Raw genomic sequence first — 144,179 nt, 5'->3', positions numbered from 1 at the left:
TTCTGGTAATTTTAAAAACAGAGTGACTAAAGATGAAAAAAAAATCTGAATTTTATTGGAATTTGGAAATATTTCTTTAGATTTACATGATTTAAACACCAATTAGAGTGGTCACTCAGTGAGAGAGCTAGGAAAAAGCAAGCTGGAATCAACAGGGCATAAGAAACATAAAGTAGGAGTTTCCATGAAACCATCATCTTTCTCTAGCATAGTTTAGGAGCAGCACCTGAGTACCCTGGGATCTCTAAAGGAAAGATCAAGTCAAGGAGAACAAAGATTTGTGAGCCGTTAAATCCAGGGAAAAGACAGAAAGCTTAAAGCCAAAGTGCTTGGAATAAACCCATAATTACTCTCAACAAATGATATCAGTTTCCAAGGTATGATGATGATGAGCTGTTGGCTACTCCCTAATTTATCATCATATTCAAACTGTCTCTAGGAGCAGGTCTCAAATATGATATATTCTATACAAAATGGAAGGCTGTGAAAGTGCTTCATGTACAATCTAGTAAAGTGAATGCATTCAAAAAATGAAGGAGTGAGAAGTTTATAAATAGCATAAAATGAATATTCAGCGCCTTTAAATACAGCAGTCTCCCTGCTGAAACAGCTCCCATTTAGTGTTCCACTTGGCAAGCAAGGTGTTAAACTTCCTCATTTGCTGTTTATTTTTATTTGAGTTTATTAGTTTCCCTCAATCTAGAATTCAAGTAAAGCAGCCTGGAACATAAATAAATAAATAAAGGTTTGCTCTGTATGTATAGCAACAAAACCATGACAAAGAGATTGATGTCTCTATTAAAGAAATAAGCGAGGGAAATCATATCTTAGTTTTGCTAAGGCTGTTCTTGCTGTTTTCCTTCTAAATATTTCATGGTACAATTTAAGGTTTGAAGCAAAAAAGAAAACAACAAAAAGAAAAAAACAAAACAAAACAACAACAACAAACAAAACAACAACAGCAACAAATTCCCAGCCCCTTCATCTGGCAGTGGAGATTTAAAGCCACAAGCAGCCAAATAATCATTTAGCTATGAACATCATAAAGAAAACAGTAAAGTATTCTTGTCAACACCTGGACTCCCAACAGACTATAGCCTCAGTGATCAGTTTCAATTTCCTGACAGACTCTTTGAGGCACTGCAGAGGATAAAAGAGGCTTGTGGGATTTGTTTGGTTTTGGGTGGTTGGATTTTTTTTCTAGTAAAGAAGACCAGTAAGACATGCTCCTACATTGGCAGTCACACAGACAGCTGCAACATCTCTCATAATGAACAAATGGGAAGAGTCAGTATATATGCGTGTGTGTATATACATATATATACACACATATATACATATGCATACATACTTGTTAATTAACTACTGATAGATACCTAAGTGGAGCAGTTTAGATGGTTGCTTACAGATAGCCCTTGTCAGTGCTCTACTTCACTTTTGCAGCAGCCACTCAGATGAAATCATTGAGACTGGCATTCACTTGCAGAAACATGGAAGAAATGTCTACAGTGAAAACCATTTAACATTTGCCTTTTGCCACTTCAACTCCTCTAATGCAATGGACTTTAACAGATTCTGAATCTGAAATTAGTTTGTCAAATGCATCTGAAAAGAAGGAAAGAAAAAAAAAATTAAAAAAGAAAGGAGATCTTGCAAGTGAGCAGAGCTTCAGTACACTCTGACTAGACTACATAGCTGAGCCCACAAAGATTGGTTACATTCATATATAGTCGTAATGCTATTTTGAACTGATTCATGAGTTAGACCCCAATGCTAATAAAGACAGACATAGAAGGCAAATGTTCAAACATATTTCTTGCTCTGTTATGCCCCTATCAGTCCAGCAACAAGGGATTATAGGGCATCGAACTGGTTGTTCTATATCCATAGAAAGCATACAGAGGTCATGTATGTTCATACAAGTGTCTGAAGCATTTTCTTTTGCCCATGAGTCAACATGGTTTAGCAATAAAAGCCAGATTTCTACTCCAAGCTCAAGGACTCCAATAAAAATTACTTGCAGAAATGGTAAGACTTTATGGCTCAGGAATACTCATTCCAAACCAAATTTGATACAACATGGAATGGACTTATTTTTCTTTTGGGATATTCCCATGAATATTTATTCTGTTTGGGAAAAAATCAAAACAGTAAAACACAAAGGTCAGGGCACCAGATGAGCATTTTGGAGACCTGTGTCTATTTCTACAGGTGGATTGGCATCTGTAGAAAGTCCATTTTATTTTATTTTTTCTAATCCCTCTTCTAACATCTACCCATCTTGTCCTTTTTTTTCTGCAGACTTCCAAAAGATGTGTTTTGCTCTATAATCACCCTTCATGTTGTTTTATTTACTAATATATAAATATGTTTTGAAGTACTGACAAATAATATCAATGGAAGCAAGCAAACAAACAAACATACAAGGAAACAAGAAAACACCTCCACCATTCTTCCCCACCCCCAAAAAAATGCTTAATAAAAGGTGAATGGCTGAATGACATAAATGTGAAGTTTACATACATCACACAAAACCAGAAGTTTAGGACAAACAAACTTTGCAAGCTTGAACCAGTAAAGGATGACTGTCATCTATATTAGTCATCAGAAGAAAAGGCTAACCTCTAAAACGGTCTTCCAGGAAAAGTATCCAAGAGAATTTTCTCAGAGAGCAAAGCCAGGTTCCAGGTTCTTAATAAGACGTAGCCAAAGGCTGTGATTTTTAGAAGCAAATTGAACTGTGAATCTGCAGTAAACTGGAATCATCTGTGAACCATTTTATTATCAAAGGCAAATGTGGTTAAACAAATATTGCAATTGTCATGTCCCAAGAGACTTTTTCCTTGTTTTCATAAACACAAATATCTAAAGATTGATGCTGTGTGGTAAATGCTCATATGGTCAAACCATTTGTGTTTTCCACATGCAGGTAGTACAAAAGGTCTCCAACAGATGTTCTCAATCTCTACTACTATTGCAATGATTCTAAAAGCACATACAATCATGAAATAAATGCTGGAATTAAATGATTGTTCTTCACTGACAAGAACAGAATTTTCAACTTAATTAAACCTTGTTTTTTACTCCCCCCCTTTTTTTTTTTATTTTCACAGAGAGGTTTTATGGAAGATCAAACTCATGTGTAAGCTAAACTCCAGTACGTCTTCAATGTGTATTTTATTTAGAAATAAGGAATTGTAAGGATTTCTGGTGAGAAAATTGTCTAGATTGTGAAACACTGAAGAGCATTTTTATAAGAAAATACAACCAAAAAAAAAAAAAAAAGGCAAGTAACCAACCAAACCTAAACCCCACAAAACCAAACCAACCAACCAAAAAACCAACAATAACAACAAACAAACATGTTTCTCTCTGCCTTGGATTATAATACTATCTGAGAATACACTGGAAAATTGATACCTCAGCTCTTTTCTTCATTACTATCATACCCATCAAGGCTAAGAAATTATTTTACTATGCAAATATTAATGCCTTATGAAAGTAGTATTAGGTCAACAGAGGATTAAATGAAGTTGATGAATGCCAACAAAACTTAGAAGTAGTACAGGCAGTGGAAATGGTATAGCCATTTTCTTAATTAAATTTAAATTCTACATCTTAATTGTTCTGATGGTCATCAAAATCCACTTCTGTGCAGTGGATTTGGAATGTTTTAGATGGGAATCACTTCTTAATGCCTAAGATTACATCACAATCATAAGCATCTTAATTTAGGAATAGTTCCTCCTATCTCTGCATAAAAGCCTGTTTGTCTACTTTACCATATTTCTCATTTTATGATATAAATTATAATCATGAAGCTTAGTATTAATAAACTACTTGACAGTGTCTGAAATAAATCAGTGGATAAATGGACCTGAAACCTTAAATAACTTGCCAAAACTTTAGTCAAAGCGTATAGCTCGAAGGTAGGGGACATGGAAACAGCAGTGGATTGCAGAACTTGGTGTCACTTTCTGGTTGCAACAGGCCAGGGAAAGACTAAAGAGTTTACTGCTATGACATTTCATCTGTATGCCCTGGAAAGAAAATATAGGGGCATAATCCAGAGCTAGAAGAAAATTGGCAAAAGACAGGTGACCCATGTCTCAGCAGACATGCAGAGATAAAACGCACCCATGAGGAACAGCCTGTAGTCAAGCGGAAGATCAGCTCTGTTTGGCAACCTCCTTTTTGGTGCTTGCAGAATAGCCATTAAAATGAAAGAGGATTACAAAATCAACTCATAAAAACAAAATTGTGTCAGCATTTTGTAGACATAATGAAACTGGAAGTAAACAAAGGGAAAAGGACTAATCTTGGACCTGCAACAGTTGTTATTGTGTCTACTCATCAACTTTCTAACTTTGAAATTAACAGAAAGAGACTAGGCCCATTACTCTGACAGATTCGTCTGCATCAGATGTGTCTTTGAGCATCTGTAAACTCAACCATTCTATCAGGTCCTAGTGTTCTCATTTGCAAAGATAATAAAATTCTCTACAATACCAATGAGAAAAGGCAAATTGCTCGAAAGAACAAGTCAGAGTGTAAGCCCCTAAATTAGGTGCTTCAGTACATTGTTTCTGATACCATCCCTACTTAATTTTAATTTGAAGACTTTATTATTATTATCCGAAATATTCAGGTAAACATGCATATGTGAGGAATCATGGGATCTCACCACTGAGTAATGCTGTGTCCTCCAAGATTGTCACAGCAAAAGCGAAAGTGAACACAGTACCTCTGTGCCCTTGTCTGCCAAAATATATATTTCTTCTTTCCTCCAGAAACTCCCAACATCAAGGACAGAACAAAAACTGAGGAATTAATCCTTCTTCTACCTTAGGATGCATGTGACTCCTTAAAGAGGGAACACAAGGATCTTAAGGCATTCTCCTTCTAACAGATCTCAGCTATTTTTCTTGCTTTGGCAGCAGCTGAAGACAGCTTGCTTGGACAGCGCGGTGAAAGATGAGTCAGACCTTTCTATGCATCAAGAAGTTTCCTCATGCCTAATATTTCTGAAAACTGAATGATGCAGATAGTGTATACTTTGTACTGGTGGAGTTACCATATTGTGATACAAAATTATGTAAATAGATTCTTAACAAATTACTTCTACCAAAGTCAAATGTGGATGGGGTTGCTGTCAGCAATGTATCTGCAATGTCAGAGCTTCCTGGGTCTGCAACATTAAGCCTGAATGCAGACTTCATCACTAGTGCAGCAATACCTTGAACCAGAAATGCCTGACTCCGTATTGATTGCAATGTGTAAGACAATAAGGGACTTTTCTTAGACAGCGTCTGATAATAAATAAAGTAGGCTCTTAATTAAGACATTTATAAAAAATAAATAATTAAATTTACAACATTATTTATACTTTAAAGTGCAAATTCATGTAAAACTTATATATAGTATGTTTGCTGTCTGCCTGATATTTATTCAAAACTGCAGCTGGGAATGCTGGGAATGCTGTCTCTAAACACCAAAGACAAGTGCAGAACACTGGAGATGGAGAACAATTGGCATTGTTCAAGGTAACAAGGGAGAGCTTTCACCCAAAACGTTCTACGTATCCCACAGATGCTGGTGAAGCTCCTAGTGCTGGTAGTGATAAATGATGTACAAAATGACTGAACACTGAGACACAGGCACACATACAAAAGGCAATCTAAGAGGAATTCCTTGGTAGCAAGAGATGACAGGAGGTATGTAATTTATTTTTCCTTTTACGCATCTGTCTTCCTACTCTCTAAACTTTGGTACTTGTTTTTCACTCTCTCAGAGTGCTCTGTTTCAAGACACATTCTTGAATACAACAGAAACAAAACCCTTATTTAGTCATGTCTATAGGTGTTATATAGGTACAGATGCTGATCAGCAACATGTAAAGGTGCTTTTGTAAAAGTGTCCTGCACTTCTGAGAAAACAGTGTTCACATTCAAAAGGTAGACTTTATAATCAGAAGGGATCTGTGGTTCACTGTGCCTTATTGTTGCTCCATCACAATAGCTAGCATGTTTTCAGTTTCCTTTCACTTTATCTGTTTATGTATTTTCCTCAGTTTCAAATTGTCTGAGCCCCTCCAAAAGGCTGTGTGGGTTTTGCAAACTAACTTGTCTCATATACTAAACCGTGCAAAGAACATTTGCAACTAATTGAAAGTACACATACACTTCACAGATGAATGCTTGTCATTATCTTTCAATTATGAATCTTGTCTGCCCCTATTCTTCATTACCTGGCTTTGAAACCTCTCTCAAATCCTGGCTGAGAAGCTCAGTTTCTTGAATTTTGGCTCTGGATTATGTCAGGTCTTGTTTATGGGGACAAATAAATATTATAGTCTACACTGACCTTGATAAGGCAAATATTTAGATGGAATAGGCATAATTCTCTCTGAAGCACTGGAGTGTGAAAGTTGGAATCAAAGAGTTTGCAACGTCATGCAGCGTGCTCTGATCTATCCCTCCAAATAGAAGCATTTGAAAAGGAAATCATAGACATTTATCAACCAAAAAGTAATATGTGACCGTGGTTTTACATATATGCTGAGTGTTATGTGACTCACTGATGTTTACATTATTTACCAGAAGTCTTTATGATTTCAAATGTATTTTTCCAACCTGAGTGATTCCATGATACTGATTTTATAATCCAGATTAATAACCAAAAGTAGTTACAGGGGAGTCCAGACATAAATAATTATTAAAGCTGTTGAAAATCCAGCTAGGTTTTCCTGTGAATAGACAAACTCTAACTGATTTGTTCCTTCTGTGTTTAAGGTTTTGAAAACATTACTACTACTTTTAAAAACTTAATAAAAAAACTTAATAAAAAAAAAAAAATACTGGATTTTGGTGTATATGTATGAGCCATATCCCATTATGTGATACAAATAGCCTTGAGTTTTTGTGATTATTTCTGTGAATACTAGTGGCCAGGAAGTTATCCATGGGGCAGCAATGTGCCTTGTAGCCAAGAAGGCCAGAGGTATGCTGGGGTGCATCAAGAAAAGTGTGTCCAGCAGGTCTAAGGAGGTTCTCCTGCCCCTCTACACTGCAGGTGAGACCACACCTGCAGTACTGTGTCAAGTTTTGAGCTCCCCAATTCAAGACAGAATGGAATCTGCTGGAGAAAATCCAACAAGGAGCTACAAGAATTATGAAGGAACTTGAACATCTCTCCTATGAAGAAAGACTGAGAGACCTAAGGATATTTAGTTGAGAGAAAAGAAGGTTGAGAGGGGATCTTATTAATGTTTATAAATATCTGATGGGTGGGTGTCAAGAGGATGGTGACAGGCTCTTTTCAGTGGCACCTGATAATAGGACAAGAAATAATGGATATACATGGACTTCCACCTCAACATGAGGAGAAACTTCATCACAGTGAGGGAGATGGAGCACTGGAACAGGTTGCCCAGAGAGGTTCTGGAGTCTCCTTCTCTGAAGACTTTCAAAGCCAACCTGGACATATTTCTATGTTGCCTTTCCTAGGTGATCCTGCTTTTGCAGGGGGATTGGATTCGATGAGCTCTGGAGATCCCTTCCAACCCCTAACATTCTCTGATTCTATGATACTATACTGATGTTAATTCAGAGTTTGCTTGACTTAGGCCTTTTCTAAAGGTAGAAAAAGAAGTAAAGCAAACAGAGCAAAAATGATCAGCACTCAAATAAGCAGAAGAGAAATATTTGTTTCATTGCATATTCTGACACAAATTTTGAATAAAGGCATAGTTTATTATATAAATCAAACTAAAATAACTGTTCTGTGGGTTTAGTTTAATGTAATTTTACTTATTTCCTATTCATTCTTTTCTTACAATAAAAAATCCTGTCATGCCAGCATGCAAGCTGAGCATGGATGTGCATACCTATGTTGTGTAAAGGAAAGAAACAAAAGTTTCCGCTGTCAATATTCCTAAGTTTCTCATAGCATAATTACAGTTACATTAAAAAGGGAGATTTTGTTTACTAAGTTTGCTTTGACATTTTAGTTCAGTTATTGCCATGGCACAAGACAAGTTGATTAAGTCATTTGCATCATCTGAATGGAATTCTGAGTAATGTCATCATTCAATGGGTCATTGAGAACAGAAAAGTAATTGTATCCATCAAATCAGTCTTTATAATCAAGTAAATAATACTTGGAAGGTATTATTAGTCTGTGCAGATAAAAAGTTTGATATTCAGATAATGATTAGGGACTTTATATTTGAAATAATTGTAAAAAAATAAAAAGAAAACATAAAGGAGGATGAAAAAGCACCTCTCAAAGTGAATCCATATTTACAGCCAAACTTATTCATATCTGACGGATTTAAGATCTTAAATAGTCTGTGATGCAGCTGATACAAGAACTACTTTCAGTGATAATTTAATTTCATTTGTAGGCATTAGTTTAATCCAATGGAGGCAGTGCACTGGGTTCCTTGGCCATATGTTTGAAAGTGAAAAAATAAAAACAAAAATCCAACAGCACAAATAGAAAACTCACAATGCAAACTGAAATCTCAAGCTCCCCAGGCCTCACAGATTTTATGAAAACTCTGTACAGTTTTCTCCTTATTGAATCAGATTCCTTTCATAACTCTTACAGCTATGAAAATTCCACCTACTAAATATCTCAGCAAGTCAATAGCATACCTCAGAGATGTTGACTGTTTTTTCTACAGTGGATTATATATTTTTTGATGTGGAAATTTTGAAAACATCCATATTTCTAGAGGAACTCACTATCCAAACTTGTATAGAAATATTTAGCTTCACCTGCCTGAAGCACTTGACATTCAATCAGCCCCAGATGGCCCAAGTCAGTCCAATCTTTCATTTAAAATGTTCATCCAGCACTGGAGGTGTGTTGAATCTGTTGCGTATTAAGTTAGCCTTTGTCAGCAGAACATTGAAAGGATTTAAAGGTGTGTTAACAAATTACCTTCATTCAGAACACCAACTTGACCTGAATCTCCTGAGTTATAAAATTCAACATGATCCAAAAAAAAAAAAAAAAAAAAAAAAAAAAAAAAACCAAAAAAAACAGAGTGACAGCCTGGGTTAGACTCTTTTGGAATTGTAATATTCTCACTTTCAGCACAATTGGCAAGAGTCATAAGAAACCGGGAAATGTCTTTTATTGAATAGAATATGTAGTAATCCTGTATTTAACCTCTATACTATAAAGAATATATATATTTATGTATCTCTGTATATTTTGCACTAGGCCAGTGGCAAAGAAGAGAGGGAGTTCAATCCTGCAAGGTACTGAGTGCTCTGGCTGTGATCCAGCAAGGCACTCAACTATGAGTTTGAATTAAGTACATGGATCACACCACTAACTTCAATAGGATTAAAGACAAACTAACCTTAAATGCTTTGCTGGATCACTGCCACAGTGCTCAGCACTGGCTGAATGCAAATACAATCTGAGAGGAGCATTTTCCTCCCTGTGGTTCCAGACAGAGCTCACAAAATACAAAGTTCCTTTCAGAAAAGAGAGTTCACGTGATAGACAGATTGAATAGGTTCAGAAAGGTGGGATGAATTAAAGTCTTGGGATTCTTGTGTTCAGACAAACAAACAAAGAAACAGATAATGCTCTTTGACTTTCCCAGGTTCATTCATATATTCCTTTAACATAATGACTGAGTCTGGACAGGAATATAGATAAAGCAGAAGAAATCAAGTGAAAGAGTAGAGACACAGTAAACAATGCTCCCTATTATCCTTTGCCAAATTCCTGTCTTGATTTTAGCTGTGGCCTCTGTTACTTCTGCAATTGAAAAGAACAAGAAGTCTCTAAGTTTAAGAGAGTATGAATACCCTCACAGAATACACACCAGTTGAAATTAGACAATACAATTTATACAGTTAGACATAAGTGACATTCTTATGTGCCTTCTGCTGCTCCAGCTGAAACCAACAGTTAAGTGAATTTAGGAAAAATAGACTTTTTTTTTTTTTTAAAATAATGCTTTTCAACATTCTATATTAAAAATACTAACTTTATAATTTCTACATTTATAATTTATAACTTATAACTTTATAACTTTATAATTTCTACACTTCCATCTTTTGCCTATTCTTGATGGACAGTAAGAAAGGTTTTGCATCTGTTAAGTATTTTAGGCCATGTTGACAATTAGGAAGAAGTTCTTCACCATGAGAGTGGTGAGGCACTGGATCAGGTTGCCCAGGGAGGTGGTAGAAGCCCCATCCCTGGATATTTTTAAGGCCAAGCTGCCTGGGGCTCTGAGCAACCTGATTTAGTGTGAGGTGTCCCAGCCCATGGCAGAGGGGCTGGAACTGGATGATCTTTGAGATCCCTTCCAGTCCTGACAGTTCTATGACGCTATGAATTCATTGGGCAAGCCTGCAAGCTTGTGTTCAAACATTAGTTGTCACAACTACACGTAGATGATGAACATGGGCTGTGCAACATCACTTTACCAGAGCGATGGCATGACTTGAATAAACATGTAATAGTTGCTGCATACTGGATACCTTGACTGCCAACATTAAAACCAAGCCACATTAAGCTTCCTGTAAAAAGACAAAGAGAAAATGTCCCTTAAAATAGCATCCAAAAACCTAGGACTGGCTTAGCAAGCTTGGCCACGTGTGGCTTCCTCGAAGGCTGGAGTCTTTTTTAAAAATAATACGCAACACACACAATAGGGCTCCATATTTCAAGGGAAATAATTAAAGACTGCATTGCAGTTTCTAGCTAACAGCTCTCATTGAAGCAATGGGCAGCTCTGGCAAAAGTCTGCCACAGTGCACCCTGCAGTACGATCAAATCAAACTGATAAAGAATTCTATCAGAGGTTAGCGAACATGAGACACCTTTGAAATACAAAGTGCCCAAGCAGCTCAGCATGTACACTCTTTTTTTTTTTTTTTTTCTTTCCTCCCCCCCCAGGTTTATCTTATTCCCACAATTCAACTATTCATCTTTTCATCACATCCATCAATCTTTTCCTTGTTGAGAAACAATTGTATCCTAGGAATCTCTTGAACTCATTTATACTCTTCTCTTTATTCTCATTTCCTTGAACCTTGTTCTATGGCTTTATTATCTTCTATATGAGACATGCTCCGATTTTCTATTTACTTCCAGATCTTTAATGCTATAAAATGTTCTTCAGATTTGAAATCTGTCACCGACATGTATCAGTTCCTTTCATAAACTGGAAAGCTCAGTTCTGATTCACCTCTTGAAATCTGAAGAAGGTTCTGCAGTCATAAGGGTACATTTTCTTTGTTTAGCAAATATTCATAATGATATTTTAAAACAGGATATGTTTTCTCAGCTATATTCCCATAGATCTACCTTTCTAACTGCAGTTAGAAAGGGGCAGTTGAAAGCATAAACAGTGAAATTCCTGATATCCACTTGTTATTATACATAGATATTTTTCCTTCAACTTCTGAATCAAATGGAAATGAAGCTACTACTTGTATGTAATACAGGAACTCATTACCTAGTCTTTTGAAAAGCATTTGCAGAATACATTGTGTTCTAGATACACTAGCAATTCTTAAAAATACCTTAACTTGGTTTGACTGAAAATTCCACTTGGATGCAATACGTGGGAAGATTTTAATCTGTAGTTCATTGATCCCTGCCTAAATCAGATAAAGAGATACCTACACTTTTCAAAGTCCAGTATCTCTTCCACAGGACATGTGAAATGACTGCAGTGATTGTGACAGCCCATTTTCTGGGAGGCAAGCTGCCATCAGGAAATCCATCATCAGCATTGTTTGGGAAATTCATCAAAAAGGCTAACAGCTAAATGCATTTGGAAAGATAATTTTCTTCTGTGGTTAGACTTAAATCTAGATTAAGGTAGTTCTCTACTGATTTTTGACTATTGCAATGTCCTGCTGAGGCCTACAGCACCTGGAACAGCTTAGGGTGATCTCTAGGTCAGTCCTTCATCTAAGCTCCTACTTTATTTTCATAGTGATAGTAACTAAAGTTTTCTACACTTAAGAGAACTCCTTTGTGAAGTCACTGCACAGACTGTTTACAATAGCAGCACACACAAAGTGAGCTCTTGATTTTGAACCCAGAACATCTCATTGTCCAGCTAGCTCTGAAAGTGCTTGGTAGCTCTATGAGAAGTCTTTAGATATGAATAAGTTAAGATCAAAATGAAAGTTAAAGCCTGAGTTTACACTTCATTTGAAAAACAAGCACTCTGATAATTTTTCCATTTATCTTTTGGAGTCACAAGGGAAATTAAAAAAACAAATCTCACACAAAGAAGGTAAGCACATCCAGGCATCAAAAAAAAAGTAGAGTTCTTCTATTTGTGTATGAAAATGCCACAGGCTTCTATCTGTGTTACTGGGTTAGGAATCCCTTTCTGCTGTGTTGTTCCTCTAGCCCCTGTATCACAACTGGAAACAGAGTTCTGAAGAAATCAAGCAAATGCCATTCATTTTGGAAAGCATTGGAAATATTTATCTTTAAGCTCTGTTGTTTATAATTAGTGACTAACCAAGCACAGTTGAAACTTTCTGATAAGTAGGTAGACAAGTGTTTTAAAAATTGGGAAATGGGAGTTTACAAAGTAAAAAAGATGAACTACTTGTGTGGTGACTTAACAAAAATTATCTTGTGTTAAAAACTGAGAGAAAATACAGTCATTACATATTACTTAAAAATAAAAAAAAAATATAATCCCTTCTCTGAATGCAGGTCAATAAGACAACAGATACAACTTAACTACTCTCTGTTATTATAAGTGATTGAGATATCTACCTCTTCCTCCTCCCCTAATTTTCACTCTCTCTTTCCTCTCCGAATCCTTTCCCACTTCATATCTGCTCTTGTCTCAGTGTAGGTGTCCCACTTCTCTTACGTCAGCTCCTATTTGTCTACTCTTGAAAGCAAATGAACATCAGAATCTGTGAAAGCAGGAAGCTGTAAACCCATTCAACTTGCTGTAAGAACACAAAATTGCTTACTTCTGTGTATATATATACACATAATTTTTGTTTGAATCTTTGTGGTTTTTTTTTTCTTTGTTTTCAGCCAGATTTCATTTATTGAATTGATCTACGGCACAACACTTGAGGTGGCTCAAAGTTGGGAAGGGTAATACAGGAAGAAAGGTAGAAGCAACAGAGATTGAGGAGTAAGATAGGAGTAAGATATTCCTATCTCCCTTTTGAAGGCAGCAAGTTGTTAAGTCCTCTCACTTGCTTGTATAACTGTGTCACTAGGATGTGATAGTCTGAAAAGGGCAACAGAGAAATTTTGATGACACACAGACCTAACTAAAGGTCTGTCTTTATACATCTACCTTAAGTGCCTGAAAATGGAGCTTTGCCTCTAAATATGTTGACAGATTTCTCAGAGCATGATACGACACACAGCAAAGAAGCTAAGAGCCTGACAACTTCTAAATCAGATGTCCAAAGTGAAATGGGGTTAAGACATGAATATTCATTTGAGCATAACCCTGAGGGCCTGGGGCAGAAAGAGGGATCTTGAAGATTTTCACAGGGCCTGTGTTTTGTAGTTGATGAAGAAGCTGAAGGGATTATTTTTGACCTTGCAGAAAAGACAGCTACAGAGGTAGGAGTCTCTTACAGAGAATATCATGCCAGTAACCAATATACTTTTGCTTAGAGATGTACTCTTTTGCTGCAAACAAAATCTGATGCAGTTGGCTGGCTTTCTATACTCCACGATAGTACAAGGTTTTAATGAGATTTTGCTGACACACAACTGTAATAATGTAATACAAATAAGTCCTGTACTGAAAATTAGGGTCAACTTAAACTAGGACACTTTCTTGTATTATTATCTACCCTCTTGCAATGGAATAAAACACTATTCACTTTTCTAAAGGCTTATTTGCATCAAGAAACCAAGTTCAATATGCTGCCTATGTTGATACATAGATTTTTTTTTTCTGATAGTTTGAAATGAATTCTTAATCACTCACTTTATATGGACTTGTTTTCCTCCTTGGTACGTATATCACAATGCTCTAAACTACAATGAACATTGTTTCTTGCCATATGTCTTTACAGTTTTTTGGTTGGTTGGTTGGTTTTGGTTTGTTTGGTTGGGTTTTTTTGTTTGCTTGCTTTGTTGGCTGGGTTGTGGGGTTTTTTTGTTTGTTGGTTGTTGTTTCACATAATCTCCCCACATTTCATTAACAGGCACAAGGGCTAAGACCTTTTTCTTCTCCGCTTTAGTTGCAAAGTTCCTCAAAAACACCAAAAGAGGTTTTCTCCGTTGCCTTCAAGTTTTTTGGTGCATTTGCTGGATAGAGATATTTGAGTTGCCTTTCAGCGAGGTCCTTTGAATTTTGCTTCATGCACAATTGAATTTTCTTAGAGGTTTTGCACTGTGCACAAAGCGTCGCAGCACAGGGTTTACACACATACCCCCTCCTTACACTTGCTGTTTACTGCTCAGTGACAATGCTGTTTACTGCTCAGTGACAATGCCATCATAAATGTTGCATCATGCAATTTTATCTACAGAGACAAGTCATTCTCATATATATTTTGATGCTTCATAATCTGAGGGTACAATTGCATCTTGCTCCTATTTGGAAATAGACTGGCATTCAGACTACCTCTTAGGAAGTAAATAGCTGTATTTCTTTGTAAGTAAAAGCTCAGATATTTATGGCTTGAGGGTACATGGTAGTTGATCTCTAGCTTGATCTAAAGCCTAGTGAATCAATGAAAAGACTTCCACTGCAGCAACTAGCCTTGTATCAGGTCCCATGTGCTGTATCTGTCTTCCACTAATGACAGATGCCTTGTCCTGTAATTCTCAGCAAAGGAAAGAGCATTTTACTTACAGCTGATATAGGATGCATCTCTGTTAATTCAACGCTAAAAAGTAGCACTTCAGTACAAGGTGTAAATTCATTTATAAAAGCAACAGCAAAATTACAGACCTTTACAATTAATTTATCACTGTTTGTAATTTCTAGCCCATGTCAAAAGACATAGCAATAAATATTTAGCAAAAGAAAGGAAATTTCCATTTAGAGCATTTTAATAAATGTTTAAAAGAAAATCAGCATAGATCACTTGGCTCTGGCTAACATTTTTTTTTTTTTATCTTGCATCTGTCTTTCTTTGATGGATGTTGTTCATGCTCTTTAGTTTACAGTAACAAGCAGGGTTTTAATTTTTCTATCTTCCTTCTCTCCAGTGCCAGGCTATGATGGATGATGTGACAAAAAGATTCATCAGTAAATTCTAAATCCCAAATACAAAATAAATTAGTGGTATAAAAAAAGCGTATTTGCATTCTCCTTTGACAGCACTGCAAATGCATCTACTGTCCTCGCCTTTTTCCCTTTTACTTGTTTCATCTTGATAATAATGGTAACTAAATATAAGGATATCTTGCAGTTTTTAAAACGCACAAGTGTACTGTATTGATCTAATATACTTTGAGTCCTCATTTAACTGCCCGTTTTGGATATTGTATTGAAACAGCACCAGCTGAATAATAGGCAACAAGCTCGGAATCACAATTTGGATTTCAAACCAGCTATGTTTCATGTTCTAAACAGAATTTCCAAACCACCATGATACCAATTTGCCAAATACTAACCATGTGTAAAGTATGAATCATGAATATCCAGTCATCTTTCTTTGACTCTTCTGAAGGGCAGCATTCACCTTAGTAATTAGTTTCCTCAAGTTTAGGGATGCCTGGGTTATTGACAGGTCTGATGTAATTAAATGATTGTTTGGAATACTTCTGGGGTCCTGTATTCTTCATGTAGAGAAAAACCAGGCTTCCCTTATTGTTAAAATGAACAGCAAAAGCAGTGACAGAAGAGCTGAGTACAATTTTTGATCCATTTAAAAGGCATTTCCTCTTGCATAAAATTCCTAATTCAGAAGGGAATTTCTTCATTAATTGCTCTTGCATGAGACTTCTATTAGACACAAATACACACACACAAAGAAGGAAGAAATAACTGTTCAGGACCTTAAAAGTTGATACTTATTGAAGCCAGGCCAGAGTAAAATAAATTTATGCAACTAAAAAAAGTAGCTAAAAATCAATAGTGAGAAGAAAACTGGATGAATTTAAAATGTTTCTTACATATAATACCATATTTTCTGTAATGATATCTTGGCATTGAAGTTATTCACTCTTGCTGAAAAGCTACTTTGAGGTCAATCTCAGTAGTGGCTTACATTGTTACCAAACAAAAGCTTATTTTTATGATGTGGAGGGCATCTTCTGCAGTCCCTTTTACAACTCTCTTCAAAAGTAAGGCTGACCAGGTTAAAAAAGAGATAATAAGGCATCCTTACTCTGTAATCAATATCCAGCTACCCAGATTAAAGTTTTTTGTCACTTAATCTAACCTTTGGAATTGTAAAAGTGACAGATTTTGTCCCATAAGTTTTTATCTCAGGGCTTTACATCGTTACTTACTATTGTGGTACCTGAGTACATATAAATCTGGTGGAGTTTTAACATTTCTTTTAGAGAGGTTCTTACTCTTTTTTAAAAGACTTGCAGAGGCTGAGTTCAAAAGCACACTGATTATAAGATTTCGGTGTTTAATTCTTGTCAATGTGGGAAAAAAAAAAAAAGAAGATTGTTTTCTAGCATAAAGTTTCCCCTTCTAGAGACTGGATTTTGTAATAAGCAGGAAAATATTGAGACTTCCTTAAACAAAACAAATCTAGCTGCATAATTTTCATTTGAATGGCCAGGAATCAGATGTGTCACAAGGGCATATTTTGAAACATCAAATTTTGTGCAACTGAAACATCTAAGAGGATGAAGCACCCAGGGAACAAAATTTCAGCTCGCTGTTCCAGTCCCCCAGCAAACCAAACCAATATGCCAACACAGTTTATGAGATCAAACACAGGCTCTGAAGTTCCATTCCTTTTCTTTTTACCTGTTGTACAGTTGAATATTTCAGCAAATGTGGAAGCTCCTGCTGGCAAAGTGAAGTTGAAACAAATCTTTCTTGGGCCAGGAACAAAGAGATCATCATGCCTGTGTTCTCATCAGGCAATGGCAATGCCTTTGGGAGTCAGTATACTCTCAAAGGAATTATTACAATATCTGTCTCAGCAGGAATATAACTTTTGTGGGGCTAGAAATTGAGCAGTGAAAATATGTAAGACAAAGAATGGCAAAACCCACATTACTGGGGAACAAAAAGACAAAATGGGTAAAATCTACAAACACACAGAGGAAGCTTTGCAGAAGAAAGGAAAATGATTGATTTAATGCATTTGGGAAATTATGCTCTTGAGGTAGAGAGGAGGTAGAATTGGCTTAATTATAGGACCAGGCATGAAAAGAGAAAGGATAGAAGTGCAGAAGATATTTGATTTTGCACAACTCTTGAAATACAGAGGATACATAAGAGTATGCTCCCAGAACTATCCCAGAACACTTCAGAGCCATGAGACCACTAATGCAGGGAAGGATGTTTTGTTGTTTATTGGTTTTGTCTGACACTTCTCACGTAGTCAGTTGTGTAGCCCAACTGCAATTTGCTTTCAGGTATGAGCAAAGTGCCCATACGTGTAACGCTTGTACTTCTCACAAGTTCTTCAAATCATTAAAAGTAAAGCTAGAATGATTTCATCTTCAGCCAGGGCTGTTGGAGATGCCTGGGGAATGCAAACTCTATTGCCAAGACCTGGACGCTGTGGTGCCAAAGGATTATCAGAGTTGCTGGAGTCAGTTCATATCTTAAGTGCCTCAGGCAGGGACAGGGAATATCCCTATACAGCACCAGAAAACTTGTGGCTTATGGGATTCAAAGTCTATAAAACCTTTCACAGCATTCTTGCAGTATTCCAGCAAGGGTCCTCAATTACATCTATGACATATTTTGTTTTCCTTACTCTGTCAAGTTAATATTGTCTACAGCTGAGAATTTAGTCTAGTTAAAAAAAAACAAACACACAAACAAAAAAAAAGAACAAAAAATCAAAAACCTTCAAACAAAATGCATTCAGATAGACTTTATCTTCTGTTTCCAAATATAATTGCATCATACACATTCTTTACTTTTCCACCATATGTATCATATGGGTGCAAAAAGGAACATCAATGTGTCTCTCTCCTTTTTCACTTTCCTTGGAATCTTATCTTTTTCCTTCCAGGATACATCAAAAGAGTAATTCTGCAACTTTAAGAAGTGTTTCTCAGGCCATAAAACAAATTAACACAGTGGGTTTTTTTGCCTTCCACTCTATATGCTCATCACTGAAACCTCCTGATAGCTTTCAATATGAATGAGGAAACTGGGACATCATATCTGAAAACACAGTTAGATGTTCCAGTTTCAGTGGAAAATAACCATCATTTCAAGTCATACTTGAAAAGAAAAACACAATCTTTTTACTTTTTTTTTCCTTCCCCACCAGAGTAATTCCAAAGGCTTAGCATGAGCTGTTGCTATAAATAACAGCAGTTACTGGAAATACTATGGAGCATATTACAAATGTGTTTGAATTTGAATTACTGTAGCAGTGTTGTATAAAAGGCAATATGAATATGCAAAACCTATGTGGGATGATTGAAACCAGAGGAAAACCTGTGGGATGCAAAATAAGTTAAACTCACCAGCTCCCTCATTCATAAAACCATAGAATTGTCAGGGTTGGAACAGACCTCAAGAGTCATCTAGTATCAACCCCCCTGCCATGGTCAGGGACACCTCACACTAGATCAGGTTGCTCAGAGCCACATCCAGCCTGGCCTTAAAAACTTCCAGGGATGAGGCTTCTACCAGCTCTCTGGGCAACCTGTTTCAGTGTTATTCAATTCTGCCCCCTGAAGTTATGATCTTGCCATTGAGGTGCTACTAAAGAAATATTAGAATTTAAGAGGAGACAAAAGGGAGCAACACGGTAAAAGGAAAAGCTACATATAAAAGAAAAGTTAATGTGAGTTGCAAATTTCATGTTTCCATTCTATAACTGAGAGGTGAGTAAAAAGTGAAGACAAAGTATACAAAAGTCTCCAACTAAGCCTTATAGGTTACTCCTAAATATCTAGGGAAATAAAAGATAACCCACTTATTAAGACTAATATCAAAGATACCCACTTATTAAAACTAATATATAATCTGTGCTAGGAATACATCTAAGATATCTAGTCACGGTTTCAGCTTTTCTTTGTCACCCATCCAGGTAGGAAACAATTTATCCATCACACATTGGGACACGGTTCTTTGCTAACTGTTCTTTGATTTTATAGTCTTAGCCAGAGAAATTGCTTTAGGAAGGAAATAATATCTATGAAATATTATCATTATAAAAAATATACCTTTATCTGCTAAAACCACAACTGTTTGAGGAGGCTGGAGCTGTCCCTTAAAGAAGAAGCTGTCATATTTCAGGATTTTCCAGGGCCATTGAAAAAGGCAGATTTAAAGCTAAAATAAAACTGTCCAAAGCAAGCAAAAAAAGCTCCAACTACACACACACACAAGGTAAAATCTTTATTAGATTCTCCTTCTTTCTGGTATCCAAAAAAGTTTGCATTGTCCTTTTTTCAAGCAATTGAAATTTTCCCTTTAGCATTAGCTGTGTAAAACATACATTGTGTAATATTTCATGAAAGGTTTCCTTTAGAGTCATGACTAGGTGGCACACAAAATAATCAGTTTCTGTCAGATATCATATTTTAATACCAAGTGCATCAATTCTGGCCTACTGCTTTAACAGCTGGGGATCTCACTATTCATACTACTTTTTGGAGTGACCCAAATAAAGCTAATTCAACCACACCACACTACAGCATTCACATACATGCGTTGTCAGGTGAGAACTGAAGTTTTAAGAGGGTTCTTTATGGTACCCAACACTTTCACTACATTAACCTGAAATCCTAAGGCTAAACCTTATTTATAAGCAGTATGCCCTTGAACACAGACATCTTTTATTTTATTTTATTTTCATTTTGAAGAAGCTACCATGTGTTTTTTTTTCTATTCGTCAAATGCGTGGTATGTTGATTATGTCAAGTCACAGGATTCCAGCTTTTCCTGGTGAGTTTTTAACTAAATCTTTAAAGACTCTGGAAATCAATTAGTTGCAGGCAAGGGAGAACTTCAGATAAATTGTGAATCTAGTCAAGATGGTTCATAGAATAGGTGTCAGTGAAGGGCACAAGGGGGAAAGGACAGAGTGGAACAGAGAGCTCGTGTGAATGACTTCAAGCCTCTGGGTGAGCTCAGGGCAGACCCTGTGCCTATGAAATCATTCTCTATTTTTGCCCTGTACAAAATGTTTGGCTGCAAGCCCACAGCAAAAGTAGGCTGGTTTTGTGCCAGGCTTCTCTTACGAGGACAGTGCATGACTTCTACTCTTGCATCGACAGAACAAAGAATAACAGAATTTCTTTTCCTTGTCTGTGAAAGACAGCTTAATAATCACTATTGTAATTTTTCTAAAACTAATTCATAGCAGACTATTTGTGTCCTGAGGGTTAGAGGAGAATTATTGCTACCCTTGAAAAGATGACCTGCCCCTGTACATCTGAGCTGAGATTTTCTGCCTTTGGCTTTCTTTAAGTCCTTACTTTTACCTGTAGACAATCCTGGCTATCCACCCTGTTGAATAAGAAAAATGTTTCTGGTTGTGAAGGCACATAGCTTTAGGTTTCTCAGAGAAAACAAAAACACTCTGAAAATATTGGGGCGGGGGGGAGGGAGAAAAAACAAAGGAAAACCTTTTAGAAATTTAGTATAAAATAATGAGAGTAATTATATTCCTGTAAACATTTTACGATCCTGTGCCTCAGTAAAATGTGCAGTTCAGTGTTCTAGTGAGAATGAGTAAGAGAATAACATAAGAGTTAATCTGAAATAATTTCATTCTAATAAATTAAGTGTGTTTCTTCCAATCCCTACATTTGAGCATTACCACCTGAGTGTCATACAACTGTTGAATTCTATTTCTGCTTTACTGCTCATAATAACTACTCAGGTCAGTAATCTTAGTGTTGGATATTGATGGATAGGCCATTTTATTTTACATCCAGGTTACAGTTTCTTTGCACTGTCTTCAGAACCAAAAGTACAAGGCTATAAAAATGGAGAGCAGAAAGTACTTTTCACAGGTCATTTGATTCAACTTTGGAGACAAGTGCGTTGTGATATTGATCATGTCAGGGGCTCTTCCTCTGCTCTAACCAGACCTGTTTAACATTAGTTACAGAGCATTTAAGAGGCATCTGTTTAAAAGGGAATAGCTGGGAGGAATGCTAGATGAAAGAATTTAATAAAGTGCTATCTTGCTTGATACGCATTTTGAACAGTAAAATGTGTTATCAACCTTGAGCATGATTCACATCCTGTCAGTGTGTTCAAGAAGTGGTAGGTTTGTTTGCAACAAAAGTAAAATGAATGTCATTTTGAATGCAAAACAAATACACAAAGCAAGTATCCTAACACATCGTTTCTCCAAGGAAGCTGTCACTGTCAAAAGTCATGAAATGATTTATTGTAAAAGAGACCCTAGATAGTATTGCTTTTCACCTCAGGGCTCACTGACATTAATTATTCACAAGAATCTGTAGATTCCAATGAAACAATAAAGATGAAGAATATTGATTTTGAAATAAATATTTCCATTAAGTAAGTGCCTCTAGGTAAAAATATGTTGTGTGAAATGCAACTCTCTTAAAGCACTATACATGTTCATATATACACTGACACTGATCCTAGACTGAGGTTGCGTGAGTACTTCCAAAGAGGTAAGATGTATGTTAACAATCTTCTGCTTTCTTCGCTTGCTTTGGGGAAAGTTTGAGTAGCACAGTCAGTAAGTAAGGTAGCACCACAAAGGAAGGAGGAGAAGAAGCTGCAGCAGCATTGTATGATTGTTCCTGACTTCAAGTGCCAGGAGCAGTCATGCAGGGTGATGGTACCAAGCTAAGTGTGAGGTAGACATGCCTGAGGGACAAGATGCCACCCAAAGGGACCTGGGAAGGCTTGAGAGTGGACCCACATGAACAGGTTGCCCAGGGAAGTTGCGGGTGTTCCCTCCCTGGAGGTATTCTAAGCCAGGCTGGATGAGGCCTTAAGCAACCTGGGCTAGTGGAGAGTGTCCCTGCCCATGGCAGGGGGGTTGAAATTACATGATCTTTAAGGTCCCTTCCAACCCAAACCATTCTATGAATCTATGAATCTATAAATGAATACAACATGTCCACTATGTTAAGATATTTTTCCTTAGACTGATCTGACCATTAGGGAATATAGCATTTTAGATATCTGAAATTAAAACTGTTGGTTATTACAAACAAATTATGGTATGGCATTTATTAAGTAAAATGTAAATTCCTTAACTTAGTTTTACCCAGCTGAAGTCAGACTGCCCTTTCGAAATCCATGCATCTGTCAGTGCTGGCCAGCTCCTGCATATACAATATTCATAAGTGGTTTATCAAACTAATCACACATACTGGTAGGGGTCAAATGCAGTCATATAATGGCTTGTGAATAACTCTTGGTATTGTGAACCTTTACATTGGGTGAATGGATAAACAGATCATATTGGGATAAATTCAGTCTTATTTTCTGTCTTTGCAAGTGTATGCTCAACCTGACCTGTTCTATCAAGTAAATAGTAGATTACACTTAATAAGAGGAGTCTTTGTTTATCTTTGAAGAGAAAAAAATAGTGATGCAATTTCTGTCAGCTAGATTTCACATATCACATCTGGCTGTTATAAGGATTAGCACCTCAAATAGTGATATAAAGTGAGTGGGCTTATAATAAAATCCCAGGAGAAGAAACTTGCATTTATCTTTCTAGAGATTGTGCCCAGCTCAAAACAAATCCAAAACAAACAAACAAACCAACAAAAACCAATCAACCAACCAAAAACCCCTACAAACAGACAAACCAAACCAAACCAACTAACAAACTAAAACAGGGGGAAAAAATAGCTACAATGATACAACTTTCAGGTTATAGAAGTAATAATCTCTCCATAATGAAGTTTTCACAGAATCACAGAATGTTAGGGGTTGAAAAAGGCCTCTGAAGATCACTGAGTGCAACCTCCCCTGCCAAAGCTATGGCAGGCCACACAGGAAACCATCCAGGCAGGTTTTGAAAATCTCCAGAGAAGACTTCATCTTAAAAGGCGTGTTTGAGGTCTTCTGAAGAACCATTAACAACAGATTACTTATTTTTTCTTTCCTAATAATCTGAATAATAAGGAAAAAATTAGCAGTCTCCCAACAGCGTTTATGAATGCTGTTGGTCTGTGTGATGATGGATGTCCTTCAGTATCAAGGGCTGTGTCAAGAAAACATCATCATGTCTGCTTGCAAATGATGTAATGAGAAAACACTGGCAGATAAGTGCTAATGCACAGCAGGGTGAAGACTTTGCAGCATTCCCCTATGAACTAAGACACTAACACATGCTATTTTCATGAGATCACAGTTCTGGAAAATTGAAAATTGCAACCCTAGGATATAAAAAGAAGGAAAAAAATCAAATAAATAATTTTTTAGAAGTTGCTACTGTTGGTAGAGTTATTTATTGGTTAGTTATTCCACAATTAATGTATTAGCTGTACAGCATCACTGGAATGCGGCTTTTAGGCCCTTCAATCTGAGTCTAGACAGTGCAGTTCTTCCATATCAAAGCGTGAACAAATGGCTTATCTTTGTTTAAGGGCTCCTGTGGTATTCTTAAAGATCTATTTTCAAGAGCTTGGCTTTTTATATTGTAAATGTGTTCAGGAGCCCTCTGTAATTGTAGCCAGTCAACCAACCTACAGTTTGAGAGAAAGAGTGTTCTGCTCTAGTGAGGCCTCACTGGAATATTGTGTCCAGTTTTGGACAGGCCAGTTCAAGGGGGACAGAGATCTACTTGAGATGGCTACAAGGATGATTAAGGGACTGGAGCACCTGGGCCTGTTTAGTCTGGAGAAGAGAATACTGGGAGGGGATTTAATAAATGTCTATAAATATCTGAGGGCTGGGTTTCAGGAAGGAAGGAAGGGAGAGCCTCTGCTCTCTTGCACCCTGTGATAGGACAAGGGGCAATGGATGTAAACTACAGCACAGGAAGCTCCACCTCAACATGAAGAAGAACTTCTTTACTGTAAGGATCACAGAGCACTGGAACAGGCTCCCCAGAAAGGTTGTGGAGTCTCCTTCTCTGAAGAATTTCCAGACCCATCTGGATGAGTTCCTGTGTGACCTGCACTAAATTATATGGTCTTGCTCTGGCACAGGGGTTGGACTCGATGATCTTTGGAGGTCCCTTCCAACCCCTAACATCCTGTGATCCTGTGAGTGCCATGTATTTGAAGTCCATGTAGCTCAACACTACAAGAGAAAGACATCATCTGTTGGCGATCAACCCAACAGCAAAGTGTGAGACGTGTCAGAGTAGGCTCTGAGGCTGAAATTGACATTTTTTTTTTGGCTGAATTTTTTTCTTACACTGCCTTAATAGAAGGTAGCACAATGCCTGTGATATTCAGAAGATAATATTTCCTATTAACGGAGCAGGGACCTTGGTATTGCACATACAATTCTGCTCAACCACATCAGGACTAATTTTTCTACTTGAATGAAAGATCATAGCACAGCATATTTTGTAAAGAAAGCTCACACAATCACAACGAAGACGGAATTCTTACAGTGGAAAGAGTTTAACAATAAAAGCTGTAAAAGTCCCCAGAAAGTGAGACTCAGTCCAATTTGACACAATAAATTGTTTTACTGTTGAACAGAGTCCCACTAACAAGTATAGATTACATGTGTAAGACTCATTTTTGCCTGCAGCTAATGTACCTAGAAGATGTATTAACTCTGCAGCTCTCCCGTTTGCAGGCAGTAGAAAAAATTTGGCTCTCTTTAAGTATAGGAGGAAGCGGTGAAAAATGTGAACACTAAGGCCTAAAAATGGGCAAATATTCAAAAATGCTTAATATCAGTAGCTGGCTTAATGTTCCAAATAGTCTGAGGAGACTACACCCTTATTTAGAAGTAAAATATGCATTATTATTTACTGGAATACAGACTAAAAGGTGATTGCATTAGCCGCAGATATTAAAATGTCAGACAGGGGAAGGGGAGGCGTGCTCTGTATTCTGCAGCATGCCTCCTTGGAACTGCTAGTGCTTCATGCTGTAACAGGCTGAAAACGAAGTGCAAACTCATCAGTGTAATTATTTCTTCTCTTCTTTCTTTTTTCTTTTTCTTTTTTTTTTTTTTTGTGAAGTCTGTGCTGAAGGAGTAACATCTTTAACTTAATCACTGATTGCGTTTGTTGCCATATGAATCTGTAAAACAAGTGGAGCAAATCTATTGCTACGCTGAGGCGTCAGGAGCCCCAGTTCCCGTGCTCAGATTTGTAGCTGTGCTGTATGAAGAAACAGAAAACCCTCTTTCCCTTGCTGGTGGTTTGAATTGCTCTAATTTGTTCTGGTAATGGTGCCAGATGTCACAGTATAAAAGGAAGCTCGACCTGGCAAAAAAGATTGCCATTCTGACCTTCTATTGAATTCTAGAGCTCTTGCCCTTTTTTGTCTTCTGAACAAACCCAGTACTCACAAATATGCTGAACGGAGTGGAAAAAGCAGCTTGACTCTTGTGAAAGAAGTTACAAGCAGAGCTGAGATGGCCGCTTGCCACTTTCGCTGTCAGGGTGACATCTGCCACAGTTTGCTGAGCTGCTTTTTGAGGAGGTGAGGGCATGAACCTTCACCCCAGCAGGGCTGTTCCTCTCCCCCTGTTCTTTCACCTTTGTGCTATTTCTCTATTGTTTTCCAGCAAATTTTTAATTTTCCTTGTGTCTTTGGAGTCTACCCTTTAGGATAGTTGAAAGTTATATCTCATGAGGCTTTTACTTCTACAGCAAGATCCTGACACTATTTCTTTTCTTATATGTAGTGAGCATTTAGTTTATTATATTTACCACTCGCTTTGTCTTCATGAAATGGCTTTACATCTGTACAGAAGCCCAGCAGAGTAAATCAAAGTGAATGCAAACAGATGCCTGCTTGCATTGATAACAGTGCACTTTCATGATAAAGGCTCTCAACTTCCACATGATTCATGTGCCTTAGCTTTTAAACCATTTTTTTTTTTTGTTCCCTGATCTTTGCCATGCTCAAGATAATCTGTGTAACATTCTGCTCTCCAGTTTGCAGGAAGAAGTAGCGAAGCATGGCAGTATTGATTTTGGATGCAAATAGATGTGCATATGTGTATGTACACGGATGAGTATTTGTGTGTGTGTCTATACATTGCCAAGGTCTTGGAAGTTATTCCCATAACTCTTATTTATATTAACCTAAACATGGCTTTGTCACAAAACTGAATACAGAGCAGAACATAGTCGTGGCTCTCACATGCAAAGAGTCATTAAAAGGACAATTAGAGGAAATATTCAAAGCCTTGGTGAGGCTCTAAGTACCCTTGGCAACCCAGCAAGAGCAGAGATTTTGATCTGTCATCCTAACTGGATCAGATGCACTATTCAGCATCCTTCAGGGCAGAGACATGCTGCTTGGAAGAGGACATAATCTCCCAGCGCTACATAAGGCTGCATGTATCCAGCGAGCGCAGAAAAAAACCCAAGGAATAACCAGTAAAGAGAAGAGCAAGTGACAGAGATATGATATGCAAATCACCCATAAGAATATTTTAGAACCCGCCTATATCCCTTGCTCAGGCTAATTCATATTTGCTCCATTAGAGAAACCTAGCAATCAAGTACAGTGATTTATGATTATATTCAGCAAGCAGAATTACTTGGGATAGGTACTTTGTTCAAGAAAAGAAGTTTTTGTTATGCTGAAATAAAATATTCCCCTTGTGTATCATGTTCAAGAAGTGAAAATATGGACATTAGAAACTAAAGTTCAAGCAGGATGAAAATACAAAAGGATTTAAGAATCTTAACATTAGAATTGGACATTAAAATACGGCTTAACAGTGACTGTTGAATTCTTCTGATCTATCCCATGAGATATGAGCAAGACATAGGAGGTAAAAATTCTCTGCTATAGAAGAAATTTAGAGTTTATTTTATACCTTTATATCTATTTTTTACCTTTAAATATAGCTTTATATATCTATATCTATTTTAATATCTTCAATGTCTTTATAAATAATCTTTTTATCATATTTTAACATCACTGTACACTTTATTAAGCCATATAATTCCTTTTGGAGTTTCTTTCATTTCACATAGAATCAGCAATTAAGTACTCAAAGTTTGAGTTGTTCTTGGGTTGCTGTTCTTGTATTAAAATGAAATGCAGATAAAAATTATGTCAGTTATGATGTTTCTAGTTTGGCTCAAAACCACAACTGACAGATTAGACAGTGAAGAAACCTGGGACAAATCTAGTCATTCACTCATCTGCTTGACAATACTAGAGTTATAAAGAAGAAAAAGAAAATAATAACCAAAGTCAACAGGAACTCAGAATAAAATAGTTTGACTATTTGCTTTTGTATCTGATATATCTTTAGTCAGTTAGCAAGGCGAGTTTCCTCTTCTTTACAGAGTATTGCTGTGCATTGCTAAGGTACGTCTTTGTTTGACTTCTGTGTTAGAGACATATAAGAGATTAATTCAGTTATTCTTTCATCAGATTCATTCTTATTTTTGTAATTCAGAAAGCTTGCCTGTTTATAAATGTGAAATATAGTTTATGGTGTGAGAGCAAAGCTCCATTAAGTTGCATATAAACACACATTAAAAAACAAAATAAAAAAAATAATGAAAGGAAACACAGCAAATATGACATTTCCTGGGCCAGTGGTCCTTCTCCAAGGATACATGCTGTCTGGAGATTTCTATCCAACTGTCTTCCTTTTTTCTCCCCTTCATTTTCTTCTATTCATCATCAGTCCACTTTTTGCTTTTGTTCTTCACAGCAACAGCTGACACCCACCAGCAACAGCAAGTTGAGGTCACTAAGGCAAGTGCTTGTGTCCTGCAAGAATTGATATTGATCTGGGAGCATGCCACACATATGACAGAGCAAGGTCACTTGACTTCTTTCCTCCATTTTTCATTTCTACACAAGTAGTTACCACTTCAAGGTTCTTCCTCCTAGCCTGTCATGTTGTTTCCTATTATACTACCACATGAAAAATACAGAGTACCCCAACCTTCATGAGATATTATCTGCCAAGTATTGCTCTGCTAAGTGTTCAGAAACACACTTTCCACTCCATACCACTGAGATACACTATTAAGAAAAAGAAAAAAGAAAAAAAAAAAAAAAGAAGAAGAAAAATATTTTATCTGGTAAGAAGTGCTACTGTCGACCAAAAACCAAACCAAACCAAACCAAACAACTACAACTCCCAAACCCACCCCCCTAACCCAACAAACAAAAACCCCCACAAAAATGCAAAGAACGAAAGATGCCATCTCATTAGGAATAACCTATTAAATCTTAATGAGAATATGTGGTTGAGGAGTCATATATCTCAGGGATGACATAAATAATAATCCAATGTGAAGTAAAAAAATCACTCAAATACCCATGATAGTAACTTTTGTTGATGTAAAGCACTTTAGGATATTCCATAAGTGTCACCAGGCTATTTATCTTCAAGCAAGAAAAAACATCTGGGAGTTGGGCAAGATCTTTTGTTTAAAATAGATAAACTTGCACACTGAAAACAAGATTCATGCTCTGGCATCATCCTCCACTCTCAAATATTTAATTAAATGCATTTATTTATGTGAATTTGTTAAATAAACATCCTGACAATCTTTTGCTTGATTGACTTGACTTAGTTATTTAATTCTGCTTTAAGAGTGAATGGCAACATTTATTGACATGTTCCTAAAGGTGTACTGTCTACTTGACCGAGGTCTGAAGGCTTGGGAATGCTTCTAAATAAATCCTAATCCAGAATTAAAACAACAGTGTGTACACATAAAGAGCTCATTATATCCGTGTTTCTGTAGGCTTATCATGAGCAGTTTAATTACTGGTAGTTTTGTCTCCAGATGGTAACATATCCAATAATGTCAGCACACAGCTTTAGCATCCCATCTTTCTCTCTAAATAGGTAAACCTGCTCTGGTATCTCTGTGGAAGAACTGCAACACCACACTCCAAAACATTCCTTGCATTCCCTAACAAAGATGCCAGCATTTTAATACAGCAGCAATTCCTACTGTAACTGAATGACAGGACTCACAAAAGCTAGATATGATGTGAACATTTCTGCTTAAGAGAAAATTAGTGAAAAGATGTTTGCCAAATCTGAAATGTTTTGAATACAGATATTGATATTTGCTGTCATTGAAACTTACTGAAGGTCAGAACCTGTATCACATCTCCCAAGAGATATATCATTTATTGAGCTTCAGACTAAGGACGCTTTAGGTAATAATTTGCAGCTGGAAGGTAGGACATATTGTGTCTGATTTACTTCTACTGCTATAATTTCTGTCTTCTCCTGTGTCTTTGAAATATCAGTGCATGACCATTTACAACGGTGTGTAAAACAAAACTGGAGGAAGAATTAGTGGGTCAGAAGTCTGATATATTTGAAGACACAGAGAAGTTGCTCCATAGATAATAACTGAGAGCATTCTATCAATCTCAGAAACAGTGTTACAGTAAATGATATGTAAAACTATAATTAGAAAGTACCATGTGTACAGCAAGGATCAAGAAGGAAAATAGGAGAAACAAAACAAAACAGAACAACAAACAAACAAATCAAACCAGACAAACAGTCAAACAAAACCAACCAAACAAAACCCAAAATTGTAACTATGACACCAAGTAAAAAAAAAAATAAAATAAGAGTACCAAAAAAATTAATTGAAGTTTAAGGAACTGCTAAGAGGGATAGAGCATTAGATGTGTACTTGGTGATATTGTCTTAGAAGTAAATAAAAATATTTCAAAAAGAAAAAGTCTGCATAAAAATTGATCAGACAACAGAAATAATATCGATAATTTGTGTTGCATATAATGTAAAAATAACTAAAATAAAAAGGAAAAAGAAAAGAAAAAGAAGGAACTCTAATCATAAATCACAGTTCATCAATAAGATAAGATGAGACAGCAACTATCACATGTAGCTTTTGTACCGTCTAGAGTAGAACTCCACAATGGTTTGGGATGTTAGTCCGCATTCACAGCAGCAATATAAATGATCACAGCATCTCCTATGTTTTCCTCCTATAAGCATGAAATAAAATTGTTGAAGCCTGAAGTAAATTATTTATCTCAGAAGATGATAATAACAGTAGTTACAGGAAAGGAAATAAAACCTTTCATTGCTGTCATCATTTTGTGACTAAACACACAGTGATGTGTTCTGCTTCCTTGTGCCACTCCTCTCTGGCCCTTTGGAAGAAAAACTGCCACAAATAGTGCCAGTAAATTGTGTCAGAGACCTGTCCTTTCTCTGCCTGTCTCTTTCTTCTGTGGCATTGCTCTGCCATCCATCTGCAGCTATCTCCTCTTGTAGGAGGAGAAAGCTGGGGGGCAGTAGACTATCCTAGAGCAGAATGGGGAACCAGAAGCCATCCCTTTGTCTTGAGGATTCAGGAGTCTGCTGAAGAATTCCTCTTTGTTACTTCAGAAACAGGGAGCCACACCTCAACACATGGGCCTGAAAGGATTAACTTTTAATCTGGAGTCCCACTTTAATTCTGTGGTGGCAATTTAAAGAGACTCAATTATCCTTATCAGAGTGTTCACCCATGCAGCTTCACTAAGTAAAATAACTGGGTGTAAGGGTGTTTTGTTTTGTTTTTTTCTGATGGATGCTGTGGTTAAGAGGACATGACAGTGAGCTGCGAGAGTCATTATCTATTAATTTTGCTGGTTTATTTTAGCAAGCAATTTATAGCTTTTCCAGAGTGTCTTTTACATTTTCCACTCATTAATTGAGTGCCATTTATACTATTTCTTTTGCATTAAAAGATGTATTGCACTATTTAAAGTCTTAATTTAGCCCATATGTCAAAACTATATCTAAATGAGCCATTTACAGCACTTTTGTATGAATTATATTATGTAAGTCTTTCCCCTTCTGTCTTTTTTATCCTTGTACATTCAGGAAGGAATCCTTTATTAGAAGGATAAAATACAAAATGTATTAAAATAAATGCAAATATATTAAGCAGAAATATTAAAGCACAAACCTGTGCTACCAGGTCAAGTGTTACCTGTAGAAGATAATTTGTGTCTGAAAAAAATTGTCCAAAACCTTGCACAAAGTTCAAGCGAGTGAACCATGCAAACTGGGAAAACTCCAGTGCTTTTAGTTCTGCTTTGTTTGTTTGCTTGTCTTGGGAAGAGAAACCTGAAAGATCTTCTTCATGCCACTAAATACCTGAGGGGTGGGTGTCAAGATGAAGATGACAGGCTCTTTGTGGTGTTGTCCAGTAATAGAACAAGGAACCATGGGTATAAGCTGGAACACAGGAATTTATACCTCAATATGAGGAGAAACTTTGTTACTGTAATGGTGTTGGAGCCCTGGAACAGGTTGCCCAGAAAGGTTTTGAAGTCTCCTTCTCTGGAGACTTTTAAAACCTGCCTAGATGTGTTCCAGTGTGGCTTGCCTCAGGTGATCTTGCTTTTGTAGGGGCACTTGACTAGATGGTCTCTAGATGCCACTTCCAACCCCTACCGTTATATGATTCTATAGTTTTGAAACTTGCAATCCCAGGCCTTTTATTTATCTGTCTTCCTAATCTGTGTACTTAAATTATTACTGCTTCCATCCACAAAAAGAAAGTATGTATCTTATCAAGATACCTTGTTTATAAACCACTAGTAGGGAAAAAATAGGAGGCAGAAGGAAGAAGGATCATAGCAAAACTTCATTCTCAAAGCTTGCCTATTTTTCCAGCTACTGACAGTTCCTAAATCTAAGATAAAAGGTTTAAAAAAAAAAAAAAAAATCAAAGCAAAACAACTCCCCCTGCCTTGGGTCTACCCCAGAGTTACTGAGGTTAGGACACAACCTGATGGGTGGTTGTAGCTAGGAGGGGGTTGGTCTCTTCTCCCAGGCAACCAGCACCAGAACAAGAGGACACAGTCTCAAGCTGCACCAGGGGAAGTGTAGGCTCGAGGTGAGGAGAAAGTTCTTCACTGAGAGAGTTGTTAGCCATTGGAATGTGCTGCCCAGGGAGGTGGTGGAGTCCCCATCCCTGGAGGTGTTCAAGAGGGGATTGGACGTGGCACTTGGTGCCATGGTTTAGTCATGAGGTCTGTGGTGACAGGTTGGACTTGATGATCTTTGAGGTCTCTTCCAACTTTGGTGATTCTGTGATTCTGTGATTTAAACAAGGGGTTTTGATTTTGTTTCTGGAAACTCTGCTGGAGTTTCTGCTTTTATATTTGTTTTCTGCTAAGTTATTTCTTTCTTTTTCATGTATTATCTACCTCTGCTGAAGGCTAGATACTTTGCTGGTTTAAATTTTCATATCTTTTCTGTAATGTCTTCATTGAATGGCCCATTGATTCCAACAGAGCATATTTACAAAAAGTTACAGGAAACATCATTTTTTTCCTTGGTTGGCTAGCAGCAGGCGCTGACATCTCCCATTGGGAGTAGAACCTTTTGCGCTGCTAAATGTGTGTGTAACTTAGATGCTGAGGCTGATGTTCCCAATAATGATGTTTGTCATCTGCTCCACTGCAGATGTGAGAAGCTCTTTCCCACTTAGTACTACATAATAAGGTGTCACTCTCACACTTCTTTATGTTCCTTTTCTGATTATTTTTCACTTTTATCCGGGGTTTGGCAAACTTTATTTCTCATTGATATTTTTTATGAGAAAAACATGAGGGTTTCTTTTTAGATTATGTCAGGTATGAGGCTATATTTTTGAGATCTTGATGAACATTCATTAAGATAATTGTTTTATTCCCTTAAAAACTGTGTGCATTTCAAACATAGGATTCCTTTTGTTCCCACATTATTTTGTGCTAATATATTGCTTATTATAGGATACAATATTGCCAGTGGTTATAATAATGGTCTTTAACATCTGTTCTTTGCAAATGCCAACTGTTCATTAATTTGGTGCCATATTTAAAAATAATTGCCCACTTTCATCCTTCCAATTTGATATAAAGTTATATTTCATTTCAATGCATTCTGCAAGGTAGCTGATTTCCTTTTTGTGGGTTGGGTTCTTTTGGGGTTTTTTGGGGGGGGGTTGTGGATTGTTTATGGGGATTTTTTGCTTGATTGTTATTTTATTTTATTTTACAGTGGTTTTTTTGTTTATATCAGATTACTATTTCTCTTACCCTGAATAAATCCCATGAAGTGAATAGTACTCTTCATTATCTGCTTCGATTGACAACCTTCTTTCAAGCTAGGGTAAGAACAAACAATCATGACATGTTTTTTAATTATTTTTTTCAGCTATATTTGAGAAAATTAACTGATTTAGCCTCATAGTACAAAGGAAAGGCACCTTTGTGTGGGTTTGTGTTTTGGTAGCGGTTGCTGGTTTTTTTTCTTTTTTTCTTTACAATGGGCTTGTAAATCTCTCCAGCTCCTGGATTGCTAATGCACCTGGTCCTAAAACAAGATACAGAATGATTTTCAACCCAGATCTTGAATGTTATAGGCCATATAGTAAATTCTGAGTTAGTTTTCTTTACATGTTAGAACTTTGCTGCCGTTGTTTGCTCAGAACCTAACTTCCTCTCCATTTCTTCAAGCAGCGCAACCTAACCAGTCTTTGTTCAGAGTCCCTCACCCCCTACAGTGGGTAGCATGACACGTACCTTTAACTTACTCCTTTTGTGGGAAGGCTTCATTTTTTTAGACTAATGTGCAGTATTATTACTGTTTGAAAAACCCGACCTCTCTTCCACATCTACTCTACTCTGTAGGAAACATATTTTGCTTTTCTTTCACTTCATGATAACATTAGAGAAACCTAAAGCCGCCTAAGAATTTGATCAGCCTCTCAATGTGAATAGTTCCTTAAAAAAAATAATAAAGTAGGAACCATCTTATCTCTCAGTCACTTTCTACAATACTTTTATAACTTCCTTCACCAGGTTAACATTATCAACTCTTGATAACTGGATTCTACTATAGCAAGATCTTGATCTCATCCTGCATAGCTATTCCAATGTTTCTGCAATGACTTCCATACTGGTAAAGGATCTATTCCAATTTTCTGCTGAACCTAAGTACCCTTGAAACTCATGGACATGAAGATATATATTCTCAGGGGAAGCCATGGCCATACACAAGTAATTTTAAAGATGGTTGTGCTTGTCCCTGTTAAGTGAGCAGTATAATATAAATCATTCCCAACGCAGACAAAATGCATTTTGTGTGTACAAAAAGCCTAGATTACTTTCATTTTTTTTTCTTACCAAAAGGAAAATAATTAATCAAGAACTAAATACTTCACATTTAAAAATATCCATGGAAATATAAATTTCCATTTGCACTTACAGCTATATACACCCTAAATGTCATGACACAGAATCTGATATCTAAGAACTTTTTCTTCCCTCCTGTCCTTCTGCTAGAGTAACTCAGTACAATGTTCAAAATCTTATACAAACATATTCTCTTGGAAAATCGTCAGCTTTTCAGACTTATGGACACAAGACAATTCAAAGATGATAAGCTCAAAGCACTAGAAGTGCTTTGGTCTGAACATGCTAACTTTTGCAAGTTTTCTTTTTCCTATTACAAAAATCTGTTTTCTGGTAATTTCCTGATTATGATTAAAATTAACAGATGATATACAGATGATTAATTATTTTATTTTATTTTATTTTATACTTTATGAATATCAGACTTAACCTTTACAAAAAGCAGCTGAACCTCTCATTTTTCATTGGAAACTTTTGATGACTTTTTTTTTTTTTTGATGAAGCAACTAACTCTTTTCTCTGCATGTACAGTACCTCACACAATAAAAATGCTATTTGTAAATCTCCTAGACATTACTGCACATAATACAAAAAAAAAAAAAAATTAACCTAGAGGGGTAAGCACTTCAGAATAAATGTATTTTGTGATCTGTACCCTTAAGTTTTATGAAATTACATTTCTAGTAGTTTAAAGGATTTATTCAATAAAAACAAATTGTAAAGATGTAATATGAAAGACTGAGTTCATTTGTTGCAATGTATTGGCCTTATAAGCTAAAAGGGCAGGAAGTCAAACACAACTAAAAATGAAATGTCTTATCTTTGACCTCTAGAAGATTAATATTATTCCTTGTAATAGGTCATGTTAATTTTATCACTTGCAAATTATGTTTTGAAGATCACTACTTTCCCTTTCCACGTCTCTTATTTTAAGAATTATTGCAAAATTTTAGTTTGAAAAAAAGTACTGAGCTATAATATCACAGAATCATAGAATCAGAGAATGTTAGGGGCTGGAAGGGACCTTGAAAGATCATTCAGTCCAATATACCAATTTTGTGTTGTATGTCAGTAAAAAGAAATTAAGAAAGCCTTACTACTCTGTTTGATGAATCTTAGGATATTATTCTGAATATTTTGAGTTTGCATTTGTTGAATATGGCCTTTTAAAAATAGTCCTATTGCCATATAATACTTCACCACTGTACCTGATTAGTCAGATAAATTAATTGAGAAAAAATTCAACTGTGATGTTTGTATCTCATCACTGAGATTAAGATGAGAATGAAGTTAAAGAGTTATATTTATTACTACTCTGAAGTCCATACATACAATCACATAAGATCAGAAGCGTAACCAGGACGAAAACCCCTGCTTTTTGGTATGCTGGTACCTGTGAAAGGAGCTATCATCTATGTCTATATCTATATCTATGTCTATATCTATAGCTAAATCTAAATCTAAATCTATTTGTTCCAGAGGTGACATATATTTATATACATACATATATGTGTCACCTCTAGATAATAATTTTAAGCTTAAGTCAGGTTTCCAGTATCTCTTGCATCTTTACAGCTCTATGGTGTAAACATTCAAATTTCAAATCTGCATTTGGATACAGACATGGCATTTCTGTTGAAAAGAAAGGAAGATTTAACCTTTACAGCTTATAAAACATTCACGTTTGAAAACCCAAGACATAGGGAAAACTTTTGCCTAATGGCCAAATGTACTACATGGGGGTTGCAGGTTTAGCCTGATTTAAATTTGTCATATTGGAACTGAAACAGCAGTAGCATCAATAAATTACACTGCTATACTATGACAGACTTAAGTGAACACTGAAAATCATTTAATCCCCCCCGCCATGAAATATAGATCAAACATTTTTAATTAGTTGAACAGCAATAATAGTATGAATACCGCTTTTAATTTCTCTAAGGAGCAATCATATTTGAAACTGGGACTATAACAAATGTTACTGGGCAATTTGAGTAAACAATATTGCATTTCTTTTGCACTTCAGGAAGCAGGTATTTGGCCAAGGTCAAAAGCAGAAAGCAGGGCTTCATTGTTTTGTAGCAAACAATAGAATTCGTGTGTCTCTGTTGCATCCTTGCTAGAACCAGCTTCCTGAATCCCTAAACACTTTCTAAAGAGTGAAGTTATCCTGTGGCAATGATAGTTCCTTCTCCTATCAGCTTCCGTCTCTGTGTGAAACCCCTCAGCCTTGCTGATTGCATGGGAGGTAGGATGGCTCCTGAAGGCAGTGGCCTGACTGCTACAAGAGCTGTTCTCCATCTGGCTGCGGGTGAGCTGGCTAGCACCCAGGGCAAGGCTGACCTTGCTCCTGGGCTACTCACATCTTCATGTCTTGGACCTTGCTGTGCTTCTCATAGGTTGCTTTTCTCTTTCTCCTGACTGACAGAAAAATTGGTCCTTCATCTGGCTAGCCTCCAAGCCAATGCAGTCACAATTTCTCCATCTGGTTGTTTATTCTTGGAAAGATAAACTTGATTTTCCTTATTTAGAATACTCAATCTCTCCCTACCCTCTCTCCCCTACCTACTTGGTGCATTAACAACATATTTAGTTTTGGCTAGATGTCTGCATAATTGCGGAGAGGAAATTTGGCTGTTTCCATCTCTCTCTCAGTCTTTTTTATTTTCTTTTGTCTTTTGATTGTTTTCTATTCTCCAGCAGCTGGCAGAAACTTTCCTAAATGTTGTGAAATTGTCACTCACAAAATGCTTCTCCATCTTTACACATCTTGCCTGTTTATTCTCTGCTGTTTTGTGAAAATTATCCACCCTCCTTCCCCAACAATAGAACAGCTTACAATCTTTACTTTATAGTTTTACTGTGTTTTCATTGCCCTTTTGATCAACTATATGCATATATTCCTTCATTTCTCACTGGTGAGCAAAACTCTTTACACATATTCATAGAAATTAATTCTATATGAACATCAAACATCCTTGGTAGTAAATGGTAAAATGCAAAACCAGATGATAGTTTTAAAAGGAAAAGTTTCCATGAATACATCTCAGTATAACTAGGCTGATTTTTCTCTTCAGATTTTATCACACAGGGTCTTGTTTGTTGGTTGACTGTGCTTCTGACTTATAGAGGTCAGTGTGTTTCCATGCTGTTACTTGTGTAGCATTCATGTCAGGGTCTTCAAGATGGTCTAATTAGTGTAGACTACACAGCAGTCAATGAAGTTAGACATCTTTACATCTGCTCAGCCTGCTCACAGATCAAACAGGGGCATTTCACAAGCAGCAGTTACTCAGTTCTATCTATCTGATTTGTCTTGGACATTTAAAGGTCGGGCAGACTTACATTGCACCAGCTACAAATCTGTATTAGGCAACACTATGCTATCTTTAATAACAATTATGGTAGGGTGTGAGGGTTTTTTTGTTGTTTGTTGGGGGGGTTGTTTTGTTTTTTAATATGTAGTTTATCACAATTCTGATGTTTAGCTGACATAAATTAATCTGCTGGTTGCATTAGGGTTTCCATTGATTCTGGTGAAATTTCAAACTATTTTAAAGACCAATCAAGCTGTTAATACTTACAATTGTACACAGATGTTAAATAGAGGAACATAACTGTGGATATTGTGGTGAAAATAAATCACAGAGTGATAGGGGTTGGAAGGGACTTCTGCAGGTCACCTAGCACACCACCTCTGCTAAAGTGAGTCCTCTTAAAGGAGGTTGTACCAGATCACATCCAGGTGGGATTTGAGCATCTTCCGAGAAAGAGACTCCACAGCCCCTCTGGACAGCCTGTTCCAGAGCTCTGTCATCCTAACAAGAAAGAAATTTTTCCTCAAGTTCAGATGGAACCATCAATAATCCAGTTTGTGCCTATTACTCCTTGTTATGTTGCTGGGCATCACTGGAGAAAGTCTGACCTCATCCTCTTGACACCTGCCCTTTAGATATTGATCAGCATTCATAATATCCACTCTCAGTCTCCTCTTTTTCGGGCTCAACAGCCCCAGGTCTCTCAGCCTGCCTTTCCTAGTTAGAGAGATGGTCCAGTCCCCTCATCATCTTTTTAGCCTTCCACCTGACTCTTTCCAGGAATCACACTGTAAGCTTGATGTCACATAGTTTGCAGAAGTTAGAATGAATTATTTCAGCTGAAGTTATAGATTTGGACATGTTTCTGTGGAGGGAAAGTGTTTTAAACTCAGGGCCATTTTACCTTTTAAAGTAATTATTTTAACTAACCCAGAAATCATTCCAGTCCGCAATAGGTATTAATAGAGTGCAAGCAATCACATACTCTCTAGGTAAAAGCAGAAAAAACACAGGTTAGGATTAGGATCTTTAATTATTTAACAGTTGAGGTTAAGTTGTTGTTGCCAGAACACAACTGTAAATCTTGCACTAAATTATCTCTGAATCTCAATTTAAAAAAAGCAATTAAAAAAAAAAATCTCCTTTTTTCTACTCTTCTGAATTAGAAAAACTGATTAAGAGAATGGGAGAATTAAAATAAATAAATAAATAAATAAATAATGCGAATTGGTCTCATACAAACCAAAGTTCTTCTAATTTCATGTTGCTGTCTGAAAGGCTTTTTCTCAGTATGTGACTGAAATGCTCAATTCTTTCATTCTGGAAAACCACAGAGCATAAACCAATTGTGTTGCTGCTTTCCTCTGTCCTGTACCTAGAAGAAAAACAGCAGAGTTGATGGATGGTCCATGGAGTGAGAGTATCTTGTCCCATGTCACCTTCTCAGCAAAAAGAAATTTGGCCTTCTGCTTTCTTCTGCCTTTTGGAAGGCAGTGAGTGTATCTTGTCCCATGTCACCTTCTCAGCAAAAAGAAATTTGGCCTTCTGCTTTCTTCTGCCTTTTGGAAGGAGGGTTAAGGCTTGGATGTTTTCCTTACCCAGAAGCTTATCTCAATAGCTGTTCACTTTTCACATTTTCCTTCCTAGCTATCAATTAAGCTTTGCTGGTTGGACATGGAGTGAAATGCTTTAGTTAATTTCATTCATTTTGGGGATAGAAATGTCATGGGCATACCTTACAGGAAAGAAAAGAAAACAAAAGAAAAGAAAAGAAAAGAAAAGAAAAGAAAAGAAAAGAAAAGAAAAGAAAAGAAAAGAAAAGAAAAGAAAAGAAAAGAAAAGAAAAGAAAAGAAAAGAAAAGAAAAGAAAAGAAAAGAAAAGAAAAGAAAAGAAAAGAAAAGAAAAGAAAAGAACCCAAAAATAGAACACAAACCCCCCTACAAAACACACTGACATTTCTGAAAATGGAATATTCAATTTATTTTTATTGAACTAATCCAACAGGGTTATTTTGCTGCCATTGATATTTGTGCATAAATCTATTTTCCAAATTAGGCTGCTATGGCTGTTGTAATCTCTATACCAGTTCCCATACCAATCTCTACAATATTTTTTATACTGAGAAGTTACAATGCACAAAAACATTGGGCTGATCACTCACAGCTATAGGTGAACTTTATGAACTATTTTTTTTTTGGTCTATGTGTAAATGGATATAGTTATATTTCAATATCTACCATAGAGGTACAACAGCCATCTAACATTTGTAGGAACATTGGTAGGTCAAGAGAGGCTCTCCTCCTCCTCTACTCTGCCCTGGTGAGGCTGCATCTCAAATACTGTGCCCAGTTCTGGGCCCCTCAGTTCAAGAAGGACCTAAGGGAACTGCTTGAAAGAGTCCAACACAAAGCCATGAAAATAATTAAGGGAGTGGAACATCTTCCTTATGAGGAGAGACTGAGGGAGCTGAGGTTCTTCAGCTTGGAGGAGACTAAGGGGTGACCTCATTAATGTTTCTAAATTGAATGAGTGCCAAGTGGATAGAGTCAAGCTCTTCTTAGTGATTCACAATGACAGGAAAAGGTGCAATGGATGGAACTTGAGGCATAGAAAGTTCCATGGAAACATGAGGAAAAGTTTTTTTCACTGTGAGGGTGGCAGAACACCGGAACAGGCTGCCGAGGGGTGTTGTGGAGTCTCTTTCTCTGAAGACATTCAAAGCCCACCTGGATGCATTCCTGTATGATCTGCTGTAGGTGGGATGTTGGACTGGATGATCCTTTGAGGTCCCTTCCAACCCCTAACATTGTGTGACATTGTATCTAACAGCAGCTGCTGTCCTATCTGCAGGAGACAGGTAGGAGATTATGAAGTAGTTATTTACAGAAATCACCTGAATTCAGGCCTGAGACTTTGGGCTAGCAACAGATATGAGATGACATCCCCAATTTAGTTCAATCTATATCTAACCAGTGTGTAACAGTAAAAGAATATGGGAATTGCATTCCCTCAGGGGATCATCTTGAAAATTTTTGAGATTAAATCATTCTTATTGATTGCATCTTGTGATGGGAATATAAACAGGGAAAGATAATAAAATGCCTGTCTATTATTTTCCAAATAATGTATTCTATTATACCAATATTCACTGAGAAAAGAAAAGAGACAGGAAGGTAAAGGAGAAAGGAATGGTTTTTGGAATGGTCTGATTACAGTGTGATATTCAGATTCTTTTAATTAAGAAGGTTATGCACAATTTCCGCAGACTTCTCATATATACAACTAAGTACACACTTACCTTAAGTAATTATACATTGCTGCAATTCATTGAACTGTTTTCCCCTCTGGAATAACAAAAACCAAAAAAGATTTCATAACACAGAAAGCATGGGGTGGGGGGGGAGGATGCAAAATCACAAAAGCTGATCGTTAAATATTGAAACAAATAAGACACAAAGATATTTTGAAGCTGAATCCAAATAATTCCATGATGAAGAGACTCACTGGCAATATAGATTAATCCATGTATTTGTCTACTTAAACTGCCTCTTACAGCATCTAACTTCTGCTCCAGAAGTTGTGACATAGATCATATTTTAAGTTGGGACTGAATTTTAGTTGCAGTGAAATTACTGAAAAAGAAGTAGAAGAAAAAAAATTTAAAAGGAGATACATTTCTAGAAAAAAATGTTTTAATTCAGCTGGATTCTGAAAGTTGGAAATATATTTAAAAAAATAAATGAAAGAATAAAACTTCAGTCTTCTCATATTTCACTCTAATGATTTCTAAAAGTACAAAACCTAATAACCTGCATGATATTCAGAGATAAAATATGAAGGGGAAATATCTCCTCTTCCCCCTGGTTTTAGTTCACAGGATCACTGTTTTCTTATGCATAAGTGGGACAGGACTTAAAAGATAAGTCACAGAATCACCGAATCACAGAATTGTCGGGGTTGTAAGGGACCTCAAGGATCATCCAGTTCCAACCCCACTGATATAGGCAAGGATACCTCACATTAGATCAGGTTGCCTGGAGCCATGTCCAGCATGGCCTTAAAAACCTCCAGGGATGAGGCTTCCACCACCTCCCTGGGTAACCTGTTCCAGTGTCTCACCACCCTCATGGTGAAGAATTTCTTCTTAACATCCAATCTCAATCTACCCATTTCTACTTTTGCTCCATTCTCCCTAGTCCTATTTCTACCTGACACCCTAAAAAGTCCCTCCCCAGCTGTCCTGTAGGCCCTCTGAAGGTACTGGAAGGTCACAATAAGGTCTCAGAGCCTTCTATTCTCCAAACTGAACAACCCCAACTCTCTCAGCCTGTCCTCATAGGAGCAGTGCTTGTGTTGCTTTTATATAGCAGCGTGCATAACACTTGGCAGATATTTGACTACCTTCAATTAACTTCCAAAAGCTTTCTTTTGAAAATAGCCACCTTTGCTTATAGATAAAATTGTGGTTTCTTATTCTCTGTAAACTAATAAGTATGAAATTTATTAATTCATTTTTCTAGAGACAATTGTCTACAAATATTAAAAATAAAAAGGTCATTTTACTTTGACTATAATGTCTTTTTATTTCTTCCCTGTGTTTTATGAAAGAAATCCCTCCACATGTGGCTAGGACTGAAATCTCACCAATGAATTTCCTCTAAACACCTGCCTTGGGTAAATGCAAGTGACAAACACAGCAGAAGAATAATTAGACAATGAATAAATGAAACATGAAGGAACAAAGTTAAGAAATATGTTCTTATTGTTGGGGTTTTTTTTTTTTGGATTTTTGCTTTGTTGGTTGGAGTTTTTTGTTGTTTATTTTGTTTATGGCTTTTGTTGCTCTTTATTTTGTTTGTGCTTTTTTGTTGTTGTCTCTTTTTGGTTTGTGTATCTCTTCCTTTGGTTTTCCAAGGTATTTCAAGAAAACATCTTGCCCTTGCCAAGGATCCTGTGTATTTTGAATTCTCCTCATACTGGTAAATGATTAAGGGAAGAACTCTTTACCTGCAGTTCCAAAGAGTGAACCCAAGGGATTGAAATCTTCTGAGATCAGTGCGATTAAACAAGAGTCAAACAGGAGAATACAGCCTCCTTCATCTCCTTGAATGAGAACTGACCTCTAAAATAAACAGTTCTGCTAGGGTTTCTCACCTTCTTTTTTCTTTAATTTCTGGAAAATGGAACTCTACTGAATTCTTAGTACTGTCTTTTTTTGTAGTCATTATAGCATGCATATATATATATATACAAAATATCATTTGCCATTATATTTGAACAAAACATATAATTTTAAAAGAAATTAATAGATATCCTACTATGGTTGACTGATCCATAACCAAGCTTTATATTTCATAGACAATTCCAATTTTGTTTTCACATTCTTGCATGTAGTCAAACTTTCTATTCAAAAGACAGCCTTTTGATAGTTGAAACTCCTATTTTTATTCAAAATATGAAAATAGAAAAGACTCCAAACAATTTAATTGGAATTTTGAAGTTTCTCTCTCAGTGTCAGTATCTATATGATAATTCGTTTATTTATTTAGGTAGAACAAAGTTGAGTCATGTTTTCCAAATGTTCAGGAAGGTTTCGGTTGTGCTCAAGCAATAAGTAGAGCTCTTCAGTATTCCCTTACAACTGGGTTGCCCATTTATGTTGATTGCACTACTAATTCTGCTGTCAGCAAGCAATAGATCTTCTCTCTGGAGGGAGATGATGTTAAGCTTTTAACAAACCTTGGAGGGAAGCTGTGACAACAGTCAAGGTGACAGTGGCTGCTGGAAGCTGTCATATCACTGAGATCCTTTTCTGCAGGAAATAGCTGGGCCTCAGAGATGAGGTAAGAGCTAGAAGGATAATTGTTTCCCTTTATATGTGACAGTCTAAATTATTTCATTTCAATGTTAATATCAGAAAGCCTGCCTGTCATTAACAGGTGGCTACATGAAGAGAAAGAGAGACTGCTTATCACATGAGAACATTGTACTGGGAATACGAACGTGTTTTCTTCTCAACTGAGAAATGTTTTCTCTTAATTTTGTAAATTAGCCTTCTTATTCAACTTCTCTTTTATAGTATAGACCACACAGCTAGTTTCTTTTTCACCTTATTACTACACACTATCTGTGCCTTGTCAAAAGTCCTTCCTACACTGGCCAGTTCACCTTATCATTTCTTCAAAAAGGATTGTTGAGAAACTACCATTTCTATTTACTTGCTCCTGTTCCCTTCATGTAGCATATCTTTCTTGATGGCATCCTGTGACAAGATTCATCAGTCTCAGTAAATGATCTGGCAACAGGTCAGATGGCTGTTACGAAGTTCTGCACCATGACAGTAGTGGAACACTGGGAAAGATTGCCCAAGGAAGTGGTTGAGATCTCAGCCCTGGAGATATTAAAAGTGAGGCTCAACAAAGCTCTGGGCAACCTGATCTAGTTGAGGATGCCCCTGATTACTGCAGAGGGGGTTGGACCAGGTGACATTTGGAGGTCCCTGCCAACACAGATTATATGAACACTATCTAGTTTTGTTTTCTTATAGTACTATGTGTGATGAAGAATTTCCTCATTCCTCATTTTTGTGTTCAGGCCATGAGATTCCTGAATGTCTGAGTAAGATCTGAAGGAGTAGTCAGAATTTGCTTGCATTCTGCTACAGAAAAAAATATACTAAAATTATCTGATAAAAAGTAAAGAGAAGAGTTTTTCAGTTTTCACATAAGAACTAAGTGTTGTGTTTGTTGTCTTAACATTTAGGACTTCTCTTGTTGACTTGGAGCTAATAATGATGTAGCCTGAAGTTCTAAATTATCTCATCATAAATATTTTTTCCATAATAAGTAGACAAGTAATCTGTAATCCACAGTTCTTTATTTCTTCACTTCCAGTCGCACTGTGGATTTGTGAGTTATTGTTCAATATTTCATAAACACTCTTAAGATAAAAATTATCTTCTATGAAAAAAATTCTAGCCTAATGCATAATTACTCCACAAATTTGTGAAGATCTTGTAGTTTTTGGTTTGGTTTGGTTTTTTTTTTAGCTGACTATAAAAATGCAGCACTAGCCAGTAGCAAAAAGATCACTTGTAAAGAGTCACAAAAAGTTAAAAGTGTTTATTTCCTGTCTCTCAAACCAATATCTTGGTCATGTGTTGTTGTTTTCTGGTGGGTTTTGTGTTTTGTTTTTTTTCTCAGTGTGAAGATTTTATGATTCTTGAACCTAAATTATTTGGGTGAAAAAACCCTGGAGGGTAACAGCCAGACTGTAGAAACGCTCTTCTTTGACTAACTTTTTTGACTACTCTAAATTAATCACTTGTTTCCCAGACTAATGTCTAAACAGAGGGCATACCCTTTTCACTTACAAAATACTCTCACACAAAATGAATTACCTTCCCACCACCTTGGTTACTTGCCAGGGAGTACTTTTATTTTTCCACTAGGAAAAAGAAAATCAGCTTGGATTTTGCTTGCTAGAGCCGTCTGCATTTTAATTCTGAACTCTGAATGAACATCAGAGGGGCCTTATGATGTTTTGCACAAAAGTGCCTGTGTTCATAGTTTTACTCAAGACACCCAAAATAGCATGCAGTAAGCAGTGTCCTACTGCGAGTTTTCAAAACTAAAAGCACAAGTGACTTATACTGGCAGGAAGCTGCAACTCCTAAAGCTTTCCAAGGATCTGTGAAGTGGAAAAGAACTGCTTGCTTCTCTGCATCAGATGTTTCAGTCAACTTTTACAGTACCCATTTTTTTATACCTAGAAGGTCCTGAGGTTACACAGGTAAGATCTCTTTTTCTTCACCCACCCCACCCCCCCAACCTTTAAAAATCAAATTTAAAACATTTAGCTGTGTGTCTCCAGTGCAAAAAACACAACGGGCAAAGCCAAAACCAGAGGTGACTCAAAACCTCCAGAAGGAGAAATCTGCTTTTGTTTTTTGTCTCAGAGTCCAACAATTAACTTCTATAGCTGAGGAAACCCAACTTCTAAAGTTGGATTTGCCAGAGGAAATGCTTGCTATGCCTGTTTTGTGTTCAACTTGCATATAAAAAAAATTCATGCTGATTATCAATCTGTTCTTCCAAGACCCCCACCCCTGAGAGGCTGCTTGCGATTGCTTCATTTATACTCATATATGTGATTGTCACTAAAATGTGCTTACAATCCCTGAGGGTGATATCAAGCAAAGTAAAAAGCCTCTTGCTTTACAGGAACACTTAGAAAAACTCTTTCTACTCTTCCTTCTACAGTGGTAATAATCTCACTTAAAAAAACAAAAACTAACAAACAAACAAAAACCCAACATAACAACAAAACCACTTGTCTTTACTTTCACATTTCTGCTACCACCACTCTTTATAATCTCACGGCTAGCAACTGCGAAGTCTTTCAGACCACAGAAAAAGGAATGCCTCTCCTTTTGTTGTTTTGAAGGGTAAAATGGCAATTTGGTAGGAAATAAGATGTTCAAAGAGTGGTGCAGGATACATGGCATCAAAATATTTGCATTGCATGTTACTTTCATAAACCTTATATTAGGAGACAGAGTTGGAATTTATTATCCAGGTTCAAACTTTCCAGCTAGACTTTATTCAGGAAACAGACAGTAGAATATAGCTCAGAAATATTTAATAGCTACCTATTGGTCATTAAAATACTGAATATCTGTCAGCTTGTCCATTTTTACAAGTTATTTTGGAAGGAATTACTTGGCTTTTGCATTATATGACTAATCTTTTTAAACAGTTAGTAATTTAGAATCAGTTGCTGCAAAAGAATGCCAGATATGCTGCTTTTATTTATACCGGGACAAATTTGCACTGAGGTGCAGAAATAGATTTGTGATCTCAGTTTGAGGAGTTATAATGATACACTTCTATGCTCATCATTTTCCTGTTAGAAATGGTGAACCAAGCACTTACACAAAATGAATATAGGGCTGTGTCTGGAGTACCTATTCTGTGTGTTTTTACAGACTAGATGGCAATGAAAATACATTCTTGGAATTATTTTTAAGTAATGGAGGGAGGAAGAAAGAGGGACTTGCTCACTAAATACTTTAAGAAGAGCACTTTCAATTGAAGAACAAAATTACAAATCTACTATGGGTAGCTGTGCATTTTGAGAACAAAAATGTAACTATTTTAACCTAGATAATTGATATATTTTAAATTATGCTCCTTTTATATTCAGAGCTGATAAAATATAGAAATTTTTTTTAAAAAGGTCTCAATATGCTTTCTCTCTGTTTCAGAGTGCTTTACAGTATCAGATAATATCAGCACAAGAAATAAGAAAGAAGTATGAAATACACTATACAGGCAGATTTTAATATTGCCCATGGCTTAAACTAATTTTTGCTCTTCATTGTCTTTGGTTTATTTGCTTTGATACTTTATAACTCTTTGGGGTGAAATTTCTTTGCATCACGTTTACCTTTTGAGTCTAAACCAACCAAACAAAATAACAACAGCAATAATAACAAAGTCTAAAACCCACAAACATAATATAATAATAATGGTAGTAATAAACAAGCAAAACCAAAACCAACAAACCCCACAACACACAGGCAGACTAAAATTGAAAAGAACAAAATAAAACACACACCAAAAAAAACCCACCAAAACAATCAAACAAAACCCACAAACAAAAAACCTAAACCCAAACAAACAAAGACCTCAAGACAAACTCTAAACATAATCAAAAGACTTCACAAAGAAGGCCATATATGTTTCCTGTCTCCAAACATTCAAAATAATTAAATGAGAGCTAGATGTTGAACCCAAAATTTATTGGGAGATGGATTTAGGAGTTTATGTCTTACATTGCTTTGCAAATAACTAGTGGTTTTCTGGATGTGGTCACAAGTGAACAGAGTTCACTTCCTAAGGTTTTTCACCCACAGTGACTAAACACAGGAGCCAAAACCCCAAAAGATGTGAATTTTTGTGAAATCATTAATCTGTGGTTTCTAGACAATTGGAAGTACTCTGAAACTTTCAAGAAAACTGATGACCAAGTTCAAAAATAAAGCTGAGAAAATCATAATACAGCAACATGTAAGAATTTATATAATCCAGATTACTTTAAAGTTTCTCTGCATGTTTTTGGAAATGTACTGAAGGCAATTGTACAACCACAGACAAATCTATTCTTTGTCTTACATTTTGGCATGAGGAGTGCAAACTGCTGTAGAAGCTTCCTAGCACAGTTGCATGTATTTTTGAGAAGAGGGACATGGACTGGGAGTAGTCTCAAATTTCATTGTCTTTGGACTTAACCATAGTACCTGAGGTGATATGAAATGAGCTGTGGTTTTTTTTTGTCTAAATACTCCAAACTCTTCCTGTCTTTTATCGTTCTAATGAAAAACACAAGAAGAAACAGTTGTCCAAGACTATGAGCTGCAACAATGGGTTGGTCAAACTTCCCAGACATCACAGAATCACAGAAACATTCAGGTTGGATAAGACCTTCAGGATCACCAAGTCCAACCAAGAGCCCTACTCTTCAAGGTTCACCCCTAAACCATATCCTCAAGCACCACACCCAAATGACCTTCAAATACATCCAGGGTTGGTGACTCAACCACCTCCATGGGCAGCCCATTCCAAAACTTGACCAGTCTTTCTGTGAAAAAAATTGCATCCTTCTCAGACACCTCAGCTTCCTGTAGAGCCCACAGAAAACTTAAGGGAAAGAATGAAGGGAGAGGAGGACCTGTCAATATGGTGAAAATTACAAACCCTTCACCTTTGCTGACAAATTGGAAAACACTGTTAGCTTCAATGCTTTGTACCTCTTCAAGCGGCTGATCTTTCACTCTGACTTACTCCATGAGATGTAGATAACCATTGGAGCAGATTAAAGGCATTGCTAGTGATCGTTTTATGTATCACTGTGATATATATTGGCTGGACAAAATTTACCCTGAATGGTAATTCCCCATAGTAGATGACCTAGATGATTTATGCTATTTTATATCCCTTGTGGTAGTCCTGGAAAATAAAAAGAGATTTCCAGACATATCAGGATGACAACCAGACTTACAGAATGAAAATGTGGTAGGTGTATTCGTTTTTTTCTCGTAACATCAAATTTAACATATAAATTGAATTGGTTTCAAATGCCAGATCATTAGATAGATGGTGTGTGTAGCTATTTTCATAAAAGACTGACCCATGAAATATATAAATAGCATTTGGAAATGTCACATAGAGATAAACTGTGCTGATTGCTCACATTTTCATATGCAAACATTCAGGAGTGCGCAAATGTTATAAAATTAGACCCATTTTCTGATGCCTTACATGTTAATATTATTCTAATCAGTTCTTTATCTCAGCTATTTTTTTTAAGTGATCATCTTCTGCAAAGATTTTTTTTCTCCCTTTTAAAGATTACATAAAAACAGAGCCTAGACCAAACATCTATCACAGTTTAAGGCCAGTTTGAAAGTGTGGGGACTAACCAGGCTCAGTTAACTGAACATTTTAATGCCATTTTAACATTTTAATTTTAAACCCTGTAGGAAGGTTTTGCAAGTGACAGAACACCCCTGACCTGTAATGAATGAAAAAATGTGATTTTTAATAGCTATGTGACAAAAATCACAGAAAATTATGAAGTAAATAAAACCCCCTTAGTTTTAATACTTTTTTCACATCCAGAAGAATTATATTCATTTTCCTTTTTATACCATGGGATTTCTGTATTTATGATTTCCACATGATAACATGATCCCATAGTAATTTGATATTTTGATCATATTGATCATAAAGCATAGTAATCAGAAGGAGGATCAGAGGAAAAACATTCTGGTAATCAGCTGTGCTAAGCAGGGATTCAAAATATGAGGGAAAAAAGCTTTTGTAATATAGGGGAAAACATGAACAAATGTCAAGTCTTTTGAATAATGTTGTTGTGTACAACTGAGAGACAAATGGTTTCTAAAAAGTTCCTATATTTTGATTCAAACAAACCTGTATCAAGAAGATGAAAAGCACCTTATATAAGGATTTCAAATATTATTTCAAGCTAGTTAATCTATGAAACATCTTTGTTCTGGTCTAATTTCCTTTATTGGAGTCATCTCTCTACTTAAAATGCAAAACATATCTTAACAGAGGAACTGTGAGCTGTGCTTCTAAATGTAAATTAGTGCTAACACGTTTAACAAGAGGCACCTTGATCTTCCCTAATATTAATAGTAACTCTGTGTGGCAGCCATGTAGGTGGACACAGGAAACAGCGTATTTTGTACCCATAATGTCCTGTGCCCTATAAATCCATCTGCAAAATCATTCTCCTCCTCTTTCTTCCCTCTTTACTCCTATGGGAGATGCTCCCTATCGGGTAATGGTGGGGGAATATCTCAAGGCCTCTTAAGCCTGGCTAGGTCTAATGCCAGGAGGAGAAGTAGGGGGCAGCCTCAGACCTGACCAGCTGAGACCAGCCTGGGGGGTGGGGGGGGTAATAGAAAAGAGCCCTCGGGGGCTTGGGAATACCCCCAGGTGGGGAGATGGGAAGTGTTGGGAGGCCTTTGGGTGTGCTATAGGGCATTCTGTATGCTTTAGGATTTCTTTAGTCACTGCACTTGCAGTTTCTACAAAACACTAAGTGCTTTTCCATTTAAAATTTCCATCACTTTTGCAATCCCTTTGTGTGTCATTCTTCTGCCCCTTGCAGGGGCAAGAAAGGATCTGCCTAGCCTCAAACCAGGACATTCTGAAATGATAAAAATTTCAGAATTTGTTAAAAAATAGAATATTTCTGTGGAGATGGCAATAGTATTAAGAATGTGTCATAGAATCATAGACTTGTCTGGGCTGGAAGGGACCTCTGAAGGTCATCTAGTCCAACCCACTCTGCAGTCAGCAGTGGCATCCTCAACTAGACCAGGTTGCCCAGAGCCCTGTCAAGCCTCACCTGGAATATCTCCAGGGATGGGGCCCTAACCAACTCCCTGGGCAACATGTTCCAGTGTTCCACCACCCTCACAGTAAAGAACCTGTTCCTAACATCCAATCTAAATCTGCTCTTCTCCACTTTGAAACCATTGTCCCTTGTGCTGTCTTTGCACGCCTTTGTAAACAGTGTCTCTCCATCCTTCTTGTAGCCTCTCTTCAAGTACTGGAAAGTCTCTATTCCTGGAGCCTCCTCTTCTCCAGGCAGAATGCTGTTCATCTGACCTGTTTGTAGATGTCTTTTAGGTAGTTTATTAGCTTGGGTTAATTATCAAGACCCTCTCTAGACAGAAAAGAGGGATTTGGACTTCACAGGTTAGTTACCTTTCTTATAATTCAGTAAAACACATTGACTATTGAGGAAGCCTGTGTTGGCACATTACAGTCTTAAGAAAACCTTGGAGCCCCAGATTTTGCATTATTAAATACAAAAATTCTATATCATAAAGAATAATCAGTCACAGGCATTGAGAAAACATTAAATAAATTCTTAGGTTATAAGCAGTCCCATAATACTTTTGAATCCACAATAAATACTGTAAAAGTTCCTCTTATAGCCACAATTTTTTCAATTATTAGGAGTTTTATTCCATATTGTGTTCTGTTCTTCTGGTAATAAAATTACTTTTTCTACCTCATTTAGCAGCTGTATTTATCAGGGAATGATTTTAGAAGTAGAATTAATTCACACAAATATTACTAAAAAAGATAATGCAATAAAATAGTAACAAATAAAGGTAAAAAAAAAAAAAACAAACCAACAACAGGAAAATTCGACTTTTGGTACATTGTAACTTTGGCCAAAGATCTGATATATCTTGTCAAAGTGACAGTGGGTACCTGTGGAGAAACACTGGATGTTTTTCACTCAGCAGAAACTGTGAATAAGTTTGATTTAACTGAGACAGAGAAGCTGCAAATTGATTTCTTGATTCATTTAGGACACAGTCAGAGGTAGCATACAGAAAACCCTAGAGAGAAGAGGACAGCATTATTGTTTCCTTCCTTAATAGGTGTAAAAGGTTGGAACTCTGACAAGTAGCAGCAAGTTCATCTGTATAAAAGACAATATAAGATATTTGCCTGTCAGAAACATCGATCGCTGGATACAAGGGAGAACTATAGGTGACAGCCTCAGCAGCCACTGATGGGTTGCTGCTTCCTGCATCTGGGAGAAGGAGATAACATGGGGATGCTGAGCCAACCCAGCTCTGCTGCCAGTCACATCACCGGCTCAGGCATGCAGGCTTCAGCTACACTGCTGATAAATCACAGGTTTATTAGTCACAGGCTGCTTGGCCTTGCCATATATTGCTTCAGGAAGTTAATGGTTAGTTAAAAAAATTGATGCAAAATTAGTTCAAAATTAGCTAAAAATCAGTTTTAAAAGCCCAAATTTAAATTTATATATATGCTCACATCCCTCTCTCAAGAGAGGAAACACTTTTAAAGTTTTGAAAAACTCAGATGCTAAACTGTATGTTTTTACAGATTCAAATCCTACCATTTTATTTTTAAACATCTACATATTTATAAATAAGAATTGTAAAACACCATGGTAATAATTTTTGTTGGGGAAAAAAACAGTCCATTTAAGTATCTTGCATTAAGTAACAAAGAATTCAAGATTTTTTAGAGGGCATACCTCAAGAGTAATTGCTTAAGATCTTCACGACTTCTCCATTAGGCAGCTAACTATTGATATATATTGGTAAGATTGCAAAAAGTTCTCTGTGTTTACTATTTAGTTAATATTTGTGTATATATATTATAGTGTTACAATATTCATAAAGGCCTCTAACTCACCTATTTCTAAATCTGTGGTAAAGAAAACAAAAATAATTATAATACCTTTCTCTGGCAACCTCCTTGTAGGTTACAGTTATAGCAGGGAATCTTTTACAATCTTTTGAGATTAATTTACCATTTGCTGATAACCTAAAGCAAAAACGTAAAAGTTCAATATATTCTATTAACCTCAACCCATTTAAATATTTCTTTCTATACAAAACAAGAAAGCCAGGAAGAATCTTGGTTAACAGATGGTTATTCAAGTGATAAAGCTCCAAGCACTTTCTGTTTTGCACTGGTTCTTCTATTGAGCCAATTTTGGGGGTATTTATGTATCAGAAGGCATTATCTTCAAGTATTTATTTTTTTAAATACTTTTGATGTCTTTGCTTCCCACATAGAAAAAAAAGTTTGGGGGATATTTTCTAAATATTTTAAAGATAAACAGTAGTTTGGATTTAGATACAATGAGATTAGAAATAGTTCTTAGCTATTGTATTAATTTTCTCAAGAAACGCAATACTTATGACATGAAGAGATTAACCTTAGCCTTGAAGAGAAACTGTATCATCTTTACCAAGGAGCTGAAGGTACAAACATCCTATAAACATCCCAGTCATTTTCCTGCCTTCGCAGGCATTTTCTCCTTTCAAACCTTCTCCTCTATTGTATGGGTAGTAAATAACCTCAGGGGGGAAAAATAATTATGTTTGTTTTGGGTTTGTTTTGTTGCTTTGTTCTTTAATTTTGTTGAACTCATAGCGTATGATTTGTCTTTTCAAACAACAAGCAAGAGGGCCTCACCAGGGACAGCAGAAGTGGCTGCTGTTAGAAAAGAGGCAAAAGGTGCCCTAAAATTGTATCGCTAGTGAAAAAACAATATTGTCAGACTGTAAGCTATGAATAATAAACTATCCTTTAAGAGACTTGCTGAAGAGGAAGGTAGTGCTCTAAGGGAGTAAAAAGGGGACTTCTTACCATTCATTTACCATTTAGCACAGAAAGAACTGAATTTTAAATATCGAACAATGTTGGACTGTGGGCTGGGTGAAAAAGCGCTCTTCAAGGTGAAGTGCTTTCAGCACAGATGAATTATGTATTGTGTATACTGAATCAGTTGCTGTTTTCACAAAGATGGTGTTGTAAAGCCAGATAGACTGAATTGTAAGGATCCTGATAACAGATTATATTTGGCTTTAATTTTGTTTTGAATATCTCCCTCTCTGAAGATATTCAAAACATGGCTGGATGTGTTCCTCTGTGATCTGGTCTGGGTGATCCTGCTCTGGCAGGGCCGTTGGACTGGCTGATCTTTCAAGGTCCCTTCTAGCCCCTTACATTCTGTGATTTAAGATTGCCTCTCTAAAAAGCCTGCTTGGTCTCTATATGATCCTAACTGCAAATGGTTCATCATCCAGTGTATATGTGGGGTTGGGGGGGGAAATCAAGTGGTGTGATCCACAGATATAAATGCCCTAATTCCATGTTCATATGTACCAACTGGATTTGCATAAGATGATCCTTTTTTTCTTTTTCATCTGATATTCTTTTAACAGCGGAAGTTATTCCTTTGAAACATTTCAGGGAATTTGATCAGTTTCAAACTTTCTGACTTTGCAACAGTTCAGAGTTCAGCCATTTCCTCAAGGTAAACATCTTTTTCAAACAAATTTTAAGTGGTAGTACTGTTCTATTTATTTTAAATATTACTGTGTGCATTCTGTAAAACTCACCTGGTATCAAGCAGAGAAAATGGCAAGTCCTTCCCACAGGCAAATTCAGAAGTTCTAAAATCCCTTATCTACTCATTGTTCTAGCTGGCATGGTACCTCTTTTCTGTTGGAGGTTTTGTGTGAATGTTCCATACACTTGTTTCTTTTAGTTTTACCTAATCCTTCTTGACATTATTTCAGCAATGAGCAGAGTCAACACATTAGATTTAGTGGTTATTCTACAGACTAGAGCTTATTCTCAGGTTCTCCTAAGAAAGCTTAGGACCCTTGCATTTATTTGTCAGGAAAATGACACTTCCTACCTAGTGGGGATTTTTTCTTCTGTTTTCACAATGCTGTGCTAGTGCTATTAGTGAGGATAGCAGCCTTGGCCCCCTCCCAAAGAGAGGGATTTCTGAGCCGTGCTTAAGATTCCATAGCACCATGCCAATACAGTGTCTCTTCTTCTACTCCTTTGTTACCACATAGCTGCAAGGGTGAAGTAGTACAATAACATAATCAGCATTAGTGACATACATTTTGAGTCACATTTCAGTAAAGGGCAAGGAAGTCACAGAAGTAATTTGAAGGGAAATGGGAAGGAAACTGTACAGAATTTACTTTCCTGGCTGACAGCATGTTAGTAATAGCAAGAACTGAAATATTTTTAGTGCTCTTTTGTACAGCTTTGTAGCAAAACTGTGAGACCAGGGAGTAATACCAGTTTATCTCTACATGTATTTTCATCCAGTTGCCTAAATACTTTAATCTTAGAGATTGTTAAAGAAAGCACTAGTGAAATTATTATGAACTACTGAATGATGTTTCAACCCTAGGTAATTGAGAACATCTCTGTATTTTGCAAATACCCCACAGAGAAGAATACCCTCCCATTCTTTACACTGGCATAGGATGTCCTTTGTGAAAGCAGTTAAATGTATTTCTGTGATTTAAGCACTAGATTTAAGAGTAGACTTTTAATTCTGAGTGTTCATATGACAGATATTTTGTTTTCTTTAAAATTAATGCTTACTATTGAAGGCTAAATAGGCTGTAGCATTTACAGTATGATGTTCATATGCCCTGTTACAGCCTTTGAGGTTAAAAAAAAAAAAAATAAAAAAAATAAAATGTAAAGACAAGAACTAACCAGAAAAATAAAAACCAATTGTATATCAGAACTCCAGAGTTACAGAACATCTGTAACCTGAAATATTGTGTCCAGGTCTGGAGCCCTCAATACAGGAAGGACATGGACTTCATGGATCAGGTCCAGAGGAGGGCCACAAAAAATGATCGAGGGCTGGAGCACCTCTGCTACGAGGACAGGCTGAGGGAGTTGGGGTTGTTCAACCTGGACAAAAGAAGTCTCTAGGGAGACATAATAGCTACCTTCCAGTATTTGAAACAGCCCACAAGAAGGCTGAAGAAAGACTGTTTACAAAGGCCTGTAGTGATAGGACGAGGGGCAATGGCTTCAAACTAGAGAAGAGATTTAGCTTAGATGTTTGGAGCAAGTTCTCTACCATGAGCATAGTGGAACACTGCAACAGGTTGCCTGGTAAGGTAGTTGGGGCCCCATCCTTGGAGATACTCAGGTTGAAGCTCAATAGGGCTCTGGGCAGCCTGATCTATTCAAGGCTGCTGCTGCTTACTGTAGAGGGTTTTGGACCTTTGGGGGTCCCTTCTAACCCAGCCCATTCTATGATTCCATGATCTTCTAATTAAAACAAAACAAAACAAAACCCTAACAATAATAATAATAATAAAAAGTAAATCCATAAGAGACCTCCAAAAATATGAAACAGTAGTAAAGATTAGGGAAGGGAGATGAGAGAAAATCTATCATCAAAGAGGATGCCTATATTATCTCACAGATCATGAAAACTTCTGGACAGAGAAGAGCTTGCATAAAATAAAAAAATAAAAAATTTTAAACCTTTTATTATTGTATGGGACAACAAAATAAATTTATGAGAGAGGAGTATGTAACTGTTCTCTGTTTTCTTTCACTTTTATTAGCAATCTTCTCTTTATTTCTCTGAATAGTTTTCCACATCCTGTTTGCCTCTCATACCATTTACCCACTATTTACAAGTCTTGGGCAAGAATCCATAGAAGGATCCAAAACACTTGGCATGACACAAAATGCGAGTCTAGTGTTGAAGTCTGATAGCATGATATGAGCAGTAGAATTCCACCCAGAAAGAAATGTAGATGTCAGACTGCAATTTAAATGAAAAGTGCAAGTCAAACTTTCAGGTTCAACTTCCTGATGAAAGCTGGCCATAAAAATAAATGCAAGAAAACAATGGAATAAAGCAACATGCAATAAAAGAAAAAGTTGGTAAAGAATAGTTATGATATTTATAATATTTGCCAATGCCATTTAGGAAAGTTGTAGTACAGCACACCTGGTTTATGATTTGAATCTGTCCAACTACTAAATGCTGCATAAAGCAAAAGGTGTGGGGAAGGAGGGTGAAATTAAGCAGACAGACATTGTTCTCAGAGTTAGTGGGTGACCTAAAATCAATCCCAAGCAAAAGATTTCCAATTCATGATCAAGAGGGCTGAGAAGCAGGGAATTGCCCAAATTAAGCATATGCATCATTATTTTTTTAATTACGTTATTTTGCCACATCCATCTTGACACCACCCAGCTTAATGGTTGACTATACCACACTTTTAATCCAAAAGAATTTTATGCCCCTAAATAAATCATATCGTCCATGACAAAATGATTATACAATCATAATCATAGAACCACAGAACCATAAAATGGTCTGGGTTGGAAGGGATCTCTAAAAGTCCGCTAGTCCAACCTCCTCTGCAGTAAGCAAGGGCATCCTTGACTATATCAGGTTGGCCAGAGTCCTGTCAAGCCTCACCTTGAATATAACGTGATTCATAACACATTCTTCAAGAGAGTTCTTCATTCTTGCTCTTCCACATCTTTGTTACCTAAGCAGAGTCACTGAAATTTATAGCGGAGGACTGGGAATGAGAACAATTGACTCCAGCCCTGATGTTTTCACTAGACTCTAAAATTCTAAGTCTGCTGTCCTGTCAGTGTTAAATCCACATGTCTTTTATGGAGTTTAAAAGCTCAGTTTTGGGAACTTCTTCAAAATAAACTCATAATAAATTAATAAAATAACTCACAGCCTCTCTTAAGATGGAAAGCATTGCTGTAATCATACCCTGTTTTTTTGTTCCTTTTCATTCCCTTTGACTTTTTGATTGGTCTACTATACAACATAAAAGTACTTTTGAGACATTGTGGGGCAATCAAAGACCATTTTTCATTAACTAAGGAACTGACATCTATTTATTAAATATATATATAATCCATTAACTGTGGACTTTATAGACCTAAATAATTTAAGATCATTAGTGTCTGCAGGATATTAGTTCTGGCTTATATAAACTGGTGAATGAAGTCTTTGTCCATTCAGTTACTATGGCAACTTTATGGACTTCCCAGTTTCAGCTGGCTTGCAATGAATTAAAGTTAGAAACTCTGACAGACTCCTGAAAGAAGGGGAATTATGTGGATGAAACCAGCTTTAAAGAAGTGAGATATCCATGCAAACCCACTTCAGTGATTTCTTTTGTAAGAACCTATTCTGGGAACAAATTTAAACAATCTGATTTAGTGAACCATGGCATCTTTGAGAGTTCATATTCATCCTTGGAGAGTTGCATATTTGTATTTTATATAGATTGGAATTATCCACTTGGCTGTTGTTATAGAATTTATTTGAATAATTAATTAAGCTATGGCAAATGGATATTAATAAACAAAATAATATCTTTCATTAATACAAACAAATTGTCAAAACATATCAAATAGGTTTGATGTACAGTTAGAATATATATTTACAGTGAGAATGTACAGTATTTAGGCAAATATAACAATTTTACCTATTTTAAGCAAACTGGAAGGAATATCAGAGAGAATTCCCCAGTGCAAAATAGTGCTCGACCACAGTGGGGAGAGACTTGATAAGAATGGTTAAGCCAAAGAGTCAATGAATTAATTACTCACAGCTGGTTCCACCCAAGTGGGGAGTGCTGCTGCTGTGTATTAGCTGTTGAGGCTTGCGCCAGGCATGGCTGGTTGCTGGCAGGAAGGCCATGCAGTCCCTGGGCTGGGCTGGCTTCAGCAGGATGTGGGCTGTTTACGATGTTATTACTACAACTGATTCTTGCATCTTCCTGGGTAAACTGAAGCATAGCAAAATTCTAGCTGCAAGGGGAAACAAGGCTTGGCGTTAGCTCCTAAGCTCATGGCTTCTCTAGCTTGCAGTGAGTAGTCTCGTGGTATTATCCCAGGCTCTGGACCGGACAACTTGAGGAGAGACAACTTGAGGCAACTTACAAACAAGGCAGGTCCAAGGCAAAGCAGATTCAAACAAGGCAAGGAGACTAGAGATTGGACTGCATATATATCTTGCCTGAGATACAATTGGGCCAATAGGGCAACTGAAGCCAGCACCTAGTTACCCAATGAAAGAGGTACGTGGCCATAAAAGGCAGAAACATAGGCTTGGCCAGGGAGCAGTGGCCAGTACATGTACTCTTACCCCAGAAGTAGACTCGTTTACCCAGATATGTTGGGGCCTCTCTTTTGTTTCTCTTTCTGCGTTACCTCATTTTCTGCAGGAAAGAGATAGAGAGAGGGGGATCATGTCTAGACACATCAGGGTTTGTCTGGGTTTGTGCCAGGGCTGGTTTGGCCCTAGCATGACAGCCGTGTAGGAACCAGACAGTGCTTTAAAGCCTGCCAAACACCCAACAACACAGTATGACCTGAACAAAGACTTTTAGAAAAGCAAGTTTCAACAGAAACTCCAGTGATGTTTCTGACTTCCTGATTAATGGATTTTTAGTCAAAAGGGAGTTTATAATTAATATGAATGTCCCAAGACACCTTAATTCGATTTGAGATGAGGACTATGCTGAATGATAATGGAAATAAAATCAGTATTTTACCACCTCATTTTGCAGGAAGAAATACATTGCATGTACCAAGCAGCAAGATGATAAGGGAAGGTGGAACTTTATTTTATGGATAAGTATTAAGATAAACAAAATTTGTGCTCAGACAATTAAAAAAAAATCAAAAATTAGGTCCCAGATACTATGGAATGTAGATTTTTTTAATTATTATTATTTTCTGTAACCTGAAACTCTTCTCTGATATTATGTTAGAGTATAGGAGTATCAGAGAGGTCTAAAATGAGTCACATCCTTCAAAAATAGCTTCAACGTCCAGAAGCATTACAGCAAATAAGAGCAATAACTAGAAAAGGCTTTCTATTTTTAAGATATTTTGTTGGTTTTTTTTAATGACTCCCATAAAACGTCATTCCACTAAACTAATTTTTACAATGCACAATTTAAAAATATGATGATGTTTATCAGACTATGCTTGAAACAGAACAGAAAAGCAATCTTTTTTGAAAATCTTCGTTATGCAATTGATTATACAACAGCCTTTATTTGGTCCTGATGCCTAATTATCTGTTCTTCTCCTGTTCTGAATACCTCAGTGCCTGGAGAGTGCTTACAAAGTTTAATGGAATCAAATGAGAAACATATTGGATTAATTTATCTTAGGTATATGAGACAGAGAGAAAAAGGATATTAGCCTTTAGTGTAATTGATAGAATGAGTGAAGAAAGAGAATAAGTTATGTTCCTCATAGCAGTGCAGAACAATGAAATATTGAAGAAAAAGGAGTAAGAGAGGGATAAGCTCCTGCTCATTGTGACTTATGCAGAACTGAAAATGAGGTTTCTCCATTGCAGGAGATATTGGAAGATTCATTAGGTGAGAACTTGACTAAGAGAATGAAAAGACAAGAAACAATAATATTTTTTTAGTCAGTTTGTCAGGCATCTTTTCCATCCCTACTTCTCACTATTCTGAAAGGAACAAACACTCATTATTTTGCTATCTCTATCAAAAAGCAGACAAATTCTACCCTTTCCTCTCTGATATTATTGCAGACTTTCTGAGAGGTGCATTGTTTCAGCATTATTCCAACTAAGTTCCACTGTAGTACCACACAGAGTGCATGTGTATATGTATGCAACAGACATTGTCTGCTCATGAATTTAAATTGTATCTTTAAACTTCATTGTGTGTCAGAGAAAATTTTCTATCTTATAATACTGTTAAAAGTAACTGTTCCCTGCTTTATTTACCTTAATGCTCTTTATTGATAAGCAGAGCACAAAGTAAGTTAATGAAAATTTAAAATCACCATTTTTTCCCCCTTACTTTTCTTAATGTGAATGTATGGTTTCCTTAACTGCTCATAAGGGACTGGTTTTTTATGATTACTTCTTTACTTTGCAAAGGAATACTAGTAAGTTTCCTTACATATAATAATTTTAATCTAATTTCAGTCTGCTCTCACACTGGTATAGGCTAGATAATTTAAGGGTGTTTCTTATTTACCTCATTTAATGTAGAAAATTGGCTCTAGAGCCAAACTCACAACTTTAACAATAACTCAAATTATAGCAAAAAACATCTGCTTAACCAAAACATTGAAACTTCTTTTCATCTTTGGGCATTTCATGTTTGGAGGAATTAATTCTCCTAAAAAAAAAAAAAAACAAACCAAACAAACAAAAACATGAGAAAGGTGAATTCATTGCACTTGTGGTTTTAGTGTGTGCAAAGTATAATTATGAATGGAAGCAAAACATGGGAACCTGAATCCTAAAGAGAATTTTACAGCACTTCCTGAAAATTATTTGGCAAACCGATTCAAGTGTGAATCACAGAATGTGGTCCTTTACATCATTATGCTGACAAGTGGTTCTTCAGTACTGAGTGGTATCCTACAGAGCTAAAACTGTTCCAGTAGCATTTGCCTGGTGAATCAAACATCTTGCAATTGGATTTGCTACTTCCCTACAATAAAAAGTAAATGCCAGAAGGCAAGAATTTCTTTTTTTAAATGCGTGCATGTGTTAGACTTTTTAATCAGCAAAATATTTGTGCTAAAAAGCATGTGTTTAGTCATAATTTTACATAGAGCAAAAGTATCTTAAAAAGAGATAATAGTTATAGTTAATGAAAGCCACAATTAAAATTAAACATTTACTTACTTTTAGTGTAGAGAGTACAGCATATTTCAGCTACTGGCGTAACTGAATCTTGTAGCAGCTCAGCATCTGTTTACTAAATTAAATTTTTCATCAGAACAAAATTGCTGAGGCTATTGAATGAGTGCAGAAAACATATTTTTTCATAAAGTTAAGTCCTAAGGTAAGCATTTCAATTTCTCTTTATCTAGAAAACATCTGAACTGAAGCAGGGTGTAGCTGTGTCTCTCTCAAAAAAGAACTAAACATAATAATTTGTTTACCAGTTTTTAGGCAAGAGATACAGATATTTCTACTGTATTTTTACTTCCATCTTCTTCATTACAAGAAACTAAAGTTCAAATATCTGTGTCTTGTGTCTTTGAAACTATTCACTGGATAACTTCTATTCTTCACTTAATAATTTGGGAAAAGCTATGATTCCAAAAGAAGAGAAGATACTCCAGCAATCAGGGAGAAATTAAATACATTTGAGGAATCTACTATAGCTCTGGGTGTGAGTCACTGTGAAATTCTTCATGATGTTTGTTGGTTCCTTTTGCAGGACTCCAAAAGAAACTTTTTTTTTTTTTTTCCCATTATTTTGGATGCAGCAGATTTAATTTTAGTATTATCTTAATTCCAACTGAAAAACAATAATACAGGGAAAGTTTACCATAATATTGGATCGTCTTTGCCTTCATCTATATGCCGCATTTACTTTAACGCTGGTTTAATCATATTAGTTAAGTTACCTTATCACTCCCAAAGGGCACTTCTGCAGAACGCAGTCTGGCAAAGTCTTGCCCAACAAAAGTTTATCCTTCTCCACACATTCTGTTCTGTGGATTGGAATGGTGTGGATGACTCTGACTCTGTACTCAGAAGCTTCTTAAATCAGTTGAGTAATCTTTACCAGGCTAAAGGAGCTCAGAGGAATTGCAGTAAGAAGACCTGGGCCTCCTTCTGCCTTGAGCATAACTGAAATGCTTGAGTCTGCACTTCCAGCTCTGTGCAATATTACTGATAACAGTGAGTGAAATTATCTCATATTTCCAAAGTCATGAGAATCCTTGTACAGACAGCAGTGGTAGCAGACACGTAGAGAAAGTCAAGAATAAGAATACTGAACCAGAAATACTAAGCTGGTCCCAGCTACATATATCTGCAAAAAATTACAGATCAGCAATCAATTGCTTAGGTCTAAAAACACTGCTGGAACAGTTGAAAAAAGCAAAAGTTTGGCTATTTCAACTTGAGTGCATACATAGGAAATAAGTATTGCGCAGTCATTTTTATATGTCAGCATTCAAATGGAATAAAACAACACCAAGAATCCCTGGCTTTAATCCAGAAAAATGCTATTTCTCTGTGATGATTTACTCATGTCTTTTGTTGATTAACATAGCTCCATTAAGGATAGGAGAACAATGAAAGATATTTTGGAGCATGTTTTTAAAACACAGAATATGTCACTCCATCTTCTATTGGTTTGTGAGCTAAGAAAGGAACAGGTCTACCACTTGCTTTCGTCAGTTCCTGCAGGAAATTTCATTCTTCATCTTTGATCCCTTACTTCTCATATAAAACATATGTCTTGCTTTTCCCTATAGTTCCTATAAGTTGTTGGATTTGTTTGTTTGTATGTTTGGTTTTGTTGCTGTTTTTTGGTTTTGTTTTGGTGTTGGGGTTTTTTTCTGCGTTTTTTTTTTGTTTTGTTTTGTTTTTAAGTTTGGGGCTTTTTTGTTTGTTTGGGGGTGGTTTTTTTTTGTTTTGTAATGGAAGACATAGGATTTTAAGAAATAAAAGTCACAATTTGATTCTCTAAAAGATATCTTTAATCTCTGTTATAGACAGACTTCCTGCTACTGCTGGTCATGCTTTGAAGACTCAGGTTTTGTCATCTGAAGTTGCATCTGGGATTTTATTACAATGCCATAGATATTTTGGTAAAATACTGGGATCAGTTAGTATACTACCTGGAAAGATAATCAGTAAACTGTTATAAAACAATAAGAGTGACAGGATTTCTAGACTGCCAGTCCTGTGCCAATTAAAATCCACAGACTGAAAGGCACTAATCAAACTAAGAAATTAATTTCTCTAAAGCTATTTTGTCTGTGTATGACTGACAGATAATTACACTGCCAATTCTATATAATAGTTTTAAGGCCTTCCTTAATGATACAACAGCATGTCTACAAAATGAAGAAAATAATGTACCAATTAGAACTAAATGAAATTTAGAGCAATTGCTCTCCGTGTATGTGAAATGCTGGGTGACTAGCAGAGACACATGCAGCTGTCCTGTGTTAATATGCACTACCAGTTAAAATAATTTGGTCAAATGTCACATCAAGATATGTTCTACACAAGACACTTCTTGTGTTTAAGCAGTAGCTTTTCAAATAGCTAGTTGTGTAACAAACTAGCAAGATTATTGTTGATATAGCTCTAATTAATTGACTAAAGGTATAATTACATTTTAGATGTTTGTTTTGATAACCACGGGATACATTATTCAGCACACTTGTTATATGTAGCTATCCAATCAATCAATCAATCACATAATACATGTGTATGATAACTGTGATATTCAGTAAAGAATGCTCAAAGAGTGAAATAAATTCTTGTAAATTTTAGTACTTTCTTCCCACTCTTCCTTTTTATGAACTCAGCTAAATATTACTGTCACAATAGTGACTTCTGTGCCAGCCTGTAATGGTAGTTATCAGTAGAACCAGAAGGCAGGGAATCCAGCATAGCTGGAGGTGCACGTGTCATATTTATTCCTTAGAGGGTTAGTATGCCTTTTCCTAGTATCTTCAAATAAAACACTTAAAATGTGAAGAACTAACTAAACTAACATAAGAAAGAAAATAAATCTTGACGCTGATTGCAAAAGATCAACTCACAGCTAAAAATCAATGAAAATGGTAATGAAGAATTTCTAACACACCAAACCTGTAAAAAATACTATCTGTGTCTATGTGATGCTTACAAAGCCTAAAGAACAGGATTAAGTCCACTACTTTTCACAGAATCACAGATTGGTTGGTGCCAGAAGGGTCCCCTGGAGATCATCTAGTCCAATAGCCCTGCTAAATCTGGTGGCACAGGATCGCATCCAGGCAGATTTGGAATCTGTCCAGAGAAAAAGACCCCATAACCACTCTGGGCAGCCTTTCCCCGTGCTTTGTTACCCTCACTGGGAAGTTTTCCCTCTTGTTCAGATGGAACTTCATGTGTTCCAGTTTGTGCCTGGTGCTCCTTGCCCTGTTACTAATCACCACTGAAAAGAAACCACCCACATCCTTTTGACACTTGCCCTTAGATATTGATAAGCATTGAGAAGATCTTCTCACAGGCTTCTCCATGTCTCTCATCCTCTCCTCACAAAAGAGATGTTCCAGTCCTCTCAACATCTTCACAGCCCTTAGTTAGACTCTCTCCTGTACTTCCCTGTCTCTCTTGAACCACAGAACCAACTGCACACTCAGAAATATTTTTTTCTATACAACTTTTGAAAAGAAAAGGCTACAAAATGTGTGCATTAACTGAACTAGTTTATAGATATATGATTAATCCTAGAAGCAATATAGCCTATATGTCTATCATATAGTGTAAAATCTGAACTGTTCAATGAACATGAGTCTTTTCTGGAGGGAGAATTATCAGTAATCAGTCATACAAAATTGAGCTAGGAGAACAGCCAATAGACATAGCACAAGTGAACAAATTCTGTATTCTCTTTTCTAACTAAGTGTCTAGTTGAAACCATGAAGGTTTCTATCAATTCAAGCCTTTTTTTTAACACAGTAATCTGTGTTAGCTACAAATATCCTTTCTTCTTTATCCTATTAAGTGAAAATTAAAGATAGCCATATACAAGGCAGACAAATTTCACTCTAATTATAATAACACTCATGAACAAACCAGAAACTGCAATTAAAACATCAAGTTAGGCCTCTGCTTAAGGATTATGTTTCAGATGCTGCATATTAATGAATTATCACAGAATCACAGAATTACCAAGGTTGGAAGAGACCTAATTAGATAGGCTTACAGGAATTTTTCCACTTTGTTGTTGTTGTGGTGCTTGTTTGGGTTTTTTTTAATTGATATTATTAAAACAAGCAAAAATATAATCAAATGTCAGAAAATTGATGTCTTTTAGTCTGGTATTTTTGATTCTGCTCAGTACTTTCAAGGATAGAGAGATTAAGTTTTCTTCAGGAGTCACTATTTTAAAATCCTTTTGTGAAGTAGGATCAGATACATACTCAACATGGTCCTAATGGTCTTTGGTTAAGGAGCACCACATCCCTTATTACTATGTTCCAGTGGCTTCTTACTTCCTAATTTAAAGGCTTTATATCAAATTATTTGGGGGTTGTTACAAAATTGATCTGTTTTTTACCTTTCAGTTAACAGAACTGAAGTTAGCCCCAGTTTAAATATAATCTATTGTTTGGTGGGGGGTTGGTAATGCTCTAGATGATGATTGTTTTGCCTGTTCTTAGTCTTTTAATTTTTTTCCCTCTACAAATATATAACTTCACTATATCCCAGCTGTATTTTTTAAAGCTCTTATTCTTCCCCTTGTTATTCTTGTAATAATAAGCAGTAACAGGTATTATTTTGTAGTGTAATGACATGATCATAGTTTAAAACAAATTCCTATTATCAAAACAATAGGAATTCAGACTACCAGCGCACCTAAAATTAACATCTAGTTTCAAGTTGTGATAGGATGACTTGGTGATGTTTCTGGAACAAAGCTAACAAATTGCTCTGAAACTTTGCACCAAGGATGTAAATCTCTTCCTGGTCTATAGGACTGGGAATGAGTCATGATTTTGATTGGGTGTAGAAGGAAGATACTGCTTTAAAAGCTGTAACCTACTTGTTATGACTACAACTGATCCCTTCATTACTCTGTTCTAAGCATCAGTCTATTATTGCAAGCTGATGCAAGCGACAGAGTAGATAAGTCTTTCCTAAGGAACAGGACAGGAACAGAACAATGGTCCACATTTCTCTCACTCCCTTGGGAAATTATTAGTGATAGCTATCTGAAAACATTTTTTTCTTTTTAATGAGAGCTGATTCTATTAAAAATAATCCATTTGTGTAGCACTTAAAAGCTCCGTGTTTCTACTAGTCCTTACTTTTGGTGCATGTTATAATACAAAGTACAAGGCCATTTAATTTACAAAGATCTTACCAACTGAGTGCAAAACAAGAGACAGCTGATGGGTAGGGAAAGACAGAGGAATACAAAAGAATAAAGAGACAATGCTAGTTGCTGTGATAGGCAGCAGTGTCAGCACAGAACCACCTTAAACACTGTGAACTCTTAGGTAGGTGGCACATTTTATTTTTTTTTTAAATGGAAATATTAGGAAGAGAGAAGGGAATCATAAATTAGTTTCCAGATATTTTACAAAAGCTGCTTCTGAGAGTGAGTTACGATCTGTAGAACAGACAGAAGGTGGTTGTTTCACAATAAATCCAACAATTGAATATATTAAGAATGGCAACATGTGCTGACCAGAGGCTGGAGACAGTGTCTCAATGCCAAATGAGTAGGAAGTCATGGGAAGTGTGTTTTGAAAGGTCTTGAAAGCAAAGGCCAGTCAAGCATGGCTGATATATCAGAGAAGATGAACCCAGAAATACATAAAACTCTTAATTCCATTACATAGCTGTATGGGTTTTTTACAATAATTTGTTTGCTCTTTATATTTTCAAGCTAAATTCTATTTAAACACATAAAAGTGTGCAACATGTCAGAATCTTAAAGTCTTTATTGCCTTCTAACTTGCCTGAGACATGACACTTGAATCCGTGTATCATAGGCTATTAACATAAATTAGTAAAGAGAAAACACTGACCTGGACCAAAATATTAATTATGCTGTTTTTCATTGCTGATGAGTAACTCAGCACAGTCATATTCTGAACCCTCACTATGTTGATGTGCATACACATTGTCTGTCACCTGATTTTGGTAATGAATGTTTGTCTGACATTCACTCTGCATGAAATACTGCCCCACAAGCCTGAAATACTTCATTGTCCAAGGTGGACAGTATGATAATAAACAGCCAAAACAGCAGTGGATGGGTAGTCAGAAGCATTTATTATGGCCCTAACTGAACACCTTTCTCTTGGTTTAGATAGTGATTGAAACAAATTCCTTTATGATTCCTCAGAAAGATCTTTTTGACTACTCAGTTTTCAGTGTTTGAGTGGCCTGCCCTTAGGCATGTACAATAATTAAATGAATGTCCATTTTCAAAATTAGGTGCTGTGCAAATTACTGCCTAGCATTGAATGCATTTGTACAGAGAGACTCTGCAAGGCCTTTAGACTTTTCAAACCTCATTCAGGCTTTGTTTGAAAGCCAAGCTGAACTTTGCTTACCTTGTTTTCCATGTCACAAATATTATTCTTGCAGCTTTAGGAATATAACTGAAATGAGAGTGTACCCAAGTTACATTCCTTCCATTCAAGTCTTATCTTGCACTGATGAAAACCAGAAAATATTAACAAATTGAAGCACACACTTTAACATTTACAATTCTGGGGATTTTAATATTACTCCTTTATCTTTTCTCTTAGTAAATATATGTATATATGCATTACATTTTAACAAAATAATATTCCACGTCATGTAAAATGGCTGAAAGTAATAGTTGTCTGTATGACCTGTCCATCACTTTAAGCAATTATGGCATTTCTTTTTGTGTGAGGATGGGTATTTTTAACATTAGTATTTAAATTATTACCTTAAAATACATAAACTAATATTTTATCCAGGACAGGCAAAAGACTCACAGTTTTTTTCAGACCTAAAGTAAATGAAGCCAATTTTTTTTTTTCAGTGTGTGTTGTGGAAACTTACTGGCATGTGACAAAATCATAAACCACACTGGTCCTGCATAGGAAATCTTATTCTTCAAGGCTAAAGCCTTGAAAAGAATGGCTAAGGCCATTGTCAACTAAGGCTTTAAGACCTGAAAAGTGTGTGGTAATGATTTTCAAAATGTTCCTTTCAGCCGCACAGGAGGAAAAGGTTTTCTTAACTGTTCATTGCACTTTATTTAAAATTCAGAGTTTAATTTATTGCATCAAAACACATTGGAAAGACTATGATACCTTATGGTTTGTACCAGATTGTTTTCTGAAAGAATACTTTGTGCCACTGATGCTAGCTGCAGAAACCTACAGCTTTCAAGATGTTTTTGACCTTTGTCTGTTTAATAGAAGGTAAGAATGTCAAAGGTAGTAAAACCAGTTAAGATAATTTCTGTTGACCACAGAGGAGAAAGTTGCGCATTTTTACTGCTTCTTTGTGGTACCCTACCACCTTTGACATTTCTTGCAAGCACTTTGCTGAGTTGGAAAAGAGGGAAACAAGAGGTTAAAAAACATTATCTGCACTGCTCTGTTTCAGCTGTCAGTCATCAGGGCCACTAAGGCTAGACATTCACCCTTCAGGCAGTTCTGTGACGGCAGCTCAAAATGAGCCCTGTCTAAGCAGAAACATACAATTATTCCAATCAAATTATACCTAGGCTACACAATACAATTACCAAGATTAATTTGGAAGATGAATTAATTGAAGGGTGATTTTCTTGTTGTTTTTTTTTTTTTTGCATAGAATGTCCCTGGAAAGGAAATTCATAAAGGAAAGCTGAGCACTCGACTCATTGCAGAGTTTCTAAGAGAATCTCTATTTTAATCAGAAACAGCCTTTTTTTTTTCATCTCTTTCCTTTTGGGCAGAGGAGGAGGTTATAATACTGCAAATAAGCTCTTACATTAGCACACAATCAAAATGTAAAAGCAGAAAGGAAAAACTGATGCTTTGTCACAGAACTCTGTTTCATTTGCTATTGTTCTTTGTTTGTTTTGTTTTGTTTTATTTTTTTGTCCTCTTCCACAGATGAAAATTGACTAAAAGAAGGGTTCAGCATGAATTGTTCCACGTGGCTATCCCTCATCCTGGTGCTGGTGCAACCTTGGCCTTGCTTTACAAGCACACAGAATGACGGCACTCAAAACACAGATCAGTCTTTCACAGCAGTTCGAAGAGTGAAACGTGGCTGGGTGTGGGAGCCTCTTTTTGCAACAGAGGAACAGCCTGCAACAATGCCTGTGTATGTTGGACAGGTATGATAAGTAAGGATTCAAGAACAAAACAAGGTTAGATTTAATACGCCAATTAGCAATTTACAATGTTGATCAAGCATCTGCAAATACTGAAAAAGGTAGAAAAAACAGTTCAGGGAGCAGGACAACACCTTTCCTGTCTATTGGTCTGACTTAGAGTCACAGTACTCCAAGAGCTGGAAGCCATTGCAGGACCAAAGTCTTTCCTTCACCAATGTCTTTGGTCAAGGAAACTCCACATTCACTCTGTTACTAGAACTAGCTCCATACACAGCAGATGAAGATACCAAGCTGAGAAGTTTCTTTAACTCTCTGAATGAAATTTAAGGACTCGTTTATCAACATCTGGCAATTTGCTTGTGCTATTTTTGGCACTGCATCAAAGCAGCCATACTGAGCGCAGCATAGTTTACAAACAGTATTTAGCATGATTTTCTATTACACTAAGTAGCAGCTGATTTACCCCTCATTAATTTTTAATGAAGCAGATTAATACTAAATCCTTTTACCACTGAGAAACTACAGGAATCTGCATGGTTCATTAGAATAATGTAGGTTTAGCACAATGACCAATTATTTTTCACCCTCCTTTAAAAAAACACTTTAAGATAACTGTCTTGATGAGGCTTCATATGCCTCTCTCTGCCCCTTTTTGTTGTTGTTGTTGTTATTATAACAATTAATTATTTTTATTTTTGTATTCTAATCTTGAGATCACGTTTTTTTTTCTTTAAGGCACTTTTTAGATGAATGAACCAAAATAAGTTTCGCTGCTAATTAACTAGCACTAAAATTTAATTGGGCCCAAAGGGTGAAGTGCTCAAAATTCATTAATTACTTTTTCACAGCCCCTTCGAAGTATCTACTATGGAAGTGTGATGTCTCACTTCTGAAAGAACAAGTGTAGACATACCCATTTTCCTGTTAAGAAACTTTAAAAATGCAATGCATTTTCATACAGCTTTAGAAAAATTTCATAACCTTGCATTGCTATTTCTCACAGGTAACCTATAGGAAAAAAATATTAAATATTATGGTTAATTTATTGTAGTCTAAACATTATCTAATTAGACATATTTACCTCTGTCATTTTATTGAGTAGTATATACTCTGTTTTTAGCAAGTGAAGTAACAACCATGATCAGCACACAAATTTTTACTAACTAAGGCCCTGAAGGAAGTTGCATCAACAAAATTACAAAAGTAGACAGTTTTTTTTGCAGTCGTATTCCATCTTCAGATTTCATTTAGCATAGATTAATAAATCCATTATCACATTTAAGGAAAAGAAATATGTCCATCAGTGCTGCAATGGCAGACATATGAAGGCAAGTACATAAATTCTTGTTCTCAGTTATTTACAATGAAAAGACCATTTATTCTTTTGTGCCTACCTTAATAAAACTGGGAAACTGAGAACTTTCAGTATGCTCTCTCAGCAAATGTCATCTGTAAGACACCTCTCATTTAACGTGGTCAAGGGCATGAAAATATTCTGGGCATAAATGATTCTGCACAAAGTGGTTCAACACAGGTTGTGTCCAAACAGCCAGGCTGAGACATGCATGCTTCCAGCCTCCAAGTGTATGATGCATACTGTGATCACATCTGAACCCCATCTTAAGTTAAAGATCCAGATATTTATCACCTTTCCCATTTCATGGGGTTCATGAAAAGAAACCAAGATCAAAGAGAACCTGTGGTGCCCCCTAGCCAGATGTCAAATTGGATGGTGTTAAAATGAGTTTGACCAGGCTACCCATAAAGGGATGAACTTAATTTATGTTTTTCACACAACTACTTTAATGATTCTAAACTTCCTAGCCTTTAAATTTTCTCTTTTGCACTGGCAAGGGGAATTAAATCTGTATAATTTAGGGCTTAAATACTCTGACAAGAGCATGAACTCAAAACTTTTCCTCATGTCTCAGAGTAGTGCCCCACTGACATTACGAATAAACTATCTGTTTGATGCCAGCAGATAATTATACATAATGAAAATCTTCAAAAGTCATGAACATTGTACCAGAGAAAAGTTAGAATGATTTTTGCAACCTCAGAAACTATTACAAAATGGGTTGAGCAGATGAATAGGGCAATGTGCCCATTATACCTCATAGTTACATCTTTCCCGTTGTGTGGCTTTATATCCCACACTGATCCATATGGTCAATAAACATAAAGTAAAACAGTGAGATTAGTGGAGTCAACAAGGAGGTACATTATTTGAACTTTAAACCTGATGCATTGTAGGAGAAATAGAGTGAATATTTTCATTTTTATTAATTAGATTTTTCAATAATCAGCCTGGTTTGTAGAGATTTTGGCATCTTTTGTTCTAAACCCAAAGTAAATTAAAAAATTAGAGAATTAACACTATGATAGAAATTACTCTTTCCATGTGGATGCCTGACATGTTAAGAAATTAAATTGTTATTATTATTATTAAAACAGTACTGTTACGTATTGTTAACAGAACAATTTTTCTGGCAGGAACAAATGCATCTGGACCGCAGTGGTCTCCAGGGTTCAGCTTCATCAGAGAAATCGTTATCATAAAGTTCATTTTAGCAAGACAACAAAGGATGCAGACCATCCTGAAAGGAAATGGAAAATGTCGATCAATTTATTTCAGAATAAATAATACAGGCTTAAACCACAGAATGGCTTTTCATCTCTTCTCTTTAATATTTCAACAGAAAGAGAACAGCATCACTCACCATTACTGAGTACAAAAAAAGTATATAAAACTTTGAGAGGACACTTGTCATTTTTAATAATAAAATTTTTGATAATATTTAATGAGCTAAGCATCATTTTCAGCAGAAGGTTATGGAAGATGATAAAGCAATGATCTAAAGTAGATACATTCATTGTCTTTACATCAAAGTGGCTGAAGCATCTTTTTTCCACATTTACCATCTATTTACATGTCTCTTAGTTCAATACTTTAAAATGAATTATGACTGACTGAAAATGTGACAGTGCCCTCCTTCAAATACTAGTATCCAAGAAGGCTCACCAGTGACAAAGTTCTCTGTAGAATGAAAACACAAAAAGCCTAAATTCTATTTCTCTCAAAACATGGCAATTTTTTTTTTTCTGTTTCGTACTTGCAGCTGAAATCAGATTTAGAAAAGCAGGATGGCAACCTAAAGTACAATTTGACTGGGGAGGGAGCTGGAAGCATTTTTATCATCGATGAAAATAATGGCAAAATTTATGTGACACAAAAGCTGGATCGAGAGAAAAAACCCTTCTACACTCTAAGAGCACAAGCAATTAATAGGAAAACACAGCTTCCTGTTGAACCTGAATCAGAATTTATCATCAAAGTTCGAGATATCAATGATCATGAACCACAGTTCTTGGATGGACCTTACATAGCCACTGTTCCAGAGATGTCACCTGAAGGTACAATATGCTGTGAACCAAACTCGTTATTTCCATATATATATATATAAAATTATATGTTTAGGTACCTATGTTGATATAAAATCTTAAGAGCACAAAGCAAACTACATGACAAGCTTGGAAATTTGCCAAGGCATATGCTTAAAGTGAAGGTTGTGTATATACCTCTGATTAACATTAAATATTTAGATGCCTATATGTATCCAAGTCCTTTTCCAGAACTGGATACACACTTAGCTTGAGTCTAGGGAGATCTGTCTTTCACATCAGTGATTCAAAGGTGAAACCTCTACTTGTTTAAAAATAGAACATCACTATTTGAACTAGGTAGAGTACTATAGCCAGTTGATACTAAAAATATTTTGAGGCTGACAGATTTCACTGCTTTTTCAATCAGTATATCACCCTGGTCTCTAGAAAATTGTTCAGTGTACGATTACTACTACAATCTGTTGGCTCCTCAAGCTGAACAAAAAGTAGTATGCATGTAAACTGTTAAGTCTTCTGACCTCAACTGACTCTTTTAAGGACAAAAATAGAGGCTTACTTGAATTCAAGGGCAATCAGCAACATCTTTTAGTTTATTCTTATTCTGCTTAACAATTAAACATGACTTTCTTATACCCTGTGTAGTATATTCAATATATTCAATTCTAATATTTTACTGTATGTTACCCCATCTGCCACCCAAAGATAAGGATAGCTTCCCTCCTGTACGTAGTGGATTCAGAACATGAAAGGTATGCAGCTGATGTTGGGATAATGTGATGACCATCTTTATGCCATGTATGATGCCTGCCTGTTTACACCACCAAGCTTCTTTCCTACTAGTCAGCCTATCAACTACATGATGTGCTGTGAAGGACTGCCTTATGATTCCCTAAGCATATGATTTATAACTTTTCTGTCAAGAGGAATAACTTAATCCCTGCCTCTCCTCTTTCCTATCCCAACATGATCAAATAGACCTGTGCAACAAATATGAGGTGGTCAGCATCTGACGAATAGAGGTGAATGTGCGATTCCATCATTTGTACACATGCACATAAATAGATAATGTATATACACATAATTTCAAATCCTTAAAATAACCCAAAGTCTGAATGAGTCTAACATAAACAATCATTTTATAGATACTGCTATCTCCAAATATCTACAAAATTAAATGAAAATTGGATTCCTTAAATCTTACAGAAAGAATCCCAGTAATCATTTAAATACTTAGCTCTGCCTTTTTCTTTTCCAGTTATTTTTGTTGCAAATAATATTGAGAAGTTCAAACATCGTACTACTGAAGAATGTATGAATTAATGAAGTCATTAACATAGTAGCATCAGTGATCATAAAATGCAACAAAAACTATGTTTCATTCAGCATTACCCATTCTGCTTTTAGAGCAGATTCAGTGACTTTCACAGGGAGCTTTGTCTTCTGCTGCATTGGATAGAAGTTGCAAGAAAAGGATATATCTGAGGTTTAATCTAAAGAGGAGTTGGCATCCTAATTTCTACAAGAAGCAGTAGCTGACTGTCACTACTAGCAGTAGATTCAAAAGACACCTATTTTCTAGACATCTTGCTCATGCAACCTTCTATCAGGGAAAAGGTGTATGATTGTTTCTTCACTGACACAAGCAAGCAGCCTTATTTGTCTCAAGACTTCTTCATCTGAGTTTTTGGTCAAACAACTTTCCAACATAATCAGCTGCTTCTTCAGAGGGTACTTCTACCCTTTACATCTTGTTCATTCACTCAAACTTGAAGACAAGACTTGTGCTGCGCTGCATGTGGGCTCTCATCAGAGAGGAGAAGAGGCAGAACCCCCTCACTCAACCTGCTGTCCACATCATGTGGGATAAAGCTGACAATATGGCTTGTCTTCAGGACTGAAGTAGGCAATGACAGTTCATATCCAACTTTTTGTCTGCCAGTACCCTCAAGTCCTTTTCTGTAGGTTCTCAAATGGTAGGAGCTGCATTTCTGCACTGAAACCACTTCTTACTGTAAACCCCAAGGCATTAATCTTTACAAGAAAATTTCTAACCTCACAATAGATAGAAACAGTATGCAACCAAAATTTGTAGCATACACCATAATAGTTTAGCATATCAATGTTTTCCCCCTAACAAAATAGAATATCCTCTTGTATAGCAAGGGATATAGACCAGAATTCTTTTAAATGACACAGTGCAATAGAGAGACTTGGACTTGGCTTTCAAGAGTTTTCTAATAGCAGTTCAACTCACTGATGCTGGACCTGAGATCTAGTAATTTCCTCAGAGAAAGTATGCTCAGGGAATGTATGAAGTACTTGGGAAAACAGTTCAGACTCATTAAACATTTTGTCTGGAACTAAGGAAGCAAGGAGAGGATAATTCACAGCCAGACACTTGCCTCAGAGAACCACAAAAAACCAGAAAACAGGCACAGATATTTTTTCCTAAAGTTAGGTACAAATATCAATAAATATATATACACTAATATAACAACAATTTAGAATGTTTTACTTATTTCTTAGCTCTCTATTACCATTGATACAAAATTTTATTAGGATTTTTATATGCAAGTGTCACAGTAAATGAAAAGTGTGCTACAAATGGACTCTCTTCTGAGAACACAGGACTTTGGCTTTCCCTCAGGCATTTGGTATAATTTTACATTAAGTGGCTTCCATATAACTGTTAAACTTGTACAAACGCAGTATATCTGATGGAATAGTTAAGATTCAGATGCAGTAATGGATCAGGTTTTAATGTTTCTATGGATTTCCAGCTCTAGTTAGAAAAATTAATAACTGCTTGTTGTTAATTTTTCATTATTCATTGTTTGAAGGCCCTACAGTTTACCTATTGGGCTGCATTACATACCCTAAGAAGGGTGAAACCAGTTGCGCAGAAATGCAAGGAAAACACTTATGCAGCAATCAGCAAAAGGTTATTTGCCTTAAATAAATCTGATAAAAAACAAAAGATGTGTAACCATGTTTATTATACAGCTTAAGATATTATTGTCTGCATAAAACACGTATTTGGGGCTAAGCTTCGTATTGACACAACATAGACTTCTATATTCAAAAATATATGCTTGAAAGCACACAAATATATTCAGTTAGTTTGTCCCTGCTATGATATCCATTTTGACATAAATGTTGTGCTACTGTATCATGTCATGGCTGGAGTGTCAAGAGGTATAAGTTTGGGGTTTTTTTGGTTGTTGTATTTTTTTGTTTAGGGGATGGTATGTGTTATTATGTAGTCCATATTAATGTAGAGATTCATATAGTGATTGGGAAATATTTGTTCTAAAAGAATGTGAGCAATGATAGTCTTGTCTTTATGTGTCCTCCTGCTGCCTCAGTTTAAAAATTATCTCCCTCTTGAGAATATAGAAGATCTGTTAATACTTCCCTCCATGTCAGCTCCCTCTTTACTTAAATGCTCCCTGCCTGCTCAACTTTCCATTGTATCCACCAGCTGCATCCCACTGAGCCCAACTGAACAAATTCCATGCTTCTGTCTTGTGCTGTGTTGTGGAGGAATCCACAGGCCAGCTGAAAAGTAGAAGCAGTAAATGGTGGTTTAGATGCAACATTTCTTTCCAATGGTTAGCAACTGTGTAGAAAATAAATCTTCTTTTAAATGAGATGCACAAAAGCTGCAATGATAACTTTGCAGTCATATTTATGTTGGATTTTATTCCTGATATGGTGTGGTAAACAAGTCCATTTCAAGGTCTATTCATAGCAGACTGTACTTATTGGACCATTCATAGCTCTTGATTCTTTCCTAACTAGAACTCCATTTCTTTTTTTTTTTTTTTTTTCCAAAACAAATGTATTCTAGCCATGTTAAATTGTCTTAGAGGATCAATTTCCTGCAGTAGAACCATTTCCACAAAACTGATATAAGGTTAACAGAGCTGAAGAGCTCCTCTACTCTCCAACCTTATTAAAGAATACTGTTATTCCTGCAGCATACAAGTGTTTTGATTAAATATTAATCTCTCTCTTTTTTCTTTATCATTTCTGCAGAGCAGCAGGGAGCAGTATATATATGTATAGATCTGTACAAACACCTAATATACATCTAAATGTCAGAAATTTCATATTGCAGATAACTTTTGAAGGACATAGAACTCAAAAATATGGTTGTAATTTAAACATTTTAGTGTACTTCCACTCTGAGAGAAGATAACCCACATTGTGGAATGGCTTGAAGTGCTGCTGAATAAATTGATAGAAAATTTAAAGAACAAAAAACAACCTTATTATTTAAAAATGGAAATATTTAATTCACTATATTCTTATATAAGAAACTCTCCTTCATTTCTATTTAAAAATAAAACTATTGAACTGATAGAAAACTCAGAAATTATTATTATTTTATTTTTTGAGGGGATAAGTATGAGATTTGAGTTTGCAATAAACCAGATGTTTCTGGTGGAACTCCTTGCCTTCCAACATTTCTTATTCATAACTATATGATAAACAGGTGCAACCATGTGAGCGTATGTCAGAAAGTTTTTAGACAGTAGCTTGATTTCCTGCTGTGCCTCAAAAGAACAGAGACTTGTACTCTTATGCAGAACCTAGGTGAGGGAAAAAAAAAAGATGAAAATAGTGATTAACTTACAAAATGACGCTACTGTGAATATTTTCTTTTAATGGTCAGTCATCATTCATGGCACCATGAGATTGCTGTCAATCTTGTACCCAGGATATAACCAACTTCCAGCCAGAGATGAAATCAAGCTCTGCAGATTGATTCTGTTGTGGTTTTGCACTGGGGATTCTGCTGTCACTGTTACACTGGGTTAGGCCCAGTGAAGACTCAGGGATAAAAATTGTTATCAGACCTTTGTTATATTTCTTGACTGCTTTGCTTGCAAACAATTAATTTCCTTATCACCAGTGGGCCTATTGCTGATAAAGTGCCTATGTTTTCTTACTGTCATGGGAAACTTCCATAAAATACTTTGATGAATATACAAAGGAAGGAGAAACAGTTTGCTGCTCTGTTCACATCTCAGAAATCAGGGGGAAAGGCATAAGCTATGTAGTATTTCAAGCAACATAAATGCAGTGCTGAAAAGCCACACACAATTTATTTTAATTTTAATTGATAATTTGAATGCAATACAAACAGTTTCTTGTTTTAATGATGAATTTTAGAAGGTGGCATTTGCTCCCATAAATTTTTGGGACTGTTTGCTAATATAGCTCATCTGATAAAAGGCTTTAAAAAGTTTATGTTTTGTAATTATGGGATAATTTCTACAAGAAAATAAAAATAATTTATTATTTTTTTTTCCCTTGAGGTACTTCGGTTACACAGGTAACAGCTACAGATGGTGATGATCCTTCTTATGGGAATAGTGCCCGTCTGCTTTACAGTCTCATTCAGGGACAGCCCTATTTCTCTGTGGAGCCAAAGACAGGTACTACAAATGATCTTGTAACTTGAAAGCATTCATAAACTAACATTTATGTTATGCAAGCAAAAATGTCTTCATTCATTTCAACACTGTTACAAGTTTAAGATCCACAGAGATGAAAAGTCCTCCAGGGACTAGATAGCCCAGGAAGTGGACACTGGAAAAATGTAATGTTTTGTTATTTTATCCCATAATTCCTACATCTCCCCTTTATAAATAGACAGCATAGGCTATTCTTCCCTTTTTCCTCCCTCTGTTCTCCAAGCAAATGTGGGTTCTTATCTCTCTGATTCACAGGGGAGCGGGGCCTGGCGGAAGTAAGCTGATTTTCTGGCTGCGCAATGTAGCCTGGTGGTGGGGGGTAATGCTCAGCACATTGATGCCTGGCTTTTTGGCCTGGTTTGGGGAAGGGGTAGAAGAGCTTCTGTCCACTCTCTGAAATCACTGCAAACACAAAGATAACCTGCTTCCACCCTACACTTGCACATCCTTTGCATAGCTCCCAGATCTAAATTAAACAAATTCTTTCCCATAGGAAATTGATTTTTTTTCTCTCTAGAGAATCAACAATTTAATTTACTTACAAAAATATTTTGCTCAAGTAAAGAGTTGGATTCTGAGTACCCCATTCAACGAATGGAGATAGGAACACTTAGGGGTTAACAGTTCTACGACTTGTCATGTGACATTCCCGTCTGTGTGTTGGAGAAATCATAGGTATGTGACAATACCTCCCAAATCCTGATTTCTGGAGAAGCAAAAGGGTTCTATATGGTAAAGGAGATATATATATATATATATGGCGCATTTTGCTTCCCAGAACTCTAAATATGCAGAATGGATCTTTCATAGAGTGTAGGTGATGCCATGAGTATTAGCTCCCAGTATTAGGATACCTGTGATGTGCACAGTATAGAATGTAACTTCATAACTGTATCAAATGATGCATCTTATAGCCATATTATGTGGGCAGATGTTGGGGGAGGGGGGAAGCATTGGTATATGCTATCATATTCAACTTTTCGTTTTTAGGGGTCATCAGAATGGCTTCCGGAATGGACAGAGAAACAAAAGATCAGTATTTGGTCATCATTGAAGCCAAAGATATGGTTGGGCAAGCAGGGGCACTTTCAGCAACAGCCACTGTTACCATCAACCTGTCTGACATCAATGACAACCCACCTAAATTTCAACAACGTAAGTATAGGCTACTTATAATAGCTGAAGTCTTGAAATTAAGATCTTCTGTAGCTCTGTTGAGTGATAGGTCTTTTCACAAAAGGATTGGGTTTGGGTGTTTAGGTTGGTTGGTTGGTAGGGTCAGGGATTTTTTTGTTTGGTTGGTTTGGTTTCAGCATACAGATTTAAAGCTGGAAAACAAAGAAAAGGAAACTTATCTTTACAAAAGACCTCAGGCCTGCTGGCTTTATTGCTAGGCTTTGGAGATAAATGACTTGCTAAACTGCTTGTTTTACAGCTTGCCCTACGTAAGACTAAAATCTTAGCAATGGGATATTTAGTGCCATTTTTCTTCATATTTTTTTTTCTCCCCTCTTATTCTTTGCAGACAGGTACTGCAAACTTTTCAACAAATGATGCAACCTTCTCTGTCCAGGGAGTTTGTAGCAGACATAGGAGCTGAAAGCTGGGCTGCCAGGAAGGACTAGTAACATGCAGTTGGGAAGTGGTTTTCCTTAGTTCTACTCAGCTTTTTATTTGATGCTAAAGTGAGGCTGAGAGCACACTGATGAGCAGAAATATTGTCATCCCCTATCCTCAAGGTCTATCTATTGCTGTATAAGATCCACTTCCTGAACAAAAGTTTCTGAGAGCCTTGGGTCATTAGATCTACAGCAGCTATTAACCATGGCAAATCACTAAACCATGTCAGTGTATTTTTCCTTAGAACTCTACTATATGAGTGTCTCTGAAGAGGCTCCTGTGGGCACCACTGTAGGAAAAGTCTTTGCGGAAGATGGCGACATAGGGGAGAACGCAGCCATGGACTATTCCATTGAAGGAGATAGCTCAGATGTTTTTGACATCATTACTGATAATAAGACTCAAGAAGGAATTATCTTATTAAAAAAGGTGAGATTTCAGATACCTGAGAAGAAAAGTCTGAGAGGCAATCTCATCAATGTCTACAGATATCTGAGCGGTAGATGTCAAGTGGAGGGGGTCAAGCTCTTTTCAGTAGTACACAGTAATAGGACAAGGAACAATGGATACAAACTTGAACACAGAAGGTTTCACCTCAACGTGAGAAACTTCTTTACAGTGAGGGTGCTGGAGCACTGGAACAGGCTGCCCAGAGAGGTTGCGGAGTCTCTTTTTCTGAAGACTTTCAAAACCCTTCTGGATGCATTCCTGTGAGGACTACCCTAGGTGATCCTGCTTTGGCACGGGGGGCTGGATCAAATGATTTCCAGAGGTCCCTTCCAACCTCTAACATTATGTGATTCTGTCATTCTAAAAATTCTCTGAACACTGGAAAGAACCTCCTCAAGCAAGCTGGATGTTTAAAAAAGACCTATTTATTTGGATTCTACTATTTATTTTTCTTCAAGCTACATGATTTGATTAGGGGGATAAAAAGAAACACACTTTTCTGTCTGTTTTTTTGTTTGGTTTTGACACGTTCCTATTACTGATGGATACACTGATTGAAGTATCTTAATGTTATTCCTAGCTGTGCAACACAGTGTATCCATTGTGAGAAAAACTCTTCCATGCATCATCTGTAAATTCTTTATCAATAATTTGTACACAATATTTCCTCACTTCCAACACATCTTGTTGAACCTCACTGATGCTAGAATGCCTTACAGTTTTAGATACACAATGGAGTGTTTATTAGGACATAACTTTGGGAAAAAAAACACTACTAAATACACTCAAATATGTAAGAGTTTATGAATTAAGATATGTAAGAGGCTTTACTACTGTGTGATTTATTTTAAAGTCACATAGGAAGATTTCTGGGTCATCTAGGCCATCATCTGAAATGATGACAGAGTTAGAGTCTAGTGAAATCCAGGATCCTGGATACTAACATTTATTGTTAGTCATTTGGGCTTTTTTTCTACTTGGATTTATTACTGTTCAGGAAGGAGATTTGGGTTGGTTGGTTTGTTTTGGTTTCATGATTATTGTTATTTGTTGGGGGGGGTTGTTGTTGTTTTCTGTGTTTGATTTTTACTACAGAAGATAAAGACTATCAAAACTAGTTTCATAATTATGTGTTTATTAAACACTTCTGGAATTTATTTCCTTAACTATGTGTTTATTAAACACTCATTGTTGCCTTCTGGAGTTTATCTCCTTTAGATGTTAAATATTAAAATACTTAGCTTAGCCTCTACAGATTAACTGATTTGATTTTTTTTTTTATGTAGGAGTAAAGAACAATGTTCCCTAAGGTTATACCTACATCAGAAATACAAGTAGTAATGGAATGCATTGGTTTTCTTAGGGATGACATTCTACAGGAGGACCTTTTTTACAGTGTTGTTTAACTTAAATATTAAAACCAGGCTAGATGTGAAAGCATAGTTTAAAGTATTCTTAACATAAACCAAGTAAAATAAAATAAAATAAATATCTTAGAAATAACTACTTTTTAAACATTCCAAAAGGAAGGGAAGCATTATTGTGGCCTTCCAGTATCTTAAGGGGGCTTACAAGAAAGGTAATGAGGAACTTCTGAGAGTGTCAGGTAATGATAGGACTGGGGGGAATGAAAAAAAAAAAATAGAAATGGGTAGATTCTGATTGGATGTTAGGAAGAAGTTCTTCACTGTGAGGATGGTGAGGCACTGGAACAGATTACCCCCGGAGTTGGTGGAAGCCTCATCCCTGAAGGTATTTAAGGCCAGGCTGGATGTGGCTCTGAACAACCTGATCTAGTGTGAGGTGTCCCTGCCCATGGCAAGGGGTTTGGAACTGGATGATCCTTGAGGTCCCTTCCAACATAACAATTCTGTGATTCTGTGCTTATTTTGTCAAAATTACCCATCACTTAATGAACTGCATTTAGTTCAAATGTGAAGAAATCCACATCTCTCTTCAATTCCACATCTCTCTTTCTTGACAGAGAGTGGATTATGAGAGCAAGAGGAGATACAGTATTCGAGCAAAAGTTGTAAACAGGTACATTGATGACCGTTTTCTGAAAGAAGAACCATTTGAAGACAAAACCATTGTCAAAATTGATGTGGAAGATGCTGATGAACCTCCAGTTTTCACCTTGGAAAACTATGTGATGGAGATTCCTGAAGAGTCTGTGAGTGGCACAGTGGTGGGCATGGTAACTGCTAGAGATCCAGACAATGATGACAGCCCAGTCAGGTACTATTATCATTGTAAGGAGGTTATTAATATTCAATAGGTAGAACAATTAATAAAAATATTAACAACTTTATTAATTAAAAAAAATCCCACAGAAAATATTAATAAAACCTATTTACTGGTTCAAAATATTTGGTTGTGTAACAGATACCTCACCAGCAGGAACATGTAACAATCTAAACAATATGAGCAAAACTCCAGAAACAAGAAACAGCAATTTAAACTGTAAAGAAAGAGAGAGAATCAGCAACATGCCGGAGATTGCCCACAAGGTGGGGAACTCTAGAATTCTCTAGGGCAACAGACCTTTAACAGATGCTTATAAAAATCAGAGTTTGTAATTACTCACTGATCGTGGTACCATGCAGCACACGTGGGGATTTAAACAAAACCACGTGAAAGCTGCAGGAACAGTTTCACTTTCTGTTGGCTCCTGCAGCTTGTGGCTAAGGCACATACAGGGTTTATCTCCGAAGGCTTTGCAGCTGAAAGCTTTGTAGAAAAGAGGTTGCCGCTGAGACTTGCAGGGCTTACCAGCTTTTTAGGTTTGCCTGTTTGGTGAGGTTCTTCAGCTGCAATCTTTGCTTGTTGTTCCTTCCAATAAAATGAAACTGTCCCAGGGACTCTCAGCTCCTCCTGGGGTTCGTCTCTGGGCCCGGCAAGACACATCTGTCTGATCCTGGGCTTTACAATGCATACAGCAAGGGGTCTTGCAGTCTGTCTAGGTAAACTGAAGCACAGTTCAGATTCCAAGCAAAGCTTGTGACTTCTCCCAGAGTTTGGACAATTGCAAGGCAAGGCACTGGCTCTTTGGGGTGGTATTTACAGATTTCCCGAGACAATGATGGCCAATGGTAACAAAGATTAAGAGATAAAAACCTGACACTTCAACCTATAGAAGAGTTTTCTCTAAACATGGCCAAAGGTGTACACACCTAGCCCAGTTGGACCTCAGGACAAGTTCAGACAAGCCTGGGCAATGTGGGCATTTTCCTGAAAAAACAGACCTGGTGCCTCTTGCCCCAGTGTCTGATTCAGACCATTTTTGAAGCTTTTTGTCCCTTCAGGTACCTATTTTAAAATGTGAACAGGCCTTAAATGTACATGTAGGTGGGATTTCCAGATGCTATTTCTGTTCCTTGGCTTATGATTAGTTGATCATATATTTAATGTCATAGCTTATGTTAGCCTAGGTATTGTGGCAGGTGACCACACAGTCACTGTCTCAATTCCCCACCCACTGAGATAGGAGAGAATTGGAAGGGTAAAAGTGAGAAAATCCATGGGCTGAGGTAGAACCAGTTTAATAACAATAAAAAAGAAGAAACAAAGAGAACAAAGTGAACACACCCTCCCCTCCCCCCACCCCCCAAAAAGCACAACCAAAACAAAACAAGCAAAAAAACCAACCAACCAATGAAATAAATAAATAAATAGGAAAAAAACAACCCCACAAAACCAGCATATCAAAACTTCAAGAGAAACAAGTTATGGAAAACCCCCCAAAATAATGGCTGACTACTAGCTGGCTAATACTTGCAGGTCCTGAACAATGGCAGCACCTCCCAGCTTTATTGTTGAGCATGACATCATATGATATAGGATACCCCATTGGTTACTTGGGTTCAGTTGTCCCATCTATGTCCCCTCCTAGTTATTGTGCACTCCCAGCTTGCTCACTGGTGAGCTGGGTTGAGAAGCGGAAAAGGCCTTGACACTGTGTAAGCACTGATCAGCAATAATGAAAACATCTTTTTGTTGTCAACACTGTCTTCAGCACAGACCCAAAATGTAGCCTACAGTGCGGCAGTTTTAGGCTGTGCCTAGAAAAATTTTCCACAGATCTTGAAAAGAAAGCGATAGAATGTAAATAAATTACAATTGGATGTAAAAAAGAAAATAAATGCAAGGTCTAAATAATCCCATTGGTCTGATTACTAACATAAAGGCAGTTGTGTACACTAACTATCCTTTCTTTTGCTTCATTCTGGCAGATACTAACTGGAGCTTCTGCTAGCTTGCTGACCTTGACTGCATTCTTTGTTGTGGTTAAGTACTAACAAGCTCTGCTCTTCTCTTTCCCTTGTCCTGTGTATAGGGGGATGGGGGGAGAGGGGGAAGCTGTTAGTAACCCCCTGCTTTTGTCCAGGAGGGTTCTTGTGTTGTTTATAAATTGTAAATATATCATAATATTGTAGATTTTGTACATATTCATTGCATTCCATATTTCTAGATTGTAGTTCTGCTTGTAAATCTAGCTTCATTTGCTTTCAGCTGAGCTGGTCTGGCAATTTTATGTTGGAGGGAATTTCAACCCACCACATAAAGATACCGGGAAGAAATTTAACTCTGTTCCAGCCAAAACCTTACCTCTAGCCCCAAATCTGCATAAATGACCTTTGTGCATCTTTGCAAACACTTTGAGGTGGGTTAGTATTTTAAAGAGTGGCCTGGAAAAGTCTGTGCATAACATCACAGCTAGGGTACATCAGCCAAACCTGTAAGTGCCTGGACAGGTTCCAGTTTGTACCAAATAAATTCTGGAGATATGAAGAGAGACTCATCGCTGGGAGGGAGACAGAGAACAGCTCCACTGGCATCTGCTCAGCTCAGCATGACCAAAATTTATCAGCTTCCTACATCTACCATGATTGCCCCACAGAGATGTTATATAAAAAGAGTCCCTCAGGCTTTTAATTTTGAAAAATAATTTTGCTGTTTCTTAAGGGAGAAAACAGGTAATTAGTCTTTAGCATGAGGTTTATAATTAAAATAGCTTCTTGAGTTATTTGATGTGACTGTGTACTGTGCAATTTAGAAAAGCTAGGATACAGGAACAAATCATAGAATCATAGAAGCAACAACATTGGAAAAGACCTCAAAGATCATCAAGTCCAACCTGTGAATAGTTGATACAAAATAATTTATGGTGTTTAGATTCTTAATAGCAGAAATATCTATCTGCATAGATAGATATTAGTGCCTGTAGTTAGGCTTCAAAGGTTTAATCAGAGCAAGGCTATATGTTATGATTTTACATTCATTTATTTAGCAAATTAGTGATAGGTTAAATAAAATAATAATAATAAGTAAAATATATTTGTACTTCTTTTCTTCCCTCCTCCAAAAAAGCCTTGTTTTGTGCTTTATTTAGATGATTGCAACATCTCCTGTGAAACAATTTAACCTAGTGCATATCCATAACCTTCTTAATTTGAAATACTTTGGTAGAACTTGCTAAAAAGTGAATGTGTCTGCATGGTCCCAAAACCAGTGATGCATATATTGCATCACTGACTCTCCTTAAAAGAGAAGTGTGTCACTTTTAATGTTTATTGGGCTCAGTGCCATGCATATGAACCTGCTTTTGAAACCATTGCCATCATAGATAATAAAAATTACATATATAGTAAGCCAGCTGTGTGGCCTTGTGGACCACAGTTTTCAAAAAATAAGCAAAAAATATTAAAAATAAGCAAAAAATATTAAAAATAGATTTTCTGAAAATCATCCATCATGAATCAGAAGACAAAAAATCTCAAAAAACCACTAACAACAAAGAAACCAAAATATCAATGATAGAAACCCCCTAAGTGCCTGTAGATGCAAAGGATAAGGAACACTTGCATTTAAAAAATATAATAATACAATAAAAAAGACAAAATTGAATTGTAAATCCCTAAAATAGAGGTTTATAGACATCAAATCTTTAGCTCAGTTGGTAAGAACTCTCACTGACTGTGTTTTGCTGGTTCCTTGATTTATCCTGTCACTGATACCCAAAACAGACCAAATGTGGCTATAAATAACAAGTTAGAGAGTTGTCCAACTGGTGGCACATAATGTAACCTGGAGTCTTAAGTGCCAGCAGGAGACAGAAAGACTTTATCAAACACAATTAAAGTACAATAAAAGAGGGGATGTGGGAATTCCAAGCTGGAGTGGTAAGTACCTTTCAGCTTTTCAAACAGGTTTTATATCTGTGATAAAGATTCCACTAGGAACTGTGACATAAAGGCTTTTTCCATTTTTAAAATTTTTTTAAAAATATATGTCATGAAAAATATTAGTAAATATCCTTTCCATTTGGACTAATATCTTTGGTATCTTATCAGTCCATCTCTGGCCTGTGGCCAGTGGTTAGACATTAACAGTTTGAATGGAATGTTTGTATGTACATGTGCATGTGTGTGTCCACACATGGGCATCAAGAGTCTTCTCAGTGAAGACTCAGGAGCACTGAATTTAGGATTTTGTATGCTGCACAGGTGTCACCTCATTACAGACAGTTGTCTGTCTCTCTTTATAATGCCCATTCCCTTGCTGTCAGAGCATGCTAGCAATGATAAAATGGATTTGTCATTATACCTCCACTTAGCTGTTAGTGTTATTCACTTCACAAGTGGCACTTTTGCTGTTTCTTTTCAACGAAGTCATTCACCTGCTGTGAGCCTGACTTAGAAGTAAGAATGAATAATGCATTGCAGATTCAGATCACATTAATATAGATCTGAGACATATTTAGTTTTATAGAAAGAAGAGCTTTGATCTTGGCAGCAGTGAATTTTAAATGTTTATAAGAGTACACTTTTCATGATTTCTGAGTTATTGCAGCACACATTTATATGTATATATGCACTGTTCTGTTTTCTCTACTGACAATATCTTTCTGTGTCCTTGCTTCTGATAGAACATTTCAGTATTAGGAAACATTTTTATTTTTTTTTTCTTTTTTGTGCAGGTACTCTATTGTCCATGGCATGCATTTAAAGAGATTGTTCAGCATCAATGAACACAATGGAACAATCATTACAACTAAACCTCTGGACCGAGAGATAGCTTCTTGGCACAACATAACTGTTACAGCCACAGAAACAAGTGAGTAAGAAATTTAAGGAAGGCTGTGTTTTATATACTGTGAACTATAATTATCTTCTGAATATGCCTTCTTTTATGGGGGAGAACACATGCTCCTTTCTCATATTACTGCTGCTTGCTTCATTAAGAAGCATTATTAAAATGATTAGTTAAATAGAAGCAGAATGTATTTGAACTCTAAGGTCCTGTGCTCTTTCATAAAAGATGTCCTTATAAAAAAGAGAAAGGAAATTGTAATAGGATCGAGACTGTAATGCTTTCAAGTTACACTGAAGCATATGAATTGCTCCTGGAGTGCAAGATCTTATGTTAAATTAGACCCTGGTTAATTTCACACCAGATTTTTGACTAGTGTGAAATTATCCAGGGTCTAATTTAACACCAGTATGAAACTTGTGGCTCATTAATTGTGAATGTAAGGCCTAAACCAGCTAGACTTCTCTTCAGTGACAATTACATCTGTGAAGCACCCTTTATATAGATTTTACCTGTCAGTCTGATTTGAAAGTCAGATGCAAATTGCCTCTGTTTGTGCTTTTGGTGATCTGATTGCCTTAACTCTGGGACAACACTCTAGAAAATTAACAGCTACTGGTTTATAAAGCAGTTTAATAAGATTATTGGGATATTCTTTTGAAATAATTCACATTCATCCTAACAAAGGCTCAAAGATCATATCAAACTATAGTCCAAAAATAAGTCAGACAAATTTTGTCAAATACTTTTAAGCATTTTGTGGTTTTGTTTGTTTGCCTTTTTTTGGCTGTTGTGGTGGTTTTGTTGTTGTAGTTTTGTGGGTTTTTTTGTTTGGGGGTTTTTGTGATTTTTGTTTGGGTTTTGTTTTGTTTATTTTTAATTCTGGATCTCAGTTAAGTGCTATTTATTGTTAAGACTACTTTAAACACATAATCATAAACTGCACTGTACTCAAAAGAGAGCTTTCCCTGTATATATGTAATGTATTACTGATAGAAGTTTAATATAGGATAGTTGGTGGCCATTTCCATTGGAGAACTTATTTTTTTGTGTTTGGGGACTGATAGCATATTCTTCTTTTTCAGCTTCTCTGTGAATTTTTAAGCATACAGTTATTTCCCTTCTCATGTTATTGGGCAGCTGGCAAGTGTAGGTAAAATTGATCTCTGGCATATTTTTGTCGTGTTTTGAAAAGCATTGTGGATACACAGAAGGATGACCCTGGTCTGGAGTTTTCTGTTTAGTTAAACAATGAAATAGGAAGAACCAAATATTAAAACCAAATAAGTGTCTCTTGCAGAAAAAGAAAGAGAGTCTTTCACAGTAATTGAAGTTATTATGGAGAAACTGATCCCTTATTATCTCAACATTTTCATTCTTTATTTCTTTAATGATGATATGGTCACTGTCTATAACACTCTATTGAAAAGCATAGAAGTTAGGTCACCATGGTCTGAGCATACCTGAAATAATTTATATTATGAAGCAGTAGCATTTCATTCTTTGAAATGTAGGCATAACATATGCTGTGTGAGACATTTGGGGGATAACATTGTGGCTCCACTGAAACCAAATCAAAATGCCATCCACACAAGATACTCATTGCAGCTAAGACATACTGAAACTACACCACAGAAGCAACATCCTTAGAGGTCTATTGAGGTCCTGGCATTCATAGAGGACACAAACCTTTTGACTGTATTGAAATGACAGGCTTCAGACTTTGTTATGGATCATTCTATCCTCATACCATGGAGGTGAGATGTTCCAAAGCTACCCAGAAGTAGACCTAATTCATAACAACTTAAGCACAAGCAGGCAGAACCTAAAATCTGTTGAGTCTTATTCCACTTTATGCCTATACTGGTTCTAGGCCAAGAGAAATCAGGTTTCCCTTGATCAGTTTTTAGCTGGTTGCAATCAGCTTCCACCTAGTATGAGGCTGAAGCACAAAGATAATTCTAGCGAAGCATGAAGGCAATAAATCCTTAACTCACCTCCTTTACTTAACGTTGATTTACTGAGTCAGATTAAGACTGAGTGCTAATTATTTAATTTAGAAGAGGAATATCTACTTGAACTACAGATGGCCAAGAAAAATTCCAAGTGATAGCGACTGCCTTGAGCTTATTGTGATCCTCATTTCTCTGTATACCTACTGGAAAAGTTCACAACCACTCATAAGCAAATTTACCCACAGGAGATAACCACAATTTTCTCAGTGGATCTTGTAGACATCTTTTTGTAGCTGGTTCTAGACCTACTACATGACTACAGAACTTATAGCTCTTTGGAGGTTTCAGTCATGGATCATTCAGTATTTAATTATCACTTTGCTCATACATACTTTTGTTGACAGATTTCTACCTTTTTACATTAGTCCTTAAAAAATAATAATTATAAAAAAAAAAAAAAGAAAATAAAATCATGTCAATTTCTTTTAGGAAGTAAATAAAATTGTCTACTTTAAATTATAATTATTACAATAACTCTTGTTACTATTGTTACAAGTTTGCTCTTACTGGCTCATGATAATGACAAGCTTTCTTTAATCCCCTGCAATTTCTACTTTGTCCCTAGAAATGGTCACTGCTTTTCTTTTCACAGCACTCCAAAAGAAGCAAGTTACTAATTTTGGTCCCTAGTAATCAAAACATCAACTTAATTCTTCACACTGATCCAGTCTATTGCAATTGTTATCCCATTCTCTCAGACCTTGCCTTTCAAGTTCTGATTTTTCTCTTGGAGATTATGACAAAGATATTTTCTGCTCATTGAAAAATCTTCTAGGCCAATATAGAATATGAGTATAGCTGTGTTCAAATTCTGACAGCTCTTTTCCTGTGCAAAGAAAAGAACACTTGCGAAACAAGTGTTGCCTAACATCTTCTGCAATTGCAATCAAAGAAGTCACTCTGCTTAACCCAAAATCTACCTTAAACATTCACCAGACACTGATTCCAGGAATGGCTCTGTAACGGATTTCAGAAAAAAATAAAAATGCCAACTTCCATACTGTTATCTTCCAAAAGAAACACAAGAAATTATATTCCTTGTTAAATGACATTCCTTGTCAATTCACCCTATACTGAGGGGGGAAAAAAACAAACCAAAACGAATCACAAACAACAACAAAATAACAACCCAAATCTAGCAAGGAAGTAGACTCAAGAACGTGACCAAAAATAAATAGAAATAAAAATATTTGGTGAAAGAAAACAGATGTGAAGGGCAGTCCTAGGGTGAAATCTAACTGTGCAAGCAAAATTTAGGCTTTCAAGCCAACATAGTAACAACAAATCTTATGAACAAGCAATTTAGGAATAGGCCAAGACAGCTGGGTCCTTCTCATGCCACTGTATATACAACTGAAGCCACCAAAGTTACTCTCCCCCTAATAGGTGTTACAAAGTTTTCATTTTAATGCTGATCCCGTCAAATCTATGCCCTACACAGTTAACTCTGACTGAAGAGGTTATGCAAGTCCTACATTTTCAGTATTATTTCTAAAAAAGGATGTGTGCTGCTTTTTATGTTTACAAAAAAAAAAAAATAGTAAGCTGAGCTCTTTATCATTGCCTATTGTATCATAATGGCTGTTGGGATTCAGCAAGAAAAATGCCATCCCAAAAAAGAAGTATTTTGAAATGACTCTGACAGTTCATAAACTTTAGCAAATTAGCACAACTCTAATGATTTCACAGAAGGAATAGCAATGTGAAACTGCTGAGTATCAAGCCCTTTATCTCTGTGGTAGTTGCTTTTGCTGCCATTTCCTTTGGCAAAAGTCTCAAAGCTATCAGCACAAATTCCATAAGATCCAAGAAAACAAACGTTTGCTCCAAGTAACTAGTGAATTATACATTAAAAAAAACCCACAATGTGAGAACCAACCAAACCCATACAGTATAAAGTGAAGCAAAAAGGAGTTTTGTTTTGTTTTGTTTTGTTTTCTCTTAAAGATCCATTTGAGCAATTTAAGAAAATTCCCTATGGATTTCTGAACAGGTCAGAAGCAGTGACACTTAGCATCCATCATGAGGTATATTTTAACTATAATGGATAATCTTGTAAGTGGAATACTTCTGGTTTAGAAAGAGCAGACTGAGATATTGATAGATAATTGGGTTAGTAGATATTTAGTATTCCTGGAATATTTTAAGAGTATTTTATTCACTGGAAAAATGTTCCAATATCATCCTTACTCAACAACTTGTCCAAGTTTATGTGAATGTTACTGTTGCAGTGAAACTTGTTGCTTATTAGAGTAACAAATTACATTGGTGGAAAGGCAAACATTTCTCACATCCATGCCCATGGAAGTGAGGATTTCATTATGTTGCTGGGTGAAGGGTTTCTAAGAGGAGTTCTATATGGAATGATAGAATCATTCAAAAGTTTAGGTTGGAAAAGACCTTTAAGATCATCAGATTCAACTGCAAATGTAGCATTGCCATGTCTGCCACTAAACTATGAGCACCTTGTCTACATATCTTTGAAATACCTCCAATAATGGAGCCTTCACTATTTCCCTGGGCAGGCTATTCCAATGCTTAACAACCCTTTCAATGAAGAAATCTTTATTAATAGTCAATTTTAACCTCTGCTGGCACAATATGAGCCCATTTCCTCTTGTCCTATCACTTGTTACTTGAGAAAAGAGTCTGACATCCATCTCACTACAACCTCCTTCCACATAACTGTAGAGAGTGATAAGGTCTTCCCTGGCTCTCCTTCTCTCCAGGTAAAATAGCCCGAGTTCCTTCAGCCATTCCTTATAAAACTTGTACTCTGGACCCTTCACCAGCTTCATTGTCCTTCTTTGGATATGCTCCAGCACCTTAATATTCTTCTTGTAGTGAGGGGCCCAAGACTGAACACATTATTCCAGGTGACAAGTTCTAGGTAGCAATCACTTCCCTGATCCTGCTTGTCACACTGTTCCTGATAGAGGCCAGGATTCTGTTGGGCTTCTTGTCTGTCGAGGCACACTGCTGGCTTATATTCACCTGGTTGTCAAATAATACCTCCAGGTCCTTTTCTGCTGGGCAGCTTTCCAGCCCCTCTTCTCCAAGCCTGTAGCATCACTTGGGGTTGTTGTGACTCAGCACTCAGCCCTACTGAATCTCATATTCTGTCTTCCACTCATCAATCCAGCCTGCCCAGATCCCTCCAGTAGGTGAATACTGCAACCCAATTCAGCACTGTCTGAGAGTGCACTAAAGTCCCTCGCCCAAATTGTTGATAAAGATGTTAAAGAGAACAGAGCTCAATACTGAGCTTTAGGAAGCAGCACTTGTGTCCAGTCACTAACTGTACTAAGCTCCATTTACCACAGCCCTTGGGGCCCAGCTATCCAGCAATTTTTTTAGCAAGCAAAGACTGCACCTGTCCAAACCATAAGCAGCCAGTTTCTACAGATTTCTGTACATGCAGATCTTCCTTCCCGTGTTTTCATGTGGCATACTTACAAATATCTTTATTACATAAACAGATAGTGTGGGTTGTTTGTGGGTTTGGTTTTTGTTGTGTTTTTTTTTTTTCCCAGCCAAGTCTACACACTGCTTTTGTACCATGAAATTAGTATATTTAGGTCTGTTTTTTTCATTGTCTGAGGTAGTTATAGCAATAAAGTTGCATAAATGAAATAAATGTAGAAAACAAAGTGCCTTATACTAGCAGAGTTTATTTTCCTTTTCATACAGGCATAAGCCATACTGACATAACTTTTATATTCAAAGACACAGTAATAAAGTGGCTTTAGGTACACACAGGAATAAAATATACTTGTATAACAAAAGCACTGCAGCTTCTGTGGGTACAAAATGCCTAAGAATTAAGCCTGTTGTGCAAAAAAAATATTTGGAACAGTAGTATAAACTCAATCTATCAAGCCTGTCAGCAGCAATGCCTTAGACACACCTGGGCAAAGTCAGACTTCTTTGGAAGTATGTGTTTGGAAGCCAGTAGATAGAACAGCTCTGCTGTTTCAAATTCAGTCTCAGTTTTCTATCTTGCCTAGGATTCCAGTTTCCACTGCAATTACTCTACATCTAGAAATGGTAGAAATATTTTAAAAACATGTGAGTTCTGAGGAAATTCTCCCTCAGAGTTTCACATTTCAAAGTATTAAGGAAGAGAGAGTAACAGAATTTCTTAAAGGATTGTGATCAATCATTGTGGCATACATTATGTTAAGGGATAGAAGAATACACAAGCAGCTCCTCCAACTGCTTCAGCCAAGGACCTTACTGAACAGTCACCAGAGCCCAGACCAGTGCCAAGGGAGCTGAGGCTCCTGCCCAGACTCAAGGATGAGGCTGATACATTCCTGTTTGCAGGCACAAACCATAGTAAGCTGAGCATATTTCCCAGAGACACATGTAGAAGATACTGACACAGCCAGTCATGCAGACTGTCACAGACAAGATGCTTCCTTCAGTGGTACTTAAACTCAGGACTTGCATAAGCCACAAAAATAGACAGCCAAGTCTTTCGTCTTTGGCTGGAAGAATAGAAGGTCACTAGTACCGGTACACATACATGACACTCTCCAGATTCACAAGCACACACACACCTCCAGATCACATCAGTACCTGCACAGACCTTTTGTCCACCTGGCACCTCTGCCGAGATCCGAGATCATCTTATTGACATCACGGGTCTCCAACTCACCAACTAGTCCATGCTTGATCCTCACTGGCAAATCTAGGCGCTCACACACTTGTCCCTTATGCACCCCTGTAAGAGACTGAATCTTGTCTCTCTTGATGTGAATCAACAAAGATAAAATCATCTTTACTCCTCGACCAGACAGTAGCTGCCAAGGGAAGGAATGGTGAGCAGCAGCCACTGGATAACAACTCTCTGGAATGTGTGTAGACAAGATCAACTCTACCCATTAGCTACCTTGGAAAGGGAGGATGCTAAAAAGGACAATAAATTCACCACCAGGACACATACCTAAAAAAACCCACCTATGACTGAAGAACTGTATCAAAGACCTGAGTAATGACTGCTCAGGAGAAGAAAAATGGAGAAGAAAATGCAAGGAGAGAAAAGGACAGGAGGAGAAAAGACATCACCATGTAGCCTGGAAGCAGCAGACCAGGAGGAACCCTCTCTCCATGTCCTAAGTTCCGCCTGCTGCAATTCATGGATCTGAAGAGGCTACTCAGAGAAGGACTTGGACTTTGGGATCTCTCCCTTCCCTTCCCCAGCGGACAGCACAGCCAACAAAGATGATATCTCCGAGCCAAAGTGGCAGAAGCACCCTTCCTCCACAGACCCAAACTGTCTTGGGGGATGGGGGGTGGGGGAGTGGGTGGTGGTAATATAATTCCTTTCCTCTTCTCTCTCCCTCTTCTCTTTCTCTTCCCCCCCCCCCCCCCCCCCCCCCATTCTTCTGTTCTGTCCACTTTATTCTGTTAATAAATAGCCTCACTGTTGATATTTTGGCCTCATTTGTGCCTCTAATTTCATAATATGAGAGTATTAAAAAAAAACAAACAACTGAGTATATTTTTCCCTCTGGACAGAGAAAAAACAAGTATGGAGTTTTTTATGTGTATGGACTAAAAAAGATTTAGTATAGAATGTATCTGTAGACCTTAGTGGCTATTTTCTTCCTTTCAGACTATAAGTAAAATTTTCTAATGTTCACATCAGTATAAAATATGTAGTAGACTACAACTTTTGATTGATTTTTGTTTTTCTAACATTAGGAAATCCTGAAAAAATTTCAGAAGCAAATGTGTATATCCAAGTTCTGGATGTTAATGATCATGCACCAGAATTCCCTAAATATTATGAAACATTTGTTTGTGAAAATGCAGTTTCTGGAAAGGTAAGTGTGAAGGAGTAAGCTATAATTTTTCTCAGCACTATGAAGATTTAGTCTGAGGTGTTTCTATTTCTGGTAATATCAGTTATTATCATTAGTGTTGGTACAGACTGATGTGTATTGTTCCTTTAAAACAAAATTGATTCATCTACTTAGAATCTTAGAATGGTCTGGGTTGGAAGGGACCTCTGAAGGTCATCTAGTCCAACGTCCCCTTGAAGTCAGCAGAGGCATCCTCAACTAGATCTGGTTGCCCAGAACCCTTGTTTGTCTACCAAAAAAGTAATAAAGAAATATAGTCAGAAACTTCTGGAAAAACAAAACAAACAAACAAACAAACAAGCAAAACCCAGCCAACCAACCAAATCTCCAAACAAACAAAAAAACCCCAAACCAACCACCCAAAAAACCCAAACCAAACCAAATGACCTACCAACTAAAAAATGAAACAAAACCAGCAACAACAAACCACCACCCCAAAACAAACAAAAAAAGAAAAACAACCCCAAAAGCAGAGCATAGACCAGGGATTTGATTCATGTTCATGTCACAGAAGTTTAAACTAGGCCTAGTATTTGCTGCAACAGCATGACACACTCTGGGGGAACCAGACCTAGACCAGACTCAAAACAGATCCATTGTGTTCTTATGTTAGGACTCATTTATTGTGTTCTGAATTCAAATGCTGTGCAGTTCAGTGGAAATCTGAAGAACTTTAAGTCACAGCCATTGCAACACCTTCTCTACCTGGCAGCTTGTGAGATTGCCCTATTAAGCATCCTTCCCTGGAGATATTTGTTCATCTTCTTACTCCCCAGGCAAATATCAGTCAGCTGCCCTAAACTCCCAGGGATACTGCTGACTCTCCATTTCTCTACACCCACTTTTCTCCACAGCCTTACTTTTGTGTGTGTTTATTTTATTTTTAATTGTGTTTTTTAATTATTTTATTTTAATTTTTCTTTTCCAACTGATCCTGTTCTACAGCATAAGCCCTAAGTTTGTTCAATAAGTGTTCAGCTGGACTCCATACAGGAGTCTTAAAGAAAATTGCCAAAAACCCCCAAGGATATTCAATGCTAAAACAAAATTTTAAAAAATTGCAAAAGATAAATAAATAGAGGTACAGATAGAAAAATCCTATTTTGTTTACCACTTTAAAGAATTCTTTGGACATACAAATTAAACCTTTTGGATGTTTGTGATGGTTCCATGAAAGCATTGTGTTATGTTTTGATTTCTGGATAGCAAAGCCTTACTTTTTACATCAGCTTTCTTTACTTGGACTTTGATTAGTCTGCAGTTAAATAAAGCTTTCCTTGTAGCAAAAGCAATTTCTTTACAGTTTTTCACATCCATTTATTTATTTCTCTGTTGTCAGTTGGTTGGTTTGTTCTGCATTTGGTAGTTTTCCACTCTGCAAAAGCTACCCCCACTTCAGAGCTACTTGGAGCAAGCCATTTCTTTTGGTCTTTGGGTAACTCATTGACAGGTTAAAGTAAAGACAATGAAGCAAATACCACTTTATGTTTCTTGACTTCAAGACACCATGAAAGCTTATATAAAGCGGATATTTGTAATCCATGTCTTGGACTTTCTTTCAATAAAAAAAAAAAAAACCAACACAAAAACTAGGTGATTTATTTCTCAAGGTTTTTATCATTACAGAGTTGCTTACTGATAAATAACATCTGTATTCTAGCCCATTAATGGCTACTTTTCAATAACAATTTCAGTTTACATGTTTTGAGGATCACTGGAGAAAGTGGTGCCGTAAAGAAGGGTAATGATGTACAAAAATAAATGTTTTGAACACGAGATACAGAATTGTTCCTGTTTAATATTCTGATACCTGAATGACGAATAGACAGGAATTTGTTTTTTTTTTACCTTTTTACAGAAAAGCAAAATGTTACTTTGGATTTTGCTTTTTTTTTTTTTTTTTTTTTCAGTTGGTTTGTTTTGTTTTTCATTGCTATAGATTTTTGAGACTCAAAAACATTCTTAGGTTAGACTTTGGACACCATGACACTAATCTTAAATAAATTGTTTTCTCATTAACAGAACATCTTAAGAAGCGCAGCAGGAAATTGCTGCTAAAGTGCATAATTATAAGACAAAATTCATAATATTTCATTCAATATTTATGATCTTAAATAGAATTGATAGCTAATATATCTCCTCCCATGATATTATGCTTGCTTGTTTTGTTTTGTTTTTCACTTCTTACTCAGAGAAAAGAAAAAAAAAATACAAGAAGTTTAAACATTGTTTCAGAGCCGTTCTGGTTGTCCACTGAATAATACAATTTACATTTCAGAAGAATCAGTTTAAATAGCTGAAGGGCTTAATCAGGACGCTACATACCCTTTTATCTTAGCCACCTTTCTGCAATCAGTACAGGAATCTGCTGAGATTATGAGCTGAGATCAAAGTAAGTATAGATATTCCATAACATTTCTGTTTCTCACACAGAAATCTCTACCCATCTAGGTGGAGATGATATTCTGAGATGTTCTGTAGCTCTGGAACTTAGTTGCTTCCCTGTTCTCAGCTGAATTGTGTCCAGTTTGTGAAATACTCTATTTAGAACCTCCATCTTATGGTGTTTGGGGGAATAGAAGGGAAAATACTGCAGAGGGAAAGATACTGTCAAAAAAATACTGGGATTTTTGGGTTTCTTTTTCTTGATGTCTTCTTGTTTTACAATAAAACAATGCAGAATCATGTGGCAAAGAAACTGGTTTTTATAGCCTTGGAATATACTAGGCTATGTTAAATAATGTGAAGCATGTGATGAATGAAACTAATTGTTCTAATCATGCAAACTCAGAAGCAGTTGATGGTCACTCCAACGTAGAGCAAAATACTTGTTTTTATATTTTCTTTTCAAAAAAGATTATAAAAAAAGTTGTTTGTCTGCTTTTGTTCAATGAGTGCTGACCTTCATGTTCCTGTATAGTGGTTTTGTGAGGGTTACAGACATATTTAGCTTAGCCTCTGACAGACATTCAAACAAAACCATTATATATTTGTCTATGGAACTATAATTTGAAATTTGACAATAAAATTGGAAGTAATGAAGATAGGTAGGTTTTGGTATCATTCTGTATCAATTCATCATATTTATTAGATGTTTTGAGTGGATTTTTCACTATCCATTTTGTATTATAGTGCTGTACTCTGCTATAATCCGAGTCAGCTGTATACTAACCACAACTAAAGATTGTACACTGAAAACCTGCTGTCACTGCACTACCAGTAGTAAATGCATTAATTTCAAAAGTACTCAAAGATGAAAGCTGTTGTGTTGGAATATTGCGTCCAGTTCAGGGCTCTCCAGTTTAAGAGGGACAGAGATCTACTTGAGAGAGTCCAAGGGAGGGCTACAAGGGTGATTCAGGGACTGAAGCTCTATGTTATGAGGAAAGGCTGAGACACCTGGGGCTTTCTAGTCTGGAGAGGAGAAGACTGAGAGGATCTAATAAACGTCTATAAATATCTGGGGGCTGGAGGTCAGGAAGAAAGGGACAGCCTCTGATCTCTTGTGCCCTGTAATAGGACAAAGGACTATGGTCATACAACATTACTGAACAATGAAGAAAGTTCTATTAGTTTTAAGACCTCGGCCAGTTCTGTACCCAGTTCTGTACTCCCCAAACAGATGGGTGATCAGATCTCTCTCATGCCATAAAACACATCAGAGTTCCTACTGAAGGGTGCTTGGTGAAAAACAAAATGAAAGAAAATAAAGCAGAAATTTAAAAAAGAGAAAAATAAAAAGAGAAAAAGAGAAAAATCACAAAAGAATAAAGAGAAAAAAGGAAGGGAAAGGAAGAAAAAAAAAAAGAAAAAAGAAAAAGAAAGAAGGGGGAGCAGGGAAAGAAAGAAAAAGGCAAATCTGTTCCTATTTCTATCTTGCTATAGTTGGGTATAGGCACATGCATAGAGGACTTTAGATCATACATACAGAGTACTGTAACATCAAAATTAATAGTGCTGATGGTTGTTCAGATGGAGAGTCTATACCTTAAGCTGAATTTGGTGGAGAGAAATCCCTTAGAAGCAGAAAGGAATATAGCAGATAAGATTTCTTCTTTCTTCTGGACATCTTCAAAATTCTAATTCAATGAGATTACTTGGGGTTGAGGAAATAATTTTTCAGTGAATCTAATAATTTTTTAATTAATCTAAAGCACCAGGCAGTCGACTACTCCATACGTCATAGCTTACTATTTGCAAGACAAATAAACACTGAGATAAACATTCTACTAAGAACAGTTTACAGAAATTCCCTTCTATACAAAATGATAAATCAGAGGTATTACCATTAACTTAAACTCCCTCACAGATGGTATTTAGTAGTTGAAAGTGCATATGAATCAGATGGATGGGGAAGCTGAGAACACCAACATACACCTTTTTGTGACTTTTGATCAAAAGAACTCCTGCTGTTACCAGCAGTGACCTCCATTTTCTTGGGAAGAAACAGTAAATGAGGCCCACCTACCATGCACTTAAATCAGTTTTTCAATAAAAATCAGGTGAATTAATCTCAGTTTCAAAGAAATGAACATTTTCAAATGGACTGCTGGATTATTGAAGCATCTAGATTAATGAGACTTGAAATAAGAAATTTTACAGCAATTAAATTTCAGTCTAGTCAATACAACAACACTTATCACCTTGCAGAAGCAGCACACCATTCATTCTGTTTTCTTTGTTTGAACACAAAAATGTGGTGTTTTTTTAAACCTTGACTCACAAACAGTAAGTGCAGTTTCTCAGTCAGTGATGCCAGTTTCCCTGGTGAAAAGCTAGAATCTCCTAGGTCAGATGTACAAAAGACTAGGAAACCAGGAAAAAAACTCAACCAACCAACCAAAAAATACCACACAAAAAACCCCCACCCCAGTTTCCTTCTCTCTGGGTGATTTTCCTTTAGAGTCAGCAGAATCAGAATTGCCTATTTCTATCTGAATATTTTATAGACTCATCTGGGTTTTGCTGAATCTGAAGAGAACTGATGCAGTAAGAAATAAACAAGAAAGTTTTTCTCAGTCTTTATGTTCCAAGTATTCCCCTGCTTCTAGGGTGAATCCTTAAAGGCATGTGAATATGCCTAGAATAATCACAGGAATCTTAGGTTTGCATAGAAGAGGACAGTACAGATCAAAACAAGGGAAGGTGAGGGTTTTCTTTTTCAGCTCAACACGGACTCCTCAGAATTGTATTGCTAGATAACATTTATATGGGCAAATACATTCTATGTGTAAAGTAACAGAAGTTAATAATAAAATAACAAAACACTATCCAGTTTGTGAGTGCAATAAATTGAGAAGTGGAAGTGGAAGTATAAAAAGTATGAGAAGTGGAAGTATAAAAATCACATATATAGTTAATGTGTTTGGGCTTAATAATAATTAAAAAAAAAAAGCCACATTAAAAAACACACAAAAAACCCCACCTACAAAAATTTAAGGAAGAGAGGAAGGAAAGGAGGAAGGGAGGAAAAGAAAGAAAGAGAAAAAGAAAAAGGAAAAGAAAAAGGAAAATAAAATAAAAAGAAGAGAAAGAAAGAGAAAGAGAAAGAGAGAGAGAAAGAGAGAAAGAGAGAAAGAGAGAGAGAGAGAGACAAAACCCCAAACCCTACATGCTGCTATGATGTTTTTGTAGGTAACTAACATTACTCTGCATATTCATTCTAGCTTGGTAGACCCTGACTTGTACAGAGACAGATGCCTTTTCTCAGCTGTGACCATAGAGATTTTGCTACCAAATCATAAGTAGAGGCCAGCAGAGTTGTTTGTTTGCTTTTTTTTTTTTTTTTTTTTTTTTTTAATTTTTTTTCAGAGGTATAGCAAAATCCTGTCAGGAAAATGTGACCTCAAGGATCATCTAGTTCCAACCCCCCCTGCCAAGGGCAGGGACACCTCACATTACATCAGGTTGCTCAGAGACACATCCAGCATGGCCTCAAAAACTTCCAGGGATGGGACTTCTACCATCTCCCTGGACAACTTATTCCAGTGTCTCACCAGCTTCATGGTGATGAACTTCTTCCTCACATCCAATCTGAATCTCCGCACTTCTAGTTTTGCTCCATTTTCCCTAGTCTTATCACTGCCTGACATCATAAAAAAGCCCCTCACTAGCATTTTGTAGGCCCCCTGAAGATACTGGAAGGCCACAATAAAGTCTTCTCGGAGCCTTCTCCTCTCTAGACTGAGCAACTAGAATCAAGAATTCAGCACATGAGCTTGTCACTATATCTCACTTACTAGAGCTACAATATACCTGTTGAATGATGTCAACGTGTGTGTGTGTGTTGGAGGGGAGTGGGTTTTATATAGAGGGATTTGTTCAAATGTAGAATGATGTACTTTCCACCTTGGAAAAAAAAAAAATAAAAAGAGGACAAACCACTATATCTACAACTACTTTTCTCATTTATGGAAATTTCATTTGCCCCTTGTCTTTTGATCCAGAAAACCTTTTACATTTTCTTAAGATTTTTATATCATTCTCTCTGAAACAGATGAAAACCCAGAGCAGAATGTTTGCAAAATATGTCTCAAAGAGACTGGTTGAGTATGGGAGGTATATATTTATTTGTGACTGCATGATATGCACTCAATACGTATTCACGGATCACATCTCTAGCATCAACAGTTTAACATGCTTGATATGTCCTTTTATTGTTTTAAAGGTCAAGCAAATACTTTTATTCTTCAATAATTCTGTTTTTCTGTATTTTCCCCAGCTCATTCAAAGCATCAGTGCGGTGGATAAAGATGACTCAACAGAAGGTCACCATTTTTACTTCTCATTGGCTCAGGAAGCCACAAACAACTCGAGTTTCACTGTCAAAGATAATCAAGGTGGTGCTATTCATGTAGATCTTTAAGACCTTCCTAATAAATAATGCATACTCCTCCCATCAGCAATTATATAAATATTTCCACTTAGATATTGTTATAGGATGTGAATATGTCATCAGGTGCATTTCAAAACAATAATTTAGTTATAATAAACAGTTTCTTTTTCCTTTTTTTTTTTTTTTTTGCCAAGGAACATAACACAAGATGGTTTTATTTCGAGGAAATAAAAAATGGTTAGATGAAAATTGCACTACTATGAAAAAAAACACTATTATTCACTAAACCATATTTTCTTACTGTAGGATATGGTGGGAAAGTCCAACTTTCATGTTAAAAATTATCTAATTGTCAAAGAAACAAGATAGCCAGAAACAGAATATTGCTGTTATACAAGTCTGTTACATCATCATAGAATCATAGAATGGTCCACACTGGAAGGGATCTCCAAAGGTCGTCTAGTCCAACTGCCCCACAGTCAGCAGGGGCATCCTCAACTAAATCAGGTTGCTCAGAGCCCTGTTGAGCCTCATCTTGCATATTTCCAGGGAAGCAGCCTCAACCACCTCCCTGGGCAACTTGTTGTAGTGTTCCACTACCCACGTGGTAAAGAACTTGTTTCTAACATCCAATCTAAATCTGCTCTTCTCCAGCTTAAAGCCACTGCCCCTCACCCATGCTCTCCCTGCACCCAGACTCTCCCCATGCTTCCTGTAGGCCCTCTTCAGGTACTGGAAGGCCACTATCAGGTCTCCCTGGAGCCTTCTCTTCTCCAGCTCCCTCAGCCTGTCCTTGTAGCAGAGGTGCTCCAACCCCTTGATCATTCTTGTAGCCCTCCTCTGGACTCTCTCCATCAGATCTGCGTCCTTCCTATATTGAGGGCTTCAGATGTGTACACAGTACTCCAGGTGAGGTCTCACCAGAGCATAGTAAAGTGGCAGTAAAATGATCATTTCAGCAAGATAAAAATTATAAGTGCTGATAAATACAAGTATAATATTTTTTTCCTAATACGTTTTAAAGCGCATATGCTGGTAAATGTTGACATTATATAATGCATTCCATATGTATTTTACTCTTATTCAGAACTAATGTTGATTGAGACTCTTGGAAAGAGTGATTTAGAGAGATGTCAAACAAAACTGAACTCAGGTGAAGTGCAGTACTTGATGGAAGTGCAGGGAGAATGACCACTTAGAGTCAGTCTGCTGAGACTACAAAAAGAGCTTCTTCAGACTCAGCTAAAGCACACATTGCTCTTATTGACTTTTGCTAATTATTTAAATATTATGGCTAGGTGGATAAATCAATAGAAATAAGTTTAGGGAAGTTCAGACTGCATTAAAAGGCAAACTACCTCTCTCAATATTTTCAAAATTAATGTATTAATATGTTTCAACTCCCAGCTTCATTAACCTCTCACTCAGTGCCCAGAGAACATAGCTTATGACATTAAGTTCTAACTGTGTACAAGCCATGAGCCTTTCTCACCTTTGATTATCCTGCAGTAAGTCTGTGCACAAAGCAACAGATTCTATTCCTTTTGGTGGCTAATGATGGGGAATAAAACCAACTCACCTTTTATAACATGTGAGGGTCAGTACTCAGGGGTTCACAGAATCACAGAATGGTAAAAATCAAAGAAAAGTGATAATGAAGAGTTTCTAACACACTAAACCTGTAAAAAAAATAAAATATCTGCCTCTATATCAAATGCAGAAATTATAAGAAGCAGCATGAACAGGGTTAAGTCCACTGCTTTGCAGGGAATCACACAGAATGGTAAGCATTGTAAGGGACTTTTGGGGGTCAGCTAGTACAATCTCTCTGCTAGATCAAGTACATGTAGATCAGGTTGCACAGGATCACATCCAGGAGGGTTTTGAAATTCTCCAGAGGAGACTCCACAGCCTTCCTGGACAACCTGGTCCAACGCTCCTTCACCCTCAAATTAAAGAAGTTCCTTATGTTTAAGTAGTTGGTAGAATTCAGGTAGTCCTAGGCAAAAGCAAATCTGGCACATTTTATTTCAGAGTTATCTTCTGAATTCTGACAGAAACTGGAAGATGCTAAATGTCAATGAATTAACCTCAGTAGACTGTTTGGGTAGATTTATCATCCAGACAATAGTAGAAGCACTATTTTTTCACAGTAATTCACAATAAACAGTAATTCACCCTGCTATGACAAAAAATTACTGACATGTAAACATTTATAGATGTTTCTTCTTTCCATTACATACAGATTTAGACAGGGCAGTTATTTTGTGTGAGTGTGGCAAGGTAAGATTTGAATTAGTTGATATGCAGCTGGAACTGAACTTTAAGATGCTTACTGGAAGTGATTTCTGAACTCTGGTAGTTAGGTACAAAGCAAAGGGAGAGCCATTAGCAACTTTTCCCTAATTTAGATAGCAGGATATGAGCCATCTCTTTATTTTTTTGAATCACTGAAAGAAATAAAAGATTATTTTAGTGGACTTTTTCTTCACTTTTTTCTTCTCTCCCTTGCCACCTGCTTTCTGTGTGTGCTGCCAGATACACTTTTGAAGCCTTTTGATTGGTAAACTGTCTATATTTCATCTGTGAACCGCTGGATTGATAGCAGCTGGTTACATGGAACTGTTTTATAAACCAATTAGTTAGGCTGAGCAGGTGTCAGATACAGAACACGGTGGGGGGATTTTTAGCTCTGAACATTAAAAAGAGAACTCCTATGTCAAATTTTATTATGTCTCCTGGAATATATATTTAAAAAAAAAAACCAACAAGTATTCATAACTGACACACACACCCCCAAAAAAAAACAACCCACCACTTTTTAATTGCTATGGTATGTGGCTTTGCACAGTGCCATTGTTTCAAAATAGGTCAGATTCCACTGGAGCTTTACTGTTGTTCCTTAAAAAGTGACAACTGCATTATCATGCATAATAATTTGTCTTCCAGATAACACAGCTGGAATTTTCACAGCAAAAAGTGGCTTCAACAGGCAAGAGGAGTTTTCTTTCTACTTGCCAATCATAATCCTGGATAATGGAACCCCACCACTGACAAGCACAAATACTCTTACTGTCACCGTCTGTGACTGTGACACTGAAGTTAACATCTTGTACTGTCGATACAGAGCTTTTATGTATGCCATGGGTCTCAGCACAGAAGCTCTAGTTGCTGTTTTGGCTTGCATACTAATACTCCTAGGTAAGTACAAGTAAGACAAGTTATTTTGTTTCCTTTTACAGTAGGCTCCATTAAGAAATAAATGTTTTCCCTTGACTGTAAGCCTGCAAGTACTGTGCTACTGAGAAAAAAATAATGCAGCAAGGCAAAACAAATGTTCCATTTCTAATCTGTTCTCTTCTAACACCTTCATTTTCCTCTCATGGGACACCAAATTAATGTTGATTACATTCAGGGGCTTGAAAATGTGAAAAACAGGTCTCAGTGTTTTAAATACACAGGAGTTGTAACTGTCTCTGCAAAGTATTATGCACTGGTGGCACACAGAACTTAAAATCAGACCAATCAAATGAAACAGTACAGAGTAAATATGTAGAATTAAATAACTCCTTCAGGTCACATATCCCCAAGTGAGTTTAAACTCTCTCATTGTTGGTAGTTGCATCATGTTTTGTCCTGTGTAAAAAATCACAGTCCATAAAATACTTATTTATTCAATAGAACTGCACTAAAATTTAGGGAAAAAAAGCTGAAATCATTAATCTCTGTGAAAGGCTGAGGCTATTTCAAAGGGATCATTCAGCTAAAAAAGAAATGAGGTAAGATTTTTTTTTAAAATAGTTGAAAACAAAACTTAGAAAAGCTTTCATATATGGGAGGAACAAGTTGCTCTCATTCATAAGACTTGGTAGTTCGAAATGCAGTGATAAGTCATAGTCTTCAAATTTCCAGCACAGCAGAAATAAATGAACCACAATCTTCATAGTCTAGGGGAACTGAATAATTCAGCCAGGTGAGGAAGGTATCACTGTCATTGCCTCATATTTTCACTTGGTTTTCCTGGGGTGATGAGGTGAAAGAGAGTGAGAAATCGAGATTTAAATTCAGAATGTGAAATTGATATATTAGGTGATAAACCAAAACACTTTAAAAACAGTGTAACCTGTGTTTCCACCAATTTCAAACTCACATCTACCAAAAGAGATGCCCTGTTTCATTCATTTCTTTTATAAGTCCCTTTGTGGCCATTTTTCCACCACATACCCTGTTCATCTCAAAACCATCAAATCCATAAAACTTACAGCTCCATAAATTTGTGAAGGTAGCTACAGCTTGCAACAGCATTGATTTTAAGAAATGTTAACTTTTTTAAGTCTTTCCAAGCACATTCTAAGTGTCTGGCTCTCTTTATTTTTTCTCTTTTGTGTGTGTGTGTGTGTCAGTGTTCTTTTTGGCAATTGCAGCCATAAGGCAGCAGAGGAAGAAGTCTCCCTTCTCAGAGAAAATAGAAGAGTTTAGAGAGAACATTGTCAGGTATGACGATGAAGGAGGTGGTGAGGAGGACACAGAAGCCTTTGATATTTCAGCTCTGAGGACCCGCACTGTCATGCGAATGCACAAACCTCGGAAGAAGGTCACCACAGAAATCCACAGCCTCTACCGACAGTCTCTGCAGGTTGGCCCTGATAGTGCAATCTTCAGGCAATTCATTTCAGAAAAGCTTGAAGAAGCAAATACAGATCCTAGTGTTCCTCCATATGACTCACTTCAGACCTATGCATTTGAGGGGACTGGCTCTTTGGCAGGCTCCCTCAGCTCTTTAGGTTCAAATCTGTCAGACATGGATCAGAGTTATGAGTATCTTACAGACTGGGGACCTCACTTCAAACAGCTTGCAGGCATGTACACTTCCTGTAGAAGTGTGGGGGATTAGTTACCCTTTGACTTCTTGTTTTATTTTCCTAAATCTCAGCCACCAGAAACAACTATGGATTTTTAAAAAGGACATCATCCCACACTTAAGCATGAAAAATAAAAGGCCAAGTTTGGATTTTTTTTCTGGACAGTCTTGGATGTAAAGATCTTTGGAAGAATCACACCAGATATGTCATAAGGTGAGGGGATGGAGAGACTCATTTGAAAATCTCGTGGCTATTTAGGTGTCCAAATGCAAACTCTGCTGCTTTGTATATCTAGGCACACTCCTGGATCCTAAAAACCCGGGTCCTGCAAGTATGAAAGGAATATAAGCCATAAATGGATATAATAAATATTCTGTCATCTATAAGCTTTAAACAATTTCCAAAGTTAAACCAGACTTTTGCTGTGGCAGTTAAATGTATTCATTAACCAAAGTTAAACATGCATATTTGTATAATGTCTCATTATATAAATACACTTGTGTGAAAAAGTAGACCCTAGACATTCTAATACAATTCTCAGAAGTGCTCACAGAATCCTCTATTTATTGTTCTTAGGATGATAAAACTATATTACCTTTTCCTATCAGTGTAAAAATAAAATCCTATTACAAGATCAGCAAGAATTTGATGCCATTTTAGTTTTAAATGGAGTTATTGGAAAAATGTACAAACCAATATTTAATTTAGCAAATAAGATAGGGAAAAAAGTTAGAATCAATATGAAACATAAATACTGCAATCGACCACATTATCTGTTACTGTACTTAGAACGAAATGCTATCCAAATATAGGCATTTTTCCTTTTATTAAGAGTTTAAAGGATGAGTGATTTACCAGCAGAGATTCCTTTTTTTTTCATTTTATTATGCAATATAAAATTATCTGCACTAGTCAGTTTTATTAGAACAATGTTAAGAATCTTTAAAATGCTAAGATGATGGCTTTAAAACTTTATGTATAACATTAGATAATAAAATAATAAAATGTCTTAATGCTCATCCACTTTTGAAAATGATCCTGAATCATTCTGTGAGACTCAAGACATACTTCAAAATTAATTTCCCACTGTATTTTTCCCAAACATACCATAATGAACATAAAGCTGCTTCCATGAAATTCTTTACTCTTATTTGTACAACCACCCAGCCACACTTCTTCTAGCATCTGAAGGTCATCATACATGTTCAAAATGGTCTGCCTCAAAAAAGCAACCTACCTGGGTTTTATTCACCTCTCTTCAATCAGCTCCTTATTTTGCAGAAATTATCTCGGGTAATCCACAGCTAAAAGCTGGCATCAGGATAAAGAAAATTATGGAACACTCATGTTTTGTTTGTTTTGTTTGTTTGTTTTTTTTTAAGGATGGTAAAGCATGGTAAAGTTTAGGCAAGGGAAAAAGAAAAAAGAAAAATAAAAAAACAACAACACCCCCCCCCCCCCCCCCAACCACAACAACAAAAACAAAACCAAACCTAAACCACAGCAATGCAACAAATATAAGGAGAGAAATGTAGCATGAAACGTCTGCAGTGTTTACTGCAATTGCCATTCACTTAAGAAAACCAAAGCATGCTTTGGCAGGGGGGTTGGACTGAATGATCTCCAGAGGTCCCTTCCAACCCCTACTATTCTATGATTCTATGACTCATGTATTTTTTGTAACCAATTTATACCCTTGTCAGTAACTTTTAAATGAATAATGGCTTACAATGGATCTTAAATGATCTTTAGCTAAAAAAAAAAAACAAAACCAAAACTAAAAACCAAACATAGGATGATGTTTGCACTGGAGGGAAAGGCAGGGTTTGTCTCTTAAGTTAGTCCAAGCTGTTACTGGACCACATCTTATTAGGTTCCTGGTATTCAATCTAAGTCAAAGCTGTCAGTTTCTTTCTACATGTGAGAAAAGGGTCACTGAACTGATCTAGCAACTTCACGCTTGTGTTCTTTTTTAATATACTAGAGTTAATTTAGCTGAACAACGTCTGCAAAAAGGTCTGATAGAAGTGTCTGCTTATTTGAAGGAAATAAACATTCTGAGGAAGAAAAAAAAAAGAGAGCGACATTACAATAATTAAGAGTATAAAATTAATAAAAGATAATTCATAAGCCAGAGTTCCTGATGAGGAGATCTATTAAACTGTGAAATAGTTTTCCCAAGAGGATTTTCCACTGCCTTTATCTTTGAAAATTCAATAGCAGCTAGAATTAGCCATACTATTGGCTGAAATGAACAGGGAACATGTGGTACCAGATGGTAGGTATATATTCAGCTGTTCATAATGTGCCTGAGGGAATATAAGAAAGACTTATTGACTGGTCAAAGGAAGTATGATGATACACACTGGTTTTCTGTATGAATGCTATGAGGAGATAGTCCTTTATTATTTTTTTTCCACAACATGGTAATGAGACAACTTAAGAAAGAGTGACAAAAGATTGTTTTCTTGTTTCAGTCCTCATTCAGAGAGATTCAGAGTTTGTGTTATTGGTTTTATTATTTAAAAGCCAAGGGAATGAAGACTATGCATATATTAATAAATGCTTAGTATTCAGCAGATTGAAGTTAAAAAAGAGAAGAATAGATTCACCTGATAGCACATTGGAGCTTCAGACTCATTGACAAGATGGGAAAAGCATATTCTGCTTATGGATTCACCCAAAATGAAATGTTTTCATTTGATTTTCATTTTGTAAAACACAATGTAGGTTTTCTATTATCATAAAATTGAGAAGCATTCCTTCTTGCCACTGAGGATAATCTTGGATTTAATTCACATAAATTTGCTACTGCATTTTCTCATCGATGCTGTCAGTGCACTCCTAGCTTTGTTCTCAACAGTTAGATTGGAAATGTAGTTGTTCTAACACTCGCTCTTAGCTGCATGGGGTAACCTTGGCAGATAAGAGTAAAATATTTTTGAAAAGAGAATGTACATTGTATGCTTCAAAGTCAGACCTAATATATTCTCTCTGAGGAGTAGAAGTTGAAGGAGATGATGTGATTTTACATTCTGGCAAAGAATATATTTTACCTTCGATCCAGAACATTAACAAATAGAATAAAAGTTATATGAAAATGAAGAGAAGGAAAAAAGAAAGCGAAAGAGAGAGGAGGGAGGAAGGAAGGAACAGGAAGGAAGGAACTCGAAACTTGGAAGGAACTCAGAACTTGGAAGGAAGGAAGGAACTCGGAAGAAACTAGGAAGAAAGGAAGGAAATTGGAAGGAAGAAACTTGGAAGTAAGTAAGTAAGTGTAAGTTAGTAGTTATTAATAAAGTCTGTAGGAGTTCTCTACCAGAAAATTGACAGACATGTATTTTATAAAGAAAAATAGAGTAGATTATTGTTTAGGAACATAAATAAATAAATAAAAACTTGACATCTTGCAATAATAATTTGGATGCTTTCAAGAAAAGAAAATGTCTTAATGTACGGGTCTATATGGCCTCATACACAAAGTCTAAGGAACAGTAAAATTTATAGTTAAGTCTCAGAAGATTAAAACATATGTACAGAGAGACTGCTTAGATCTATATGAAACAAATTAACCACAGCACACAGGTAACAGGCATATTCCTGACTATTGCTAAGACTCAAGAGGATGTCTCCTAGCAAAAAGAGATATATGGCATTAAGAGAAAATATTATTAAATACAGTTAGAAACTACCTCTACTTCACTAATCTCTCCAATAGCAGAATCCAGAACAGTATACCAATGGCTTTTCATTCCCCAGACATTTTAATTGTGATTTAGGTAATGCTTTAATAACATTAAAATTCAGAATAGAAACAATACTTGACATGGAGGTTCAAAAAGAAGTGGCTGGTAGAGAAACAATAACATGTGCTCAGGTATCTGAGCAAATAGAAAATATAAATTATTGGATTAAATCTTAAAAGGACACAAACTTACTTTTAAATGTATGATGCATCTCTTCTGACATTGTTACTGCTAAATTAATCTCTGTCATCACAAATTCCTCTGAAAAGAGACTTTTCGAAGGGTGTCTTGGGGAACAGTTTCAGTAGCTTAGGAGCTATGAGTCTGTACCTTGGAGGAGAATGTGGGAGAACAAGAAAGAATCTTATCAATACTTATAAATATCTAAAGGGCAGTGAACAAGAGGATGGGATCAGACTCTTTTCAGTGGTGCCCAGCCACAGAGAGAAGGTACAACAGGTACAAGCTGGAACACCGGAAGTTCCATTTGAACATGAGAAAAAAACTTTCTTTTGAGTGTAACAGAGCAATGGGCTAGGTTGCCCAGAGAATTTGTGGAGTCCTTTTCTGTGTAGAATTTCAAACCCTGCCTGGATGTGATCTTGTGAAACCTGATCTAAAGGGAACCTGCTTTAGAAGGGAGGTTGGTCTAGATGCTGACACCTACCATTCTGTGATTCTGTGAAAAGTTGTACAACTCAAAACCAAAAATTAGAAATTATGTCATAAATCATATTTGATAACAAAAAGTAAAAGCAAAGAAAGAAACAAATATTTTGCAGAATTTTAAAAGCCTTTGAAAGGTAAACTTTAAAGATGAAGCCGAGACAGACATCAATTTTCTTTCCTCTGTGATTAAATGACATTATACCCCTGATCCATCCTCTGAGCATTCAAAAGTACATGTAGCTACACTGGAAATATAGGAAAACTTTTTTTTTTTTTTTTTTAAATAGGACAAGTATTTTTTTCTACATTATTTACAATTCAAGATTTTAAGCTAATCTTTGAGCACATTCCAGGCAACCATCCAGCTCAATCTGACTTCTAGCTTTCAAAACTTCCTCCTTTTGGTCTCAGATGCCTTTTTGACTGTGTGTGCTTCCTCATCAAAAAACACTAATTATCCCATTTACAACACATGTTCCAAATCTCTACCACCTGAAACTGATATACTGATGCCCCAGTGCATACTTAGCCCTGTCCTATGCAAAACAAGGAGAAAATAATTAAAAAAAGAGGTGCCTACTGATTTTCTTAGATGGTATTTTTACTTTTACTGAGACAGGATTCTCAGCTCAGAGTGATCAATCATGCTCACAGCAAGAAACCATATTAGAAAATCCTTAAAATAATGTCATTGCAGGGATATTTATGGTGATTTTGGTTTAAAGTATGGAGCTATTTAGTGGTGGTAATGTTTCATGCAGGTTTGCTTAGACTAATGGATGGGGAAAAAAATAAATAATCACTAAACAGTGGCACTGCTGAAAATTCTGAGTGAAGCAGCACATGGACTTGTTAAGTCTACACTCACAAGGTCTAACACTGAGGAGTTTTATAGATTATTATACAATTGAAACAATTATAAAAGTGTTTGCCCAACACTTTTAGACATTAGTCATTCTGAATGGCTAGACTAGCCTAAAAATAAAAAAAAATAATAAGAACCTTGTCAGTTGTCTATTAGGTTTCTGCACATACCAGAAGTAGTAGGACTAAGCTCTTGGTTTTTGAACCACTACTGTAATTCATCTTCGTAGTTGCAGTATGCTGTTAGCAGTTGTCAAAGCTCTCATCACAGAATCACCGAATCACCAAGCTGGGAAGAGACCTCAAAGATCATCAAGTCCAACCTGTCACCACAGATCTCATGACTAAACCATGGCACCAAGTGCCACATCCAATCCCCTCTTGAACACCTCCAGGGATGGGGACTCCACCTCCACCTCCCTGGGCAGCACATTCCAATGGTGAACGACTCTCTCAGTGAAGAACTTTCTCCTCACCTCGAGCCTAAACTTCCCCGGGCGCAGCATGAGACTATGTCCTCTTGTTCTGGTGCTGGTTGCTTGAGAGAAGAGACCAACCCCCTCCTGGCTACAACCACACTTTAGGTAGTTGCAGACAGCAATAAGGTCTCAACTGAATTTATTTGGCAAAGTTATTCAAACAATCCTCCTCAAATATAGCTGCTCTGCCACCTTTATTTGTTTGTTTATTTATTTATTATTTATTGGTTTGCTGATTGCAGAAAAGAGTTTTTCATCTATTTAAGTAGTGAATATGTATTGTTTTACAAAAGACCTGAAGAATCAGTACTCGTTGAGAATTACTGCACAAGGAGTTTCCACCAAGTTTCCTTTTATGCTCCTCTATTAATTTAAATGCTGATTATTATGCTGCTGCTGCTGCTTCTTCTTCTTTTTTTCTTTTTTTATTTAAGTTAAGATGGTTCATATAGGTTCAAGTCTTAGCATGTAAAGCATAAATGTGATGCTGTAGGGTCTACTTTCTATACCACAAAGCTTATTGGTGGGAAAATCCTGATATCCAGGATTAGCTTTACACTGTGATTAACTTTTCAGTGGTAGCAGGATGGGATTTTTAATTCTAAGTTTTAATAAGTTTATGTCAGTTATCAGCTGAACACTTTAGTTAGATATGCAACATGCTCACTTGAAATGTCTTTATTCTACTTCCTCTTTTTTTTTTTTTCCCATAAACCAATTCTGCAAATAATTCTCATTCTTTCTTAAAGGATTAATTTCAAAATAGACTCACACAAGGCTTTAAAACTGTAATATTTCATTTATTTTCCTTTCCAAATGATTTTTTTTTTCTGTCAAATCACACATAACTATATGATTCACTGTCAAGAAAATAAGGCTTGCTTATGGCTTACCTGTATGGGTTCAGCTGAGGAAGGAATGGAGAAAAATGGTAAATAATAAGGACTTCAGAGTTATTGAAGGTCATGTCAGTTTTGGGAAATAATTTGCTTGAAGCTTGTTATTTACTTTGGGACATGGGAGAAATAAGAAAAATCAAGCTAAAAAAACATCCACTTCTACAGTTTTAAGGGTTGATTTCTGAACCCCAAGATGACCAACCATCTCTCAACAGCAGCCTGAGGCACTGAGTCTATAAAAGGTAACTGCTCTCTGGTTATGAGATAGTGATTTTATTTCCCCTTCCCCTTCCCCTTCCCCTTCCGCTGCATACACAGACAATCAGGAGTTCTGTATAAGGGGCTAAGAAGGCTTGATACGTTCACTGAAAATGGTGTCCGAAGTATTATCTGATGAAGCATAAAGAAGCAGAAGGAGTTGTGTAGTATATTTTGTTGTAGGAGGCTGCCAACGAAATTGTGGCACAGACAGGAGGTGGCACAGGAGGTGTTCTCCTGTTACCCTGGTTTATGTATATGTATGAATAAATGGGTGCAGAGCATCATGTGAAAATTTCCATCATCCCCTGAGTTGTCCATATGCCAGACTGCTGTAGATATATAAACCATAGAATCATTAAGGTTGGAAAAGACCTGTAAGATCATTGAGTCTATCAACCTAAGACCTCCATGACCATTACACTGTGTTCAAAATGTCATATCTGCATGTTTTTTTAACACCTCCAGGGACAGTGACTCCACCACTTCTCTGAGCAACAGGCATTCTAATGCCTGACCACTTTTTCAGCAAAGAGATTTTTCCTAATATACAATTTAAGCCTCTCTTGGAACAAATTGAAGCTATATCCTCTCATTATATCATTTGATACTAGGGAGAATAGAGCAACACCCCGATGACTACAGCTTCATTTCAGGTGGTTATATTACAACTGAAGGACAGAAGAAAACCAGTAAACCCTTATTAGGAAGAAAGTATGCTCAGTTTGTATCCAGCTCAAGTATGCAGCTCCAGAGTCATAACTGACTTACTTGTATATATCTGCACCTGCAAGCCTGCACCTCTCTGCAGAGAGAGACTTTAATGTTAGCTTAGCCCTGACTTATTCTGTGGGGATTATTACACTATTAGAGGTCAAATTCAAATGAGCAGCTCCTTGGGGGAACAGGAATTAGTATTTTGTAAGTTAACTCTTCTAGCACCATCCAATAACAATGTAAATTGAAGAGGCGGACCTTCAGTTATAAATCACTTGTTTTTCAAGTGGTGCTCTGTTTTTGGGGTTTTGGGTTGGTGTTTTTTTTTTTTTTTTTTTCCTAATTAATTGGTTATATAAGACTTATAGACACTCAGGGCCTGAAATTGCTGAAAATTAAGAAAGAATAGTTGAGCTTTCCAAACCAGCCATGAAAGAACAAAGGTTAAATTTTGCCTCTGAGCAGTACTCATGCTGGGCAGATTACAGCCTGAAAATACCCGATTTATGAAATAAACTTCAGCTATTTTTACTCTGCAAAGAGCATGGAAAGCCAGCTTAATTTACTGCAGTTGTGCAGATGCTTGTTTTGTTTTTGTCATTATTATTGCTATATAAAAAGAACGGGGAATAAGTGATTTCAGCCAATAGAGCTATGTTAGTGCTATAAATGAAGAGCATTGCAAAAGTACACAAATTGAGAAATCGGCGCGGGGGGAAAGAGAGAACATTGCTCAAAAAATCTCTAAGAAGAAGAATAAAAGAAAGATTTTTATAATAAAAAGGCTTAGTGAAATGAGCTTGCTTTCTTTCTCTACCATGATGCACCTCCTGCTGTTTGGGGGCTGCTGTTAACGTAGGAGAGGCCAAAGAAAGGGAACTATAAATGAAATAACCATCTTCCCCTTAAAGGATGGAGACCTTAGAAATGGTAAGAAGCACCCATCTCATCCTCCTTGTTGGTAACAAGGTCAAATTTTATAGGAAATGCCTTGCTCTGAGCAGCATCTTCCATAGGGAACACAGCCACACCTTCTTATGGCACTAGAGGGCACAAGGTGGCAGCTTGATGATCGATTTAAAAAAACCCAAACCTAGAGAACAAAAAGTTAAATTGATAGCCAGAAGGGACATGATTCCAGACCAAACTGCCCTAAAGCATGATGAACTCTGCCTGTACTGTTGCTGCAAGGCAAGCATAAAAATTCCCAAATACTCTAAAATGCCATGCAAGGCAATTCTGATAGATACTCCCTTGCAGCTGGCATCTTTTCCACTTATCCTGCTTTACAAATGTACATGAAGGGTCCATTGAGTCCATCAGGTTGTTTGGCTGATATCCCAGGGCAGATACTATGTGACAGGATTTGTATTACCAGATATCACAGCTGATGACATTTGCTTACTCAGTTTTACTGAAATCATTCTTTTTATTCATATTCTTCTTAGCAGAGGTTTCTGGAGTGAGATGGTTTGCAGTTATTATATCAGCTCCATATATACACACACACACACAGAGCTGATAAAAAAAATATATAAACCAGTTATTTGTCTTCCCTATGAAAATTTGAGACAATGAGAAGGCATTCATTTGATTTTGTGAAGTATGATGGGGTTACAACATAAATCAGAGAAGAGCATGCCAGCTTAAGTATATGTTAATGGTTGTATTGGTGTGTTTCTCTTCTACTCATTTTAAGCATTGAAGCATGAGCTTCAATATTAAATTTCTCCTTGACTGCTGTCTTATCATTTCAATTGACATTACTTTAAAGTGACATTAATATTTTTGGTCTATTATATATTAACATCCCTCTGTAAGAAGCAGCTGTCTAAGTAGTACAATAATTTCCTTTTTAAGGAGAGATTTCTTTTTAAAGAGAATACTTACATTTTAGAACTTACATTTTAGAACTAAAAACTTCTTAAGGACAAACCATTGTAAGCTCAAACATTTCAAAATTCTGTTGATTTATTTATTTTTTTTTTAAATGTGTTAATAGGAAAACAAACAAACCAACTGCAAAACAACAAACAAACAACCCCACACCCCCTCCAAAAAACCCAAAACCCACAAAAAGATGATTAGAAATGAAAATGTTATCCAGGAAAATCATAGTTTAAAATACAATGAACATTTTTCTTTCTGGTTACATGTGAAGCCTATGTTTAACATATGCCTACACTTTATCCTTTTCTCTCTGAAATCTTTGTTTCAGTTCAGTAAAAGTTTCCCTAGGATTTTGCAACATCTGTTTTTCTGTTTCATTCATAATTTTTCACTCTTCTACTATTTATTGATTTTATTTTTTACTTTTTTTTTTTTCTTTCAGAAGAATAATTTCTATGTACTCTTTATGTGATCTGTATTATTTAGCCATTAACCTGAACTGCTGTATCCAGCACTGTTAGAGGGGAAAACTTCTGGTTTCCCCCACCAGCTCACCACAATCCACCTTTAAAGACCTTCATGAAATGCTAAAACCCACTCTCTTTCTGTTTCACAAAACAGGTATTTGAGACTAATTGTCTTACAGTGCTATGCTTCCACAGAACCACATAATGGTTGAAGCCAGAAGGGACCTCTGGTGGTCGTCTGGTCCAATCCAGTCCAATCCCACTGCTCAAGCAGGGACACCTGGAGCCGGTTGCCCAGGGCTGTTTCCAGATGTCTTTTAAATATTTCAACAACCTCTCCAGGCAGCTTGTGCCAGTGCTCAGTCACCCTCACTGTAAAAAGTGTTCCCAGATGTTCCCATGTTTCCCATGTGCCCATTGCCTCTGGTCCTGTCACTGAGCACCTGAAAGGAGCCTGGATCTACACTACATCTTCCCTTCATCTATTTTTACACATTAATAAGACTATCTCTCAGAGCCTTCTGTTCTCCAGACTAACAAGTCCCAGCTCTCTCAGCCTTTTCTTGTGGGAGAGATTCTCTAGTCTGTCCACTGGTGCTTTGTTGGACTCTTTATAGTACGTTCATCTTTTACTTGTACTGGAGATCTGAGAAATAGACACAGAACTCCAGTGTTGCCTCACAGAGTGTTGAGTAGAGAAGAAGGATAACCTCTCTCCCCCTGCTGGCAATATTTGCCAAACACAGCTCAGGATATTGTCAGGCTTTTTTGCCACTGGGAAACATTGCTACCTCATCTTCAACTTGTTGTCCAGTGGGAATTCCAGGTCCTGGACCTCTTCCAGAACTGGAGCTAGTATTAATCCCTGGGATGCACATCTAGTTCTACACTCTGGGCTTGGTTGTTCAGCCAGTTTTCAGTCCACCTTTCTGTTGATCTGGCCCGTAGTTCCTCACCTTCTCTCTGAGGATCTTACAGAAGACAATCAAAAGCCTTCCTGAAGCCTATGTACCCTGTATCTACTGCTCTCCCATCATCCACCCAGATAGTTATTTCATCATATAAGTCTTTCTGGTTCTCCAAGCTTCTTCTTTGTGAATCATTGCTGACTAGTCCTAATAATTTTCTTATCCTTTATATGCCTAGAAATTGTTTAGCGCATTAGTTGTTACAGAATATTACCTTTTGTTTATGCTCTATGTTCTTCTGTGTTTGAATGCCAATCTCATAATAAAATCTCATACAAGTCATCTTTCCAGAGACTAGAGGAGTACTAGTGACTTTGAGACAAGTTCGATTTTCCTATCTGTAAATCAGGATTATAAAAAATATAATTCCTTCACATAGAGGAGAATAACTTCATTTTAAATCAGACCCTGAATTAAAGTTGGTTTGTAAAATCCTTTTTGTTTTTTTTTCTAGGAGAGTGGAAAAGCTTTATCAGTCTTACACAAATATTAGTTTAATAATTTGATCCAAAAATATGCTAAAATAATGCAGTATACATATATATAAAGAAATTAGACATTTAGGATACACTTTTCTGTAGTTGCTAGATTGTAGACGTGTCATAGTCCAAGCTTAACAGATTTCTGGAAAATTATCTAGGATTTCAAAGAAAGAAAATAATTAGCTCTAATTTGGCATTCATTGAAATGTATTTCCAGTGATTTATAAAGGCATTGATTTCACAGACTAGCTTCCAAATTCATGTCGGCAATCAAACGCTAGCATCAAATTCTAAACATGAGAGCCTAGCATATCACTAATCTGCACAGAAGCTGGGCAATTTCCAGTAATTTATTTACAAATTTCAGACAATTAATTTGATGGAAGGCTTGTCAGTGTTCATTTTCCATATCAAACCCTGGCTTTTACTAAAATAGTCCTTTTTTTTTTTTTTTTTTGAGCATTTTCCTTTTTCCCTATCCACCATCATAAATAATGAGAGCAGAGAAAGGGAGGGTTTTTTTGAGGGGTGGGTGGAGGGTGGGTGGGTTTTGGTGTTGTTTTCTTTTCCTTCTTATGTCTCCCAATAAATAACATCTGACACTTCTAGAGAGTAGTAGTTATTATTCTAAAGATATCTTCACTAGCACCTATAAAATTACCAAGTAATAGCTAATACTATAACTATTTGAGAAAAAAGCCATCATGAATTATTTCTTTTCCTTCCTTCAATATTTGGTTTGGTTTGTTTTTTTACCAGTTCAAGCAGTTTTTAGGTACAGATGTTATTTTCTAAAGTAAAGAAGGCTTCTTTATGTGTCAAGATTAAAGATCAGAGTCATTAAAAAAAAAACACACCTATTATTGTGTCCTGCCTGAATAATAGCTGGTAAAACTGTCAGCTACATGGTTATTGCATAATCTTTGGAATTATTTAAACAGCTAAAAAAGACACAATTTTAATTTAATCTGGCTGGTGTCATTTATGTATCTTTTGGTTAGAGGGAGCAAAAACTTCTGACTCTGGTGGAATCTAACAGAAATCACAGATTAAAAGATGAATGTGGAACTCAGTAATCGCAGAATTGTCAGGGTTGGAAGGACCTCAAGGATCACCTAGTTCCAACCCACCTACCATGGGCAGGGACACCTCACACTAGATCAGGTTGCCCAGAGCCACATCCAGCTTGGCCTTAGAAACCTCCAGGGATGGGGCTTCCACCACCTCCCTGGGCAACCTGTTCCAGTGTCTCACCACCCTTATGGTGATGAACTTCTTCCTACCATGTCATCTAAATCTCCTTTCCTCTAGCTGGGATCCATTCCCCCCTAGTCCTATCACTATCTGACACCCTAAAAAGTCCCTCACCAGCTTTCTTGTAGGCCCCCTTCAGATATTGGAAGACCGACTTTGTTTTCAGTGTCCTTGTCACTCGGATCCTCGTAAGTATGTGAAATGTATGTGAAATGGTTTCTGATACCATTGAAGAAGGCTGTGCCATCCAAACTTTGGTCTCTATACCATCACTGCAGCTATGGAAGAAATTATTATACAAAACGTGAAATTTTACTTGCTTTCTCTCGTTAACAGGTTTTCTGTGGTATATGTACTTCTTTGTAAGAATTTTTTATGACTGTTTTTGCTTCTTTTATTCACTAGAAGGAATTCAGTTTAGGGAGAGAACATAGCTCTCCAATAAAACTGTAATAACCAATATCACAAATCTAGTAAAGTCAAAGAGATTATTTGATACACTTCCCTTTGACCAGTTTATCTCTTCTGACTTACTACTGATTTTCTCCACTAGGTCAGACCTTTAGAACTCAAGGTTAGCTTGTGATGAAACTAAACTTAAATTGACAGTTTTGTCTTCAGTACTTTTCATATTAAAATTCTTAGACTTTTTTTTCTAATGTTATTGCCATGTTATTATTACACAGCTTAATAACAAATAATAATAATATAATAAATAATAATAAAATAAACAATATTTCCTCCCCTTTTTATCCATGTTTGCTTTTTATTCAGTCCTTATTTTCTCATTCTCTGCCTTCTCCTATTCTTTATGTTGTGATTAAAATGCTGTGTTATTTGGACTCTTCAAGTCACATGCAAAAATGCCAAAGCATCAAGCCTTGTAAGTGCACTTCAGAACTGTGTCAACATGGATTTCAGGAACAAAAAGGTCTCCAAAATGAGGTAAGATTTGGCAATAGGACTTTTTACCATGTGGGTTTCAAGCCTGAATTAAGTTAAATGAGAAGTGAGGACAAAGGTTCCACTGACACTTGCAGTTTCTGTGTCTTCATTATTCTACCTGTAGCTTAGAGGTATAAATATATTCTATAATGCCCTGCAAATGTTGAGGTCTGTAGTGGAATGACATGGACCTAATGGAGCAGGTCCAGAGGAGGGCCATGTAAACAATAGGGGAGTTGGAGCACCTCTGGTACAAAGACAGGCTGAGGGAGCTGGGCTTGTTCTGCCTAGAGAAGAGGAGGCTCTGGGGAGACCTAATAATGCCCTTCCAGTACCTGAAGGGAGCCTACAAGAAGGATGGAGAGAGTCTGTTTACAAAGGCCTGTGGTACTCGGACAAGGGACAATGGATTCAAACTAGAGAAGAGCAGATTTAGATTGGATGGTAGGAACAGGGTTTTTTTATTATGAGGATGATGGAACAATGGAACAAGTTCCCCAGGGAGGTGGTTTCGACTGCATCCCCAGAGATACTCAAGGGGAGGCTCGACAGGGCTCTGGGTAACCTGATCTAGTTGAGGATGCCCCTGCTGACTACAGAGGGGTTTGGACTAGATGACCTTTGGAGGTCCCCTCCAACCCAGACCATTCTATGATTCTGTGATATGTATCATCTATATTGTCTTGAGACGTAAGTATGGGAATTTCATGAGATCCTCCTGCCGGAAGCTGGTCATGTAAGAAGGCTGCAAGCAATAAGCACATAATGACTGAAGCACAATGGCAAGATCTGACTCATTTAGCCTGACTGACAAATAAGGTGTGCTTGGTTTTATATAAGCTTATCATTCTGTGTTCAGTATTCTATGACTGGAAATATTCCCTAAATCAGTCCTCTAAATCTTGTGTCTGTCCATTCAATGAGGCGAAATGCAAGCTTGGACTCAATTACAATATTAAAGGCAGCATGCAGTTGATTTTCAGAAACAAATGTTGATCCATATAGGAATATTTTTAAACTCTGCAGAACAATGAGACCATAGGGCAGGTAAATACAGCTGGATAGGTCATATTTGCACATTCTTTTCTGCTTTTCCATTACACTTAGTTTTCATTGACTTATTTTTTTTCTAAACAGATTTAGGCATAAGACTATTATTTTAACTGTGTTGTTGTTGTGGTGGTGGGTTTTTTGTTGCCTTTTTTTTTTTTTCCCAATCAGGAGCAGCTATCTTCTGTCTATTTTAACACTTCTTCATGATTGTATTCCAACAAAACACCCTGATAACATTTTAACTGTCAGGAAAAGCAAGCAAACAAAAAGAACTCAGAAAACCCCAGCCAAACAAGCAAGCAAACACTGAGTTTATTTCAAAGTTCAGCAAAAGCTTATGTTCTTTTTCTTAGGGGTGAATGAATAAATACTGAGAAAATTAGATGGATGTGATTTATTTGTAGGAACACTTAAATGTAAGCTAAAATTGTTTTTGAGTAGACAGCTAGAGGCATAGAATTATTAAAGGAATTGCAACTCTCTGTTGGACTCATGAGACCAAGTCCCCAACCCCTTTGAATTTGGAATTCTAAAAAGTCTGGTGGAAAAAAAAAAAAAGGAAATTAAAAGATTAGAAGTAACACTAATCCAAAATTGTTCAATATTTTGACACAGCTCAGAGAAGGCCCTGTGGCTGAAGCATTGCTTCTAATGTTGTGTTTCCTTTCTAGATTGTATTTTATTAATGTTTTATTTTGTACCACAGTGTGAAGGGACATGGAGCTTTTATCTTTTATTTAAAATTAATGAGCAGTATATTGCTTTACTTAGAAAGGATACAAAAAGAATTTTTTTTTTTTCTCTTACAAAAGGAAACACAGGCTTGTTTTGTAAGCAGATTTGATTTTGAGTTCTGGTGTTCTTTAATAAGTTATTTAAAGTGTTTGTGCTGAAGTTCTTGCATTTTTGTGCCATAGTGATATTTGCATTGTACAGCTTAATTAAAATCTACATTTTGATACCACCAGCCCAAGATAATAACATGTAATTTTTTAACTAACCAAAGTCTCTTGGCTGCATATCTTCCATTCACTTCAGATGTGCTAAATAAATATCTTGTAGCTATCAGTATCTTGTAGATGACATTGTCATCTAAAACTTTAAGATAATGTTTGTTAAATTGAAGTTAGTGAACCCCCCCGAAAAATCATTCTTCCCCATAAAGATTCAGTCCTGGAATATGCCTACCTCTTCATATGACACTTTTTCCATTACTCAATAAAAATGGAGGGATTTTCCTACACATTAGCAACTGGGAAACATCTCAGACCATCATAGCTCTTGCAAAAGGAAACCCTATCACAGAAGATATAAGGCTGGCTTAAGTGTCCATCCTATGGACATTTACTAGTTAACCAGACTTTATCTCTAAACTTATAAAGTACTTCAGGTGTCTTTTTTCCTACAATACAAGGTATTTAAGAACCCTCTGCACTCTCCTGCAGATGCTCAAGACCCTAGGACTGTATGTGAGAAGCACAGGAGTCAGTTCAATAGTCTGTTCCTCTCACCTTCCCTTCCTATCATGTTTGTCCTAAGACAGTGTTCTTGCCAAAGGCTTAATAAACACTCCGTGAATTTCTCAGGACCATTAGGTTTTCATTAAAAAAATAATATGTTAACTGCAAAAACAAACTCTCTATCTAATATCTATCAAATAGAGCATTTATCTATCTAATATCTATCTAACGGAACATTTATCTAATATCTATCAAATGGAGCATTCAAAAACATAATAATCAGAAAACCTCAAAGTATTTTAACTGATTTTCCTTCAGTGTGCATTCAACTGGTCTATCTTTTGTCTTTCTTATAAAAGTCTTTCATTTCAAATGATGCAAATACAAGACAATCTATTTATGCAACTGGAACAGTCTGCCCAGAAAGGTTGTGGAGTCTCCTCTAGATACATACAAAACCTGTTGGATGCATTCCTGTGCAGACTACCCTGGGTGATCCTGCTTTTGGCAGTGGGGGTGGACCCAATGACCTCTGGAGGTCCCTTCCAAACTCTAATACACTGTGATACTGTGAAGTCAGAAGCTCACTATGGTCTTCATCATAAAATTTATGGTAACTAAATTTAAGGAAGATTAATTATAATCTGTGTGATTAAGGTAGCAAATATGTAATAATCGCAGGATAACAGAGCAAATGCATAGAACAACGTGACCTGGATTGGGATAAGAAGAAAACTACAAGACAAATTGTTTTCCACATTAGTGTCTTCCTGAAACACCAGATAGGAAACAAACCAGTTCAAATTAAATTATATTTGCAACAGTTCATTACCCCAAAAAAGATGAGGCAGACTGTTGTTTCCATATGATTTGCCTCTTTGAATTTCTACAGCTGGAACTATACTACTCTGCCTGGCACATACCACCAGAAAGCTTAAATTCTTCATTCACTCATCAGGAAACTAATAGGTTGTCAGAAGTTGACCAGACAATATTTGGTTTTGGCAGAAATGGAACTAATAGCAAAGAAATGTAGGAAAAGAAATGTCACACTCATTTTTAAAAAGGGTGGAAAGGAGGACCCTGGGAACTACTGACCTCTCAGCCTTACCTCTGTGCCTGGGAAGATCATGGAATAGACCTTCCTAAATGCCATGCTAAAGTACATGGAGGACAGAGAGGTGATTCAAGACAGGCAGCATGGCTTTACTAGGAGCAGGTCCTTCCTGACTAACCTTGTGGCTTTCTAGGACAAAGTGGCTATATCCATAGATAAGAAATGACCTATGTATGTAATCTACCCGGACTTCTGAAAAGCCTTTGACACAGTCCCCCACAACATCCTGCTGGCCAAGTTGGAGAGATATGAATTTGATAGGTGGACTGTTCAGTGGCTAAAGAATTGGCTGGATGGTCATATCCAGAGGGTTATCAATGGGACATCAATGGCTTGATGTCTAGATGAAGACAAGTGCTGTCCCTCAGGGGTCTGTACTGGGACCTGGGCTGTTTAATATTTTTATCAATGGCATAGTGAGATTGAATGCACCATCAGCAAGTTTGCAGATGACACCAAGCTGAGTGGTATTGTTGGTACACCAGAAGGACAGGATGTCATCCAGAGTGACCTGGACAAGCTGGAGAGGTGGTCCAGGTAAACCTCATGAAGTTCAACAAGAGCAAGTGCAAGGTTCTGCACCTGGTCTGGAACAATCCTCACTACCAATACAGACCGGGGGATGAGGTGTTAGAAAGCAGCCCTGTGGAAAAAGACTTGGGGGAGAAGCTGGACAGGAGCAGGCAGTGTGAGCTTACAGCCCAGAAGGCCAATGGCAGCCTGGGCTGCATGAAAAGATGAGCTGCCAGCAGAGCCAGAGAGGTGATTCTGCCACAGGGCAGATTTAAACCGGATACCAGGAAGAAGTTCTTCACTATGAATATGGTGCAACACTGGAACAAGCTGCCCAGGGAGGTGGTTGAGGCCCCATCCCTGGAGATATTCAAGGTAAGACTCAACAAGGTGCTGGAAAACCTGATCTAGTTGGGGGCGTCCTTGCTGACTGTGGGGAGGTTGGACTGGATGACCTTTGGAGGTCCCTTCCAGCCCAGACCATTCTATGATTAGCCTCCTCAGCTGATACAGAGTCACGACGTGGGTGAAATAAGATCTGATAAGTTCAGAACTGATATATGCTACAGACCAGACAAAGTCTAGCACAAGAGGCTCTTCAGTTTCTTAAATGATTTCACAGAACTCATATTAATTTCCTTAATTACATCATGAGTTTACACTTTAACACAGTTAATTACATGTTCCCAGTTGCCCTGAAGTGAGTGCCATAGCCCCTAATTATCACAAAGATCAGAAGAAAGATGGTCATTAGCAGGGTACTTTGGTATTCAGAATGTTTGATGGCATTGTGTAAGTGGGGGGAAAGAAAAAAAGAAAATTCAGCACAGATCAACATTCAACAGAATTTTATTCAAAGTATTTGGGATAATTTAATACCTTTTCATCATTTCCTTTGGAAAATAATAATGACAATAATAACAAGAAAACTTGAACTGTTTGCATGGTTCTTTTTTTTCACCCAATTTTATATGGTGCATACATATGCTCTCCAAATGACCCCACAATTATAAAATGCAGTCATTAACTTCTCAGACTCATTCAGAACAGCTTTGTTCTTTTTAGAAGGCAGTCTGGTGTCAAATGTCTGAAAATTGTTGTTTTCCAGTCTATTGACAAATAATTAGAGGTTTTTATTCTAACATATAAAGGGAAGAAAGTGCCGGAAACCAATTTTCAAAATACTATAATCATCTTGGCTTATCACTGTTCTTGTTAATCTAGATGATTTAGATATTTATGATTTTTTTTTTCCTTTTCAGAGTTTATGCTTACCAATAAAATATTACAATTTATTGTTCACACAAAATTAATCTTCCATTTCAATCTTCCAATTCTCTTTTCATGTTTATTTGCTGTATTTTTGCCTTCTCTAACTACTAAGCCATGTTGAGTCATCTGACTATTGTAGGTTATTTTAACCACCTCTTTCTACCCAGCATGAAACTCAGCAGGGTTTACAAAATAAACTGATCTCCAGGAGAGACTTAATCTTTCTTTTTTTTTTTTTCTTGTGTTGTTTTGCATACTTTCTGATTATGTAATTATTATAGATCCTTTTCTCTTCTTATGATTTTCTTTCATCTTACAAAAGGAAAATGTTGCTTAGGATCAGTTCAAGAGTACAGCTGAGAAAAGCTTGGATCTTCAACATATGTTTAATTCAACCATTTACTTACATAAAGGTATATCTTACAGAGAGGGATGCTCAAAAGCATCTAACAGAAAATACATACATACATACATAAATAATAATCCAGCCAAACAAGTCCTCCTTTACACTTTGGAAACAGGTTGCCTGATAGACTCTTTGAAGACTATTTATATAGTACATGCTATAACGCACAAGAAAATGGCTAGCAAGCAGGTTTTAGGGATTAGGAATTCAGGTGAGATCACTGACCTTTCTAATTTAGGATATTTTATCCATTTGTGATACACCCTTCTTTTGCTGGTGAAGAAAGTAAGGACATATCTCAAGCTTACAACCCTGGACTTTAGGCATGCAGACTTTGATCGCTTCAGGGATCTGCTGGCCAAAGTCTCATGGAACAAATGAAAACCACCATTTGCTTATTCATTAGCATAGACATTTTGTTTTCATCAAATATACACCAAATGACCAATCTACACTAAGTAGTTGATGGCAATTACTTCTCAAATTAGAAAAAAAAAAAATCTCACTAAAGTAGTGCAACTCATTAGCCATATTTGCATGAAGTGTAAAGTATCTATACTCTTAGAGAAATTCAGAAAAAAACACATTTACTTGGGGTTGCATTAGAATAATTTCAGTGTTTAAGCAGCAACAAATTATATCCTTTAATGTAAATCAGGAAAATATGGGAACATCAGTGGTGCTTTTTCATATGTGCTGCTGTCTCCATAAGTAACCAAAATGTGTGTTGCATTTACTAAATGAAGATGAGTAATCAGATGCTTCTGAACTGTTGTTTTATGTATACAATCTTTAATAATGCATGGATTCATCTCAATTTGTTGTGTAAGTACATGGCAGAACATTATTTGTACAAAGAAAAAGCTTCACTCTTCTTACACAATATCTAAAAAGACCTTCTACCATCAGTTTAGAATGCGTCCTGTGTTGGAGTCATGCCTGTCCTTCAATAGCTGATGACCTCTCACCCCAGAGAAAGGGGATCATGAAAAGGAGAGGAGATCTGATGGTTGGAATTAAAGCAGATTTAATGAAACAGCAAAACTAATACCAGTATGTGCAATATCTAAAGTTATGCTCAGCCTATTGAATGTACAATAGTCATAATAAACAGGAATGCAATCCTTGGGACCAGAATGGTAAGCAAACCCCTCCAGGGATGGGGTGAAGCAAAGGAAGAAATGGGAAGAGTTTCCGCCCTCAGCAAAGTTCCCCTCTTATTGCACATCTGTAGCCTTCTCAGGTCAGCTGCCCTGGATGACTCCAAACTGCTAACAGCTAGCAAACCATGTCTGGTCTAGGAATCTATCCCAGTGAAACCAGGACAACAATGACTCAGAACTACTCACGGAGGTCATTCTCTTAAAGCTTTGGACTTGATGGGATGTGTTACTTGTCTGATGTCTTAAGCTTTCTGTTTTCAGGCAGCTCAAAGACTCTGACGGCTCTATTCTCTTTACACAGTTTCTACCACACTTACCACAATGGCATGTAAGCACTTTTCAGTGTTAAAGATGACAACTACACTGATGGCTTTTCTAAACTTATTGAAGCCTGCCGAGGCTTGGCACGGCTTCCTCTCAGCTGTTGCTATATAGGTTAGGAGATTGCCAATAATTTCAGAGGCTGACAGACCAGCAGTGTTTCAGCCCAGGGATTACCCAGATGTATACCCCTTTGGCTAGTGTCTCAGTCTGTCAATTAAAAGATTTCATATCAGGATGCTTCTAGATGCCAATTTTAATTGTTGTCAGAAAGTTAGGGTGTGTAGATGCAGATGCATTTTACTATCAGCTTACGAGACAGCAGCAGTGGGTGAAATACCAGATACCTGTTACGCAGCTGCATACAACATTATTTGAACACAAACAGAATAGATGTGGCAGAACTTTTTTTTCATCTCATCATTAGACTAACCTTTCAAAAACGACCAAAAAAAAAAAAAAATTAGGAAGTTATTTGTAGCCTGTTAGCCATCTTATCAAACTGTGACTCAACATATGTTAAATGTATTTATCTTCATGGAATGTGAACATTTTAATGAAGAAAACAAAGACAACATTTCCTCCTCCATTTGCCTTGCACATCCATCATACCTGTACCTCTGCAACAGTATTCCAGTGCCATTTAGAAAGTACACTCTGGAAAGCTATCTACTAATCAAAATACTAATTTCCAAATGCTATCCTTGGGACATTCTGAAATGCCTAGTTATGTAGTTAAGATCTTAGTCTTGCCATGCAAATTTATGTATGAGAGCATTCAAAAATCTCTCTCCAAGAAGCTAATGATCTAGACAATGACAAGTTCTTCTTCTTCACCCAGCAGGATAAGGAAACATGAAGAAAGCAGGGGTGTAGTGCCAATGGGCTATTGTCTTAGTTGGTATAAATTTGCATAGCTTTAGAAAATCCACAATTCCAGGATCTGAAGATCTTCAGCAACAAGTTAAAATCAGATATCCTGTTTCAACCTGTCTAAAGTGGGAGGAAAACCACTGGGAAAATAATATAACCAAGATCTCATATATTATGAAGTGTATTAATAAAACACACATGAAGGCATCATTTAGGCATCTTAAAACTCAAATAATATCCTTAAGCCTTGTTTTATTAGGGAACTCTCTGCATTACCACAGTTATTCAAAGCTTATTGAAAGCGGCCAGGAAATTACACCAAAGAGCTCGCTCAGCCCTTTTGTGTGCATCTTGTGAATCCCATGGACCTATGGGTGATCAGTTTTCCTTACATGTCTGTTTGTTAACCTAAACTAACTTCCTTTTAAGCTTTATTTAGGGGTTTTTCTTTGCTAACAGATATTTGGTAATGAGACTGTTCTTTGCTGCTTCTGTATCAAGGTAAGTGACCTTCCACAGAAATTGCATCAGAAATCAAAAGGCTGCAGTAGGCTGCAAGACAACTGCAAAACAGCTGCAAGAATGAGAGAAAGAATAACTATTTTTTGAGATTTCATAAGGCATCTAAACCCTAAACTAAGATGAATAACATAAAGTATGTTGTAGCTATATTGTAATGTACCTGATGTAGTTGCAGTATAGTCTTTTTAATAGATTATATTATACATCAAATTAATGTGTTATATTTGCCTCAGAAACCATCTCAAATAAAATCAAGAGAAGATTTTTTTTTTTTTTAATCAGAATACATAAAAAGAAAAAAAGTTGCATCTTTTATCATCAAATATCTCCATATTCTGTGAGGGGAGAATGGTAACAAAAATGAGTGTGCATATCTGCTTACGAGGAGAGACTGCGGGAGCTGGGGCTAGTTTGCAGAAGAGGAGACTGAGAGATGACCTCATTCATGTTTATAAATATGTACAGGGTGAGTGCCAAGAGGATCGAGTCAGGCTCTGCTCGGTGATGCCCAATGACAGGACAAGGTGCAATGGTGGAAGTTGAAGCATAGGAAGTTCCATGAAAACATGGGGAAAAGTTTTATTCACTGTGAGGGTGACAGAACACTGGAACAGGCTGCCCAGGGAGGCTGTAGAGTCTCCCTCTCTGGCAATATTCAAAACCTGCCTGGATGTGTACCTGTGTGACCTGGTATAGGTGATTCTGCTCTGACAGGGAGGTTGGAGAAGATCTTTCAAAGTCCCTTCCAGCCCCTAACATTCTGGGATTCTGTGCTATCCAGAGGGGGAAAAAAAATAAATAAAAAATCTTAGCTTTTGTTATTTGGCTAGGCAGATTTATGACCTATACAATCCCCGAAATGAGGAAGTTCAACATTTTTAGCACTTAACATATGCCCACACTGTTGGCTATACTGTGGTTTTCAAAAATGCCCTAGATATGTCACCCTTAAACATAACACCATGAACTCTCATTTGTTAATCTGAATTAATGAGCAGATGATGTCCAACTAAGGCTGGAAAAAAATAATGATCATATATTGTTAGGGATGATTCATGTGAACATACAAATTTTATTTTCTCAGGAATAAGTCCTTCACCACAAAAATTGCCTATGCTCTTCCTACTTAGGTAAGCATCCCTAATGTTTTGGTTGTCTTTTAGGAGTAAATGGATACATTTTTTGGCTAACGCTTAATGTTATGTTTCTGTTTCATTTTGCTGTTTTGGTGTCTGTTGGTTTTTATTTTACTTTTATTTTCACCAGCATAGTAATTGTTGAGGTCAGAAACCACATATCTTCTGATATTTTTGAAGTTTTGACTTTACAGGAACAAAAAGAATGTGAATATTTGTTATTGAATATTCTCAAAGAATAATTTAACATGCTACTAATCCATTTTATTACTTTTACAATGCACATGAGATTTATTGAGAATTAATTTAAAGAGTATACTTTATTTTCTTCTACTCACCCATGCTGTTCTGTCTCTGAAACTGAATTCTTCCTTGTTTTTGAGATAATGGAATATTTTTAGCTATTCTTTTATTTTAATTATAGGCAGCTGTAGTAAATGAGCATTTCTTGGGACTTTAAGGATTTCTCTGGAGAGAAAGGGTACAGAAATAGTGCCTAGAGACATTTTTGTTTAAATTATAGTGCAATTAATTTGCTTCTATTTTGCAAAGTAGAAATTGGTTGAAATATTTAAAGAAATGACAGTTGTAAAAATAAAAGACCAGATAATTATCTCTCTGAAGATAAATATATAGCACTGGTTTGGAAACAGTTTGTGAGGAATAAGAGTATGGTATTTTTCTGCAATCTAGAATAACTATATGTAAGGTTATTAAAAGTATATTACTACTCCATGCATCTTTTGCTGCAAAAGGCATGGTTATAATGAAAGCACTCCCTCAGAAGTATGCATTTCATATTCAGATGAGGGGATGGTTCAGTTAGTTCAGCCTTCTTAACATCTTGTAATAACTTTCTGACTGACCCATCCTCACTTCTTATATAGAATCATAGAAGGCCATAGCAGCCAGTCACTAGTGGTGTCCCCCAGGGATCAGTTCTGAGCCCCATCCAATTCAGTATTTTTACTGATGATCTGGATGAAGGGATTGAGTCCATCATCAGTAAATTTGCAGATCAGTAAATCTGCACCAAGCTGAGAGCAGGTGTTGATCTGTTAGAGGGTAGAAGGGCTCTGCAGAGGGACCTTGACAGGCTGGACAGATGGGCAGAGTCCAATGGGATGGCATTCAACAAGTCCAAGTGCAGGGTGATGCACTTTGGTCACAACAACCCCATGCAGTGCTACAGGCTGGGGACAGGGTGGCTGGAGGGCAGCCAAACAGAAAGGGACTTAAGGGTACTGGTCGATAGTATGCTGAACATGAGCCAGCAGTGTGCCCAGGTGGCCAAGAAGGCCAATGGCACCCTGGTCCACATCAGAAATAGTGTGGCCAGTAGGAGCAGGGAAGTCATTATGCCTCTGTACTCAGCACTGCTTAGGCCACACCTTGAGTACCATGTCCAGTTCTGGGCCCTTCAGTTTAAGAAGGACATTGAGACACTTGAACGTGTACAGAGAAGGGCAATGAGGCTGGTGAGAGGCCTTGAGCACAAGCCCTATGAGGAGAGGCTGAGGGAGCTGGGATTGTTTAGCCTGGAGAAGAGGAGACCTTATTGCTCTCTACAGCTACCAGCCAGGTGGGGGCTGGTCCCTTCTCCCAGGCAACCAGCACCAGAGCAGGACATAGTCTCAAACTGCACCAGGGGAAGTTCAGGCCCAAGGTGAGGAGAAAGTTCTTCACAGAGTTGTTAGCCATTGGAATGTGCTGCCCAGGGAGGTGGTGGACTCACCGTCCATGGAGGTGTTCAAAAAGGGGTTGGACGTGGCACTTGAAGCCATGGTTTAGTGATCACGAGGTGTTGGGTGACAGGTTGGACTTGATGATCTTTGAGGTCTTTTCCAACCTTATTGATTCTATGATTCTATGATTCTAAGATTCTAAGTGTTTTGATTGGAAAAGACCTCAAAGATCATCAAGTCCAACTATCAACCACAGCCATTAAACCATGTCCCTAAGTGCCAAGTCCACCCATTTCTTGAACACCTCTAGGAATGGTGACTCCACCAGCTCCCTGGGTAACCTGTTCCAATGCCTTATAACTCTTTCAGACATTGGAATAGGTTGTTCAGGGAGGTGTCCCTCTCTAGACCTATCTTACACCAAGGGGCCACAAGGCTGATCAGAGAGATGGAGCACCTCTCCTATGGGGACAGACTGACAGAGCTGAGGCTATTCAGTCTGGAGAGGAGAAGGCTCCAAGGAAACCTTATTGTGGCCTTCCAGTATCTTAAGGGGGCTACAAGAAAGCTGATGAGGGACTTTTTAGGGTGTCAGGTAATGATACGACTAGAAGGAATGGAACAAACCCCAAAATGGGTAGATTGAAATTGGATGTTAGAAAGAAGTTCTTCACCATAAAGCTGATGAGACACTGGAACAGGTTGCCCAGAAAGGTGGTGGAAGCCTCATCTATGGAGGTTTTTAAGGCCAGGCTGGACGGGGCTATAAGCAACCTGATCTAGTGTGAGGTGTCCCTGATCATGGAGAGAGGGTTAGAACTAGACGATCCTTGAGGTCCCTTCCAATCCTGACAATTCTATGATTCTGTGATTCTTGAGCCTTCAAACACCTCTTTCATGATCAAGAAGCACTGAAAGAGTAATGTGAAAGGGGAAGCTGACAATTCTTGTTATGTCTTTTATCATCGTGGGTCCCATCTACTACTATTACTAGTATTGTAGGATATTTATTAATAAACTAAGTATTTCAAAAGTTTTATTCACTTCCATCTGCTTAGAAAGAATTTTCTACATTTTCTTTATGAACTCATGTCAGCATTTTAACCCTTCTGAGAGTAGGGAAAGAAATTTGCTTCTGAAAACAAACTTGCTGGAAATTTTGATGCTAGCTGCTTATTTTTCTGACAATCTTTATGTTGCTATATTTTATGTTATTTTAACTTGAAACTTATAGCTTGTGTTGTTTTGTGTCAATAGGAAATGATGGACAGAAGTGTTTTGACACTTGTCAAAACAGAGACTTGTGAGAATGTGGGAAAACTGGGATTGTACATCATCTTGAGTTGGATTCATTTGGTCAGAAAAGGAAATAACAAAGAAATATAAAGAAAAAAATGTGGGGTTTGAACCAAAATGTATTTTTAAAAGTTATGTTTCTTGTTGGGTTTTCATATGGTCCTTTCCAAAGCAATTGCAGTTATAGCTTTAAGAAAATTGCCTCAATAGTTGAGGATTGCTCTATTGATTTATTTTTATCAATAAGAAAACAGAATATTCATCTTCCAACAGTCAAGATTATTCAGAAAAGCTAAATCAAGACTTATCTCCCCTCTTCCATCCTCTTCTTGTTTCACTTGCCTGCAATACAGGAAGTTAAATAAAGCAGGCTTTGTTGGACCAGCCCTTTGAATCCTCTGTTGAATGGATAAGAAGGCAGAGGAACCGTTTGTTCAGTGGAGTTAAAGGTGGTCCTTCTACCTTTGCTTGTGTTGCAGGGGTGTTTTATTATCATCTAGAGCTTTTCAGATTTCATTTTCAGGACTGTATTTCCTCTTCATCATTGTATGGGGATAAGAAATCTGGAGTGTAGGACTCTCTTTGTGCATGTACACAGACTCTCCTGTGCTGCAATTCTGAAATCAAGCCAAGGGACAGAAGGTTAATCTCTACCATGGTGAGAAACTCTTCTGCTAAGTTCTGTTTGCTCCTAATTTGCCATGTTTACCAATTACCTAGTGTTTCTCCAGAGAATCCACTTGCATCCTTTCACAGCACATTATTGGTTACCTGTTTCCGTTGTATGACTTCAGAAGAATTTTCTATGTAAAAAACTAAACCAAACCAAACTAAACCGAACCAAACCACACAAACAAACCAAAATGAGCAGCAAAAAGATCCTAATTATAAAGATCTAGAATGAATTATATGTGTTTTGGAAATCAGACTTTTCCCCACCTCTTTTCTACAGGCATTCTGTTACGCTGACTGAAGCTCAACTTCAAGACATTCACCAAACTGTAATCAAACCTATATATGGGTTACAGTGTCTTTGAAAACCAGTATGAGACAAGATAAAAAAGGACAGAATGATTTGAGTTGGAAGGGACCATAAAGATATCTTGTTCCTACCTCCCAATCATAGCTGGGGACACTTTCCACTAGACTAGGTCGCTCAAAGCCCCATCCAGCTTGTCCTGGAACACTTCCAGGGATGGGACATCCATAACTTCTCTGGGCAACCTGTTCCAGTCCCTCACCACCCTCTCAGTAAAGTATTTCTTCCTAATATCTAATCTATATCTACTCTCTTTCAGTTTGTAACTGTTAGCCCTCATCTTACCACTGCACTCCCTGATAAAGAATCCCTCTTCATCTTTATGATGAAGTAGATTATCTTTGCTCTTCACTAACTTTCACTGAAGTCTGGCATTTGAAGAAAATTTTGTCATCTCAAAAGGAACAATAATGTCTGGCATCTATGAGGCTATGGCAAAGAAGATATATTTTCAGAAGAAAAGTAAATATTGTTGTTAAATTATGTTTAGGTCTTATTAGTGAAGGTTGTACTGTAGATGAAGAAAGAAGAAACAATAAATCAGTGATGTCTAAGGTGTAAAAATGTAGGAATTCAATCTAGGAAAAATGTAGGAATTCAATGCTGTTGAGAGAATAGATGTTAAAGTGGTAAAGCTATTCCTATCCATAAATCTTTTTAGGATTTACAAAGTTATTTAAGTTTAATTAACTAAATTTATTTTGATAATTTTAAATGCTGAATATGAGGTTTTCAAATTTGAGACCTTGATAGCTTTAAATACATTTTGAATGCTTAACATGAGGTTTTCAAATTTGAGACATTTATTCCAGTAGTATTAATAATGTAGATTACCATACTGTACTCTCTTCCCCAAAATACACTTTGTCAAAATAAAATATAGATATTCAAATTTGACAAGTTTTCATTAATTTTAAAAAACATCTACTCACTTGTTAGGAACTTTTATGAGACTGTAATTCAGTAGGTATAAATCAGGACAGTTCCACTGGAACGACTCTGATTTATGTCTTATGAAGTTATGGCCTATACACTTATCTTTCTAGTTTCACTCTTGAAAAATACTGAGTCCCATCAATTTTGACAGAAATCAGAGCTTCTTAAGGAGAAAAAAAATTATCTTATTAGTAGGTTGTACAAATTCAACTTCTGAGCCCATGGACTGTAATCTATGCTAATGAAAATATTATTTTACACTTGCACAGATGTCCCATCGTAGTTAAGAAAGTAAGGACAGTGAGGCTATAAATCTGGATCCTATTCCTGGCTGAGTCATTGATTTAATGCTTTAGTACCATACAGAAGACAGATCTTATCAACCTTATCAAAGTCTTGTTTATCTCACAGCAACAGCTCGCTGCTTGTTTCTACAGAGACCAGGATATGTTACTTCATATCACCCAAAGTCTCCCTTGTTTGTGGCACTAAACTGCAGGCTGGAGATTAGAACATTGCTATAGGTCCTACTTAAAGCCACATATGAATTTAGGCAAAAGCTTTTGTTACTCTGTGCATTTATTTGTCCATCTATGAGACTGACTTCATGTCCATAGAGTACAAATAATTTCCTCTGCCTATATGCTTGCCCCTTCTCTTTCAAAAGAGGAGATTAATCTCAGCTGAGAGCTCTTCAGACCTTTTATAAAATAAAAATGCTACAGCATAATTATTTTAAGTGGAACTAATTGCAAAGGTACAGCAATAAACATCTCCAGAACACTTTGTTGTTGTTTTCTAGTGTGTTACAAGAGATGTGTGTATTTAGTCATTCTGATTTGCATTCTGTAATTGTGATTCCTAACAAAAATATTAATTGATCTGTTTTGTAGGTTGGGTGGGTTTTTTTGCTTTAAAAAAACCCAATATTTTCAGATATCTAATTAATTAATACTTACTACAAAGTCCTTCTTAAAAAGGATACAGAAGCCCTTTCCAAGGTTATAATTACATGATTTGTCCAAATGAAACAATGAACATGAAGTGCTGGACTCAGTCCGTTCATAATGTTTGCTAATTGCTTTGTAGCACTCTAAGTGAATATAGTTATTTTTACCCTTTGTTTCACGTATACTTGACCTGTGTGCCCCCCAGGTCCATGTGCACACCATTACACAACCAGCTGTCTGACTTAACATCAGATGGAACTGACTGATGTTGTCTAGAACAAATAGATACGTTCTAATTATGACTGCAGGGCCTGCATCTTCTATATTCAGGGTGAAATGTATGTATAGAAATGGGGAATTCTGTATTTATCAAGAAAGCTTGATAATACATCACAGACATAATATCTGTGCAATACTACAAGCCAAAAATGCTTATTTCTATTTTTGTCTTATTGAAATGCTTTTCTGACATTTTAATAGATGCTTATGTTCCTTAACAAAAAAACCCAACAAACAAACAAAAAAACAACCCACCACCTTATATATATATTTTTAACTTAATTCAAAGAATCTTGTTAAGATAATATACAGTCTAATTTAATTGGAATTGCAACTGTCTCATTATAAAGTTCAAAGCCCTTCAAATAATTGTAATGAACGAGATTGATAATCATATTGAAAATGTCAGCATGAGCATTTGTATTTGTTATTAAAAATGAGAAACACCATTTAAAAGTAATTTTATGTTGCTGGCACGATCTTTATTTTGAAATGTTGAAAAATATTTATTGTTGTAATTATTGAGCTCCTTCAGCTGAGACCAATAACTTCTTTTGTGAACTGTTATAAAAATACACAATCAGAGCTTACAATATATTTTTGTGAAATAAAAGTCAGTAAGAGGAAAGCAGGCAAATTTGCTTAGCTTAAAAGAGTCAGAAGCAGAGCACATACCAGAACGTAGCCTAGCAAAAATATTACACTAGATTACACTGAATTTTATAATGCCTTGGTATATTATTTCCAACATGTGAAAACATTTTTTAAATTATTTTATGCAGTTCTCACTATTTTACCCTCACCTATCTAGAAATACATCATGTCACTGACAATGTTCTTTATTTTCATGAATTATCATTTGCATATGATAAAATAGCATGGCATGTTCTTTCTTCCAATATTAAAATTAAATAATAAAGAATGCTTTTATTTGTGTGTTTTTTCGTGGTTGTTTTGGGGGTGATTTTTTTGGTGGTTGGTTTTTTTGTTTGTTTGGTTGGTTTGGTTTTGATCAGGAAAGGCTCTTTATTTGCTCATTTCCTAACTCCAATGTGTTCAAGAGTTAAATTTACTGACTTTCACACAAACCTGTGAGTGGAAGGGTACCAAAAAAATGTATTATTTAGTATAGGGTCATCTTTTTCTCTGGTCTCAACACCTGCAAATACAAAGTTCTGCATATATATATATATATATATATACATACATATATATATATAATTCTGTGTAGCATGTGTGCATGATATAGTATCCTCTATACTTCATAGGTCAGCTGTAACCATAGAAGTTCCAGCACCTGCAGCTGCCCATTCTTTCCTTTGCATCTATGAAATATCCTTCAAATGAGATTTCTTCTCTTAGAAATATGTCGTAAGGGCAGTTCTTGTGTCCTGGTTTAGGTCATGAAATGAATGTAGAGACAATGAAATACTGCTCATCATTTAAAGGTGTCTGAAATGCTACATAAATATGAATGGATCAAGCCACTTTACAGACTCTGGTCAGACAATCAATCACATTTTTGAGTTGTAAACCAGCTAAATATGTGTTCCCAAGTTTTTACCCAACTGTACATTCCAGAATAGCCAATTTACTTGCTTTTTATGATCTCAAAGAGAGACTGGGCTCATGCAGAGAAAGCAATTCTGATAAATACACGCTTCTCAACCTGCACTGCCTTATAAGCCATCAAAACAATTTGAAAATCAATTTGATGCTTGACAGAGAGCCAGTGTATTCCCTTCAGGATATAACCAGCATGCTGAGGCCACTTACGGAGAAGAAAGTTCTGACTACATCATTTTGCCAAAGCTTGTGTGTCCACAGTATTTCCCCAGAAAGATCACAGTATGGTAAGAGTCTAACCTAGAGGACAAGTAGCTCTAACATGTACCCTCAAGTGACGCAGATGTTTTCTAACTAGATGATACCAGTCAATTTGTCTTTTTTTTTTTTTTTCTTTACAGATGGGATAAGACTATCAAGGGATGTAATGAAGCTCTCATGAGTTCCTAGGCATTCCTCATTAAACAGTAGTTGTTAGCAAATTGGAGGAAAATTTCCCTCAGAAGAGGGCCATGAAAACAATCAGGGGGTTGGAGCACCTCTGCTACGAAGACAGGCTGAGGGACTGGGGTTGTTCAGCCTGGAGAAGAGAAGGCTCCAGGGAGACCTAATAGTGACCTTCCAGTACCTGAAGTAGGCTTACAAGAAGGATGGAGAGAGACTGTTTACAAAGGGCTGCAGTGAGAAACAAGGGGCAATGGCTTCAAACTAGAGAAGAGCAGGTTTGGACTGGATATTAGGAAAAGGGTATTTACCATGAGAGTAGTGGAACACTGGAAAAACATCATTATTATTATTATTATTATTATCATCATCATCATCATCATCATCACCACCATCATCATCATCACCACCATCATCATCATCATCATCATCAAAACAAACTCCATAAAAGCCCCAAAACACCAAAAAAAAACCCCAAACAAAACAAACAACCAAACCAAACAAAAATAGATAAAATAGGGAAAAATCATAGAAAACCCTGCAAATATGTCCATATTGAAATAACCTGAACTGTGGATGACATTGTCAGCCTTGATGACATTAGGTTCTCCTGTAGATTGTGGATAAGAATTGTAATGAACACACTGAAACACAGAATTTAAAGCTAGGGCGCTTGTCCAAGGTCACGTCAGAAGTGTCTTGCGGAGCCAGGAATGAAACTGCTTCACTGTCCTATTCTATAACACTATTTACTTTTTCAATAAGTCATTCTCCTGAAACAAGATGAACTGCTTTGCCGTTAAAAAATATAAAAACCAAGTAAGGTTCACGTTTGGCACCAGCTAGCAATGAGGGTGTGTAAAGGATCATGTGTCAGGTACTACTTTGAATTCCCTATCAGCATAATGCCGCTTGAACTTCTGTTGATTTACTGATATATATTTTCTCCTATTCATTTCCCATAGTCTGCCATGTCATGTGGGTGATTTATTTCTTGAGAGATGTAGCTGTTATTACACTTGGGGCTGTCTAGCTGTATTTTTCCTTTGTCTTTAATGCTTTCGAGCTTAGCCACACTTACAAAACTCCTAAGAAAAGATGGCATGTTTTGTCATAAGGCATAAATCTTCACAAAGCCTTCTTTAAACTCTGAATACATTCTTAGGCAAGAGAACTGTCCCAGTAGTTTATTTATACACCAGGTAACACAGTTAAAACTCTAAGGCCGTGGGAATAGTTATTACTAGTACCGTTGCAATAGTGTCTCAAAGATTGCTGTGTAATCCAGACCTAGAAAAAGTTCTGTAAGGAACAAACTAACCAAGTGTGAGCAGGTAACATACCTCTAGTGCTGTTCTTCATATTGTCAAAAAGAAAAAAAAAATTATGAAAAAAGGTAAAGCTTTGCTATATAAATGCAGTATAAAGCAAAGTGATCTAAGATGTCCTACTAGTTTCAGAGATTAATTTGCTTTTAACAAGTGATAATTTTTATTTTCCCATTCACCAGTTTCTTCCTCTTGCCCTTTCAAAACCTGCAGTCATTTAGTCAGCTCAATTTTAGGGCTGCAAATCAAATTATTGCTTTAGTTAGTCATACTGAACTACCCACTTTCACCTTTCAGTCTTTATGCTAATGCCTTTCAATGATCATGTTGATTTAGGGGAGAAGTAACTCATTTTGCTACTGCAAATCAGTGCAATTTCTTTTCTGTAACTTTACATACAGGCAGCTCAGGAATCACTGGCAGATGAACAGAATATTAGAAAAACTTAGTTAATACTGTGACATTTCATAATTTCACATAAATTCAGGTTGAGTGAAAAAGGCAAAATACTGTCAAACCTTTTAAGAGGAGAGCCATTAAAAAAGGAGCAAATTTGTGTTCACAAGCTAAGTACAGAACTTAAAAAAGGCAGCTTGTACAGCTCAAAAGTTAGTTTTTATGATCAGTATTTGAATACATATCATTAACTGGTTCTTGTCTACTTACTTCTGTAAAAAAAAAACAAAAAACAAAAAACAAAAACTGAATCTAGGTATTCCATCAGGGAAAGTATATATGATGTGAAGCATCCTTGATATAGAAAATATCATGTCAAATCCTGAGATACCTGTGTGGATGGAATTAATATACAAGTAGGCTCCTATGCAGTGGGATTTTTCATTTGCTGTTTTATGTGATAAAGAACAAGACTTCCTTGCAGATCTTTACATGAGTAACAGCACATGCTTTGCATAAATAAGGCTGAGGTCAGTAGGTCAACTTCCAATAAGAACTACAAGCATAATCTTGTTACAGGGGAGTAGAAAAGAGTATCAGTCACACTAAAATTTCTTTCTCCTGTAAGGCAATCAGCAGTTCTCCAGGTAATAAACTTGCAATGGTATTAACTAGCAAAGTCAAAAAAAGACCCCTGAGCAACTACAAAAATGACAGCTACTAATGGCAATAATTTTAATGCTGGAATGCTTACCTTTAGCCCTAAATTCAAGGTAATTGCATTGTCATTTTCTTTGTTCACTCTAGAGCTACTGGTATTCAGTTTGAAATTAAAGCTGAAATGTATGCAGTTAATGAGGAGATATTATTCAACAAGCAACTGAGCAATTTAGTACATTTTAAATAAAGCACAAATAAAGTCAGGGTTTAGAGGAAGAGCCATGAACATGATCTTTGATTATCAGTTACTGTCAGAAAGATCCTACAAGACTGCCAATCATCTGTACGATTATCAACACAGTAATCACCAGCTAAGGGTCAAAACCTGATGTGTTGAAAGTGGAGAATTACAATGGGAATGAATTACAAGTTTAAACACACAAGGGCATCTCGAATTTAATGATGAAATCTTAACATCAGGTATCACCTTTATCTATCACCAAACAAAATCTACAATCTACTGAGACTACATAGCTGTTACAGCATGTAAGGAGGAAAGAGATCTTTTTACTCTGTGCCACACTGGACAGTTAGTTGGACAGAAATAATGGGATGAATCAAGGATCCTTTTATCTACCTCCTTTTAGGTAGGCATGCATTTGAGCAAACATTATTATTAGCTTTGTAATAACATTAACAATGGCAAGAAATAAACACAATCTGAGATTTAAAATTGGTGCTTCTGCTACACCCAAGAAAGGAATACCAGGTCTACCTACCATGAAGAAAAAACAAAACAAAACAAATGGGAGTAATTCTTCACAGAAAGAGTGATTGGCCATTGGAATGGGCTGCCCAGGGAGGTGGTGTAGTCACTGTCCCTGGAACTGTTTAAAAGAAGACTGGATGAAACACTTAGTGCCATGGTTTAGTTGATTAGATGGTGTTGGGTGATAGGTTGGACCTGATAATCTCGAAGTTCTTTTCCAACCTGGCTGATTCTGTGATTCTGATTCTCTGTGAAAACAAAGCAACACCCACAAACAAACAACACCCACAACAACAATGACAAAATAACACAACAAAACCAAAATTCACAAACAAAAAATCCTCAGAACAGACAAGACATAGCAAAGACAAAAGGTCTTTGCATCTGCCTGTGGAGCCTCTTGATACTATTAGCTTGAGACTATGCTCCCAACATAAGCAGAACCTATCAGAGTTGCGACTAATGTTTCCAGAGTAAGTTACTAGCTAAGAACTTTAGTTGAGGATTTGGGATGAGAACTGAATTTCTTCCTTTTTGCAATATATCTTCCAAAGATATATCGACCAAAACAAACAAAAAAATTAACCCCAAAAAAGAAAACAAAGTGTGGAAATACATATAAAAATATTCAACCAGTTTGTTCTAAGGTTAGCTTATTTATTTGGTTTCACTGATTCATCTTGGACTAATTATTTTTAATACAGTGACAATGAACAACATTTGCTATGAAACAGCTGCTGCTGGAGTCCTTGCTAGCTAGCAAATTCAGCAGAAAATGTGTGTGCCAGGACTGCACTGAGAATCTGTGTATGCCACAGCATGTCCATCTGCTGTATGCAACACATGCCAATCTCTTCAGTATGTGCTGGGAGGACAAGGGTGGAGTGTAGGGAAGCAGAATAATTAAATGCAGAATAGAAATAAGATATATTATATATCATTACCACACCCATTTCTTTTTGTTGTTATTTTAATGCATCCTTCCACTCTATTTCTTTCTTGTCAAGGACAACGGCCATATGCCATTTTTTAAGCACAGGTATAACAATTAACTTTTCACTAAGATGAGTTATTCTTATTATGCCTACTAGTACCAAGCTTTCTAAAATACTGAAATCAGCAAAACTAGAGCTGCCAATTTCTAATATGCATTCCTGCTTCTATGGTCATGATTTCTGGCATACATTTCAACAACAAAATCTGTGGTCATGATTTCTGGCATACATTTCAACAACAAGAAATCTGATACTTGAAATTCTGATATTACATGGAAAATAGGACAACCTAAATCAACCATGAAAAATGAGCCACACTCTGTAATATCCAAATACTGATGAATCGTTTTGCATCTACATGGTACCATGGGGGATAATTATCACTATATATAGCACCCAAATCTGTGTGCAGATCAATGAAGAGATGGTGGACCTGTCATGCCATCCAATCAACTAAACAGCCAGCAACAACTTATCTAGTGTCCAGAGAGATCCTGCACAGGTATCTCTTGTTTACTTGCTGTGCAGTGGTTCAGTTGAGCTTCATATGATTATTAAGATGTGAATTTTTGCTTTGTCCATCTGGGAAGATCTTCTGTAGGATACATGCACAGTAGGCATGTTCACAGAATCACAGAATGTTAGTGGTAGGAAAGGACCTCAAAAGATCATCCAGTCCAACTTCGCTGCCGGAGCAGGATTGCCTATGCCAGATCACATAGGAGATGTTCAGATGGGAAATAACACCTCTCAGAAGATGAATAGAAAATTTATAGTGATAAATCTCAGGAAAGAGTTGTAAACACTTTGGAACTCTGGTAGAAAGTAATACCGAGCTCAGGCATACCACTTTGTCACAAGCTTGTGTTGTGAAACTATAGTGTCAGAAGAAGCATAGGATGTTATTCAGGAGGTAACCAACCAATTTGCAAGTGACAAGCAATCTCCCATCTTTACTGAAGGAAGAAAAGACAAAAAGCTTTTGCTTTCTCTGTCTTTTTTATGTTCACTGTATGGTTTCACCTTGGGAGGATAGAGAAAGTAGTGCCTGTATTTTGGGTATATTGCAGTATGCTTCTATGTGAGTTTACATTAATTTGTCATTCCTATTTCAGTAGGAAACAACCTTGATGCAGTCTGGTAGCACAGCTGGTTTCAGGGATTTCCATCACTTCCTTATGCAAACCTTTCTGCAAGAAATGAAAGGCAAATCAGTTTGGTCAGTGGTTTTCATTTGAGTGTCTGTGTTTTATGATGA

At 36.7% G+C, this 144,179-nt stretch overlaps 1 protein-coding gene across 1 annotated transcript; it reads left to right on the top strand.

The window, feature by feature from the left end:
• Positions 1-38,482: 38,482 nt before the first annotated feature.
• On the top strand, positions 38,483-108,117 carry LOC104308718 (cadherin-19). The gene is made up of 12 exons (XM_009909935.2): positions 38,483-38,496; positions 69,246-69,472; positions 72,592-72,886; positions 78,202-78,321; positions 79,351-79,515; positions 80,225-80,409; positions 82,415-82,668; positions 87,410-87,546; positions 95,247-95,368; positions 102,129-102,246; positions 105,192-105,443; positions 106,646-108,117. The coding sequence occupies exons 2-12, from the start codon at positions 69,275-69,277 to the stop codon at positions 107,134-107,136; spliced, it is 2,337 nt and encodes a 778-aa protein (XP_009908237.2). The 5' UTR covers positions 38,483-38,496; positions 69,246-69,274; the 3' UTR covers positions 107,137-108,117.
• Positions 108,118-144,179: the final 36,062 nt, after the last annotated feature.

The sequence above is a fragment of the Dryobates pubescens genome, chromosome 9, assembly GCF_014839835.1.
Source record: "Dryobates pubescens isolate bDryPub1 chromosome 9, bDryPub1.pri, whole genome shotgun sequence".
Taxonomy (NCBI): Eukaryota; Metazoa; Chordata; class Aves; order Piciformes; family Picidae; genus Dryobates; species Dryobates pubescens.
This window is presented reverse-complemented; position numbering and strand designations above follow the sequence as displayed.

Bases quoted from the DNA above. Each gene is read 5' to 3' on its own strand.
- LOC104308718 (XM_009909935.2), top strand. From the start codon at position 69,275: ATGAATTGTTCCACGTGGCTATCCCTCATCCTGGTGCTGGTGCAACCT. The intron at 69,473-72,591 runs GTATGATAAGTA...TCGTACTTGCAG, and splicing joins TGCCTGTGTATGTTGGACAG to CTGAAATCAGATTTAGAAAA. The intron at 87,547-95,246 runs GTGAGTAAGAAA...TTCTAACATTAG, and splicing joins TGTTACAGCCACAGAAACAA to GAAATCCTGAAAAAATTTCA.